The 144,179-nt window shown below is 39.2% G+C and overlaps 1 protein-coding gene across 1 annotated transcript; it reads right to left on the bottom strand.

Moving 5' to 3' along the window:
* Positions 1 to 48,179: 48,179 nt before the first annotated feature.
* Rab38 (RAB38, member RAS oncogene family) lies at positions 48,180 to 139,128 on the bottom strand. Its single transcript, XM_042688981.1, has 3 exons — positions 138,880 to 139,128; positions 115,071 to 115,351; positions 48,180 to 49,247 (listed from the first exon to the last, which is right to left on the bottom strand). The coding sequence occupies exons 1-3, from the start codon at positions 139,079 to 139,081 to the stop codon at positions 49,095 to 49,097; spliced, it is 636 nt and encodes a 211-aa protein (XP_042544915.1). The 5' UTR covers positions 139,082 to 139,128; the 3' UTR covers positions 48,180 to 49,094.
* Positions 139,129 to 144,179: the final 5,051 nt, after the last annotated feature.

Raw genomic sequence — 144,179 nt, 5'->3', positions numbered from 1 at the left:
ACAAAGGAGGAGGCTGCAATGCTTGGTAAGAAATGTACACATTATCCTGCCCATGTAACTGTAACTCCTCTGTACAGTATGTTCACAAATAAAATTAAATTAAATTAAAAACAAAAACAAAAAAAAAAGAAAGATCCTTGTATTATACTTCTCTCTTGATTGGGTGCCTATCTTGCCTTCAAGGCAATGTTTGAGAATTATACTCTTTGAAAATTCCCTTCCCACTTCGCACATAACATATCTCTATTCCATTGATTCCTTCTTTTATGATAGTATCATTATCATAAAATACAATAGTCTCCTCTTTGTTGGGTTTTACACTTTTCCAAGGATTCTACAAGGGTAGGTCTGTATCTTGGTATTTGCATCCCTAACATCTGGAACATAATAGCACTAAATGAATGTTTGTTGAGTCAAGAATTTCAATAACTATCCTGGAAAGTAGAAGATTACTTTCTTGTCAAATTGTGTTGGTCCTGAGAGAAAAATTATCTATTTGTGTTTGTGTGTGTTCTAGTACCATAGCTTGAGCTTGCTCTCTCACCACTGACACTCTCTCACCACAGACCCTCTGCTCCTTGAGTCACACCTCTACTTCTGTCTATTTTGCCAGTTAATTGGAGATAAGAGTCCCTCAGACTGGTCTTCCCTGGGCAGGATCCAATTTGTTATCTTCAGATTTCAGCCTCCAGAATGGGATTACAGGAGTGAGCTGCCAGATTCCAGCAGATAAGTATTGTTTGAAAAAGGAAAGTGGTAATTTCTCAGTTAACAAATTGCAAACCAATACTCATTACAGTGTTACTATATTTTGATATAGCAAGTATTACCAGTTGGGTTAATAAGAATTAAATCCCATGCTACTATGACATCTTTACGAGAGAATTAACAGAAGAAAATTAAATAACTAGGACAGTGGGAAATTCAGAACATAGTAAACCACTGTTGTGGATGATAATGTCATGAACCTGAGATGTTCTGTTGTATGCTCTTGAGGAGGTTTCTTCCTTATATAGCTCCTTATCATCTCTTAAAAAGCCAGTAGTTGCTAGGGTCAACCCAAGAAGAGTCTATACCATCCATTACAGGCCAAATGCTAATAAGGAACTTAGATAGATAGATAGATAGATAGATACATACATACATACATACATACATACATGCATGCATGCATATAGGCATAGGCAGTCTCTGTAGCTAGATAGGCAGACTCACAGACTTCTGGCCAGCCGAAATCAACTGACTGCCTATGGATGAGATATTCACCCCTCATCCAGCCTGCAAGAACCTGCAGAGTGAATTTATACTGCACACATAAATTCCATTTACAGATCTTCTTGGTTCACAGGCTCTGAGCATTACAGGTACTCACAGCCTATTCTTTTGTTACATACATAATTCATTTTCTGAAAAGTTATTTGTGTTCAAATTCCTTGGCATTTCTGGAAATACTCAGCTTCTCATTTTCCCTTGTCCTTTGTCTCTAACGCTATTGTTATGGATGACAACAGCAAAGGTTATTTAGAAAATCTATGTTTGATGTTTAAACCCAGGGCATGTTAATACTAATTGTAAGGAGTACAGCTACTTCTTCCTGTCTTGGTATCTGCCATCCCTGCTGAAGCCATGAATTGTCATTCCTTTGCTTCACTCATGTAACTGTCTTGCCTGCTCTATAACCTGTACCTAACTAGATCCTAATTGTTTCCAGGTCCATTCCTTTAGCATCGATCTTGATTTCTGCATTGCTGACGTGTACCCTCAGTCCTAACTTGGTTTAATTCAATGTCATGTGCTTTGAAGAAAGGAGCAAAGTGTCCTCAATACACATTTATTTCACTTTTAGTTCTTGGCCTATTTTGAGAAATAGCTAGTAATAGTAAAAAAAAAATGCTATTAGTGAGATATAGTCAAATACAAATCAATTTTGTATTTGGAAGATTTTTAAGGAATATAAACTTTGTATTAAGATAATGTTCAAAATTGATTCCTACTTTCATAAAGAGTTCACAATAAGTTTTTGTTTTCCTTTCCTCAAGGAAAATACTTCACCAAAGATTCTGTTTAAACTATACTGGGAGCTATATATCCTGCATCCATTATCAAGGTGAGCCTTACCCAGATATGTGAACTTCACTAGTGGAGGGAACCACATTGTTTACATAGCACCTTGTAAAAGAAGTAGGCTGATTTGGGTGATAGTAGCACTACCAAAATTGGTCATACACAATATATTTATGGATCCAACAAAACTAAAGCACGGATTTTCCCAATGGTTGATTTGTGAATAAGTCATCCACTTCAATGGTTAAGAGAAACTTTGTGGTAAAACTTAAGAAAGGCCATCAGTTAGACCAGGAATCATGTTATTAGTGCTCTTCAGCAGCAAAGGACAAGGTGTATATACTGATTTTAGATATATCAAACCTGAACACTAAAGAGATACTTTGTGTGCAAGATGAGAATTGACCATCAAAGCATTATATAATGATAATCTATAAAGATGAATACTATTTAACATTTCTTTTTGCATTACTGCTGCTCAGTGAAGTCTACTCACCTGGTTCAATAACTACAAAAGCAGCAAGTTATGGTATCAAGTTACAGCTTCTTCACACTCACATCTGCCTGAGATTCATGTAGCCACAAACAATTGTTAGTTCTAACAACTTGGACAAATTGTCCACATTATTTGAGTTTCTCTCAAAATAACAAAATATTTACTTCATAGGTTATTGGACAAGGTACCTATGTCTTCTCTGGAATCTCTTCTCTCTTTTTTACTCATGGAATAAACCCTTGTCTTTTATAACCATTTAGAGCTTATGGGAGTACTGAGTTTTGAAGTCAAGGCTTTTCAGTTGCTAGGTGGGTGTTTTTACCACTTGAGCCACATCCACATCTTCACTTTTCATGTCTTCATCAAATACCAAACATATATTGTGCATAAGTCTCCCTATCCTGGTAGGCTAACAGTATGTTTTCCATTTTTCTAAAACAATGAACAACTTATTTTTTTTTGAATTTACATGCTCTTCTACATTCATATTCCATTTTTCTAATAGAATCCTTATGTATCAGTCACTCTGAATGTCTTAAGTAAGAATCAGTGTCTAGGACTATCATAGTCTGTATATATGTGTGTATGGCTATATGTAGCAGTGTGCTATAGACATCTGTCTATGTGAGTATCAAAACTTATTTTTATTCCACCATCAGTGTTTAGTCTGAGCAAAAAGCACTGCTCCTAGTCACTGTAGTCCCTCATTTAACCTCCCTTTGAACTGAGAAGCTAGCACATGTTTACCTAAATTGTTCCATAGTTAATTCTACTCCCCTCCCCCTGCTCAACAAGGGGCTCAGAGAACCCTAACAATTCATTCATAGCACTTGGTTATGAAAGCAGAGGCAATCTTTGAACTAGAACCAACCATCAGAAAATCAATGAACACGGCCCTTTTTCTTGGAACTGCTTGTCTTTGATGAATGAATTCTAGGAAAATGTGATTAATGATTTCTCATTAGAATCCCTTGTAAAGTCTTATCATGGAGCTTTTGTCAATGGGGATAAGAAATGCAAAGGCCCTGGGAACTATAACTGCTAGAACTCTTATATTTCTTCAAGAGCTAAATTTTATATTACATGCTATGAACAAGCCTTAGAAGATTCATTCCATCATTGAGAGGATTAATTACAAGTCACATAATATGCAGTTTGCTATAAAAGGGGCTTGAGGTGAGGTAGTTTGGTATTTACTAGAGAGGACTTTTCCTAATCTCATTTTTCAAAGAGAAGCATTGACCCACCTCACGGTATTAATAAGAGGACTCAAAGAGATTAATTTAAGTAAAGCCCTTGGCCCCCTTCATGATGTGTAATAAATGTCAAGAATGCTCAATATTATTTTTATATTGAAGAAAACAAAACATTCAACTGGGTGTGGTGGCTCACACCTATAATCCAAGCTACTCCGGAAACAGAGATAAGGAAGGTCTTGGTTTGAGACAGGCATAGGGGAAAGGTTTCCAAAATACCATCTCAATTAATGAAACAGCATGGTTGCTCGAGGAGGCATAAGCAGGAGGATTTTTGCCTGAGACTAGCCCCAGGCAAAAATATGATCTGTACCTGAAAGATACCTAAGGCAGAGTAAAAGAGTCGATCAAGTGGCAGATCATCTGCCTAGAAAGGGCAAGGCCTTGAGTTCAAATCCTAGTACTGCCAGAAATCATCACACACACACACACACACACACACACACACACACACAAAAGCAACAAGAAAAAAAAAGAAAAGAAATACAGAAAGTATCTGTATGAAAATGCAAAAGAATTACTGAGTACAATAGACCTAAACATAGCAAAATAAGGAAGGAAAAAGCATCCAGCCTATGGATCAGCCAGTTATTTTCCTATCCTGGGGATCACTTGTAAATTCTGGGGCTGGACCAGAGGTTTTGAATCAATGAGAGGCACAGAGTCTGGGAGCTTCAAACACATTGCTAGCTCTTCCCTCAGAACTTTTGCTGAGTCTAGGGCTGCTTGAACTGGGAGTTAGAAACCAATCACCTGGGCACTAGTGGCTCACACCTGTAATTCTAGCTACTCAGGACGCTGAGAGCTGAGGATTGCAGTTCAAAGCCTGCGCAGGCAGGAACATTCCTAAGACTCTTATCGCCAATTAACCACCAGAAAACCAGTAAGTGGTAGAGCACTAGCCTTGAGCTGAAGAGCTCAGGGACAGCACCCTGGCCCAGAGTTCAAGCCCCATGACCAACAAAAAGAAAAAAAAAAGGTTCAAATGAGTTTAGCGGAATTTTCAGTAGCCTTATAAAATAAAGATTCAGTGAACTCACCAGTGAGAAAAGTAAAGAATGTTGTTCTACTTTGGGCAATAAGGGAGACCAGCAATTAGCTTAACTTTAATAGGGCTACAACTTAATCTTCACTCAGAACTGGTTAGGGGTATATTAAGGCCCCCACTGTCTACAAAGAAATGAGCTAGTCTAAGTGGTTGCAATTGCAATTTGCAATATTGTTATCAATATTTATATACAATTTGCTGTCTAGGCATTTGCTGTTCATTTTGGATAGATTGCTAGAAGTAGGATACCTGTTTAAATAATTAATGCTTGGGGTTTGTTTTTGTTTTGTTGCTCTTTTGGTACTGGTCCTGGGGCTTAAAGTCAGGACCTAAGCTATGTCCCTGAGTTTATTTTGCTCAAGGCTAGCTCTCTATCACTTGAGTCACGGCTCCACTTCCGTGTGTGTGTGTGTGTGTGTGTGTGTGTGTGTGTGTGTGTGTGTGTGTGTGATTACTTGAAGAATCTCATGGTACACACAGTGAGAGACAAAAGGAGGATATTCTTAGGAGGAACACAAAGGTGTAATGGGTATGTGCCTCTGATCATATTAAATAATATTTTGAAATGAAATCCAGGAAATGGAAACAAGAGATTTTTCTTTGTTGTTCTTTTTGTTTTCTTTTCTTTTTGTTTTATTTATCTGTCTTTAGGGGGGATAAGAAGTGGCTCAGAAATGGAGACACAAAAGGGGAACAAATGCAGCAGTGGTACTCTATGTTGAAAATAACAGGTGGACCCATTGTAACAATGAGATGTACAAGATGTTATGTTGAAAAATGAACTTTACAACTTTGGCGCTGGTTGGGGGGGGGGGAGGGAATGGGAGAGGGGGGATAGGAGATGGGAAAGAATGGTAAGGGGAAACAAAGGAGGAGGCTGTAACAATGTTTGACAAGAAATGTACTCATTACCTTGCCTATGTAATTGAAACCCCTCTGTATGGTATTTTCACAATAAAAATATTTTTTTTAAAGATCCTTTCTAAATAACCAAAAAAAAAAGAAAAGAAACTACACAACTGGTGGGTGGGGATGGCAGGGAAAACTGGGAGAGAATGAGGGAAGGGGTGGGGAGGGGCATTGTTCAAAAAGAATTACCTGACTTATGTAACTGTAACCCCTTTGTATGTCACCTTTACAAAAACAATTTTAAAAAAAAAAAAAGGAAGAATTAAGAGTCTAAAATGTTTCCTGCCTAGACTGGCTTTGAACCACAAACCTCAGATCTCAGCCTCCTGAGTAGCTAGAATCACAAGAGTGAGCCACTAGTGCCTGGCAAAGTTTAGTTTTATATGAATCTACTGAACTATTTCCCAAAATGAGAATTAAGATTATTTATGTTCAGATGATTACTGAACGACATGAAAAAAGAAAAATAGCTACTATTGCCATTTTGTGCTTTTACTTCTAAATGTTTTGAATCCTTTATGTTTGTCTCTTTTCCCCTATTCATCTTAGAACTTTGATAGTTTACTGAAAGAAAATCATGTCTGATTCATGATTCTCTGTTGGTTATCTCCTTATCTAGTGAGATGTATTCTTTCCTATATTACTATGGTTTGATGGTCTTGTTTCTTCTTCTACATGAAAGATCCCTATAAAAATTTTTCTTTAATGGTGGTATTGTGGGCATACAGTCCTTACATTTATGCTTATCTTAGATTTCCTTTATTTCTCACTTAACTTGAAGGATAATTTTGCTGATTATAATAATGTAGGTTGATGGTTACTTTCAAAGCTTGAAATATCCAATGTCCTTGCCTTTTAGGTTTCTGCTGAGAAATCTATTACTTTGATGTTGTTTTTCTTGGCACTTTTTCTTGTGGCTTTCAGTATTCCTTCTCCCTTTTTTTGAGCTTTTGACAGTTTAACTGTAATATGATACAGAGGGATTCTATTCTAGTCCTATATATTGGGGTTCTAAATGCCTCTTGAACTTGGATGCCCATATCTTTCTCAAGATTTGGGGTTTTTCTTCTGCTATTATGTTGCTGAATAGTTTTTCTGTCTTTATTTTGTATCATATTTTTTAGTTTGTGCCAGTCTTGGGGTTTGAACTCAGGTTCTGGACGCTAACTCTGAGCTTCTTTTGTTCAAATATAGAACTCTGTCACGTGAGCCATCGCTTCACTTCTAGCTTTCTCTGTGTAATTTATTAGAGATAAGAATTTCATGCACTTTCCTGCCTGGGCTGGCTTTGAACCACCAAACTCAGATCTCAGCCTCCTGAGTAGCAAGGATTAAAGGTGTGAGCCACTGGCCCCTGGCTTTATCTTGCGTCTTGACTCTTTTGTCTATAAGTATTAAGTCTTCCAGTCATGTCCCATGGCTATAGGTATTGTTCATACAAGATGCATTTTTTAATCATTACTGTCTGAATGCACCAATTTATTCATCTTGTTTTCAAGCCCTGATGTTCTTAACATTAATATTTTATTTTTGAGGCTTTCACCTGTGGTATATGTTCAATTTTGTGGCACTGAGATTAAATTTAAGGTCTCATACATGCTAGGTCATCTCTTTGACACTTAAGCCACTTAGCTAGTCCTTTTGCTTTTAGTTTATTTTTCCCATGCTTCTGCCTCTTGAGAAACTGGGACCACAGAAGTTTGCTATCGCACCAGACTTACGTTTGAGTTTGTGTCACACTGAAATCCTCCTGATACCCACCTCTCAAGTAGCTACAATTACAGGTATGTTCTACCACACCCAACTATCAATTGAGTTTTTAGTAAACTTGTTGAGATGTACATTTTTTAACATTTTTCTGTTATTTTTACAGAATATCGCTTTTTAAAATTGTTTTATCATATCCTGCACCATCTCCACTAATTCATTCTTCTATTTGTTTTGTTTTGGTTTTGAGACAGAGCCTTACTATGTATCCAAACCTGCCCTCAAACTCTCAGACTCCCTGCCTCCAGTTGCTACATTCTGGAGTGATGTCTTCACAGCCTCATGTAGTCTTAACCATTTTTTAAATCAGTCTTCTAATTCTTTTGTGTGACAGTTTATCTTCATTGTCACTGGATTCAGTCACTGGTGAGTTTTTCCAAGTTTTTTTGTTTTTGTCTCTGTTGAAATTTTTACATCTTTTTTCACCTGTTGTACATTTGTACATCTGTTCCATTTTTAGGTGAGGCTCTCCTTTGACAAGGACAGCAAAGTGGTTGTTTATTTATTTTGTTTTGTTTTGTTGTTTTAGAAGGGGTTTAGGTTTTGTTTTTTATGGTGGTAATTTATATTTAATGTCTTGTGCTTAGTAGGGAGGCACTCTATTACTTGAGCCGTTACCCCAGCCCGTTTTGCTTTGGTTGTTTTGGAGATAGAGTCATAGAGTCTTACTTTGATCCCCAGCCAGGCTTGGAGTGCAATCCCTCTACCTGCCTAGCTTAGATAACAGGCATAGCCCACTACAACATTTTAAATTTATGGTAGATTACGCCACTTTTTTCTCAGTACTCTCTATGTATTATCTATCAGCTGGAGTTCTCTTGTTCAATTCACATAAAAATCACAAAAAGGCAAAAAAGCTCCCTTAGTGTTGGCAACTCCCAGACCTTAGTGGCAGCCATTCTCAGAGTTACCATGACTCAGTTACTAGCTGAGGGTCTCCTTGCCAAATTAGAGATAGAAATCACCAAGAAGGACTGGGAAGGTGGCTCAGTGGTAGAGCGCTTGCCTTGCATGCTAGAGGCCCTGGGTTTGATTCCTCAGGACCACGTAAGCAAAAAGAAAAAATCCGGAAGTGGCACTGTGGCTCAAGTAGTAAAGCACTAGCCTTGAGCTAAAGAGCTGAAGGACAGTGCCCAGGCCCAGAGTTCAGGCCCCACTACCAACCCCCCCCCCCCAAAAAAAAAAAGAAATCACCAAGAAGCAGCTGAGTGCTGGTGTCCTCTATTTGTAATCCTAGCTACTCAGGAAGCTAAGATCTCAGAATCCATGTTTAAAGCCAGCCCAAGCAGACAATACATGAGACTCTTGTCTCCAATTAACCAGCAAAAAGCCAGAAATAGAGCTATGGCTTAAGTGGTGGAGTGCTAGCCTTTAGTTAAAAAGCTAAGAAAAAAGTTCAAGGCCTTGAGTTTAGGCCCAAGAACTGGCACAGAAAGAGATAGAAAGAGGGAGAAAGAAGCAAGAAGGAAAGAAGTAAAGAAAAAGGAAGGAAGGAAGGAAGGAAGGAAAGGAGGGAGGGAGGGAAGGAAGGAATTTCCAAGATGCAAAGCAAAATCATGCCAATGAGATTTTCTTAGGGTTTATCCTGCAACATTGGAGATGCAGTGCATGGACTAGAGATTTCCTGTGCTGGTTCACAAGGATGAAAGGAGCAAGTCTGAATAGACAGTCAGTTGTGAGCCACAGAACTTCTTCAATCCTCTACTAGCTGTTGAATGTTTGCCCTTGGTATAGCAATCTTTGCATGCCTTCAGGGTTCATCTGCATTCAAGTGACATGAGATGGGGAGAGGTTCATCATTCCATCTCAGGAAGCTGTAGGAAATGTCTTGATACCCTACCAGAAAGCCACTGACTGTTTCAGGGGCACAGGTACTTGAAGCAGAGCAGAAGACGTGATGATTATCCCTGCATCATAGCTGGGGGCAGCAGTGATGGGAGTGCAAACAACTGTGGAAGCAGGAGCAGCTGAAGCAATGTTGCCATGGCAGCCAAAGACACAGTGATGTTTAGAGTAGTAGTGGTCGTTGCATTATCACTATTCCCAACAGCAGCTACTCTGTAGCCACCAGGCCCCAGCAGAGACCTGGTGGGGCTTTCTGGTCTAACTTCAGAGCAGTGACAGTACATCTACAGAAAGCAACCAGCTAGAACATCCCACGAGTGCTCCCAACAAAGGGTTAATTAATGGGTTAGGAAGAAAACACTGTGTTTCTGTTTGGAAAGCAAGACCATTTTTGGATGTGAGAAATACACATGCCTACTTCTGAAGGAGCACAGAAGCAAGAGCAATCCAGAATAGAGTGGGAACTTTCCACGACCTAGCCAGAAGACCTCCGGCTATCTGAACCCACTGGCAGCTTTGACTTACAAGGAAGGCATGGTGGGCACATGGTGATACACATGGTGTTTTAATACTTGAGCCATGTCACCAGTCCACCTTTTTCCTGGTTATTTTGGAGATAGAATCTGCCTGGGTTGGCCAGTCACTAATGCTCCTAGATGAGAGTTCCTTCATCCTTAGTTTCCACTCCTAGTTCCACATTTTTACCTCTTCTCTATTTAGATTGTAAATGGACAGAAATTCCAACACAAGTGGAAAAATATGGAAAATTAGGAAAGGACAAGGATATAGTTTCTGAGGAAGGAGGATATTTTCTGATCGTGTCTCCAGAAACCTGAGGTCTCAGAGCCTCGGCTGGTTGTAGAACTGAATGTACAGGAACGTATGTAAAATAATTCATGAAATAGTATCTGTTCATCAAGGCTCTGCTTCTCATTCTCATGTTTCATGAAATCAATTCCTTGAGGCAGCCATCACCTTTTCTTTTTATTTGGTTTACCAAGAGAAATTGTTGAGCACCGTCAGAATTTTCCTACAGTGTATTATGAACCAGCCTAGACCAACTATATTAGAGATGCCATTAGACGGACAGACAGAGATATTTGGTAGTAGCTGCCTAGTCTCTCGTCAGGAATAAGATGCACAGCATATAGGATAGGACCAATACAAAAGAAATTTCAACAGTACAGTGAGAAAAGCCTACTATGGAGGATATGGGGTCGTGTATCAGAAATACACAGAACTGATTTTTTACCCACTCTAATCCTGTGTGACCTTCTAGGACTTAGTTAATTTGTCAGCTTCTGTTTCTTGTGAATTTATGTATAGTGCAGGCTTTCTGTGTGAGTTCAATAAAATATTGGTACCCAACAGTTTGTCATTGATAGGAGATGATTATTAATGGAACAGAGATGTGAGATTTAGCCACTTATCCTCTATTTTAGTACTTGCCTTACCTCGTGTGTGCTACTCCATCTTTAAATTAAAGGGTCCAAATAAATCTTAAAGATATTCTAGTTCATATTTTGTGGCAACCTAACTTTGGGAGAAAGTTGGATTTACTGTTTGTACTAATGCATCCCACAAAGCATCTCTGAACTCAATGAGAGAATTAGCTCTAAGTCCTGGATACCAGAGTACGTTCATGCTGGCCTTAGTTTTCTGTTTCTGGTAGAATCCTGACTTACTGGATAATGGCTAAGGGCATCCTGTATATGGAATTTGTTCCTGGCATTTCCAGGACACCCTGGAGAACAGAACCAACCTTGAAAGGACTGGAAAGTAGTCCATCTTTGTTGTGTGTCTTCAGTGTGGGATGGGGAGAATGTTGAAAATGGTTTTCCTGCGATCTGGTTTTCTTTTTTTCTTTTTTGTCATTAATGAGGATATTTGGGGGCAGAGAGGCAATAAAAGCAGGTTTCTTTCACTTAGAAAACTTAATTTGGAGCCTCCTTCCAGCAAGTTCATACCTGTAATGCTAGTTACTCCAGAGGCTGAGATCTGAAGGATTTTAATTCAAGGCCAACCCAGGCAGATTCTATCTCCAAAATAACCAGGAAAAAGGTGGACTGGTGACATGGCTCAAGTATTAAAACACCAAAGCCATAGCATGAACACCCTGGGTTCAAACCCCAGTTCAAAGGAAGAGAAAAAGAAAAAAGTGAATTCTAGTCTAAATCTTTTTAAAAAATTTTTAGTTGGGCATAGATAAAAAAAAAACTGGTTTTGGAGTAGATCAAAATAAATTGGTGAAAGGGTTTCCTATATGTTAATTTTGTTATTTGAAAATAAAGTTCTTTAGTCATTTCTGTTTTAGAAGTTATTGAGAAAAACATGTAAAATTATATCTTATATTTAAAATCAAAACAGTATGTAGAATGAGAAACTGTCTATGCAATTTTGTTTATGCACCTTTCTTTCTTCTTATTGTAAAGGTGGTGTACCAGAGGGGTTACAGTTACATAAGTAAGGTAATGAGTACATTGCTTTGTGAACAGTGTCACCCCCTTCCTCATTTTTTCTTGCTTTCCTTCCCTTCCAACTCCCTTCCCCCATGTTGTAAAGTTTATTTACAACATAGTAGTAAATATTTACAACATAGTGAGGATCTCTGTTTTCTTATATAATGCAGCTTTTTTATATAAAATGATTGTGCATAATAGGGAAAAATGCAATAAAATGATGAAATGAGATTAAAATATTTTTTTTTCTTATTAAATGTCCAATGACTAGAGCTCAGGGAATTCCTTTTTTTTTTTAAAAATTGTGAAACTACCATACAGAGGGGTTACAATTACATGGGCAAGATAATGAGTACATTTCTTTTCAAGCATTGTTGCCTCCTCCTTTGTTTCCCCTTCCCATCCCTTCCCATCCCCTCTCCCCCCCCCCCACCCCCACCGTCACCCCCCCTGCTCCTGGCCAAAGTTGTAAAGTTCGTTTTTCCTTTCTTTATAGGTTGGGTTTTTTTAAAAATATTTTTTATTATAAAGATACTGTACAAAGGGGTTACTGTTACATGAGTAGGGTAATGAACACACTTCCTATGGAGCATTGTTACCCCCTCCTTTGTTTTCCCCCTACCATCCCTTTCTTCCCCACCTCCCCAACTTCTTCCTCCCCCAAGAAAGTTTGTTTTCAACATAATATCTTGTTCATCTCCTTGTTACAATGGGTCAACCTGTATCCTTATTTCAGCATTTTGTTATTTCCCTTCCCCTCCCCAAATTAGAAAAATGTATATACAAGATGCAGAACACTGGAATCAAAAACAGTGGAAACAAGGGTTATACCATGGGGGAGGAACATACAAAAGAAACAAAAAAAAATCACATAATACATTATAAGTACATTAAAAACAGCATCAACAAAGATAAAATTTCTTGTGTCCTTATCTTGGGGTTCATTTCACTTATTATCATCCTATATGGTCATATGTACATGGCTTTTTACCTTTTCTACTTGTCCTAGGCCTATACCAGTTATTTCAAATAAAGGAAACCATTGGACCTATGTTACTTTGGGCCTGGCTTACTTCACTCATTATAATTTTTTCCAAATTTTCTATTTCCTAACAAATGGGGATAGTGTCATTCTTTCTGATGGAGGCATAGAATTCCATTATATATAGATATATATAACAGAATATATGTGGTATATATATATATATATAATGGAATATATATGTGTGTATACCACATTTTCTTGATCCACTCATCTACTGAGGGGCATCTGGGTTGGTTCCATATCTTAGCTAAGGTGAATAATGCTGTGATAAACATAGCTGTGCTAGTAGCTTTAGTATAGCCTTGTTTGTGATCGTTTGTGTAAATGCCCAAAAGTGAGATTTCTGGGTCATAAACTATGTGTAATCTTTTAAGGAAACTCCATACTGCTTTCCAAAGTGGTTGAACAAGTTTGTAGTCCCACCAACAATGCAGTAGGGTTTCCTTTTGGCCAAAGCCCCTCCAACATCTGCTGTTATTAGATTTATTGATTCTAGCCATTCTAACTGGGGTAAGATAGAATCTCAACGTTGTTTTGATTTGCATTTCTTTTTTTTTTTTTTTTTTTAAATTTTATTTTATTTTATTTGAGAACATACTGTACAGAGGGGTTACAATTACATGGGCAGGATAATGCATACATTTCTTACCAAGCATTGCAGCCTCCTCCTTTGTTTACCCTTCACCTCCCTTCCCAGCCTCCTCCCTCCCTCCCACCCAATCATACCCCCCCCCCCCCCACCGACATTGTAAAGCTGGTTTTGACATGACTTTTTGTACTTCTCATTGTTGCAACAGGTCCACCTGAATCCTTAAACGACTTGTTTGTCCCCATCTCCTCCACATGTTATACTGACATCAAATATAGTGAAAGCGGGGGTTACACTGTGGGGGAGGGACATACAAAGCAACAAAGAAATAATCTTATAAATGCGTTAGAAACACATGCATGAAAGAAACAAAAACATTAAAATACATATTTGAGGTTTCGTTTTCCTAACATCACATTATCTGACTTTTTCCGCTTGACTCATACCTATACTAGATATTTGATTTGCATTTCTTTTATAGCTAGGGAGGTTGAGCATTTCTTCATGTGTCTATTGGCCATTCTTATTTCCTCTTCAGAGAAGTTTCTCTGTAAGTCTATAGCCCACTCATTAATCAGACAGTTGTTTCTTTGAGGATTTGTTGTTGGGGGATTTAATTTTTTTGAGTTCTAAGTATATTTTAGATATGAGACCCTTGTCCATTTTAGATCTTCTCCCAATCTGGGGGCTTTCTATTTATCTTGCTAGCTGTGTCCTTTGCCATGCAGTTTCATGCAGTCCCATTTGCCCAACTTTGATTTGTTGTGTATCTGGGTCTTTATTAATAAAATTTCAGCAAACAAATTCATGTGCTAAGAGCTCTAGAGTTTCTCGTATTCCTTCCAGTAGTTTTCAAGGTGTCTGCTTTGACTTCGAGGTCTTTGATCCATTTGGAGTTGATTCTGGTGCAGGGTGATATATAAAGATCTAGCTTTAGTTTTCTACAGCTGTTTAACCAATTTTGCCAGCACCATTTTCTAAAGAGACTGTCTTTCTTCCATTCTATTTTTTTAGCTCCCTTGTTGAAGATTAGGTGGCTATAGTTCTATGGGTTAATTTCTGGGACTTCAGTTCCAGTCCATTGGTCCTCAGGTCTGTTCTTTTGCCAGTACCAAGCTGTTTTGATGACTATGGCTTTGTAGTAGAGTGAAATTTGGTATTGATATTCCTCTAGCACTGTTCTGTCAAGGATTGTTTTTACTATTCAGAGTCTTTTATTGTTCTATATGAATTTCTGGATTGTTTGTATTTCATTGAAGAATAAGGTTCAGATATTGATAGGTATGTTAGGTTGTTTTTAATTTGCACAAACCTTGTTACTTTTCCTCAGTCTTCAAGGAATTTTTTGAGTGACATTAAAAAATCAAAAGGAGGAAGAAAAAAAAACTTCACACTAACACAGTGGAAATTCTTTTTTGTTTTTGTTGTTTTTCTGTTTATGTGGTACTGAGGAATGGAACCCAGAGCCTCATGCATGCTAGGTAAGCACTCAGCCACCAAAGCACATGCCTAGTCCCTAAAGTTCTTAAATACTAGTATTCCATCAGCACCTAGGAGAATCTCCTAAAGAGAGTTAACCAAGAGTGAGCAAAGTTGAATTAAAGTACAAGACAGGACACATACACACACACACACACACACACACACACACACACACACACACACACACCCTTCAAGGGAGGTCAGTGAGTGAGGAATATGTTAAGATATGCTAAATAAACTTTTTCCAACTTGAATAGTGCTTGATATTTCTTGGGACATTTAATTCTAATATTTCAAATCTAAATATATGCTTGCTTGATAACATGCTCTGAACACATAGGTATGCCTTTTCCTTTGTGAAATTTGATAGCAATACTAGTTAATATTTTGTCAGTTGAAATGTCAGTGATTCTATTTTTTTACTTTTCTTTTTTTGGCTGGTCCTCCTGGGGACTGAACTAGGGCCTGGCCTAGTTCACAGGCCTCTGTGTCTGAGCCTCTCTGTGCTCAAGGCTAGTGTTTTACCACCTGAACAATAGCATCACTTCTGGCTTTTTCCGAATAGTTTATTGGAGATAAAAGTCTCAAGGACTTTCCTGTCCAGACTGGCTTTGAACTACAATTCTCATATGTCAGCTTCCTGAGCTGCTAGGATTACAGGTGTGAACCATTGGTACCCAGCTCAGATATTCTTCTAAATGTTTAAAACCCATGATCTCTTTTAAGCCTCTTAGCAATTTTATGATTTAGAACTTTTTACAATTTTATCAGAAAGTGTTTAATCATGAGTGCTTCCTAATGGCTTCCTTTAATAATAAAACACACACAGAAAAGAAACAGAAATGAAGACAAATAGAGACAGATAGAGAGACATACAAAGGGGAGAAGTAAAGGGGGAAAGGAGAGGAGGGGAGGAAAGGGGAGAGAAGAAGGAAGGTCAAGGGAATAAAGAACTAAAAGCCACTCTGCAGTATCACAAATTCATAGAAGATCTAATACAATATTGATAGACATCAGTAACTCTTAGACAGATGTCATAATCTCTGATTGAAGAGCAACCAAGAAAACTGAAACTGTTTATGGAGATAACCTTTTATAGGAGCCTGGTATTACTCTATGAGTACAAAAATAGGCAGTGGTTCACACCTATAATCATAACTACCTGGGAGACGGAGATCTGAGAGTCCAAGTTTGAATCCAGCCATGGTAGGAAAGTCCATGAGACTCTAATCTCCAATTAACCACCAAAAATTCAGAAATGAAACTGTGGCTCAAGTGTTAGAGCACTAGCCTTGAGTAAAAATAGCTCAGAGATAGGCACTGAGATCAAGCCTCAGGACCAGCACATACACACAAACACACACACACACACACACACACAATAGGAGAGAGACCAGTGAGACTTTGTAAAGCTTTAAAATTAGAAAATAATATACCCTTAATGGCAGATAAAAATTATATTCCATTGTGTAATATTCCTTGATATCTCATATTTGTTTCACCAATCCAATATATCAAAAAAGTTGGGGTTCCCTCCCTGATTTATTTTTTGTTTTTGAGACAGAGACTCTTTATGTATCACAGGTTAGTCTTCAGTTGTTTTCTAGGAGGTAATGGGGTTTGAGCTCAGGGCTTCCTTTGTGTTTCTTAAGCAGGTTCTTAAGTGCTATACCATGGCTTCCAGCCCCATTTTTAGTTGGTTATTTTTGAGATAAGGTCTCATTCTTTGTCTGCACTCTGCACTCTTGCTCAGGACCATGATATCTGCCCATATTAGGCTTCCTGTCATTGCTGGATGTCAGGCACCATCACATCCAAATGTTCAAATGGAGTCTTATGAATGTTCCTGCTCAGGCTGACCTTGATCTGTGATCCTTCTGTTCTCAGTCTCCCAAGTAGCTAAGATTTTAAATGTGAGCCACCAAACCCTGACTTGTTTTTCAATTCTTGAACTTTCTGACTCAATCCTCTGAGTACTGAGATTATATTTATGTGTCACCATACCTGGCACTCCTCTAGGATTTAAAATGCAATGCTAAATATTTTAAGGGAAAACTTTTATGTGTTTATTCTGATTAGAATCCTATTTATGTGAAGTTAAGGTGTAAACAAACTCAATAGTGTTTTGAAAGTACATTTTACTCCCATGAATCAAATTAAGATGATTCCATGAGCAGTTCGAACTCATACTAATACCTTGACAGAATAAATATTCTCTAACAATATGAAACATGAAGACTTGACTTACGGATTTTAGAAATATTGTGGGCAAGCAAGTTTTACAGGAACTTATGGATTACATCTTTCAAGAAGATAAATAGTTCTTAGGAAATTAAAATATTACATGCACACACATGTATATGTATATATACTTGTTTTCATCACATTCGTTCCTAACTACAAGAGAACAAGCTGTTCTTTCTCAAGGGAACTGTAAAGGTAGGGGAGAAAAGAAACTAAAATCTGAATTTCATCTACTCTCCAATTGAAAGTGACACTGTTATAATCTGATATCATATTTCTGGCATTTACAAAGATTTCTCCTTTCCTCTTTTATTCCCCCAACACACACACACACACACACACACACACACACACACACACACACACACACACACTTTCCACAAAGGACCTGCAAAGAGTCTGGATTTTTATAGGAGAATCAAATTGCTGTGCTCTTTTGGTATTTTCAAATAACATAGGTAGTAATAGAAACAGGTAGAAGGTTTCTGAAAGCAATTTTCAGCCTACTTTACAGTTTGCATGAACTATGATTCAGCAATTCTATTCCTAGAAAATTATTCCAAGTAATTAATCATGAATACAAACAAAATTATCTTTACCCTGTATTTTAAAAGCAAATTATTGATGAAAATGTAGACACTCAACTCTTATAGTTTGTTAAAACAACCAAAATTGTGTATTAATGTAATGCAATTTCTATTCCACCTCTAATTTTATTCCATATAAAATTATTTCAAGAATTAAAAACATGTTCCTCACAGAGAAGACATTAGGTCCTAAACATCATGTTAAGTGCACTTTAATTTAGACAGAGAAAAGAGCTGGTTAGCTCAGTGAAATCACTCAGTGAAATTGAACTTCTACATTAGCATTGCTTATTTTCCATAATAGGCATGTTTTATATTTACTATAAAAGAAAATTCATTCTGAAGACTTTAATTCTCTTTTATATTACAAAAATAAATTGTTCAAGATTTCTGTGGTCCAAGTTTTCTAGCAACATTTTCAACAGTTAGCTATCAGATAACTGATATTACATATTATGTAATATTACATATTATTATGTAATAATATACATGACTATGTTATAATATACATGTATAAATTTATCATTATATGCTATTGGCATAGTTTAGTGCTTTCATAAATAAATAGGCACTTCTGGGTATTAATTTTAATTTCCACAGGAACTAGAAAAGATATGGTGACATATGAATTGGAAGGTTACCTTTGAGATTGTGGAGAGAGAAGTCAATAGTAAATGTCTACACATATATGTGCCCGATATGTTTTCTACAAAAGAACTCAGAATTGTGCCTGGTCCAAAGATATAGATTTCTGTGGTCCTTTTTGCTGTGGACATTCACAAGTAATGGAAAATGTGGTACTATCATTCACACATTGAATGAAAAATGCCAAGAGGATTTGAATGTTTTACTAAAAATCCATTCCAGGTGATAATGGAAACCTCAACACTAAACAATCAACAGAACAGAATATTTTTCCTTTTTCCTGAAGATATTCAAGTAGGTGTTCTAGGTTTAGTAAGGTAACTTGACACTGTCTGGAGCCTAGAATCCTTGTCTTTTCACTCTTGGATGCTGATACAAGGTTTCCATATTGGACCTCAGGATGAGTTAGCCAGTTCTACAGTTTATGGAGACATTTTCATTTCTCTCCACATCTCCCTCTCTCTTAGCAGTACTAGGGTTTGAACTCAAGACCTTGAACTTTCTAGGTAAGTGCTCTACAATTTGAGCCACATCTTCACTATTTTTTTTTTTTTTTGCTTCTGGTATTTTGGGGGGGGGGGTGTTTTTTTTTTTTTTTTTGCTTTTTTACATATAGGCTCTTGTGCTTTTGCCCAGGGGTGGCTTTAGACTGGCTAAGGGACACAGTTTTCACTTAGCTGAGATTGTGTGTGAACATCATCATATGTAGGTTAATCCTGAGATGAGCTCTCAGTTAACTTTTCTTCCAGGCAGTTTTGAATCCATCATCTTTTATCTCTGCTTCCCAAGTAACTGTGACCCACCACACCAATCATATTCCTTTCTCTAAAGGACGAAACTCAGAAGCCACACGTATTATTTTTATTGATTTCACATTGCTTAAAATGTAATCATATAACCAAAGGGACCTGCCAGGGAAGTGGGGAAATATGTCTATTAGAGTGGGCAAAGTCCCACATAATACAATTTCCTTAAGTAAGAAGAGAAAGTTACTGCATGATAAGCATCAGGCTTGGCCACAAAGATGCTGAGTGGGTTGCTCAAGGGTACATGGATGTTTAATCACATCAGAAGAATTTGAAGATAGACAGTCATTTCAGAATCAAAGCACTCAAACTCCATGATTGGAAACTTCTGGGCAAGTGAGTTCAGCCAAATGGGCATGACAATTCAGGTACCTAAGGAGCAAGGACAGCAGTACTTCTCAACCTCCCTCACTCATTAGCTTTAATAAATATTCTTTTGTCATTCTTACTTTCCCTCTTTTCCTTCACTGGAAGCCACTCCACCTAAATTCCTTCCTACAATCTCCTGTGAATTGTTCTCATCCACCATTCCCTTCCTCTTATATGTTGATGCTACAAATTTGACTTCCAAGTATTCTAGCCATGAATGACTTTTAAAACTCTGAGATTTCCTTTTTTATTGTAGACTTGATATACAGAGGTTTATATAGTTAAATGAATCAGGTAATGAATAATGAGTATAATTCTTTTTGAACCATAACTCCCCTTCTATTGCTCTCTCTGGGTTTTCCCTCCTGTCCCTACCCACAAGATATCCCGTTTATTTTCCACATAGTGTCTAGTGAGTATCACTGTTGCCCAAGATATCATGTTTTAAGTTCCAAATATAAAAGAATGTTGAATATCATCTTTACAATCATGACATTTTTGAGATATATACACATAGTCCATTTTCTCTTCTACCCTTTATAGTTAACAATTGAGCATAACTGAATGACTATAAAGTAGAAATCTGTTTGCTTAATGCTGTATAAATCTCCTTAGATCCCATGCAATTAGTTTGAAAGGAATAACATATTTTCTACAAGAGATATTAAGACTGAGACATGAAATAACTTGCTAAATTTGAAAACCTCAAAATTATTTTTGAGACCTAGTATGGTGAAAACAAGACTACATGTTTACTGTATTTCATTTTTCTCTAGTACATTTGCCAAGGTCTCATAAAACTAGAGGGAAGTCAGATACTGGTGGTTCGTGCGTATATAAGCTTAGCTACTCAGGAGGCCGAGAGCTGAGGATTGTGATTCAAATCCAGCATGTGCAGGAAAGTCTATAACCCCTATCTAATTAGTGGAGCTGAGGCTCAAGTGGTAAAGCACTAGCCCTGAGCACAAAGCCCAGGGACAGGGACCAGACCCTGATTTTGAGTCTCAGAACCAGAATCTACCCCTTCCCACCCCAAAAATAAACTTGTGGTTAGAATGGCTTTCTGGAGATTGAGACATGCAGAAGGATTGTGAGTTTGAAGCTAGTGTGTGCACAGAGAAAGTTGAAAACCAGCCTAGGTAATGAGATACTCTCCTTACTGTTAGTTGCTCTCAAATATATGTGTATGTTTATTTTTAATTGCATAGGTCACATTTTATTATTATCCTTTTTATTTTTGTGATACTGACGTTTTAATTTGTATTAGCATGAAGCACTTATCCTCCGTGTTTCATATGCTTCCTTACTAATAGGATATTTGAAGAAAATACTAACTTTGATTTTTATGTTACTACTATTATTGGTGAGGTGAACCATATACAAACATAACTGGATATATGTGGCTGTACTAGTTAGGAGTATTTGATATATAAGCGGTAGAAAAATCAGCTCAATCTGTCCTGAATACACTAAAAAACAAAAAACTCAAAGGGAAATGTATTACTTCTTGCAATAAGGAAGTTAAAGATTAGTTCACACATGGCTGGACTGAAACCCAGATGATGTCTTCCTTCCTCTCTCTTACTGGCAATGCATCTCTATGCATTGTAATTTGTCAACCCCTCTGTCACATGGGATGGAAAACAAGCATCATTCCCTACAGCCCCTCTTAACAATTTTGTGGGAAAGACACCAAAAACTGCATGTTGCAGCTTAGATCACAGGATCTGTTACTTGAGCCAGGAGGAAAGGAATGTTTGGAATGGCCAGAAAGGCAGAAATACTGAAATAAAATCCTACCCACATCATGTGACACTTGTGATCACTTTTTTAAAAAATCTATACAATTTAAAAAATTATCCCATGGAATAAAAGTAATAATAAATGACACTGGGTTCGAAAAATATGACACTGTGTTTGAGCAAAACATAAGGTTTAAGCAATAAATGATAGCTATTAATATTATATTGAAAAGTAAGAATATCATATAACAGAAACAAAAAAAAATACTCATTTTATAATCCTTAACTGTATCTTTTACTTGTCTTATTAATCCACTGTTGAAGCCAGAGATTTTTACACCTCAGGCCCAAACTTCAGGATATCTGCATGTTAGGTGTGAATTCTTATCACCACATGCCAAATAAAGAGATGAGAAAGGAAACTAGATAGGCAGCCTTGGGAAGGCAGCACTTCAATCCATTTTCATCTTGGAGTATAGATGTGAACTTTAGGTTTACAGACAAAGAATTCTAGACAGAGGTGTGAAGATACACTTAATGATGAAACATTTGCAGTTCTGACTTCAACGTGGATTAGTAAGACAGGTAAAAGATACAGTTAAAGATTATAAAATGAGTATTTTTTCTGTTACTATTATATGACATTCTTACTTTTTAATCAATATAATATTAATAGCTATCATTTATTGCTTAAACCTTATGTCTTGCTCAAACACGGTGTCATATTTTTCGAACCCAGTGTCATTTATTATTTTATTCCATGGGAGAATTTTTTAAATTTATAGATTTTTATTAAAAAGTGATCACAAGTGTCACATGATGTGGGTAGGATTTTATTTCAGTATTTCTGCCTTTCTGGCCATTCCAAACATTCCTTTTCTCCTGGCTCAAGTAACAGATCCTGTGATCCAAGCTGCAACAAGCAGTTTTTGGTGTCTTTCCCACAAAATTATTAAGAGGGGCTGTAGGGAATGTTTGTTTTCTATCCCATGTGACAGTGAGGTTGACAAATTGCGATGCATAGAGATGAAAAGTAAGCCAGTAAGAGAGAGTGGAAGGAAGACACCATCTGGGTTTCAGTCCAGCCATGTGTGAACCAATCATTTCAGTCTGTGTTCTTAGTTGAGTTCTAGAGTTGTCACTGCTTCAGCACTAAAGCAGAGGGTGATATTCTAAGCTTTTGGCTATTCTCTTCCTAAAGGCAATTTTGTTAATCAGTAAATCCTTTTCCTCTTGGGGCACAAAATAATTGCAGAAGGAATACAGTTAAGAATGGCTCAGATGAGAGGACAGATGCAAAGCAGAGGCTAGTATCATAGCTTTCAGTCTGCTCATGATTTTATTTATTGATCCAAGGATAGAGTCAATGTTTCTTGGGAGGGGGAAAGAAGCTTAAGTACATCTTTCTTCCTCCAAGGAAATTCAAAACTTAAGGAGCAAGGAATCATGAGTTTTCAGTACTGTATTAAGCACAATGCATTTGTTACAGACTTTGACATATGACATATCTAATGAAAACATGGCAACATTCTCAGATCCAAGACTTTATAGCTGTTTAAGGAGTTCAGTGAATACAAATTGATTGAAGTTACACATCTGGCAGTAGGTAACACCTTAAAGTTCCAGTCAAAATAGAATACATCATATTGTATTACAAGTAACAGTAATTCTTTGTATTTGACATTTAAAAAATTAAATAAAACACTTCCATGAGATTGCATTCTCTTGAAAGCAAACTTGGTTCTAGTGGGAAAAATAATCTAGGTCATCTGGAATTTTAAATCCCAGAGTCTAGCTTTACAGTTTCAGTGAGTTTTTCATTGCTTTTAGGAAATACTGCTTGTAGCCTGGGATTAATATTTTGAAAATCAATCAAATTTCAGGACATGAGTTGGCTTGTTAAATTGGAAAATTTTAGGCTTACAGATGCAATGACAGTTGCTGACATATCTCTGAGGTGGCATTTTATTCTCATGTTTGAGACTGCTGCTTTCAACTGCTAGCATTTACCTTTATTTTTCAAAATACCATGCTCTTTTTTTCCCCAAATTGAGGAATGTCTAGTTGCTTGGGGAGCCTGGAAAGCCAAAGATAGTTTTGGACAGAAACAGCTCAGACTCACCTGAGTGAAAACCACTGTATAACATGAGTCCCAAAGCCAGAAAGCTGGTTGTGAACTCAGAAATGATGAACTGGGAAGATCAAAGTCCTGGTTTTAAAAAGCCCCTTCTGCTTTGGCTTGGTGGATTGGCTCTCTGTAAAAGAGGAACTGCTTTGGGATAAGGAAGGATTTTTTAAATGTAAGGTTTTGTCTTAAACTTGTTTCTTTTCAAGATGGAGTTAAGACCTGTCTCAGATTGACCACAAAATAGCAGAAGTTCACGTACATTTTGAGATTACTTGTACACTACTAATCTTATTTCAAAATCACCTTATATAACTACATTTTACCCTATACATACTAGCCAATCACAAGCAGCTTTTGAATTTGAACTAACCATCTGAGCTTGGGAGGGTGGGGGCACAGGGCCTGCTGTGTTAAGGGTAGGTAAGGGAGTAGCCTGCCTCCTCTGTGTAAGGTCCCCTCCTGAATGGGCATAAGACTCCATCCTCCTCGCAGCAAAGTCTCCACCCAGTACCTGCGTTACCTAGGCAACTGGCACATCTGGAAGAGGTCACATCTGCATCCTCTGAGGTCACATCTGAATTTGATGTGGCCACACCTTTCTCCGCTCATACCTTAGATAAGGTCTAGCCCAGGCCCAGAGGCTCTTTCCCAGCTCTTAGCTCTTTTTCCCAACTCTCTCTCTTTCTCTGCTCTCTTTACCACCTCTTTTCCCAGCTCTCTTTCTCAAGTCTTTCCCAGGCCTTTCCCAGCCTCGTGGAGTGCCAACCTGGCCTGGTCCCAGCAGGTCTACTGAATAAACCTACCCCTTACCTGAATACCATGTGCGTGGTGCTGTTCTTACTGGGCTACCTCTTTTTAAAAACCTAACACTCTGTGTGCTTGCTTGTTGAATTTTTTGGCTGATGCTATACCCTTCTGAAGAAGTAAATTTTGTCTTGCTAAGAAAAAATAATAATAAAAATAAATTTTAAACCCCCCTCCTAACACTCCTTTCTATAGCTCATCATTGGCACAATATTTCTTGGTTAGGATAAATTAACACAGTATGGGAAAATACTCATTTCACATTATTTTTCCTCTTGCTCCACATTTCCTTGTCACCCATTTAAAGACCACCATTAAATGGATCATAGTGTATTCCCAAAGCTTGGCCACTATCATTACAAATTGCACAATATTTTGAACCTCCCCCAGCAAAACCTCTTTTTTTAGTTGTCATGCATCAATCCTTCCAAAATAGGCAATTATTCATCTGCAGTAGGGGCTTCATGTTTGGCTCCTATTCATGACACTTGCAGAAATACATAGCATTTTTAGGATTTATATTTGTATAGGTTTTTTATCTGTATTGCTTCACTTTAATAACTAACAAGACAAAGTAATATCTTCATGGCCACATTTATTGATTATGTGACCAGTTTAAGGCACTATGCTGTGCTTTGCAGGTATTATCTCTCATAGAGAAGCACCTGGTAGTGCTGGGTCTGTGGTTAATGGTTAAGCACTGCTCAGGGTTTGTGGAAAATGGGTTATTTAGTGTTGTACACTGCATCTAGAATATTGTCCTCTTCTGAAATCTAATGAGAGGATTTACCATTATGCTTAGTAGCATGGGATTGTTGGTAGCTGTCTGAACTCTAGCTAGTTGTTCACTGTATCTGTAGAAATGGGAAAGCCTATGAGGATAGATTGGGTTTTCAGGCCAACTTTATACATATATACTTACACATATACATACATGAAAACACATATACAAGCAAGTATACATGTATATGCATATATTCCTTTGTGTGTATATGTAGTGTCAGAAACAGAGGAGAGGGGGAGAATGTGACAGGGAAGAGGGAGAGAGAATAGGAGGAGGAAGAATAGGAACAAGGAAGAAGAGGGAGGAGGAAATGAAGGGAGGGGAAAAGATGTTAGGAAGAAGATGATTATTAACAGGAAGAGCTAGTTGAATAAATTTGGTTAGTGTAGCTAAACAATAGTGCCCTAGGAGAAAGAATGTGAAAGGATCAATGAAAGATCTGCCATATCCATGCCAGGGGACCACACAGAGGCAGGAAGGCACAGGAGAAAGATTATTACAAGGTTTATTAGAGAAGCCATATTTCCCCCGGAGAGAAAGCTCATGGCAGCCTCCGCTATCCAGGTAGCAGCAGAGTCTGGGGGTTAGGAAGTGAGGTAAATGTTAGTTCAGGTGGCTCTCGGCAGAGAAAAAGAGGGGCCCAGCGGGTCTGGGTGGAGCTTTGGACCAAAGGTGGGCATAATGCTTACATTCCCTGCTCTGTTGTTTAATAAAAATGAGGGGGGGGAGTACCAGGCCGAGTATGGGAAGAGGTCATTTCTTCTGGAGCTACTTTCTGCTGTAAATGGGTGAAGTAGTCAGGGGGTCCCTGTTTCATTGCTTGGCCAGGTACCATCCAAGAAGCTCTGCCTAACAGTGGTTGGTAAAGGTCCTCCTTTTTCCATGACAATAGTTATCTAAAATGCAAGACACAATTAATAAAAGGCAAAATTGCTGTTAAGGCAAAAGTTGCAGCAGCCCAAGAGAGGAAAATGCCATGGGAGGACCGATTCCCAGAGGGACTACCAAAGACCTGACATTGCCTTTTCTGTCTCAGAGACATAGCATGGTACCTGACTCCAGGCATCCTGGAGGAGAGGGAGTAAGACTTTTCCTGCTTTAGGTTCACAGTAACCTGAGGAGGAGGTAGGAGAGACACCAATGGGTGTCATGGGCTCTTTTAGCTACTTCCTGCTGGCCTGAGAGCATCAAGGAATCCCTGGAGCTGGAGTTTTTAGGGTTTGGGTCTGCTCTGGGCAAGGCAGGGCAGTGTAAGTGATGTCTCCGGTTGCCTGAGGGAACAGTTGACTTGTTCCCAAATGGTATCCTGGGCAGGGGATGTTATCCTGTTTAAAGAGACTTTTGGAAATATCAGGTAAAAACCGACAAGGTGACAAGGTCAGTTAACATGACTGACATTGGCCATGGGCCAGAAAAGTTCCATTTGGAGTATAAGCCCAATTACAGCTCTTTACAGGGAAGGAGGAATAACTGGACTCGGGGCAAGGAAGGCAGGTAGTAGGTGTCTAGGGTCTTTTGGGTAACTGGGTAGGAGAGAGCATAATGAACTGGTTGGGAGTACCAGTCAGAGGCTACTATAAATACAAATATCAGGTGACAAAGGTAAGACTGTTAACTTTCTGTCCAGTTAGAAGGTAGACAGGTATGGGCATTAGATGGGCAAGCAAAAATCTCTCTTGATCTCCTGGCTCTGATTAATTTTGAAAGGGCAGGCATAAAGTGACTCCATTTAGGATGTCATCTCCTCTTACTCCTCTCCATGGTTTTCCGTTGTCAGGCCTGACTTTGTCCTGGTGGGTGTCTCAGCACCCGTTGCTGGAATAGGTTGTCCTAGTTGGCATTTACCAGTTTTGGACTCAAGGCCTGGCACTGTCCTTGAGCACTTCTGCTCAAGGCTAGTGCTCTACCACTTAAGAGTCACAATGCCACTTTCAGCCTTCAGCTGAATACTCAGAGGTAAGTCTGGAGCCATGCCTCCAGCCTGGCTGTGAGATGGAATTTTAAAGGGAGTCTTTGTGCCTGGGATGATTTTGAATTGTGGCAAAAATGAGTCTTTGTTACAAAAGCCCTTTTTATTTCCAATTAAAGCAACAAGGAGATCAATGAGTTAGAGGTTACCTATAACTTGTTAACTATTGACTAACAATTACTTGACAAGAGTCTTTTAAATAAAACCCAGTAGATGTTTTTATACTGGGACTGATTGGCACTCTAAGTACTGCCCATGGCCTCTGGGCAGCCTATTTAAAGTGGTTTATATCTGGAGCTACAGCCGGGTACCCTGTTTAACACTCTGGCTTATAAAAGCATTTTTCTGGCTGGCCAAGGAACCTGATTTAGACAGATCTCAGTAGGGATACAATCTCAGGTCTCTGGTAATCCTAATTTTATCTTTTTAACTAGAATTAATCCTTTAGGACAATTTTAATTTTATTTATTTATTTATTTATTTATTTATTTATTTTGTCAGTCGTGGGGCTTAAACTCTGGGCCTGGGCGCTGTCCTTCAGCTCTTCAGCTCAAGGCGAGCACTCTACCACTTGAGCTACAGGGCCACTTCCATGACAATTTTAATTTTAAACTTTGCCTGGGAGGCCAGCCACTCCCCACAACTTCCCAAATTTTCACAAAAGGGACACCATTTTTAATCCCTTTTTCTTTTTCTTTTTTCTTTTTTTTTCTTTTTTTGGGTCCGGTCATGGGGCCTGAACTCTGGGCCTGGGCGCTGTCCCTCAGCTCTTCAGCTCAAGGCTGGCACTCTACCACTTGAGCCACAGCACCACTTCCGGCTTTTTTCTTTTTGCTTATGTGGTGCTGAGGAATCGAACCCAGGGCCTCATGCACTCATGTATGCAAGGCAAGCACTCTACCACTGAGCCACCTTCCCAGCCCTAATCCCTTTTTCTAGTTACTTTAATCTGCATTTCAATGCTTCATTGAAATTCTGGGATACACCCTTTGCCTCTAGGCCAAAGATTTATCATTTGGTCTCACACCCCTTGTGGTCTAACTCATGGGGATTAACATTACAGAAACAAATATCTAAGATGGTTATGTTTTACCCCAAATTAGGCTTTTGATCTTGTGTGATGGAGCAAGGCCAGACTCTGGGTGAGTCTGTGGCATCTGATGCTGGTTACCTGCAAAATTTCTACATTTAGTGGTTAAGATCTGGTTCGCACTGGCTTTTGCAGGCTGGTGCCACTGGTTTAGGCAGCTGTGCCTGGGCATAGTCACTCTGGTCCCTTCATCTTAAAGGAAATTCATCGGCACCCAAGGGAGAAAATAAATTAAAATCTTAGCCTTAGTTTCTTTGGCTTGTAGTGAGATCACAAAGTTTTAAAGCAATTTACATTAAATCACAGCTTCCATTGACAAAGATTTTTTTTAGTAAGCAGAGTACTTGGTAACCTTGAAACCATAACTGTTTACATATAGATAAGTAGACAGACAGATATGTTTGTGCACAGATTATAGAGCAGGCTTAAATTTTAAAGTTTTTTTGGAATTTTAATTGCCTAATTATGATGGAACCAGGTGGTCAGTTTAAAACACAAAACTTTGCCAACAACAAACTTTAATAAACAGGAGACAAGAACAGACGTGTGACATGATTTAATGGCACTGCTGGTCAGGTCAGGGTGAAGAGGGTCACAAAATCAAGTTGAGGTCTGCACAAAATAGCAGCTGAGCTCCCATGATGCCAAGATGGTGCATCGGGCACATGGTCAATGCTAGAGAGAGCTAAAGATTTTGATAGCAAGGGTACATTGCTTCTGGCACAATTGGAGCTTCTACAAAGGCAGAGAAGGGGTCCTGCCAGGGAGAGGGCCTCACAAGGAGGGAGCCCCAGAGAGGGGGCCACAAAAGAGATGTTCCTTGCTGAGGAGGCCACAAAAGGGGTATACTTTTCAGGGGAGGCTGCAAAAGGGGGGGCTTTGTGGGGGAGGCCACAGAAGTGCGGGTGCCTCATGGGGGAGGCTGCAGAAGTGGGGGGGCTCACAGGGGGGGCCACAAAGGGTATGCCTCATGGAAGAGGTTACAAAAGAGAGGTGCTCCGCAGGGGAGGCCGCATAATGGGGTACCTCGCTGGAGAGGCCGCAAAAGTGGGGGCACCTCGTGGGGGGGAGGTGCAGAAGTAGGGGTATCTCATAGGGGAGGCAGCAAAAGAGTGGGGGGGGGGAAGCCTCACAGGGGAGGCAGAAAAAGAGGGGATCTGCAGAGGAGGAGTTTAAACTTAAACTCATCCATAAGTTGGAAGGGAGAGGTTAAGAGAGACAGAGTTTTACCTGCCTGAGCACTCACATAAGTGGGGTTTTAAATTTAGGGCTAAATTTGGTTGTAAGGAAATTTAATTCTGTCCTTTTCCATGGTAAGTGGCCAGAGCCAAAAGCTAGCTGCAGAGTGTCCTCGGCAGTGCAATGTAGCTCGAACAAGGACCTACTGGTGGGAAGGATCATCGCCCCTCTCCACGGTGGTCCCCGGCCATGGAAGGCCTCAGGGGTGAGATCTGGGCACTTGGCCAAGATTTTGGTCAGACAGCAGGGGTACAGAAATTGGAAACCCAGAACTCCGGTCAACTGGTCACTAACCTGGGGTAGGACTTAATTAGCTGGTGTTGGGCAGCAGGTAGAGAGCTTGGTCAGGAGAACATTGCCTTATTGGTCCTCTGGTGATGGGAGTGTAGGATCTCAGGCTAGGTCCTGGGGAAGTTGATCAGACCCATCTGAAGTGGAGGCGTTTGCAAATCCACTGATAACCTATCCCCATACAGGCCACCAATGAAAGGATCCATGAAAGGATCTGTCATATCCATGCCAGGGGGCCATGCAGAGGCAGGAAGGCACAGGAAAAAGATTATTACAAGGTTTATTAGAGGAGCCATATTTCCCCCAGAGAGAGAGCATGCATGGTAGCCTCCACTGTAGGTAGCAGCAGCGTCTGGGGGATAGGAAGTGAGGTAGATGGGAGTTCAGGGGGGTCTGGGTGGAGAGAGGGAGGGGCCAACAGGTCTGGGGGGAGCTGAGGACCAAAGATGGGCATAATGCTTACAGAATGTATGTGTTCTAAGGGAATGCTATGATTGGTAGGAACATACATTCTTTCCTCAACATTATTGGAGTTGTTTGGAGTCCATGCATTGAGAGAGATATCTTGACTTAGACTCTTGGCTTCTCTGTTTAAAGAAAGAACTGCTTATTTGTTTGAGCCTCTTACCTGATCATAGCAAGTTCCATCTGAGACCATGTCTTATTCATTTGCATCTCTACAACAGTGCTAGCTTGAGTGTTGGGAACATAGCAATTGATTGGTAAATTCTAGTATGGTGAGTAAGTGAGACAGGCAATGAATCAATTCATATTCATTTTCAAGGTTGCATATACAAACAATTTTCTGTGGCAGACGAGTTTAGAAGTTAGTTCTTACCTAGCACACATCTCAGACACACACACACCAAATCTCAATGGCTGTTTAGAAAGAAAGGCAAAATGTGTCAGAGTTGGCATAGTGACTCTTGCTGCTCAGGAGGCTCAGATAGAAACACTGCCAGTTTGCAGCCTCTTTGGGCAACATACTAAGACCCCATCTCAAAACTGTAAGGTCTGCCCCAGGCCATGCAGGCCTGGTGCATACACCTCCCTACCTCTTGACTAAGTTTCCTCCCAGTATCTGTTGTTACTTAGGTAACTGGCATACCTAGAAACAGTAATCTCCCCCTCCTGCTAGACCACATCCTGGGCTGCCTCTGGTCATGCCTCCTATCTGACCCTAGGAGGGTCCCAGATCCTGAGGTCACATCTAGGTCCAGTGTGGCCACACATTTCTCCACCTGGCCACACCTCTTCCTGTCCCTGGCCTAGATAAGTCCTGGCCTGGGGGTTGTTCGCCCCCTTTTGGCCATGCCTCTCCACCATGCACGTGGGGCAGCAGTTTGGTAAACTTCTTTTCCTGCCTGAGTATCGCATGGTGTTCTCTTCATCAGCTACCTAATGAAACCTACCTATTTAATATACCTTATATATGGTTCAGTGACTTGGATGGGGTTTGAGTTGCAAATGTTAGACTTTCCTGACCACTCCTTTTTTATGAACCAAACTGCTTTGAGATGCCACATGAGACTTTTTACCAATTCCACTGCTGGCCTTTACATCCATGTCCATACCACTTCTCTACTGTGGTTAGTGAAACTACTCTCTACTGATTTTCTCTGTCCAGACATGCTACCATGCCAGAGAGCTCCCATGGCCTTTAACTGAAAGGCCAGTCACCGCCAGAGCCAAGGACACCTCTCTCGAGGGCTCTGGGGAAAATCGGGATGAGGGCTCTGGGGAAAATCGGGATGCCACTTCTGCCTGGTCAGCTCTCACTCACCAGACTGACTCTCTCCTGCACTTTTAATGGGGTGCTGTGAGTCATGCCTGAGCTGGGAAACCCCATTGAAATGCCTCTTGCACTCCCTGGAAAGCCAGAGCATATAATTTTTTTATACCATTCTCAGATTTAGACAGCTTTTACCACTGCAATGGTAAATGGTCAGAAGTCTGTTTACTTTCAGGCTGGCTTTGATCTCTGCCAATCATCTCCAACTTTCTCTATCTCTCCCTTTTTCTCTTCCTCTTTCGCTTTTCTCAAACCTTTTGGCTTGTGCCCTGAAGAGTGAGACGCAGGCTGGGTCCCAGGGACCTCCCCTCTAGGTTCCCTCTCAAAGGCTAGCCATTCCAGGTTTGAAAATTGTCAGTTTCCATATGTTCAGGTTTTCTTTGCCTGTCCTCTGTCTCACTAAGCCCTTCACCTCTGCCTCCCAGCCATCTCCTCTCAAAAGGTAACTTTCCTTGTTATAGTGCAATCTCTCTCTCTCTCTCTCTCTCTCTCTCTGTCATTCCTTGAGAACACCCACACCCTATTAAAGGGTGCCCCTTACTTTCTGCTTCTTTGTCTGCTTATCTGCTTGCTTGCTTATTCAATAAAGCTCCCCCAAGTTTTCTTACCATCATGATTTGTTCAGAAATTTGCCATCTTGAGTTCGCCATCTTGCCCACATGGTGGGTTAAGGGTTTGGCCTCATCTGACCCTTACCCTTCCACCAAGCTTACTACTCCACCCATTTATTCTAATGTGAATTGCTGCCTCTTTTCACAGGCTCTGGAGACTGAGTCCTGACCATCTGATGTGCTTTGTTAGCAAAGATGCCTAAACATTGTTGTCAAAAATTTTTCAGTTTTGAGTTTTGCCTTTTTTGTTTGGTGTTTCCTATTCTAGTACTGACCATGTGGTTCTAAAATATTGGGCAGGGCTGGGAAGTTGGCTCAGTGGTAGAGCGCTTGCCTTGCATGCCTGAGGCCCTGGGTTCGATCCTCAGCACCACATAAGCAAAAAGAAAAAAGCCGGAAGCGGTGCTGTGGCTCAAGTGGTAGAGCGCTAGCCTTGAGTTGAAGACCTGAGGGTCAGCGCCCAGGCCCAGAGTTCAGGCCCCATGACTGGACCCAAAAATAAATAAAATAAAATATTGGGCAAAATAATGTCATCTTCCTGCTGTAATTCCAAGAGTCTATGGCTGTTACTCATTTTTTCATGCTGTAAAGCTTACTGTGCACAGTGTGTGTATGTGTATGAGTATGTGTGCATCATACCTATATGTGTATGTCTGTGTATTTGTAAACTTGTTATCTGTCATTGTAATCAAGTTATTTGCCTTAAATTGTCTGAGATTCCTGAACTTTGTTCAATTTGGATTCATAGTTCAGTGCTAGCCAGTCTACATGTACTCCAGATCCAGTCCATCTCTTCCAACCTGGAAGATGGCCTCATTCCTACCTAGACCATCCTGATTACTTTCCACTTGATTCTATCACAAAGCTTATTCCTGGTGAAAGAGTGCTTTGGATTGGCAAAATCTAAGACTCTTGTGTGCATTCCTTCTGTAATATTAGATTTGTAAATCTTACCCAACCTGACCTGGAAAAGGCTGGCTATGTTGTTATGCTAGTGCAACAAGTGTAGGCCAGGAGAGCCTCTTGTGAACTTTGGTTAATTTAAGCACTGTTACAGTCACCAGAAATCAATACTATATCTGTGCTAAAGCTCTCATCATATCTACCAAGTTTTGTTATTGCAGAATATTTGTTGGTCAATTCTTGATAAGGAACAGATATTATTTCTATTTGATCTCCTTGTTGCTTTAATTGGAAATGATAAAAGGATTTTGTGGCAAAGATTGCAATTCAAAGCCAGCCTGGGCAGAAAATACCTTGTAAGTTTCATTAGGTAGCTGATGAAGAGAACACCCTGCAATATTCAGGCAGGAAAAGAAGTTTATTTACCAAACTTCTGCCCCCACTATGCATGGTAGAGAGGCATGGTGAAAGGAGGCGACCCACCCCCAGGCCAGGACTTATCTAGGCCAGGGACACTCTGGATCTGGATGTGACCTCAGGGCCTAGGACCTGACTCTGGTCAGATAGGAAGCATGACCAGAGGAAGCCTAGGATGTGACCCAGTAGGAGGGGGAGCTTACTGCTTCCAGGTGTGCCAGTTACCTAGGTAACACAAATGCAGGAGGAAACTTAACCAAGAGGTAGGGAGGTATCTGCACCAGGCCTGTATGGCCTGGGGCAGACCTTACAAAAACAAAAGAAAAAGGAAACAAAACCAAAACCCCACAAACAAAAGACCATGCATTTGAGATTCCTTAGTTATTTCCCTGAGTACTCTGATGTTGTTAGAGCCACTCTGATATGAAGCTGAGGAGAAATAAAAATCACCCAACTAGAAGGTGATCCTAGGAAGTACTGGTAAGGACATAAAGAAGCAAGGAGGGGCAGGGCAGGAAACCCCAAAGATAAGAATAATAAAGTCACCACTATGTGAAACTTTGCCTTAGTCGTATTTAGAGACCTCACAAGAAAGGCATAGAGAAAGCCTGTGAAGCCCATTTACGAGTGTCAGCTGGAATATTGACTAACTAATGTCAGACTTATATGAAGGTGCTCCAAAAGGTGATAACTGTATGGCATGGTGGCCTATTCAAAGTGCAAGACAATAAGCCTAATGCACGCAGAGGAAGTTGTAGGCACACTTGCTGGGAATTCTTATCAGACATTGCATACGTAATATATATGGGTGTTCCTTGATTACTGTCATTCCTAAGTCCACTTATTGTTTGAGGACGTCACTGATTTTTAACAAGAAAGAGAGGCGGGCGGGGGAGAGTACTTGCAACAAGAGGATTACTAGAATAAGCATTTTCTCCCCTTTCCCCCCCCTTGTCAATGTTGAGACAATCATCAGTATCATAATGGATGTTCATCATTTTCTCCTCTGTCATTTCATTCTCTTGATCCAATTGCTTCTAGATTAGGTTCCCTTCATACAGCAATAACTCGGACTTTTATCTGTGAGAATGAGTTTCTGGTTACTTAATTTTATTAATATAGCATGGTAATTGCCCCCTTGGTTGTCACCAAGCACAGAAGCACCAGGAGGCACTCCAAGGAATATGACATTCCAACAACACACCTGCCTGTAATCTCCCAGGCTCTCAGCTGGGCTTGATTATCAGGAGAAAGGACCCTGCCTTATGCAAAGCAGAAAACAATAAAGTGAAGGTGTAGCTATAGTGGACCTCCGTCAGAGTCATCGATTAACAAGATCCCCATCTGAGTTCCTGTGTGCCCTGAGGGTGTGTGCTGGGATGCATTCCTCTGCAGGGGGGGGGGGAAGGGGACGCCCCTTCCTCCATGTCTGGCAAAGGTCCTGCACCCAGTGCCAGACTCTAGTGCTGGTTTTCAGGAGGAAGTGCCATTTGTGCTCCTCTTAGTTAATTGTGTAGAACTATGCCTCAAGATTCCTTTTGTCTATTTAATGGAGCCCCACCTGCACCTTGCTTCCTCTTTTATTATCTTGAACAAGTCTTTCTAATCATCTCGAACAAGTCTTTCCCATTAAAGGTTGCTAATTGTCCACATTCCCCAAGAAGGTCAACTTTCTGTCCTGTGATTGTCTCGTGACTGTCCTGTGACTTACCTTCTATGCCCCTATGCCCTATATAAGCATATGACATTTTAATAAACTTTGTGTATACCCGCATGGTATGGTCCCTTTCTGCCTACCAGACACTGAGTTCCTGGGTCTCGCTGAGTGAACAGCAACAAGTGGCACCTGAACAGGGACCTGGAAGTAGAGGAAGTTCTGCTAGAAGGACTCAGTACCCACAGAAGGAGGTAAGTGGAGTTTATTCATTATGGGACAATTGGAAAGTCAAGCTCAGCCATTTTCAATTTAGTATATTATTTTCTTAAGAGAAGTGGAGCGAAGCTGTCCAAGGAACAACTTCTAGAATGTCTCAGCACAGTTTGTAAATACAATCCTTGGTTGCCTAATGATGGAACTTTGGATGAAGAAATATAGCAGAAAGTTTAAAACAGTGTAGGGAGAGCTCACAGGCAGGAAGAGCACATTGACCCTCAGTTTTGGGTGGCATGGCTCTCACTCATGCTGTCATGGACATGATAGAAGAGGAGAGAGAAATTGTTGGTTTGAAAAAAGGATTACTGCATCATTTTAAGGAAAAAAAGTTAGCTAAAAGGTTTTCTGTTTTTGTAATGTGTGCTACATGTCTTTGTGTTTGTGTCCCATCTTCTGTCTGCTGAAAAGCTTTTTGTTGCTGGTGAAGTTCTGCTTTTATAACTGACCACGTGGTTCTATTATAATTAGGCAAAATATCACAGCCAAACCTTCAAAAAATCTTAAATGGCCGATATAATATCTAAGCGTGCTCTATGATTTGTGCACAAACATGTTTGTCTGTCTATCTATATGTAAAATGTATAAAATGGTCACAGTTTTAAGGTTGTTAAGTATTTTGCCTGCTAAAAGATCCTTGCCAATGGAAGTTGTGATTCAATCTGAGTTGCCTTGAAAGTTCTGAGATCACCTAAATACAAGCTTTGGGCTGCATTTTCTGCCTGTGGAGGCTGCCAGAGGGAAGGGTACAGGCAGCTGTGAGCCTGATTCAGATGTCTGGCTGGTCCTGGTCATGTAAGAAAGTTGTAAATCGCTCTCAATAGGGAAAGAAGAAATAAAACTCTCCCTCTTTGCAGATGACATGATCTTGTATTTAAAGAATCCCATAGACTCCACTCCCAAATTACTCAAGCTGATTCAAAACTTTCGCAAAGTAGCAGGTTATAAAATTAACCCCCAAAAATCAATGGCTTTTCTGTATGCCAACAATGAGAAAAGTGTGGCTGAAATTAGGAAAGCAACTCCATTTGTAATAGCCCCACAAAAAATAAAATACCTAGGAATTAACTTAACCAAAGAAGTGAAGGACCTCTATGATGAAAACTTTAAAATCTTGAAAAAGGAAATCAACACAGAACTAAAAAAATGGCAAAGCCTCCCATGCTCCTGGATTGGAAAGATTAACATCGTGAAAATGGCAATACTTCCCAAGGCTATCTACAAATTCAACACAATACCTATCAAAATTCCAACCTCATTCTTCAAGGAAATAGAAGAGGCAATCCAAAAATTCATATGGAACAATAAAAGACCCCGAATAGCAAAAACGCTCCTCAACGGAAAGAACACTGCTGGAGGAATATCAATACCAAATTTCAAACTCTACTATAAAGCCATAGTAATCAAAACAGCTTGGTATTGGCATAAGAACAGACCTCAGGACCAATGGAATAGAATTGAAAACCCAGAAACGAACCTACAGACCTATAGCCATCTAATCTTCGATAAGGGAGCTAAAACAATAGAATGGAAGAAAGACAGCCTCTTCAGTAAATGGTGCTGGCAAAATTGGTTAACTACATGTAGAAAACTAAAGCTAGATCCTTACATATCACCCTGCACCAGAATCAACTCCAAATGGATCAAAGACCTTCAAGTCAAAGCAGACACTCTGAAAACATTACAGGATGGAATAGGAGAAACCCTAGGTCTCCTTGGCTCATGCCGAAATTTTTTGAATAGAGACCCGGAAACACAACAAATCAAAGAAAGGTTGGACAAATGGGATTGCATAAAGTTGCAGAGCTTCTGCAGAGCAAATGACATAGCTAGCAAGATCAATAGAAAGCCCACGGATTGGGAGAAGATCTTTACTAGCGATACAACAGACAAGGGTCTCATATCTAAAATATACTTGGAACTCAAAAAATTAAACCCCCCAACAACAAATCCTCAAAGAAACAACTGCCCAATAAATAAGTGGGCGAAAGACTTAAAGAGAAACTTCTCTGAAGAAGAAAGAAGGATGGCCAATAGACACATGAAGAAATGTTCAACATCCCTAGCCATAAAAGAAATGCAAATCAAAACAACATTGAGATATCACCTCACCCCAGTTAGAACGGCCAAAATCAAGAACTCTAACAACAACAGATGCTGGAGGGGATGTGGACAGAAAGGAACCTTACTTCATTGTTGGTGGGAATGTAAACTTGTTCAACCACTTTGGAAAGCAGTATGGAGGTTCCTCAAAAGACTTCACATAGAACTCCCCCCTATGACCCAGCAATCCCACTTTTGGGCATTTACCCAAATGTTTACAAACAAGACCACACTAAAGCTACCAGCACAACTATGTTTATTGCAGCATTATTTACCATAGCTAAGATATGGAACCAACCCAGATGCCCCTCAGTAGATGAATGGATCAAGAAAATGTGGTATATATACACAATGGAATTCTATGCCTCCATCAGAAAGAATGACATTGCCCCATTTGTTAGGAAATGGAAAGGCTTGGAAAAAATTATATTAAGTGAAGTAAACCAGGCCCAAAGAATATCTAGTATATGTATGAGTCAAGCAGAAAAGGTCAGATAATGTGATGTCAGGAAAATGAACCCTTAGATATGTATTTTAATGTTTTTTTCTTTCATGCATGTGTTTCTAACACATTTATAAGATTATTTCTTTGTTGCTTTGTATGTCCCTCCCCCACATTATAAACCCTGCCTTCACTATATTTGATGTCAGTATAACTTGTGGAGGAGATGGGAAAAAACCAGTTGTTTAAGGATACAGGTGGACCTGTTGCAACAATGAGAAGTACAAGTTGTCATGTCCAAAACAAGCTTTACAACGTCGGTGGGGGGGAGGAAGGGGGGAAGGAGAAAGATTGGGATTGGGGGGGAGGGAGGAGGCTGGGAAGGGATGTGAAGGGTAAACCAAAGGAGGAGGATGCAATGCTTGGTAAGAAATGTACGCATTATCCTGCCCATGCAATTGTAACCCCTCTGTACAGTATATTCAAAAATAAAATTAAATTAAATTAAAAAAAAAAAAGAAAGTTATAAATCGCTCTTGTCTTTAAGATTGGGTAAAAGACAGAGTGAGGCCAGCTCAGTTTCAGGTGACCCCAGCCTTTCTCCAAATGAAGGTCCTCAAAAAACTAACTGGTAAGATGCCTGGCAAAATGAGCAAGCCCCAGAAAAAATTATGGCCTAGAAGAAGTATTTTGTTAAAAGGTTTCATCTTAAACTTTTGTCATCCAGAAAAGTGAGATTGGAAAATGGTCTCTTGCTACTGAAAATTTCAGAAAGTGTATGTATAACTAATTTTCATTCTCGTGCGCTTTAAGATCTGTGTATGTGTCTGAGTGTGTGCGTATGGACATATTTAAGATAAAAAACTGTCAGCATGCTATAAAAATTGGGTGAGTTTAGGTTTTAAAATTCAAAAAGTCATGAGGGATTTGGTATTTATTTTCCTTGGCTAAAATTTAGGGATGACTATTAGAAATCTAAATGTGAAGGTTTGCTTACCACTGCTAAAGACTTTACCTGTTCTGTCTGTCTAAAGCTATTTGGGTATTTCAGTTAAGAACCAAGAAATAAGGAAGGGAAAAACTTAGAGCCAATAAAAGATCTATCTTTGGAGGTGAGGGATGAGCAGGCAGGAGAGCAGCTCAGCCAGTCCACACATGGTGGGAGAGGGCAAGCTGGCACAAAAGCAGCTCATCTAACCCTAAAGAGTCAGATGGGAAGAAGCCTATTCCATAGGAGGGGCTGAGTGGCCTATCTTTGTCCTGTGTCTTCTCCTTGCAGCTGGACACTGGAAACCTGATGGTAAAGTGAGTTGTATGATGATGTGATCGGCATTGCTAAAAGTTTATTTGTGTGATATAAAGTGGTTTTTAAAGATACTAAAGTATTAAAGCAGGGGTTAGTAAAAGGCTTTTAAAAACAAAGAATGGATTCTGGATATAAGATTTGGAAGTAAAAGTGTCTTAAATGTTTGTTTCAAAGTGGAAAAAGAAATTGATTGTTTAATTGCTATTTTAGTTTGCTCTTCTAGTGTTTTTGTAACAGTTTCCAGCAGGCCTACATAGAAAAATAGAGAAGTTTTACAGGTTTGTCAGGTATAGCATTGGCTCTTAATAAGTTCCAGGTAAGACATGCTCAAAAAACTTCTTCCATGTTGACCATCTTTGTTGCTCTTAATTGTAGTAAATGGCCTTTTGTAAGACTCATTGATCTGCAAACTGCAGTTCAAAGCCAGCCAGGGCAGAGAAAGGTGAGATTGTCATCTCTAATCAACCAGCAGTGTGCCAAAATAAAGCAGGCAGAGTTGCTTTGGAGCCCAAAGTGGCAGAGTGCAAGTCTTGCCGGAGAGCTGAGGAACAGCGCTCAGGCCCTAAGTTCAAGTCCAGTGACTAACCAAGAGAAATGTCAAAGTCGCATTTACCCCAGCTTGGACAAAGGCATTCAGGGGACCTTGGCAATAATATACTTGGTCCTTCTAAAATTGATCAGATCTGGGACCATGGGAAGATAGTTTATAAGCATGCATAACTGGACAAGAACTTGTCAATCATTTGTGATAATGGGCAGTAAAAGGCTAAGGTTGATAAATGTGGGAAATAGTTTAAATCCAAACTGCTCTGTATTTGCTTAGAGCCCTAATTGGCAGTAACTTTTGGGCTAACAACAGCCCTGTAAAATTCATCAGTTCAGGAAAGAAAGTTTGTAAACCTGAGAGTGTGTTCCTATTGATATCAGTCTGAAGGCTTGCATAGATAACTTGTATTATTACTCACAGAGATTAGGTTCCTCAGCCAGCCAGAAAAATGCTCTTGCATAAAACAGTGTAAAGGAAGACCTGGGACAGAGAATTGTGAAAACATAAAGATGGTTTCCATTAGATTAGAATGGATTTGGAAAGTAAGAAAGAAAATTAAGACAAATCACAGAATGTTCAAGTAGATGGTAAGAGTAAGTAGAAGATGGTTTGAGTGTGTTGAGTTCGAAAATAGAGCTTATCTTTGAAAAAGACCTAGTGAGAGCTGGAGGAGACCAAGGCCACATCTGACGCGATGTTTCTTACACCAAGGCAGTTGAGACCTCAAACATTGCTCCTATACCATCTAACTGTCAGTCTTTTGCCTGATCTCACCAATCCTTGCCTGAAATTTCTAAATTCATGGTGCTACATACTCAGGCTTGTTATACACCCCTGGCTAGAGAAAACTATGAAACATTTCAAAGTTTTGAAACAACTACTATAAGGCAGACTGTAACTCCATAGGCCATCTATGTGTGGCCAGGCTTGACCACATGGATTTTGCCTTTAAAAACCCTAGCATGTGGACCATTTTGGGCTGGCACCAACCACATAAATTCATTTGTTTAAGGGAAGGAAATTTGTGGACTGTGATGATCCTCCCAAAAGGAAGAAAATAAAATGTGAAATTATTAGGATCAGATCAAAATTAAGCACATAGGATATTAATTAGACCAAGGAAATTTAACTGGGACAAACAAGTCCCAGGTATGCAGAGAAACATAGGTACAGACTGTGGGAATAGAACAAGACAGTGGTCTGATAATTACTGAAATGACCATTTGTACTGATTAAGATTTTGGCCAAATGTTAAATTTCAAAGATAAAGGCTTGAGAAGAGAGTTGAGTACCAGGACAGCTGCACTAGACATCTCCACTCCTGTCCCACCTATAGGCCATCTGAGGAGCTAAACAATGCTTTCCCCCATTTGGGGAGGTAATGTTTTCCTAGGACTTCATGGGAAGACTTGTCCCACTTCCAGGCCTTGGAGCTGGGTACACTGCCCCCTTCTGCCTAGGTACCAGGATATCTGCAGGAAATTGTTCGGGCTCAACCACCCTACATTGCCTTGATGCCATTTGTAATCACTAACTGCTAGTTCTGTTTTAGTAACTTGTTTGTCAATTACAAAACTGCCACTGGCCACCTGCAAGTGCGCCTTCTTATGGATCTTGCCTTTAAATATCCTGAGCTATTTGTATCTTTTGCAAACCAAAGTACTATATAGGCTGTAATTCTGCAGCCCAAGAAAAGGTCCATACAGTTACTAAAAGCTAAAAGTTATGCCTAATTTCTAGTTTGGAGTAAAATCTGATTAGTAAAAAGCTGTCACTCTCATAAACTACCCCATGCCATGCTATAAAAGCCAATGTAGTACCAGGAAAATATTAGGGAAGTTTACTGAAGTCAAGCCCTAGGTAAAACTTCTGTTATCAATCTATGAAGAAATTTACAGACTACTAATACCAACTATTTACACACCCATAAGACATTTAAGCTTCAATTATTACAAAATAAAAAAGGGGGAATCCCCAAGGGAATCTTATCTGAACCTTATTGTTAGGTTTTTTAAAAAGAGGTAGCCGAGTAAGAACAGCACCAGCATGCACGTGGTATTTAGGTAAGGGGTAGGTTTATTCAGTAGACCTGCTGGGACCAGGCAAGGTTGGCACTCCACGTGGCTGGGAAAGAGAGGAAAGAGCTAGAGCGGAGAGAGAGCAGAGAGAGCTAGAAAAGAAGAGCAAGAGAGCTTCTGGGCCTGGGCTAGGCTTTATGTACAGTATGGGCGGGGAAAGGTGTGGCCACATCAAATTCAGATGTGACCTCAGCGGATGCAGATGTGACCTCTTCCAGGTGTCCCAGTTGCCTAGTAACACAGGTAATGGGTGGAGACTTTGCTGCGAGGAGGGTGGAGTCTGCTAGCCATTCAGGAGCGGACCTTACACTTATTTACTTTAAATTTTTAAAAATTTACCTCAAGATGGTCCTTACCCTGCAGATGAAAAGCATTTTACCTCTCCAGCACCACCCACTACCATATTCCCATATGGTTTAAAGAATTTAACCAATGGAAACCAAGACTAATGACCTGTAAGGGGAAATGGTATGCTTCTATCATCCCAGATGGATCCACCAGCAACATGGGTTCCTCTTCCACTAATTGGACCCTGGAGAGATGAGTGCAGTACAACCTAAACCTGAGGAAGAATTAGCACACTGCTTTGCAGGCCTAAACTTGAAGACCCAATGGCACCATCACCTTTATCATAAGAAAACCAGCCAGATACTGCCAACATGGAGTCAGATTAAAGCATTGTCAGACAAGGCAGAAGCCATTATGGGCCTAATCCTTGCCTGATGATGATATCACTGATCACATGGGGCTTTTCAGTACACTTTCTTTAAATTTTATTGGTCAGAATCATTCTTATGCAAATAAGATTGGTCACCAACTAACCCTGTATGCCAGGGCATTAATTATTGGACTCAGGCTTATGTTCCTATTCAATGACCTCAGTGCAACAGCCCTAGAGGGAAGATTATACAGCATAATGATAATGTCTCATTTATAGATTGGGGCCCCCACGACCCCAATTTCATTGCCAATTGTTCTGAAAAGCATGTTGATGATTGATGTACTAGTAGTTTTTCTGTTAGGTGGACATTTATTCAATGGAGTTATCAATCAGATAGAACCTACTGGCTTGATCACCTGGCATGATGGGGGCCTTGTGCCTCCTAGGCCACATGTAAATTTCCAGGTACACTTTGGCCCTGAACAATGGCATTTATGGAAACAACTCAAAATTGGGTTGGTCATTTTACTATAGCCCATGAGGCAAATTATGCATTTTATAGGAATCATTCTTCTACTGTACAGGCTTGTGTTAAACTTCCTTATGTGTTGGCCATAGGGACAGTGTCAATTAACGAAGCCCTACATAGCCTGGATTATTCTGACTGTCAACTCCTTACATGTTTAAATTGTACTATTCCTTTTAATATATCTTCTCAGTCTCTCCTGATATTAAGATCTCGCTTAGGGGTCTGGGTGCCTGTTAACCTCACCCGACCTTGGCAGGAGAGCCCCACTGTTGGTTTGTTGACAGGAGTCTTCCAGTGACTGCTGAAGAAAACTAGGAGGTTCCTGGGCCTAATTGTAGCCGCAATCCTTGGACTGATCGCCATCTCTGTGACTGCTGTGATTGCTGGAGTGGCCCTGCATTCCACCATCCAAACCAAGGACTTTGTAGAGAAGTGGCAACAGGATTTTCATCAGCTATGGACTGGTCAGCTAAATATTGAACAGGACATTGTGTCCCATCTGAACACCCTGCAGCACATGGTACAGTGATGGGAGACCAGAATTGATCTGCAGAAACAGCTAACCTTCAAGCGTAATTGGAGCTCAACAAAGCTGTGCATCACTCCCACCTGCTTCAATGCCACTAATATCACTTGGCAGCGACCTCACTACCACCTGCAGACTTGTGAAGGAATTTGACTTGGAACATACACCAGTTGCAGCAGGAAGTCATTGAGACTTACTCTGCACAGCTCCCTGGGGTGGAATAGGAGGGTCTGGCTTAGGGAATTACATCTGTACTAAACCAATTGGACCCCTGTACCTGGTGGCAGATTTTTCTCATAGTATTTCCACAGAATTGATTGTGTTTTGTCTTATGCTGTTTGTGTTCATAGCAGAATATTGCTGTCTCCACTCCAGAATAGCTAAGGTGCATCTTTTGCAAAAGGATCTCATGATTGCTTTTTTACACTTAAAAAACAAAAAAGGGGGAGATGTCAGAGGCACTGACTTGACTCGCAAGACCCCATCTGAGTTCCTGTGTGCTGCCGTGAGTGCTTCGGCTGGCATGCATTCCTGGGGGGGAGGGGGACGCCCCTTCCTCCATGTGGGGCAAAGGTCCTGAGCATGGTTCCAGACTCAGGTGGCTTTTGGGAAGTGCCCTTTGTGCTCTTCCTAGTTAATTGTGTAGAACGATACCTCTAGATTCCTTTTGTCTATTTAATGGAGCTCCACCTGCACCTTGCTTCCTCTTTTATTATCTGGAACAAGTCTTTCCCATCACCCATTAAAGGTTGCTAATTGTCCACATTTTCCCAAGAAGGTCAACTTTCTGTCCTGTGATTGTCTCGTCTGTCCTGTAACTTACCTTCTATGCCCTTATGCCCTATATAAGCATATGATGTTTTAATAAACTTTGTCTATACCCACATGGTATGGTCCCTTTCTGCCTATAGACACTAAGTGCCCGGGTCTCGCTGTGTGAACAGCAACAGACCTCTCTGTGTTTTCTGATATAAGACTTAACTCTGAAGAAGCTTAAATTGTGGCAAGGAGGAGCACATTTTAAAGATGGTTATTGAAAATGATAAAATTGGATGCCAGAATCTTAGCTACTTGAGAATCTGTTATATGGGAAGGGGTAAAAAGTTAGACAAGAAATGTAATCACTACCTTACTTATGTAACTGAAACTCCTCTGTACATCACCTTAAAGAAAAGGAAAGGAAAGGGAAGGGAAGGGAAGGGAAGAGAAGGAAAAGAGAAAGGAAGGAAGGAATTTGGTGCCAGCTGTCCAGAATATAGTTTCAAAGATACTCATAACATTTTATTACTACACCTTCAGCTTTAACCATTTAGGGAGTCAGTCCCATAAAAACACATCAACTTCTATAATTTCATATGATCACAAACCTTGTCTATAGATAAAAGGTACCACTTGGCTTCTCATCGATAATCTATGTCTCTTTTGGAAGATTCATATTGGTCTAGTGAAAAGAATATGTTCTAGACTTAGCTAAGGAACACAATAAGCTGGCCTTAACATAAATAAATATAAAAAAATATAAATACCTTGAAACACTTCCATTTCTGCAGGACTTTAGACTATTTCTTTATTTTTTGCCAAGGTAGTTCTGGCATCTGTACATCATTTATTCTAGGCCAATATTTGCAATCAAATATATGTTCAGTAGCCTATTAAGGCCAACTACAAGTGGATTTCCTGGGATGTCACAAGTGAACTCATTCAGGAATATGTAACAAGTAGATTATGTATTCACTGGCCCAATACTCTATGCTTCCTGATCCAATACCTCAAGATATCAAGGTTATTAGTATTTTTGAATGTTCTCTATATTACTCTCGGTGTTATCCAGATTGATTTGATGAATGATCCATTTCATCCTACAATAGTGAACATACCTTTCCATTCAGATCCTACCAAGACTTGGTTCAAATTATTTATCTAATGCTGGGAAATGACAACTGAAATTGACAAGGGCAAGTATCACCTTCAAACATCCCACTGAGATGAAGCCTTTACAGGACAATTAGCCATTCTCCACTAGAAAGAACAGCATTCATTTTCTAGATCAGCAGTTTAGGGGAATCTAGGTATTTAAAGCTTTTAATGGTGTCTGTCCAAATACCACACCTGATGCTTTGGTGACTTCTTCCTTTCCTGCAAAGGTTTTGACATACTTAGAGGGGACTTGATAGTCCTGTAAACTCAACCTCCATTACAACTCCAGCTGGGCTAAAATAAAATTTTACAACTAATCTGCATCGTCTATGCTGTAACTAGAGACAATAAGGATCATTTTGACTGATGCTTGAAGGTGTTCAGCTAACTTAAATTTTGGCTGAACAGATTCTATATTTATGTCATCTATCAGTTTCTTTGACAAAATGATTTCTTTTTAATTAATACAATATTATTATACCTATATACATACATGCATACATAGTGCGTATATACACACAATATGTACTGATAATCTCAAGAGAATTCACAGTTTTAGCTCATCATGTCTGGGGCCTTTATGCTACTCCTTTCTAGTAAATAATTCTAGTAAATTATTGTACTATAGGGCATTACATATGAATCTTCCTACCTAACTTCATTTTGGTAACACCTTCCCTGCTGTTTCATAACATCTAGTAGTTAATACTTTACTCTTTGTGTCAACTTTTTTAGCTTCCACATGCAAGAGAGGACATTATTTCACTTCAATATACATGTTTCTATATTTTCCAGTTTGTCCCTGAACACTTGGGTTGATTATGCAACTTAAGTATTGTGACTTGTGATGTAATAAACATGGGCAAGTGTACTTGTGATACATTATTTTCATTTTCTCCAGGTAGGTATATAGTTAGAAATGAGACCACTGAATCACAAGGTAGATCTTTCAGTTTGAGGAATCACCATATTGTTCTTCATAGCAACTGTACTAGTTTACACCTCTATAGTGTATGAATTCCATTTCTCTACATTTTCAGCAGCATTTGTTTTTGTTTTTTGTGGTTTTATTTATTTATTTATTTATTGCCTTTTTGATGCTATCCATTCTGACCAGAGTGAAACAGCATGTCATGGTGCTTTTCATTTGCCTTACTCTGATGTCTAATGAGGTTGAACATGTTTTCATAGGCTTAACCATTGCATTTCTTCTCCTGAGAAATGAACACTAAAGACTTTTGCTCATTTTTAAATTGGGTTTTTGAGGAGAGGGTTGTTCAAGTTTTGAGTTGCTGGTATACTTTATGTGTGTGCGCGCATATGTGCGCTAATACTGGGACTTTAATGTAGAGCGTCTTGCTCTTACTCAGTTTCCCACTCGAGGTTCGTGCTCTACCACTTCATCCATGCTTTCAGTTTGGCATTTGCTGGTTAACTGGAGATGGTCTCTTGAACTTTTCTATCAAAACTGGCTTGGATCTTTTAAATTTCAGCCCCCTGAGTAGTAGGGATGGCACCAAGCTTCTTTCCTTGATATTAATACCATTATTTAGGTTGTTTCTTCATTCTCTCAATTGTCTCCTTTGCTGTGTAGAGACTTGCTAGTTTGATATTATTCCATTTGTCTACATTTGTTTTTGTAGCCCATGCTTTTGGTAACTTATTTAAAAACTGACTAACTGCTGCCAGGAAGAGCGTTTCACTCCTAGGTTTCTTAAGACTGTCAACTCACTCCACAATATCATCTTTCAAATGCTCTAGCATTTTCTTCTATTTGAATTTTATTATTTTCTTCTCCAAAGGAGAATAACCATAATTACAGTGCTATAGTTCTACAATGCTATGTACCAGCAAGTACTTGCTGTCACCTTGGTGATGAATGATAGAATTAAGGAGGCTGGTACTAACGACCTGTTTCTGAGGACCAGCTCTATCTTAACTGAGGTTAAATGGCTCCATAAGAAGACCCAACTCAAGGATTTAAGTGAATTTGATTTATTTGAAAGGCAAATCCAAGAAGCACTAATAAAAGAGTAAAGAGATAAGAAATGGAAAGAAAGAAAGCCAGCCGAGGGTGGCTTAAATTAGGAAGATTGCCCCATAGGAACCAGGGATTTTATCCCCCTAGGGGCCTTTGAGGTTCCACAGAGCATGCCTCAGAATTATCCTTTCTGAGGAACAAGCAACCTTCATTATTACTACCAATTGAGATCTGCTCCTGACTCCAAGAGATGTTAACTCCCTGGAGTTGCTGGCCTGCAAATAACAGGAAGCCTGGTAGTTGGTGCTTACAGACACAGTGAGAGTCAAGAGAACATAATAGTGGGCTTGTGGTTAGAGTGCTATTTAAGTCTCTCCTAAGGAGAATAGTTAAAAATAATTACAAGTTAGGAAACATTTAGCTGGAAAGTATATTTAACACACTTTTCCCCCAAAGGCCTGTTCAGAAATAAAAATACAATTTTTTAAAGAGTATATAATAGGATACTGAAAAAATATCTATTACAAATGGCCTCTGAGTATAATATGGTTATTACCGGGAAATATGCAATTAAAAACACTAGCTTGGAAATGTGGCTGAAGTGATAGAGTGTTTGACTAGCATGCCTAGGCCTTGGGTTCGAGCCCTAGTTCTACATATACACAAAAACTATGTACAAAAACTATATCTGCATTGCATGCCAGTGCAGCTATGGCTAGGCAATACTGTGCATGTTGTTTCTTTATGTTGCCTCATCCAGCACTTTCTGGGTCAGAGTACCTGAGGGTATATTCCTCATATTAACAACAAACAAATATACGTATACTGCTTGCTTTGATAGCCAAAAAATGGATATGATGCAGTTAGAATACACTTGGCATCACTTCTTCTCTCCTTTCAGAAATAAAATTTAGAAATGAATTTGGAGAAATACACATTGTCAAAAAAAAGAAAAAAGAAAACATTCAGCACACTAAGGAATTTAAAGCACTTTCATAAATAGAGAAACAGCAACATTCAATGTTTTATTTCTCACTTGTGAAAATATGTATAATACATCTTACATATATAGAAGAGTCCCACAGCTTGAGTCTGAGAAAGCCAGAAGAAAGGCACCTACAGATAAACCAGCACAGCATTTGGGGCACACAATGGGAATGAAGGCAACAAAAGCACAGGAGGCTGTGGACATAACTCTGAAGAGCTAAATCATACACACAACACTTAGTTCTGCCAAGAATGGAGGTTGTCTCTGAAGAGAATACCATTTCTCTTTAACAAGCCTGCCAGACCATCAAAGAACACATTGAAATCTGAACAAAGACACACCAGGACAAAGGCAAACGCCAATGCTTAACTTGACAGCTGGTTTGCTCTTATCCACTTTCTCTTTAAATCTGGACAACTTTGTTGATTTAAAAGAGCAAATACCAGGGCTGATGTTGTAAAATTGTGTTCTGCAGGTCAAGAGAATTTTGTAACAGACTGTTTTCAAAGTGTGTAAACACTGTGTGGATGGTGGGAGAACATTAAAAAAGAGCACTTACTATTTCTCTTACAGAAAAGGTACAGGCATAGATCTTTGGCTTGGCACGTGTGTTTCCCTCACCTGGTTTACCCAAAATGGTACAAATGGAGGCATAATTCATGAGATCATGGGATTATGTCTGTCATATGCCAGCATAGGACCCTCCTAGGATTTAGCACAGCTGGAACAGCTGACGGCCTTGGGTGAGGGGAGATGAGGCTTCACGATGTCAGGCTCTATGGACTCCATTAGGTCACATTCATGAGCAAGTATGTGCTTCACCAGGCACCTGGAGGCTTCATCAATGTTTATATTTTCCTAAGGAGAAAGCAAAACAGATTTTCTTATTTAGTATCATAAAGAATGTCTCAATAGTCTCAGATGTAAAAAAAAGAACAGTATTTTTTAACAAGTCACTTCAAATTCCTTTCTAACCAATATCCATGTATCCTCTTATTTCCACTTTTTTTTTCCTTCAAAGAATTCTATCTTTTAGTCCCTCACATATATGTGTACTATATTTTGTCAAATGGGGGCAATATTGTTTGCTAAGATGCATTTGTAGCTTGAATTTGGTAGAGGTCAAGTCTCTTATTTTAACTTAATCTGTATTACAGCATAATATTGTACAAGAAATGAGAATTTCAGCCCGACATAGTTTATAATTGCCTTCTGTTGCATATTATTATTGTGACCTCGACAGAAAATAGAAGTAATGGGACACTTTTCACAGCAATTGTATTTTAACAAATATTTCTGGCTCTTTGTCTTCCAGTCAAATGGTAGGTGTACATGGTCATGTGACTCTGTTGGCCAATGAAATGCAAGAAGTAGCATGTCTTGCTTTCATATAAGAGAAGTAAGAGGCACAATTCCATTCCTCAACCTCCTCCCCTTACTTCCCCCCCACCCACACCGCTCAATTTCTGCTATCACAGAAACACTGAAATGAAAATTCTTTTGGCCTTGGTCTCTTAGTAAGGATCAAATATAAATAAATGTCCCAATCAGCTCACTATGACACAAATAGTATGTGTGAGAATTATGACCATGTTGTGTTAAGCTATTGAGATTTGAAGCCATCTATTATGACATTATCCCGACTCTTTAAAGGAAAAATTTGAAATTAGACTTGTGATCTAGTTTCAGGAACAAAATAAAACTTAATTTAAGGAAAATATGGAGCAAGAACTTGAATCTAAAATATGATAAAATACATTATCTTTTTCTACTCATCAGAAAGTTAAAACACAGAATATTTACTACCAGTGCACAAAAATGGAAACATCTTTGCTCAAATAAAATGTCTTAAAGTGAAGATCTGCAGTATCATCAAATTTTATTGTGTTTTTAAAAATTTATTTTATTGTAAAGATGTTGTACAGAGGGGTTACAGTTACACGAGAAAGGTCATTAGTACATTTCTTGTCGAGCATCTTTACCCCCTCCTTTGTTGTTCTCCCACTATCTCTTAAATTTTATTGTTTTAATCACAACTTCTAGAAATTCTTTGATGCATTTTCATATATTAAATATAAAGAAACATAAAGCTTTCTTTTGTCAAATTATTTTACTATTGTATCTTGTCGATCAATCTGAAGTAGAATTATATATCTCTAATTTTTGTATGTGTCAAAATTGTTGATTTAGGTTTTAAGATCATTGCAAGAAGTCATAATATTAAAAAAAAAACATGTAGGAGCCAGGCATGGATGGCTCACACCTACAATCCTAGCTACTCAAGAGGCTGAAATCTGAGAATCTCAGTTTGAAGCCCATCTGCACAGACAAGTTTTCATCTTTCTTTCTCCTGTTTTTTTCTTTCTTTTTCTTTCTTTCTTCTTCCTTCCTTCCCTTCCCTCCCTCCTTTCTTTTTCCTTCTTTTTTTTGTTTCTTTCTTTCCTTTTTCTTCTCTCTTCTTTTCTTTCTTTTCTACCAGTCGTGAGGCATGAACCTGGGCACCATTTCTGAGTGTCTTAGCTCAAGCCTGGCACTGTACTGTTTGATCCACAGCTACACTTCCAGCTCTTTGTTGGTTAATTGAAACCAGAGTCTCACAGACTTTCCTGCCTAGACTGGCTTTGAACTAAAATCCTCAGATCTTAGCCTTCTGAGTTGTTAAGATTACAAGTCTGAATGAGCCGTACCCATCTTTCTTATTTCTAATCAGCAAAAAGCCAGAATTTGGAGACGTGATTTAGGTGCAAGCAGTGAACAAAACAAAAACAAAAAGTGAAAGTGTGAAGCCTAGAGTTCAGGCCCAGTACTGTAAAACAAACAAAAATGTAAGAGGTAGTGATGGTTTGCCAGTGCATCCATGATTAATGGCATTAGCTGAAAATGTTCATTCACATACCCTTATCCTTAATTCACCTGTGAATGAAAGTACACTATATCCGTGATGAAAGTACAATATAATTCAGGAGTCCCAGACAACAACTTGATTATTTTTCTCTGCTCTAAAGAGCATTAGCGAAAGGATTTGAGGGTTTCTAAATCCAAAACAAGGTAAAGATCTAACCACCTTTTAGCTTGTTGCTATGTTAGCTAATGGTTTTTATACTGGAATTATGTTTCTGTCTCAGAGCCTTGACTTCTTCAATTAAAAAAAGGTCTTGCTTATAGCACTCACCTAGGAAAAGCTTGCTTTTCTTGACAAGATGTAGTGTCATTAACGTCTTGATAAGAGGACTGTCTCAGACACTTTATATACATAGCCTTGCATCATATTTAAAACACTAACCAGTTAAGATTAGTTTTGGCTCCTATTGGTTTTGTTGAGTTTGGGTGCAGACGGCTATTTCTTAACTTAAGTATCCACCTTACTGCAGGGGTAGAGAATAGCAGCACTTGTGCCCCAATCCCCAACCCCCTTTGGGAAAACACCTATGCTCTAACAGCATACTTTCTTCCTCTCCTCTTCTTCTTACCATGCTGCCCACAGGTGAATGACCTGACCTCCACACAATAATGTGGCATAGGTGAAGACTTATTTCTGAGATCAGTGGGAACAGGTAACTTCACCTGGGCCAGCATTTCTCATGATAGCCCTGAACTGGTAACTTTAAGGTACTTCCTTAGTAGTTAATAAACAATGCTTTCTCATTGTGGCTTGTGTGTTGAGGAGAGGCAGCAATAAAACTCACCCCAAATGCCAAGCAGGAGAAATTATCATGTGTTAGCAGGTAAGAAATATTCAGTTTAGAAAGACTACAGACCATTCAAAACAAGTGGATTGGCAAGCCAGAGCTCCTAATTGTATTTGACTCGTGTCACTGTTTCTAACCAAGCTGTATTCCTTTTCAAAATTAATTAACAGGGGGCTGGGAAGGTGGCTCAGTGGTAGAGTGCTTGCCTTGCATGCCTGAGGCCCTGGGTTCGATTCCTCAGCACCACATAAGAAAAAAGCCGGAAGTGGCGCTGTGGCTCAAGTGGTAGAGCGCTAGCCTTGAGCTGAAGAGCTGAGGGACAGCGCCCAGGCCCAGAGTTCAGGCCCCACGACCCCCAGACCAAAAAAAAAAAAATTAATTAACAGAAGTTCTATTTGTTATTAAACTATATAGCTAGCATTAGACCTAATAAATACTAAAGAAATCTCAATTTCATTCCATTTCATTTATTATCATAATAAAAATGTTTATGTGATAAAAACAAGTTTCAATCATTAAAAAGCCCCTACTTCACATAAAATGTAAGTTAGATTTGCCAATAGTATTTTTAAAAATCTCCTTATGTATTAACATGTCAGTTAAATAAGAGTTTCTTTTGTTAATGTACAAATTTGAAAGTATGTTAATGGGTAAGTAAAAGGGTAAGTAAATGCTATTATTGGCCATTTAATAAAAATCCATTACTATTATAAGAAAGACAAATAAAAGCCAATAGTTTAGCTTACTAAGATGACTTTGTTGGTTAGAACTAGCAAAATCATTTTAGTAAAAATAGTTCCAGATAAAGGAAACAGCCAATGTATGGTGAATCTCCACTGACAATGAAGTAGTCAATCATGGTACTAAGCCACATTCATTCTTTTAACCAATGTAATTTAGATTTCCCTAAGTATGAGGCATACAGAGATAAAGATAATAAAAGAAGTCTCTTTTTTTTAACTTTTTGAACTTGTGCAACTTTATTCTTTTTTTTATTTTTTTATTGTGAAAATACCATATGGAGGGGTTAAAATTACATGGGCAAGGTAATGAGTACATTTCTTATCAAGTATTGTTGCCTCTTCCTTTGTTTCCCCTTCCAATCCCTTCCTATCTCCCTTCTCATCCCCTCCCCCTCCCAGAAAACTTTTTTAAATATATATTTTTTATTGTAAAGATACTATACAGAGGGGTTAGTTACATGAGTAAGGTAATGAGTACATTTCCTATTGACCAGTGTTACCGCCTCCTTTGTTTTCCCCTACCATGCCTTCCCTCCCCACCTCCTCCTTCCTTCCCCCCCAGAAGTTTTAAAGTTCATTTTCAACATAGTGTCTTGTACATCTCATTGTTACAATGGGTCAACTTGTATCCTTATTTCAGCATTTTGTTATTTCCCTTCCCCTCCCCAAATTAGAAAAATTTGTAAAAAAGATGCAGGGCATGAGAATCAAATACAGTGAAAACAGGGGTTATACCATGGGGGAAGAACATACAAAAGAAACAAAAAAATTTACATAGTACATTTCTTGTGTCCCTATCTTGGAGTTCATTTCATTAGCACCATCTTATATTAGAAAACTTTTATGAACAACAAAGCAATATAGGGTTTAGAAATGGCTTCGACTGGCTTGATTATCACAGTATCTGGAAAACTTATCAGATGTTTTTGAAGGTCAAGTGACATTAAAGCAATACTATACAAATTCATTAGAAGGCAAGACCAGACAGACACTTGGAACATTCTCTTAATCTAGACATTGGTAAGTATTTAGTGACCATTTAGCATGCATGTAGGATGCTCCCTGCCAAAACAAAATGCCTGTTTCAGGCTAGGAAGTTTATAAGAGAGCCAGGTGATGGTAGCTTACACCTAGCTATTTAGGAAGCTGAGATCTGAGGATTCAAATTTAAATCTACACTGAATAAGAAAGTCCATGAGGTTCTTATCTCCAATTGATCAATCCATAGTCCCCCTCACCCCCCCCAAAAAAGAAGTCAGAAGTAGAGCTGTGACTCAACTGGTAGAACTAGCCATGAGAGGAAAAGCTAAGGGAGAGTGCCAAGGCTCTGTGGTCAAGTCTCAGAACCAGCACACATACACAAAGACTTCATGCTTTTATATGCCACCATCTTACCATAGACAAAGGATGAAAAGGCACAGGATATGAGGTTCAAACCACAGGTCTGGAGTCACGACCTATCTCTCTCTTCCTCACCTTCTGCTTAGATGATCTTTTTTTTTTGGGTCTGGTTATGGGGCCTGAACTCTGGGCCTGGGCGCTGTCCCTCAGCTCTTCAGCTCAAGGCTAGCACTCTACCACTTGAGCCACAGCGCCACTTCTGGCTATTTTTCTTTTTGCTTATGTGGTGCTGAGGAATCGAACCCAGGGCCTCTGGCATGCAAGGCAAGCACTCTACCACTGAGCAACCTTCCCAGCCCAGTCATGACCTATCTCTTTCTTCCTTGCCTTCTGCTTAGATGACCTTGGAAAGTTACTCTGAGCACTTTGTGCTTTAGTTTCTTAATCTGTAATCAAGAAAACAGCCTTACCAGTGATTTTTTAATCACTGAAAACATGTGAAAGGCATGGCATACACTCCCTATAAATGTTTTTATCTCTTGCCATTTAATGCTCAGAAGAACATAATCATGTGTATAGTATATGTCTTCATCATGAATCTAAGGAAACTGAGTCAGAGAAGGGATAAGTCACACAAGTCAGTGGTAGGATCAGGGTTCAATTCCTCAGCACCACATAAGCAAAAAGAAAAAAGCCGGAAGTAGCGCTGTGGTTCAAGTGGTAGAGCACTAGCCTTGAGCTGAAGAGCTGAGGGACAGTGCCCAGGCCCACAGTACAAGCCCCACGACTGGACCCCCCAAAAAAATTGTGGATAAAGTACAAGTTTGAATCTGGACCTTTATTTCAGCTCCCTTAAATAGACAGGACATTGGGTGCAAGCATGAAAAGCATGGGTGCAAGCAATCAGGACCTCAGCCTCGGGCACGTCTGATTTGTAATGACAAATATAGTTGGCCTGGAATTTCTCCCTTCCCTTCCTTTCTTCCTTCCTTCCTTCTTCCTTCCTTTCTTCATTCCTTCTTTTCTTTCAGTTCAGGGCTGGTGATTTACCCCAGAACCTTGTACATGCTAAGAAAACATTTTATCATTTGAACTATGTACTAGCTCTTTTATTTTGGATATAGTGTTGCACCACTGTTTGTCAGGGCTAGCATGGAACTCCCAATATTCTTAAAACTGCCTCCTGACTGCTCAGATTATAGGCATTTACCACCATGTGTAGCTTCTCTCAATTTTCTTTGTTGTTGGTTATTGCTGAAGTCATAGACAAAGGGCCTTTACTGGGAAAAAAATAGAAATACAAAGTAAAATCTCTCACTTCTTGTACCAAGGGTAGAATGGACAATCAGACTTTGATAAAACTGTAGGCTCCAGGCCCTTTGGGCAATTAAATTCTGACATAATGGACTGACTCACTTGGCACTTAGGTAAATGTAAGGTTTGCTGGAAAGGAAACTACGACATCAGGCAGAAAAGAGTTTATTGGGGGAAGAGCAAACTGCTGGCCTGCATGAGATGGAGTTGTGCGGAAAAAGGGGGAAAGAAAAATAGAAAGGGGGGGGACTCAAGTTGAGTCAGATTACATAGGGAAAGGCAGGAGGCGGGACCACAGCAGAAGTGCTCTCAGAGCCTCTCGCTGTCCGAGAAAAGTGTAACCAGGGAGATTCAGGAAATGACCTCAGCGGATATAACCTCAGAGTCTGGGGTCCTTTGTTGACTCACAGTCAGGTGATTGACAGTCAGGTGACTACTGGTTTTAGGCAGGGGAAGAGAAAGGGGAGGGGCTATTCTCCTGGACAGACCTAACAGTAAACACAGCCAGGCTGATATTTTCTGAGTGACTTGTGTAGAAAAACAGAGCTGTTGACTAAAGAATAAAATATTACTTGGATACTCTTATTTGTATTGATGATCAAAAGTAGCAACAACATCCCTAGGAGCATTGTCAGCAAGAAAGGTAATTTACACATCTTGTGACTGCCAAGTCACAACCACTCAGCCTGGCTCTGGCTGGAATTTAATCACATATCTGCACTGGGACAAGACGGGTCTACTTTGATGACTGCTTAAGGTTGATGTGTACTTTCCTGCTGCTGATGCTAGAAATCATTCTATTTATATCAACAAGTAAACCAGAGGAAACGCTTAAAGTTTCTAACACATTTTACTGAAGACAAATGGTAGTGACTACCAGAGTGAAGCAAGTGTTGTATTTATGAACTAATAGTCACATGCACTCTTCATAAAAATCAATTAGCCAAGGGGGCCAAGATGGCAACTGAAGTGTTGTATTTATGAACTAATAGTCACATGCACTCTTCATAAAAATCAATTAGCCAAGGGGGCCAAGATGGCAACTGAACAGTAGGGAAACACCACAGCTCTCTCCAACCAAACAGAAAGTTTGAGTTCCATTGCTCAGTTTCCCCAAGAGACCAATAACAGCAAAAGGTGAACACCCAGAGTAAAACAGGAGGTGAAAAAAAAAGGAAAAAAATACAAAAGAGAAAAGTATGAAGATCCTTCCTCTACCTCTTTCTGACCACACAACTCCACACCAAACTGGCCCAGCCAGGCCCAGGATTTCCAGATACCCCAGAACCACAGTAGGTCATCTGTAGAATGCCAGCACAGAAGACTCCCAAAGTGCCCATGCTGGACCCAGTGATGGTAAAAAGAGAAACCTTGGAGCTCAGAACCTGCAGAAAGACCCTTACCCTATCCCTCACCGGTGAAGCGGCCTGCACCATCCCACCAAAGCCACTTTGCCCCACAACTGCAGGGGGGCGGGGACCCCAGAACCACAATGGGTCATCTGTAGAATGCCAGCACAGAAGACTCTCAAGGTGCTGATGTTGACCTGGAGAGTGCAAACATAACAAAAACCTCACTCAGAAACTGCACAAAGACCCCCTCCCCCACCCCTCACTGGCGGAGAGGCTCCTTGCCATACTGCCAAAGCTGCCTGGCCACCTAAACCACAGTGGTCCATAGGAGACAAGCGCAACCCCCCCCCTCCCCCCACAGTCTAAACCTACACAGCATAAACAGAGGCAGAGACGGTGTGAAACACAGACTCGGAACCACCACCACCACCCAGCCCAGCCCACAATCATCTCAATGAATGTGAAATGCAGTAGACCAGTGCTGGCAGTAAACCTCAGAGCTTGACCCAGACTCTTCCCCCTGCCACTTGGACTACAGGTTTTACTAAAACTGGGAATTGTGCAAGCATCCGACCAGCCTGTGGAGCACACCTAGTCTACGAGGTTTGAGCAAGAGTGCCATGGAGGGGAGCTTAAACGCTCAAGCTGGGAACTGCACCTTCAGGCCACAGCAGCCAGTGGTGGAAAAACAGAAAAACAGAGCTGTTCCCACATGGGAAACCCAGTGGCACATGTCCCACTTGAGCCCAAACAGTGTTTTCCAGGCCAGGGACTGGGATCCAGGGCCAGGCTTGGGGATCGGGTGCCTGAGCTGCATAACCACCTGTCCCGATTGAAGTCAGAAGCTGAGCACATGCCTCAGCAGAGGGTAGAAAGCAGGGAAATGCACCCCCTGGGAACCTTGCCCAAGATGGCAAAAGATTTGTGTGTCCAGGTGGGAGAACCAGAAGCCCAAATTCACCAGAGCCTTGCCTATGTATCCTGAGCTGGGGATTGGACAGCTCAGGCCACTAGCACCTGATTATAGTCAGGAACTCATAGTGGTCTCAGGCAACTGAGAGAATGCAGCCAGCCCACCCAGTCTTACCAAGGGCACCCCTGGGAGGCAGCATGGACTTTCTAAGCTGTTTAGTCCTTGGCTGGAAGGCAGGAACTTCCTGTGAATTCCAGCAGACAGTTGAGAGTCTTACATGGGTCAGACTAGCAGCTGGAGGTTGGCCTCTCCCTCTACAGAACCGAGACCAGGTAAAGACACTCTCAGCCAACCCAGAAACAAGAGCGAGCTTCATCAATTGATCCAGGAACCAACCCTGAACCAAGCTAATGACCAAAACAGCTAATGACCAAAACAGTCAGAGGTTGGGGCTGATCTCCAATAATCCCTGAATTCCCATTTGAAAATCACAATGAAAAATTACAAGATTCATCAATAGCCAAGATACCAAGCCACCTCTGAAAGCCAGCAGACACCCAGGGAAGAGCCCTAGTGAAAGCAAAACAGAAATGGAAGACAAACGCTACATCCAAGAGATGTTAGAGGCGATGACTCAAGAATTGAAGTGAGAAATAGATCAGAAATTTAAAGAACAAAGAAATGGATTACCAAAAGAGATACAGGATTTTAAACAGTAGATGCATTCAAAAATAGATGCAGTACACACCTTGCTAAGAGATGAGATTAATACTCTGAGAACCAACATAGAAGTAAAAAATGGTTCAATTTCCTCCATGCAAACTACAATGGAAGCCCCAGTTAACAGAATGAATGAAATGGAAAATAGGATATCAGGTATGGAAGACAAAAAGCAGCAACTGAGAAAAAAAGTCACAGATATAGAAAAATCACTTAAACTATGCAAAAGGGAAGTCCAAGAACAAGCAGACAGTGCCAAAAAATTTAACCTTCATACAATTTGGGTGGATGAAGGTGAGGGATAACAGAATAAAAGAATGCAATTCCTATTCACTAAGATTATCACTGAAAATTTCCCAAATCTTAAAAGAGAAAAACCTTTCCTTTGTAACAGAAGCATATAGAATACTTAACAAACAGGATCCCAGGAGGAATACTTCTAGGCACATGATAATAAAAAGGATAGCTCTAAATAATAAAGAAACAATCTTGCATGCAGCAAAAACAAAGGAGCTATATTATAATGGAAAAAAATCAGAATCACAGCAGATTTCTCCAGACAGACAATGAATGCAAGGAAAGCCGAGAGTGTACCATTCAAGCCCTGACAACCAAAAACTATCAATCCAGACTGATATACCCAGAGAAGCTAGCATTCACATTCGATGGAGAAACTAACATTTTTGATAGTAAAGAGAAACTAATGAATTCGTAAATAATAAACCATCACTTCAAAGAATATTAAAAGGGTGAAAACATCATCAAGAAAACAATAAAGATCAGGGATCTACATCAGATAGATATCACTAGAAGTCCAACTAAGTAAGTACAGGAGAAAAGGAAAGAAGAAAAACTTAAGTAAGCAGGACAATGCCATGAAAGACAATGCATCTCTCTATAATAATCATAAATATTAATGGGCTCAATTCACCAATCAAAAGAAAAAGCCTTGCAGTTTGGATCAGAAAACAAGGCCCATCCATCTGTTGCCTTCAAGAGACCCATCTCACAGCCAAAGATAAAAACAAACTCCAAGTGAAGGAATGGAGGAAGCACTACCATATAAATGCTCCCAGCAAGAAGGCAGGAGTTGCCATTCTGATATCCAACAAAATAAACTTTTCATTAAAATCAATACAAAAAGACAAAGAAGGACACTACATATTAATACAGGGCACAATCCAAGAAGAAGATATTACCATTATCAATTTATACTCTCCAAACATTGGTGCACCCAAATATGTTAAGCAAATATTCTCAGACTTAAAAGAATAAAATGGATCCAAATACAATAATACTAGGAGATTTTAATACGCCATTCTCACCAAAGGACAGGTCTACCAACCAGAGGACTGGCAAAGAAGCCTCCGAATTAAATGATGCCATATCTCAAGTGGAATTAATTGACATCTACCGAGTTTCCCACCCTACAACAATCCAGTACATATTCTTCTCAGGAGGCCATGGATCCTTCTCCAAAATAGACCATATCATAGTTCATACTAGGGATTTAAGCAAATACAAGAGGATTGACATAATCCTCTATGTTCTATCCAACCACAATGGAATCAAGTTGTTCTCAATAACAAAGCATACTCTAGAAATTACAGAAATACATGGAAATTGAACAGCACCTGGGTAACAGAAGAAATTAAAGAAGAAACTTAAAAGTTCCTACAATTCAGAGAAAACGAATACTCATCACAAAGAAACCTGTGGGACACGGCAAAAGCAGTCCTGAAGGGCAAATTTATTGTTCTCAGTGCACACATCAAGAAAATTGAGACAGATCAAGTAAAAGATCTCATGATGTAATTAAAACTGCTAGAAAAGCAAGAAAAAAATTAAACTCAAAGTTACTAGATGGAGTGGGATAACCAAAATAAGAGCTGAAATTAATGAGGTAGAGACTATGAAAATTATAAATAAAATTAATAAAAAGCTGGGGTTTTTTTTTGAAAAAAAATGAAATTGATGGATCTCTGGCAAGATTAACTAAAAAAAGAAGAGAGGAAACCCAAATCAATAAGATCAGGGATGCCACAGGAAACATTACAACAAATACCCAAGACATCCAAATAATTATAAAGAACTATTTCCAGAATCTATACTCACTAAGGAAGGAAAACCTAGCAGAAATGGATGAATTTTTAGAGAAATATAAATTGCCCACACTGAATCAAAAAGGAATAAATCAATTAAATAAGCCAATATCTTACAATGAGATAGAGGAAGCAATCCGAAGTCTTCCAACAAGAAAAAGCCCAGGACCAGTTGGATTCACTATGGAATTATACAAAACCTTTAAAGAGGAACTAATACCCTTACTCCTCAGACTCTTCTGAGAAATAGAAATGGAGGGAGCTATCCTAAACTCATTCTATGAATCTGATATCACACTCATCTCCAAACCAGTCAATGACCCAACAAAAAGAGAACTATAGACAAATCTCCTTGATGAACACAGATGCAAAGCTCCCCAATAAAATTTTAGCCAACAGAATCCAGAAACATATTTAAAAAAATCACATATTACGATCAAGTAGGCTTCATCCCAGAGATGCAGGTATGCTTTAACATACATAAATCAATAAATGTAATCCATCACATCAACAGATCCATGGTCAAGAACCACATAATTATCTCCATTGATGTGGAAAAGGCTTTGATAAAATACAACATTCACTCATGTTAAAAGCTCTGGAGAAAATAGGAATAAAATCCATATAAAACAGACCAATAGCTAATATTATACTAAACAGGGAAAACTACAACCAATTCCCCTAAAATCAGGAATAAAGTAAGATGTCCACTCTCACCACTCCTCTTCAATATAGTTCTGGAATCCTTAGCCAGAGCAATAAGGCAAGAAAAAGACATTAAAGGGATCCACATAGGGATGGAAGAAGTTAAACTATCCCTTTTTGCAGATTACATTATATTATACCCCAATGATCTCAAAAACTCCAAGCCAACTCTTAGAACTTACAAACCACTTCAGCAAAGTAGCAGTATACAAAATTAACCCACAAAAACCAGTCGCTTTCCTGTACACCAACAACATATAAACAGAAAGGGAAATCAAGGAAACAAATCCATTCACAATAACTTTAAAAAAATTAGGAATTAACCTTACCAAAGATATAAAGGAACCCTTTAATGAAAACTATAAAAACTTAAAGAAAGAAATCATAGAGACAGAAGGAAATGGAAAGACCTTCCATGTTCTTGGATAGGCAGACAATATAGTGAAAATGGTCATACTGCCAAAATTGACATACAAATTCAATGCAATTCCCATTAAAATCCTAATAATGTACTTTACAAAAATAGAGAATACAGTCCAAAAATTCATATGGAACAACAAAAGACCTAGAATAGCCAAAACAATTATAGGCAAAAAAAAAAAAAAAAAACCAACATGGGAGGGATCTCGATGCTGGACTTCAAACTCTACTATAGAGCCATAATAACAAAGACAGCTTGGTAATGGCACAGAAACAGACCCAAAGACAAATGGAATATATTAGAAGATCCAGAAATAAAACCACATGCTTACAGTCAGCTGATATTTGACAAAGGAGCCAAAGACATACAGTGGAAAAAGTATAGCCTCTTCAAATATTATGCTGAGAAAACTGGATGGCCACATACAGAAAACTAAAAGTGGACCCCAGCCTGTTACCATATACTAACATCAACTCAAAGTGGATTAAAGACCTTAACATCAAACCCAAATCTCTGAAATTACTGCAGGACAGAGTAGGAGAGACACTTGAACTTATAGGCACAGGCAGGAACTTCCTGAACACAGTCCCAGGGTCACAACAAATTGGAGTGAGACTAGATAAATGTCACTACCTTAAAATAAAAATTTTCTGCACAGCCAAAGACAGCAACCAAACTAAATAGCCAACTAATTGTGAAAAATATTTACCAGCAATATATCAGACAAAGGCCTCAAGAAACTAATCTCTCCCAAACCTAACAAACCAATTACTAAATGGGCATTGAAACTAAAAAGATACTTCTCAGAAGAAGAGATAAAAATGGCAAAGAAACACATACAAGGAAATGGTCACCATCCCTGGTTGTAAACAAAATGCAAATAAAAACAACCATGAAATACAACCTTACCCCAGTCATAATGTCCCACATCTTGAAGTCAGCCAACGACAAATGCTGGAGGGGATATAGAGGAAGAGGAACCCTATTGAACTGCTGGTGGGAATGTACACTAATACAACCACTTTGGAAAGCAGTCTGGAGGCTCCTCAGAAAGCTATGACCCAGAGAGTTCCGGGAAGATGGCGGAGGAGAAGCTGGAATCTGAACAAGCTCTTGCATAGAAAACAGTTTCAGAGTTCCAGTGAACAGTCTCAAGCCAGAGAATCACACCAAGTGTGCCATCACAGGACAGAGAGTTAGTCAAGAGAGGGGAAGCCAAGCAGACACATCTGAGCGTCTGCCAGCAGCTGCTGCTGCTGCGGCGGCAGGGTCGCAGCGGCGACCGCAGCCGCGGCCATACCTGAGCGCTCACACAGAGAGTCCGGGACGAAGGAGCCAGACGCAGCGGGCGAGCGGATTCTACTCAACACCAGCAAGAACCGACAAGGAGCGGACAACTTCATCCTGCAGTTTGCAGACCAGAGACGACCCAGGATACAAGACTCGGCGTGAGTAGAAGCCCCACTTCTTCACTCCTTCCCAGGGAGCAGAGGAGGGAAGGCCACCCCTCCCCCCACCCAGCACCGGTGATCTCCATCTTGGATACCGACAAAGCTCGGAGGAGCGGCTAGCTCCAGCTCAGGCCTTGGAATAAAACGAGTCATTTAGCAGGTCACAAGAACTTAACGGCGAAGTGACCTCACAGACTCAGTTCCATCCAGGGAAAAGTCACCCAGCTCAGGCGCCAGCCATTGGAGTGGCTCTCCTCACCGGGTAACCAGAGCCAGAGGCTGCCCCTCCCTCTAGCAGCCACCACAATCAATTGAAAAACAGAAACCCTGAGAATGGCTCCAGGCTGGGTGCTGTGAGTTTTTTTCACAAAATAGCCCCAGGGAAAAGCTACTGTTTGTTGAAAGGCCTCAACTCTACCCAGAACCTAGCCTCATCACTGCATCCCCCTCTTTTGTGATTCTCAAAGCAGATCACCCTCCCAGTAAACTAACCTGGGAGGGGGATCTCAAAATCTTGGGTAAAGCAGAGCATTTTTCTGCCTGTTCCAACAAACTGACTTAAGAAACCAATCAAGCCACAGGACCTCAAGCTGACCAGAGACTCCAACAAGACTCTGGTTACAGACAAAAGGGAGATACAGGATTCTTCCCACCCCTCCCCGCCCCCCAAAAAATCAAAGAACTTTCTTTTTTTCTTCTTTTCTTTTTTTTTATTTGTTTTTTTTTTGTTACCTTATATATACAAAAAAATTTTTTTCCTTTTCTAAAACTTTTATTAATCTTTAATTTTTGCCTCTTCTGAAAAAATAATTGTTTTCCATTAACTTTTTTTTTTTCCTTTCTCCTCTTATAATTTTTATTTTAGGAATACGAGAATGTGTGTTTTCCTTTCTTTTCTTGTCTTCTTAATCTTTTTCTTTCATTCTTAATTATCTTCTTGTTTTTTGTCTAGCTCTACTGAACTTCTGATCTTTTCTTCTCACTTTCCTATCCTTTCCATCTTTTCCTCTTTGTTCTTCTTTATGTGACTTAACTCTTGTCCTGCACATCCTCAGATAAACCCGTAGTTAACCAGTAGACCCTACCCCCCATTGTGTACACACTTAATCCACAAACTTATTACTCAATTCAAAACCTCTGAGACTTAAATTCATTAATAGCAGTACTACCTCTTTATACCTATATAATATTTTAAGCATTTTTTTAAAATTTTTCACATCTCCTCTATGTCCCTCCCTTTCTCTCAACATATTCATATTCCTCTATAAATAGATGGTCTTCTAATCTCTAAAATAACATTAATTTTTACGTTTCTATTTTTTTTTTCTGGTCTCTTTTCATTCCCCTTTCCCTTTCTTCTTTTTCTCTCTCTCTCTACTTGCATCCTACCCAACCTATTTCCTGCACTGTGATTAGGACATAGTTAACTCTCCCTGTGCCTCCCCACACCAATCTATTCCTATTTTTTAACCACATCTCTCCCTAACCTTAATAATTTCTGGTTTTCCAAATTCTTCTCTGCGGTTCGAAGTCCTTTAACATATAGTTGTTTGATGTCAAATAGATGTATCTGTTGAACTAGATTGTATCTGTAGATTATTGACTGTACAAATGCAAACTTTGGTTGATGGTTGCCTTAAGATAGTGTTCTAGCACAAAACTGGTGCTATCTTCATCTCAAATGGGCAGAGAAAGCCGGAAAAACACAAGAAAAATGGCAAATTCGGGTATCTCAATTCCCAATCTTGATAATCAGGGGTTAGAACAGGTAATGAATAATCCAGAGGAGAGTTCCCAAACAGCTCTACAAACACTGCTGGCAAACATGATAAATGAAAAGTTTGACAATGTACAAAGGACTCTGTATGAGCGTGACAGGGAGAGAGAGGAGGCATCCCAGAAGTTTATACAGGAATATCATAAGCGTGAGGAAGCTACTCAAAAACTGATACAGGATTTGCGTGAACAACTTGAGAATACTCAAAGAGAAAGGGAGGAATGGCGTGAGCAGGCTGAGAACACTCAAAGAGATCTGCAGGAATCCCACGAACGGGAGGAAGCTAATCAAAGAGTAATACAGGAATTGAGAGACCAGGTAGAGAACACACAAAGATCACTAAAGGCATTCATGGAATCCATTAACAAAGAGCTGAAGGAAGTCAGGGAGACCACAAAGGGAATGCTGAATGGAACCCAACAGAAGGAATGGGAGCCCAAAGAAACCATAACCAATCAACTAAGTGATTTGAGGACAAACACTGAACACCAAATTAAGGAAGTAAAGAAATTCATACAAGACCTAAAACAGAGCTTCAACAAAGAACTTGAAGCCATCAAAGCTGACCAATTAGAAGGAAAAGAGATAAAAAACAAAGTAGAGAGTCTTGACAGCAGGTTAGACCATGCAGAAGATCGAATCTCAGGGATTGAAGACAGCCTAGATATTATAGAGAAAGAACATACAACCATCCAAGACAAGTCCAAGAAATATGATAGATCTATCCAACACCTGGAAGACATCATCAGAAGGCCTAATCTAAGGATAATGGGTGTCGAGGAGCACCTAGAAACAGAAGTTAATGGCCTAGGAAATTTGTTTAACAGGATCCTAGCAGAGAACTTCCCAAACATGCAAAAAGATAGGCCTGTCCAGATACAAGAAGCCTTTAGAACCCCAAATAGACCAGACCAGAATAGGACATCCCACCGCCACATTATAATCCACACAGGATCAACTCAGAACAAGGAAAAAATCCTTAAAGCTGTCAGAGAGAAAAGGGTAATGACTTATAAAGGGAAACCAATTAGAATCACCTCAGATTTCTCAGCAGAGACAATCAAAGCAAGAAGAGCCTGGAACGATGTATGCCATGCCCTAAAAACAAACAACTATCAACCAATAATACTGTACCCAGCTAAACTCTCCTTCATAACCGAAGGCCAAATAAAAACCTTCCATAGCAAAGAAAAATTGAAACAATACATCTCCACCAAACCAGCCCTACAAAAGATTCTTAAAGCTGTCCTACACATAGAAAACCAACAAGACCGCAACAAAGGCAAAGAAACTGCACCCAAACTGAGAATCCAAGAACCATAGGAAGAACCCAGTTTTTGCAGCCCCCAAGAAGGTGGATAACATGGCAGGAACTCTCAAATACCTCTCAGTCCTATCTCTTAACGTTAACGGACTGAACTCTCCAATTAAGCGACATAGACTGTCTAGTTGGATTAAAAAACAAGACCCTTCTATCTGCTGCCTGCAGGAGTCACATCTTGCCCGTAAAAACAAACACATTTTCAATGTTAAAGGCTGGAACAAAATCTACCAAGCAAACGGACGGCATAAACAGGCGGGAGTTGCAATCCTAATATCAGATAAAATAGACTTCAAATTAAAATTCGTAAAAAGAGATAAAGAAGGTCACTACATACTAATTAAAGGATCTCTCCTTCAGGAGGATATTACAATTCTAAATATCTATTCACCAAACAATGGAGCACCCAAATTTATCAAAGAAACACTACTTTCCCTCAAATCCCATATAGATCCAAAGACATTAATTGTTGGGGATCTTAACACACCACTCTCCCCACTAGATAGATCAACTCGGCAAAAACTCAACAGAGAAACCACAGATCTAAACAGCTGCATAGATCAACTAGACTTAACAGACATTTACCGAACATTTCACCCAGCAGCATCAGAATACACGTTTTTCTCAGCAGCACATGGAACGTTTTCTAAAATAGACCACATTTTAGGCCACAAAGCAAACTTGTCTAAATTCAGAAACATTGAAGTTATACCTTGCATTCTCTCTGACCACAAGGGAATAAAATTAGAACTCAACACCAAAAGCCACCAAAGAAAGTCCGGTATCACATGGAGGCTGAACAACACATTGCTGAATCATGAGTGGGTCATGGAAGAGATTAGAAAGGAAATTCAAATGTTCATGCTATTCAACAAAAATGAGCACACAAATTACCAGCTCCTCTGGGACACAGCAAAGGCAGTACTCAGAGGCAAGTTTATAGCTCTGAGCTCCTACATCAACAAATTGGAGAGATCTGAAACTAGCAATTTAATGACACATCTAAACCTCCTTGAAAAAGAGCAGCAAGATAAACCCCAATCCAGTAGATGGAAAGAAATAATCAAAATTAAATCAGAATTAAATGAATTAGAATCCAAAAAAACTATAGAAAGAATCAACAAAACAAAGAGTTGGTTCTTTGAAAAACTTAACAAAATTGACAGACCCTTAGCAAATCTTATCAGAAAAAGAAGAGAACACACCCAAATTAATAAACTCAGAGATGAGAATGGAAACATCACCACGGAAACAACCAAGATTCAGAACATTATAAGGGAATACTTCTCAAAACTGTATGCTAATAAGTTTGAGAACTTGACAGAAATGGACCTCTTCCTAGCAAATATTGACATGCCAAAACTAAACCAAGATGAGTTAAACTATCTTAACAGGCCCATATCAAGCATTGAAATAGAAACAGCAATAAGAGACCTCCCAGCTAAGAAAAGTCCAGGACCAGATGGTTTTACAGCGGAATTTTACAAGGCCTTCAAAGCAGAGCTCACACCAATTCTCCTCCAACTCTTCAATGAAATTGAAAGAGAAAGCTCACTACCGAACACATTCTATGAAGCCATCATAACCCTCATCCCAAAACCAGGCAGGGACTCATCAAAGAAAGAGAACTATAGACCCATTTCTTTGATGAACATTGATGCAAAACTTCTCAACAAAATTTTGGCCAACCGACTTCAACAATTCATCCAAAAAATCATACACCACGATCAAACAGGATTCATTTCAGGGATGCAAAGCTGGTTCAATATACGCAAATCAATTAATATTATTCATCACATCAACAGGAGCAAGAATAAGAACCACATGGTTATCTCAATAGACGCAGAAAAAGCATTCGACAAGATCCAACACCCCTTTATGATGAAGGTTTTGGAAAAATTAGGAATCCATGGAACATTCCTCAATACAATAAAGGCTGTATATGACAAACCTACAGCCAGCATTATACTCAATGGTGAAAAACTAAAGCCATTTCCTCTTAACTCAGGAACAAGACAAGGATGCCCACTCTCTCCACTTCTCTTCAATCTAGTATTAGAATGCCTAGCTACAGCAATAAGACAAGATGCAGACATAAAGGGGATCCAAATAGGGAAAGAAGAAATAAAACTCTCCCTCTTTGCAGATGACATGATCTTGTATTTAAAGAATCCCATAGACTCCACTCCCAAATTACTCAAGCTGATTCAAAACTTTGGCAAAGTAGCAGGTTATAAAATTAACCCCCAAAAATCCATGGCTTTTCTGTATGCCAACAATGAGAAAAGTGTGGCTGAAATTAGGAAAGCAACTCCATTTGTAATAGCCCCACAAAAAATAAAATACCTAGGAATTAACTAAAGAAGTGAAGGACCTCTATGATGAAAACTTTAAAATCTTGAAAAAGGAAATCAACACAGAACTTAAAAAATGGCAAAACCTCCCATGCTCCTGGATTGGAAAGATTAACATTGTGAAAATGGCAATACTTCCCAAGGCTATCTACAAATTCAACGCAATACCTATCAAAATTCCACCCTCATTCTTCAAGGAAATAGAAGAGGCAATCCAAAAATTCATATGGAACAATAAAAGACCCCGAATAGCAAAACGCTCCTCAACGGAAAGAACGCTGCTGGAGGAATATCAGTACCAAATTTCAAACTCTACTATAAAGCCATAGTAATCAAAACAGCTTGGTATTGGCATAAGAACAGACCTCAGGACCAATGGAATAGAATTGAAAACCCAGAAATGAACCTACAGACCTATTGCCATCTAATCTTCGATAAGGGCGCTAAAACAATAGAATGGAAGACAGACAGCCTCTTCAGTAAATGGTGCTGGCAAAACTGGTTAACTACATGTAGAAAACTAAAGCTAGATCCTTCTATATCACCCTGCACCAGAATCAACTCCAAATGGATCAAAGACCTTGAACTCAAAGCAGACACTCTGAAAACATTACAGGATGGAATAGGAGAAACCCTGGGTCTCCTCGGCTCAGGCCGAAATTTTCTGAATAGAGACCCGGAAACACAACAAATCAAAGAAAGGTTGGACAAATGGGATTGTATAAGGTTGCAGAGCTTCTGCAGGGCAAATGACATAGCTAGCAAGATCAATAGAAAGCCCACGGATTGGGAGAAGATCTTTACTAGCCATACAATGGACAAGGGTCTCATATCTAAAATATACTTGGAACTCAAAAAATTAAACCACCCAACAACAAATCCTCAAAGAAACAACTGCCCAATAAGTAAGTGGGCGAAAGACTTAAAGAGAAGCTTCTCTGAAGAAGAAAGAAGGATGGCCAATAGACACATGAAGAAATGTTCAACATCCCTAGCCATAAAAGAAATGCAAATCAAAACAACATTGAGATATCACCTCACTCCAGTTAGAACAGCAAAAATCAAGAACTCTAACAACAACAGATGCTGGAGGGGATGTGGACAGAAAGGAACCTTACTTCATTGTTGGTGGGAATGTAAACTTGTTCAACCACTTTGGAAAGCAGTATGGAGGTTCCTCAAAAGACTCCATATAGAGCTCCCCAATGACCCAGCAATCCCACTTTTGGGCATTTACCCAAATGACCGCAAACAAGGCCACACTAAAGCTACCAGCACAACTATGTTTATTGCAGCATTATTTACCATAGCTAAGATATGGAACCAACCCAGATGCCCCTCAGTAGATGAATGGATCAAGAAGATGTGGTATATATACACAATGGAATTCTATGCCTCCATCAGAAAGAATGACATTGCCCCATTTGTTAGGAAATTGAAAGGCTTGGAAAAAATTATATTAAGTGAAGTAAGCCAGGCCCAAAGAAACATAGGTCCCATGGTTTCCCTTATTTGCAATATCTAGTATAGGTATGAGTCAAGCGGAAAAAGTCAGAGAATGTGATGTTAGGAAAACGAACCCTCAAATATGTATTTTAATGTTTTTGTTTCTTTCATGCATGTGTTTCTAACGCATTTATAATATTATTTCTTTGTTGCTTTGTATGTCCCTCCCACACAGTGTAACCCCCGCTTTCACTATATTTGATGTCAGTATAACATGTGGAGGAGACGGGGACAAACAAGTCGTTTAAGGATTCAGGTGGACCTGTTGCAACAATGAGAAGTACAAAATGTCATGTCAAAACCAGCTTTACAATGTCGTTGGGGGGGGGGAGGGGGGTATGATTGGGTGGGGGGGAGGGGGGAGGCTGGGAAGGGAGGTGAAGGGTAAACAAAGGAGGAGGCTGCAATGCTTGGTAAGAAATGTATGCATTTCCTGCCCATGTCATTGTAACCCCTCTGTACTGTATGTTCTCAAATAAAATAAAATTGAATTAAAAAAAAAAAAAAAAGAAAGCTATGACCCATCCATACCACTCCTAGGCATCTACCCTGAGCAACAGGAACCAGGATACAAGGATACATGCACCTCCATGTTCATCGCAGTACTATTCATAAGAGTCAAAATATGGAAACAACCCAGATGCCCTACTACAGACGAATGGATCCAAAAATTGTGGTACCTACATACAATGGAATATTATGCAGCCATTAGAAAGGACAAAATAATGCATTCACAGGGAAATGAGTGGAACTAGAAAAAATAGTTTTGACTGAAGTAAGCAAAGAGACAAATAGCACATGGTCTCCCTGACATGTGGATGTTAAATACAAAAAGTGAGGAGATACAACAAAGTAAACAGGACTTGAAAAACAAAGGACCTTCGCTCATCTTGTCATATCTTTACTAAATGACCCCATGCTGCTGACCACATATATGGTATATACGTGCACATCTTAGAGAAACTAGGAGGAGGACACAGAAACAGAGGGAAATGGGAAAACACAACAGTGGGACCCATTAGCTGAACTGGACATGGATGAAAACGAACTAAGCAAGGGCAGCTATGGGAGGGAGGGAATGAGAGGGATAGAGGAAACAGCCAACACTAAGCAAAAGGAAAGAAATGTATATATCACCCAATGTGGAAGAAATAGCTGTATTGTCAAAGCTCAGACAATTCACAGACATTATAGATCATGATAATGACAATTTGCCTTGTGAAGGTTAGAATGTGTTTGTGACTTTCACTAAGTATCACTATCTCACAAGACTATGAAATTTGTGAAATTTATGTAATCAATCACAATAAAAAATAAAAAAGAAATCTATTAGCCAGTGAATAGCCACATTTGATAGGTAAGGAAGCAACAAGGTTAAGTAACTCACCTGAAGCACAGCATGAACCTGGCCAATCAGTCATTTCATCGAAGCGAACATGACACCAGTTCCTACCTTGTCCCCCACGCATCACACTGAAATGTCTCCCAGGATGGAAATGATTTAAGAGCCTGATTTCTAAATCTGTAATTCTCAATTCTGATTGAATATTCATATCATTGAATAGCTTGCAAATCCACACTGCCATGGGACCCCTCCCAGTCTTTGATCTAGCCAATCTGGCATTAAAAAAATTCTCTATTTAAAATATACTTTTATAACCAAGAATGTCTTTAAGACACTGTTCTTTTGTTGCTCTTGTTACATTTCTGGAAATATAATTTAACACAGAGAAACTCTGGTGATTCTTGTCTTTTGATGGAGCAAAGCTTTACAGCTAACCATCTGAGGTCCTGAGTACTTGTCAGTTTTTAATTAGCTCTTCAGAACATCTGTCAGGTGGCAAATTATTTAATTTTTGACCCCAAGTGCCAGAGAGGGTAAAACCATAATGTAAAAGCCCTAGTAGAAAGCTTTCACATCTGCCTAGTTAGAAGTTGGCAAAAAAAAAAATATCCTCACATAATCTTTCCAAATATATCAACCTCAAACAAAATACCAAATGTACCAGAGGCTCCAAGGTTTAGGGCATAAAATTCCTCAGCCCTGTGAAATTTTAATTAGAGCAGATGCTGCTGGGGAAGAAACAACACCACTATCACAAGGTTTGCACAGAGCCAAGGTTTAAGAATTCACTCTAGAGAAGATTCAGCACTTGTTTATCAAACACTTAAGTGCCAAACATTTTCTAGCTTTCCATATATTTTAATTCCTCATGTGGGTGTTGGTGTAATGGACACCTGTATTCGGTCTAAGTGTTTCTGCCCTCCCTGATTTCATCTCTTCCCAAATTTCATTTACCCCTTCCATTTCCTATGGGAATTTGCAATCTTCCACTGAAGTCCTGAACTTCTGCTGGGGCTAGGAGGGTTCTCTTTAACCAAACTTGGGTCTTAGTAGTTGTTCTCAGAATGTGAGAACAACACTTAATGTCTACAATGTCTCACTTAATGTCTACAACGATGTGGAGGTATGAACTGTTATTTTATTTTGTGGAAGGTACTGAAGTTTGAGCTCAGAAATTCACATTTCCTAGGCTCTACTTCTGAGCTTTGCCTCTAGGCCTCTAGCCCATTTTTGCCTTGGTTATTTTTGAGATTGATTCTCACATCCTATCCAGATTACTCTTGACCATCCTTCTAGTTTTCCTCTACCGTTTGTAGCTGGGATACACATCTTCTTTCATTGAGATGGAGTCTCAGGGACTTTTCTGCTTAGGCTAACCAGGAAATGTGATCCCTACAATTTTAGCTTCGTAAGTAGTTAGGCTGAGAGAGGCACATGTTACCACGCCCAGGTATTGATGCGGAAGTGGTTTCATATATTTGTCTGGGCTGGCCCTGACCCATGATTTTCTTGAGCTCAGCCTTCCAAATAGCAAGCATTACAGACATGAGTCACCAGTGCTTAGTATGTTGCTCTATTTTTGAAGATGAGTAAAATGTTCATAGAGTGCAGGTTACAGAAATGGTAAGGGTTAGAACCTAGATTTAAACTCGTATCCCTCAAATGTTGCATTTCCCATCTTTCTTATCCTGGCTGTCCTCTTACAATCTAGTGCCAACATTTTCTTTATATCCAAGGCCATATCCACAGGCAATAGCTGCAGCCTTCTGCTTGCTGTGCTTCCTCTATGAAAGAATGATACACCTAGAGAGAGTGATGTGGAGAAACCAAGTCTAAAAGCTGCTAGACTTCAGTCTAACAGGCACTTAGAAGGACACATACAGCCATATTGTTCCTGATTTTCAGAGAGTCACATTGTCAGCATGGAAAAATGGGATATACAGAAAGTCCAGAAATAAAGTCAGCTGGAAAGATTGTGTCCCTTGAATACTTCACCTATACCTGGCATAACTTGCCCTCAGCTCTGTCCTCTAGCTTTAATTTTAATTTTCAGTGAGGCTGAATATAGAACATAGGGGCCTGCTAGGCAAGATCTCTTGCTCTGAGCTATATTCTCAGTCTTGAGTCCTTTGCTTTTCAGATGTCAAAGTCCTTTTCAAACCTTCTTCCCTTGCTCTTCCCTGAAGAATCTGGACCTTATACCAACTAGGTCTCTTCCTTAATCTGCTCAAGTATCTTCTTCCACCAGCCAGCCAGCCTTTGGTTCCTCATTTCAGCCATGAACACCCCCCCCCCCCAACAAGTTTACAGAGAACCACCAAGTATTCAAGAAAAAGGGAATTAGACAACAACTACAGAGGCTACACCAGCTACTTCAAAGAAAGAGAAAATACACAGAATGCCTACAATGACAAAGCCTGCTGAACCTCACAGTGCCACCACACTCCTCCCTTCTAGCCCTTACTTGCCTGTATACTTCCGTGCTTCTGGAAATATCTCTTCAGAGTAGCTACCCCTTAATTGTGTGAAAAACTCTCTGGCTTTTTATACCCATCTCAGTTGGCACAGACTGCTGTGAACTTTCTGTCTTATGTCGTGTTTTAAAGACATTATATGTAATGTATTCCTAGCCTCAGCATGGAGATGGTTCTCTAAACTATAACATTATCAAAAATAAGTAATAATGAGTGTGGACAACTTATTACAAGGCAGGTACCATTTAAATAATTTTCTTGTGTCAACTAGATTAATCTCCACAATAAGTTCCATGAATAAACAAAGGTTAAAGAATTTTCCCAGGGGTACACAGTCACACTTGATTTGCCATGGCATCTTCAGCCACTACCATTGAACCACTGATGTTCCAGTGAAGTCATAAAGTAGAGGCAGACTCAAACCCAGAATCTCTGCTCTTAACAGATTCCTCTACTAAATGCTTATAAAGAGCATGAGGAGTCTGGTTTCTTATTTTATGGATTGATCAGTTTTTGTGCATATGTGTCAAAGTTGGGGCTTGAATTCAGAATCTCCTGCTCTTTCTTTCTTTTTTTTTTTCTCCTTTAAGCTTGAGTTCTACTAACTTGGGCCATAGCTCCAATTCTGGCTATTTTATTTCCTGGTTAATTTGAGATAAGATTTCATAGCCTTGCTTGCCTGGGCTGGCTTTCAGCTATGATCCTCAAATCTCAGCTTTAAATAGCTAAAATTATAGGTGTGAGCCAGTGTTATTTTTTTTTTTTTACCTTGATGACTGTTGCTTTCTAAGTCTCAAAAATTATGAATGAGCAATCTACAGTGTGTTATGTTGGACCAATAGGTATTAATTAACTCATTCATTTTCAAGTTTAAGTGTCTTTAACTGGCACATGTGCATTCTCTACTTTGCCAGCTGTCCAGGTTATTCATTCCTGCTAAACTCCCGATACCTTAAAAAGTGTGAGTTCACCATCCCTTCTTCTCCTACACTAGCTCTTACACTCCACAGGCTAAATGTTCATGCATGCGCGCGCACGCACACACACACACACACACACACACACACACACACACACACAGAGTAACAAGAATTGCTTGTTTTGTTTGGTTGGGTTTTTTCTTGGCAGTTGTGGAGCTTGACCTCTGGGCCTGGGCACTGTCCCCCAGCTCTTCAGCTCAAGGTGAGCACTCTACCACTTGAGCCACAGACCCACTTCGGTTTTCTGATGGTATATTGGAGGTAAGAATTTCACGGGAAAGCGAAACAAAAGGAGGAGGCAACAATGCTTGATAAGTAATGTACTCATTATTTTGCCCATGTAATTGTAACCCCTCTGTATGGTATTTTCACAATTAAAAACAAAAAGAATTTCACAGAAAAAAAAAAAAGAACCTCATGGACTTTCCTGCCTGGGCTGGCTTTGAACCAGGATCCTCAGATCTCAGCCTCCTGAGTAGCTAGGATTACAGGCATGAGCCATCAGCACCCAGCTCCAAGAATTTCTTTTTTGACAGTACTGGGGCTTCAACTCAGGGCCTCACTCTTGGCTTCCTTGGCTTGCTTGCTCAGCTAGAACTCTACTAGTTGAGTCATGCTCCTATCCCTGATTTTTCCTGGTTATTTTGAAGATAGATTCTGGTAAACTTTTCCACTCAGGCTGGCCTTGAAAGAACTCCTGTTGTTCTTATTCTCCTAAATACTAGGATCAGTGCCCAATTTGTTTGTTTTTGTAAGATAGACCTCACTAGGTAATACTGTTTAGCTTCAAACTTGCAGTCCTCCTACTTCCACCTGTAGAGTGCAGAGATTAAAGTAATCACTTCACCCTTAGTCGTGTTTAAAGTTTATCATTAGTTAGATACATTATGCCAAGTACAATATGCAATGCATGACTTACCTTAAATGACCATCAAAACAGAGTCAGAACATGAATAGTTTTTGCTAATATTAACATTTCCTTTTCTATTTATTTTTGTTTTGAAGTACTGGGGACTGAGTCTAGAGAGTGTTTTTTGTTTGTTTTTGCTGTTGATTTTTGTCAGTCATGGGGCTTGAACTCAGAACCTGGACACTGTCCCTCACCTATTGTGCTCAAGGGTAGCACTCTACCACTGAGCCATAGCTCCACTTCTAGTTTTCTGGTGGAAAAGTCTCATGGACTTTTCCTGCTCTGGGATGGCTTCAAAGGCAGTCCTCAGATCTCAGATCTCAGATCTCAGATCTCAACCTCCTTAGTACCACCGGATTACAGATGTGAGCCATCAGTTCCCTGCTAAGCCTAGAAGTTTTTCACATGCTAGGAAGGCACTCTTCTACCTGAACTATGTATATCTCCAGATTTTTTGTTTTTATTGTTTGATTTAGCAGCAAAACAAGAAGGGGTCTTGCAGGTGCCTTTGCATGGCCTTGAACTCAAAATTCTCTTGCCTCTCCTTTCCTGAATAGCTGGGATTACAGGTACGTACGACTATACCTGGTTCAATTTAATCTTGTTTTGATTATCCTTGTGTGTCTTTTACTGCAACAGGGTAAGATCACTCAATAATAATCAGTCTTGAAAAGAGAATAAATAGAAGCCTAAAAATTAAACTCATTCATGAAGAATGGCAACCTTCAGCTAAAATACATTCCTATTTGCCAGTTTGAGAAAGTAGATGACTGACCAGACACAAAATATTAATAGTAATAATTGCTACCACCTTTTACTAAGCATCATACTATTTATGCTGCTACATATATAATTTCACTTAGGTCTAAACAAACTCCAAAAGTGAATATCACTTTATTTTATAGAAGAGATCAAGACACACATGGAATTAATTATTTACTACAGTATTTTCTGAACAATTCAATTCAATTTAAAGTATTGAGTGCTCATTCTGGGCAGAGATGATCAGTTTTGTAGTCTTTGTCATGATTAAATGCTTTTAAAATCATTTCTATGAGGGTACAAGGGGCATTTCATTGTGAAATTCTCACAAATGTACACAATGTGCCCAGATAAAACTAACTTGCTCTCCTCCCTCATCTCCCCTCCTCCATTCTCCAAAGAAATTTCAACAGGTTTCTTTGTTCTGTTCTTATGCATGAATCAAGTATTTCTTTTTTTGGGGGGTGTGGGGTCCGGTCATGGGGCCTGAACTCTGGGCCTGGGCGCTATCCCTCAGCTCTTCAGCTCCAGGCTAGTGCTCTACCACTTGAGCCACAGCGCCACTTCCGGCTATTTTCTTTTTGCTTATATGGTGCTGAGGAATCGAACCCAGGGCCTCAGGCATGCAAGACAAGCACTCTACCAATGAGCCACCTTCCCAGCCCCTGAATCAAGTATTTCAAGCTCATTCACTCATTCTCCCTCTCAGCTGGCCCATCACTTCCTACTGCTAATATTTGGTCCCATCATAGCTTGTTCTGTCATTTTTTATTTTTAGCACATATTAGATATGTATATTATAAAATATGCATGTTATATACATATTAAAACAATATTCTGTATCAATACACATGTTATGATATACATATTTTATAACAATATACACATATTAATTGTACATGCATATTAATTCCACCATGGTGATTCATATGTGCATGTATTATAATTTATTCAGATTAACCTGATTTGTTTTGCTTTCTCCATCTCCTTTATCCCACCCCCAGTGTTAACAGCTTTCAGCAAGCTATTTTCATGCACAGGTACTAGGTATTATTATTAGTGATATTATTAATCCTTCATCATTATTTTATGTCAGCACTTTCATGTGCTGAGATGAGACTGCAAATTGAGACCAGAGCATCATTGCTCCAGGGAGCGTCAAGATGTATCAGGCCAAAACTCTGAATCAAGCCAGGCACAGTAGTTCATACCTTTAACCCTAACTACTCAGAAGGCTGAGATCTAGATGATCTTGGTCAGGAGCCAGCTTAGACAGAAAAAGTCTATGAAAATCTATCTTCATAATAACTAGCAAAACAATTGAAAGTATGTCTCAAGTGGTAAGGAGCAAGCAGAGTATGGGTGAATCCCTGAGTTCAAGTCTCAGAACCATCAAAAAAATAAATAAATAACAGAAAAAAAAAGAAATACACCAAACTGTCCATTTCATAGGGTCCTTGTAGGGGTTGAATGATGAGGCACCTAGAGATGGCACACTTGGTCTCTCATGAATACAGGCCCCCACTCTGTGCGGCTCTTTTTTTTTTGGGTCCGGTCGTGGGGCCTGAACTCTGGGCCTGGGCGCTGACCCTCAGCTCTTCAGCTCAAGGCTAGCACTCTACCACTTGAGACACAGCACCACTTCCAGCTTTTTTATTTTTGCTTATGTGGTGCTGAGGAATCGAACCCAACGCCTCAGGCATGCAAGGCAAGCGCTCTACCACTGAGCCACCTTCCCAGCCCCTGTGTAGCTTTTTATCTTCTTCCTTCAGGTCACTCAGTGGTGACTACATCCTGTAAAATGTCTCCTTAGACTTCCCCAGTCTGGACAGCATCCTTTTCTATTTTGGCATCCATTCTTGTTTGTCTGTATTTTCCTTTTTGGACTTGGAGCTACTATGGTAGTTGCAGTGGTGATGGTGATGCATGTGTTTACATGGATGCGTCCAGTACTATTGCTTAATGGATCCTAGTATCTGCAGACAGAAAATAAGTAAGAGAGATGGACTGGACTGTTTGAGTAAGTGAACAAGGTCCTCAGCAAAGTGACAAGGTCAGGTTTCTACCTGAAAATGATTTTAGGTGTAGGAGATTTCTGTACAGAGTGAAAAGAAAGTATCTTCACCCATGAATTTACTTCACAAGGCAAACTGGCTGTTTTTATTTCATTTGTCAGTTTCCATTTGACACCATTCTTCTCAGGTGAAATGGAAAGCAGACTGACTGAACTCAGTTGGGCAATTAGATTTTATAGCCAAGCAGACTGAAACCGAAAGTCATGATTTTGCTCTTTTGAAAACAATTCTTTCTACTTTGTTTCAAGACTATTTCTAATGACTTCTACTTTTAAATAACTAGATTTACTTAGGTAAAATTATGAATTTTCTTGAGCTTTACTATAGGGTAAAAATAATTCTAAAGTTATTTAATTATGAGATTATAAGCATATCTGGGTCAAATATAAAAAGTGTTAATGTATATTATGACTTTACATTAATATATATTACATTCTGTAGGATTATTTCAATGTCATCTTCTCTTAAGAACTTTGTAAGAAATTGTCTATGAATGGCTAGTTTGTTAGCTTTCTTTGTCAATAACAAACAACTTGATCTGTCTCAACAATTTCCAAGGTTTACTGAAGGAGCAAGCCAAAATTCTTGTCCGTTTATCCAATTTCTTTATGTTAAGAGTCCCCTAACCAATGTTTAAGAATAAAATACCTGAAGGTCTTTCGTGCATATTTTATACATTAAAGTCATGTCATGGTGCTTTACAAGTGAATGTATCATGAGAAGAGCTTTGTATAGACAGATAGCATTTCTATTTCTCAGTGATGAAATGTGATAACACCTCTTCCATCTAACTAGAAGTCAAACCCATCAGATTTTATTTTTTTATAATTTATAGAAGGTGAAGTTTAGGTACTGGCAGACTTCTAATTGGCTTCTTCAGATCCAGTGACTTAAATATAGCCAGTCTGTTGGAATTTTATTGTTGAAATTCTATTTGTATATATATATACCTGTTAAGTAATCTGTAAATTGTAATAAATATAGTTGTGATCATTAAAAAACAATTCCAAGGTTTGAGTCCATGGTCACCTGGCTCCATCGCTTCTGAGCCAGCGGTAAGACAGCTCACGGTGGAGAACAGGTTTGGAACAGAGCCACTCACCTCACATCATACAAGGAGAAAGAGATTGGAAGAAACCTGCTTAAAGACTAACTTTCCAGATATGCTGCCAATGACCCTTTTCCTCCAATGAGGCCTGGTTCTGAATTTTTACCACCTCCTAATCATAGTTAAGTCCATCAGAGTAGGCATCCCTTTGATTTGGTCAAAGCCTTAACGATGCCCTCACTTGCCAACAGCTCAGCACCTCGTAACAAATGAGCCTTGGAGATACATCTCAGATTCAAAACATAACAGGCAGATGTAGTTTAACAAGTTCCTTCCAGGCTTCTAGTTTATTGTTTCTTTATATACTCTCTTTTGTCTGCTCCACACTAACTCTTTAATATAAACTTTCAAGCTCTTGCTTTTCCAGATACCTTAAGTCAAAGTATTCTTACCACCATTGTTAGAGCAATGTTAGCTTGGGTGAAAGGAAATAGGAACAAGAAATGTTAGTAAAAATGCATCTGTGGATAAAGCTAAAGAAATTCATTTTTCATCACTCTTTGGTACTGGAATGTCAATAGTACTAGCTAAATACCAAAACTCTGACCTCAACCCTAGGACCTAAGTCTACCCTACCTTTCCAAACCTGATGTTTAACTCCTAAATGTCACTGTTAGATATCAAATAATTCTGAGCCTGGAAAACATTCCTGAGGCAGAATTTATCATGTGCTATATAATGTTCCTTTCCTTAATTCCACAAGCTCATAATAAGAAAACCCTCCAACAAAATCTGTATTCAGTTTCTTCCTATTGGATTCATCCTTCATGACCCTACTAGACTGGCTACTGACTACAGTATAGTTATATTCATCCTTAATTATCAGCATAAAAAATTTTATTGACCCGTGCTTCTTACTCAGAATAATACAGACCACTAAACTGTGGGTCAACTAAAGGAGCCACAATTTACTTCTATCGCATTTCTTCTGACCTCCCTCACTCAGCTAGGTTCCATCAGAAATAGACATAGCCCCTTTTCTTTCTGTGTTCTTTGCCTGAGTTAGCTTTATACACATCTCTACTTGTAGATCCACTTACAAGTCTTTTTTTTTTTAAGTTATTCTTATTCTATCTCTATCTGTAGATCCCACCTATACCAAATAAAAAATACCTCTGTTGGAAGTATTTAGCTGTTGACATGTAACTGATTCACAAGAATTTCATTTTATTCTGTTTTGAGATTTCAGGTGAAATTCAAATGCACACAACAGTTTCAAAATCTTCTAATGCCTTGCATGTTTATTATGTGCGTATAATCCATTGCTATTAAGGGGAATCCAAATCAGAAGCTCATAGAACTATCCAAGCTTTGCCATTGTCAGCTTGAAAACTTCAGAGAAGCCAATCTCACTTCTTTCTGGGCCTAAATTTCTTTGCCTATATTCTACCATAAAAAAAACATAATGGCACTTTTACAAGATTGTTGACAATGTGTATCAAATGAGATGAACTATTTTTTTGTTTACATTGGTTAGGGCTTATACTCAGGGGTTGGGTGCTGTCCCTGATCTTTTTCAGCTCAAGGCTAGTGCTCTACCACTTTGACTTACAATACCACTTCTGGTTTTGTGGTGGGTCATTGGAGATAAGAGTCACACAGACTTCTCTTCCCAGGTAGACATCAAACCATGATCCTCAGATCTCAGGCTGCTGAGTGGCTAGGATTACAGGCGTGAGTGACAGGTGCCCACTAAGATGAACTAAACTTACAACAGTTTTGACTGTTATATAAACTCTTGACTATTGTAAAACTCAACAACAGTGAGAATGCATACTAGATAAAGAAAGTAAAATGCTTAGAAAATAATAAATTGCATACATATGATTATTAAGCAAATGTGAGAAAATCCAGAAAAGCAAAAACATTTGTTTATTGGAACAAGATATCTCCAAATGAGTACTAAATCTATCTATCTATCTATCTGTCTGTCTGTCTGTCTACCTATCTATCTATCTGTCTATCTTGTACAGGTCAGGTCCTGTCGCTTGAACACAGGGTTTTGGCATTGCTCCTGAGCTTTGGTGCTCAAGGTCCCAGCATTTAAATAATTAATTGGAGATAAGAGTTTCACAGACTTTCTTGCCTGGATTGGCTTTTAACTGCAATCCTCATATCTCAACTTCCTATGGAGCGAGGATTTACAAGAGTGGGCCGCCATCACCCAGTGTAAGTTCTGAAATCAATACAGTAATAGGGAAGGAAAAGGTGCCTTATGGCAATACAACTTTAGGAGATGTTAAGTTTAAAAATACTTCAAAATGTCTTTATTAAATGGAAAAGCATTATTGGTGGGAAGGATATGAAAGGACTCAGAGTAACATGTCAAAAGGAAAAGGCAGATTCCAGTTGCGATGGGAAGGTTTGAGAAAAATGAAGTCTTACCTCTCTCTCCCATCCTAATACAGGGCAGACATGCCCAGTAGCCATATGCTTGGCTGTGCACAGAACTCCTGTCTAATGCTACATCTCACAGGATGTGAGATGTAAACAAATGACTCTTTACACAACTAGGCAACTACTGATGTGGAGGACTGGTGAGATGTGTAGCAGTGGTTGCAGATGGGGCATGGGCTGGTATTTGTTAACTGGCTTTGTGTTACTTTAATGGTTTTCTTTTTTGCCCTTTTATAATGAGTGCTACTTCCATTTTTACTTTTCTCCATTTTTATTTTTAAACTATGCTTTTATCAAAGTAGAGTCATATCTCTATAACTGCAAACAATGGGCTTAATTGTTTATAAGAAAGTATTATCCATTCTGGTACACCGATATGACCTACACCACAATCCAAGCAAGGCAGGACCAGATTCCTCTCTTAGGTTCTTCCTAGTGGCTTTTTAGTAGCTGTTATCATGTGCATTCAAATTTACTTTCAGAAAATTACTTTCTCATTAGATTATAATTTTTTGAGGCCAGATATGGCATTTATACACTTATGATATGACTAGGAGCTAAAACAAGCTAAGATGGGGAGTTGTTGGAATATACGTCCCCAAAATGTAACGAGAAAAAATATTGTGAGTCGCTTTGTGCTGATACTTACTATAATAAAGTTCCTTTAAACTCAGGACAGATTAGGACAGGAAATTCCTAGAGCTTGATGTGGTGGCAGACTCTCTTGGTCATTATGGGCAGATTAAGTCCTCTTTCTGATGTCAATATCACTAGTTGTAAAAGAGAATTTAGTCTCTGCCTTTTTCCAAACAGGATTGAAGATAACCCTGAGATTATCTCTATCTCTGAGAAGAAAGCTCCCTTAATGGGGATTATTCCTCAAATTTAGAGTTTAAATAAAATACATATGCTTAAGAGAACACTTATTGAAGCAAGTACACTCTATTAACTTAATTAGCCATACATTTTTGGTTACAAACATCAGAAACCAATTGCATTGCATCGATCATCTGAAGGGTTGTTCCCAGGAGGGACAAGATTGCTAACAGGCTGAAGTTACTTTTTAAAATCTCAGAAAATAAAATTAGATTCACAGCCACTATCAGAAAGGCTTCATTTTTTTCACCTGCCTGAAAATGTTGGCATACAAACAGGCTTGTAGTCTCTAGGCTCACAGGCTCATCATTTAACCACTAAAGAGAAAAGGTTTCCTGTCCTCAAAATCAGTTACAAAACCCCAAGGAACAACATTGATGGATATAGCTTCAGTGACACATTCACACTGAAGATGAGACCAACTCCACATCCAGGAGACAGAGGTCCTAGCATATGTATCCCCTATTAACCAATTATTATAACCTGATACATATGACACAAAAGAAGAGTGGCTGGAATGGAGACAGAATCTACCGTGTCTCTATAGACATTTATGTAATCTGTATTTGTAGTTTAGATCTATATGAGCAATGTATGATTTTCTAATCAAGAAATTTCCATGAATTTGTTCATTATCCAATAATACATCTGAAAATATAGGCTATTTAGGTAATCTGGTATGCTATATTAGACATGCCAAAAAGGAAGGTAAAGAGAAACAAGATGACCTGAAAAGATCTACCTAATCTGAAGAGCATAAAGTCATTACTCAATAAACATTTTGGAGAAAAAAGGAAAATAAAAGACTTCTTGAAACTTAAAGAACTTAAGAATTAATTTCCAGTTCTTATTTTTCTGATTGGCTTACAGATTTCTACTGACTCAAATAGATTCAAAAGGATAATACTTTGATCAGATAAAAAAAAAATGTTCTGCTTCTTTTAATGTTATGAAGCCTCAAGACAGGTTTTCTTACATTGCAAAACATTATTCAGGAGACTAGCTTTTGTTACTAGTTCTGAGTGCATTTCACTCCTCCTGAAGATGCTACTGTGTTTATGTGGTTATAGGTCTGCAGATGAGTCCGTTTAATAGATTTAAACTTTAAAGATTCATAATGGTTTAAGAGGCATAGGATGGAATTCCTGATAATACAAACATTTTCCTTATCAGTAGGAAGGACATAAAATAAAATATTAACAGTTAAATCAATTATTGGTTTGTTTGCAGAAAACGTTCATCTTCTATGTTTAAAATTCGGGCTATTTTTCTAAGTTTCCCATGAAGCACATGTACTAATTTAATATTAATAATAAGGTATAGAACAGAGAAGAAACAACACTAAATTTTAAACTGTGAATAATATAAAAATTCCTAAAATATTTCATCCTTGAAGTCTACACAATAGAAAAGAAGAATCCATTAGTAAATATTTCATGAACTTGAAAATAGAAATATACAAGGATGAATGAACTATGCAAGTTCTACTCACAGACAGAAAAAAATGTTCTATAAAACTGCATTTGAAGAAAAATAAGGACAGGAAGCTTAAACCTAGAAATTCTAATAATGAAATCATGAGTAATCCAAAGAAGAAGAAAAAGGAGATGAATATAAAAGAGACCATTTTGACTACAGGGATATCTCAGGTAAGATTAAATTTTAAATAACCTATACAAAAGGCAGAAGGAGAAGAGATATCTACTTAGAACAGATTCAGAATTGATGTGAAGCTCAAATCAAGTCTCTGGACAAACTAAATGAAAATGTTAAAGGCAGAAAATAACAGTATGCTACCCATCTAGAGTACAAGTATGACCAGAAAAGGGGAGAACTCGCAGTACAAGTTCAAGAGAAGATACAGAGAAGGAACAAAAAAGCTAGCTTCATTTTTCTTCTCTAATGATGATTTCAGATTAAGCAATCAAGAGACTTCTTTGTAAGTAATCTTTGGAGCAATTTCACTCAGAATGTTCCTGGAGAAAAGGTGACTATGGGATGGTTATGATGAGAAACAGGTAGATTTGAATGGGCTCAAACTGAGTACTAATTACATTATTTAACACATCTAGAACAAACCCCATTTGTATCAGAATATTGACTTAAAGCAGAACTGACATGGCACAAATCAGGACTTTAGAACATCCTTAGAAGAAGATGGACACTTTTATTTGTTGTTGGCAAGTGTAAGTGTCTTCCAAAGTTAAAAAAAAAATGAAGACTCAATTTCTCCTTATCTTTTATCTTTAAGCTTCCCAGAACATTTGACCTCACTCAGAATTCAGTATGGTGGGCAGAATGCTAAAACATTTCATGCCTATTGAATGCAAGCAAACGTATGAATATGATGAAATTGTCCCTCCCTTGGTTTGCATAAATCATGTAGACTCCATTGTAGTAGAATAGCAAGTCTCCACTTGAAGATTAAGCTGTCCTGGGGCTGAAAGGCTACAAGGTGAGAAACTCAAGTCAATCTCTAGATGCTAGCAGTAATCCTCAAATAGTAGACAGCAAGGAAACAGAAACATATAGAAAATAGAAAACATAAAACGCCTTCGTGGAAATAGGAATCTCAAAAACTTTTTGTCAGGGCTAGACTCCAACAGCATTCCTTCAAATCTTCACCCTTGGAATAGTTGATATTACAAATGTAAGTCACACACCCAGCTGATGTTTTACTTTATAGACAAAAAATAAAAATAAAATTGGAGCCAGGCGCTAGTAGCTGTAATCGTACTTAATCAGGAGGCTTAGATTTTTAATAGCCGTTTTTAAGCCCAGCCTAGGCAGAAAAACCTGTTAGACTCTTTCTCCAGTTAACCACAAAAAAGCCAGAAAAGGAGATATGGCTCAAGTGGTAGAGTGCCAGGCTTGCACAAAGAAACTAAGTAACAGTAAGAGGGACAAAAATAGATTAATTAGTTAATTAATAATAAGTTGATAAATGCAATATAAAAAACTAGAAGGATAGTTTAAACTCACAGAACAAAAATAAATAGGTAGTAGAAGTACGTGAGTTAAAGTTATCAATAGCTTAAATATATGACTTCATTTGACATTTTATTTGCAATATATAGAGACTTTCACTTAATCAGAAGTGCAGTATGTCAATAGTTTGATATAACTGTTCAAAATAAATATAAAACAGAAATACTGCTACTAGGTTGGGTATTAGGCTACTCTTTTTTTTTTGGGGGGGGGGGGAAGGGGAGTCCGGTCATGGGGCCTGAACTCTGTCTGGGCCTGGGCGCTGTCCCTCAGCTCTTCAGCTCAAGGCTAGCGCACTACCACGTGAGCCACAGCACCACTTCCAGCTTTTTTCTTTTTGCTTATGTGGTACTGAGGAGTTGAACCCAGGGCCTCATGCTTGCAAGGCGAGCGCTTTACCACTGAGCCACCTTCCCAGCCCGATATTAGGCTATTCTTGATCACACTCTGTTCTATACTTGCTCAGCAGCTTCAACCACTGATTACAGTAGGCAGAAACAAAAGCAGAATAAGAAGGGCTCTCAAAACCATTTCACGTGAACAGCAACAGGAATTCTCAACAAAGAGAAGTCTTAGGAAAGATCAAACAAATAATTTTATGCTGGAGACAGTGAGTATCAAATACAAAATAAGATCTTCAAAACTTGGAAAATGTAAAAGTTCAATACAAAAGTGTTATATATTATCATTTAGAATAAGCATTTTTTTTTTTTTTTTGCTATTCCTGGGCCTTGAACTCAGAGCCTGGGCTCTGTCCCTGAGCTTCTTTATGCTCAAGGTTAGCACTCTACCACTTGAACCACAGACCCACTTCCGGCTTTTACTGTTTATGTGGTACTGAAGAATTGAACCCAAAGCTTCATGCAAGCTAGGCAAGCACTCTACCACTAAGCCACATTCCCAGCCCTGGAATGAGCATTCTTTTAAAGTAACAGAAAGTAATTTCTCAATCTAGATTTAACTCTTTGTAAGTGCTCCATAGATACCTCTGACCAATGTTAAAATTCCTAATGATTTAAAAGAAAACTCCCTTTTGATAGTTTAGGGGGAGGTAATCATTTAATCCCCTTATTTTCCTACTTTGATTCTAATGATTTAGGGAATGAATGCTTCATAACTTACTCTTTTTTTTTTCCCTTATCCTACAAAATCTCAGTTTATTACTTAGAAGGAAAAGAAGGTAAGAATTAGTGTTCTCAAAAGTGATTTTACTGAGGTTGTTCAGCAACAGCAGGCCACCAAAGCGCCCCAATTAGCTCTTCTACTCACTTTCTCTGGTCTCATTTTCCTGACTAATCATTGATAATCATTCTCTAGGTAATCTCAATAAGAGTTTTAAATACCATCTGTATGCTCATAACCTCCAAATATTTATCTGCAGTCTAGACTTCTGGTTTATCAGTGGTGTTATCTCAAGTACAGAATTCCAAGTGACAGAGAATCAGAAAAGTTTCAAGAGAGAATTTCCTTTCCCTGGAGCAATCTTTAAGGGGAAAAATATTTTCATAAAATGACTCCAATTCATTTAGTTCAAGGAAATGGATTTATAACTCTTCAATGTTCTGCCATTGGCTTTTCTAAATTATCCTTAAGACTATCCACACATTTCAGAATCTCTTTAGGCACAGCAGGCTAACATGGACTTTGTGCACTACCCAGCATGGTAGGTCAGTAGAAACAGCTGAGGAGCTGCTACTCCTCACTTAAGTCTAATGGGATATTGATTTTTCCCAATCCCAGCAGGCTGTACCAAAAAATCGATACTTCACTAGCAGTGAAGCAGACAGAGATGAAATGGAAGGCCTTGGGATGATAGGGCTGTCACCTACAAATCAAGGATGCCTCAAAGATGGCAAACAAGATCTATCAAAGAAGGCAAAGCACCACAAAACAGAAGACAAACAAAATCAATACAGAAAACAATGAAGTAAAACAAGAAGAAAGAAGGCAAACATGTCTTAATAATGAAACCCCTTTTAGAATAAGAAAGCAGCATTTCCCAGGGTTAGAAGAAAAAGAATTTGACCCTGGTTTAGACTGAAGAGAAAAAGCCTAAGGACCTTTGTCTATATTTTCTAAAGTAGGAAGCTGAGATCAAAATCACCAAGGTGAGTCAATCAGACACAAATTTAAATCCTAGTGTCAATACTAGCTGGCTTGTTATGGGTAAAGTAATTATGTCCTATATTGTAAAATGAATATAAAGCAACATTGATTTTAAAATAAATAATTACATATTTACTAAGGTTGGGTCAAAAGTGAAATGATCAGAGGTAAGGTAGATGTACAAAAATAGAATGGGCAACTTCCCATTAAAGAGCAGGAGGTGTGGTCATTTCCTTTCCCTACCAAAGTTCTGCAAAGAGAAAAAAATTCAAAGGAATTAAATATTTCAAAGAGAATCTCAAGGAATAAGACAATGAGAAAATGTGTGTTGTTATTCAAGGGATTTCAACACATTTTTAGAAATCTGGAAGTAATAGAGCAATAGTGGGTTTATTAGTACATGGACAAAATGCTCTAAAGTCTGTGTAGAGGGCTGGCAGTATGGCTCAGAAGTAGAGCACAATGAGAAGTACAAGTCGTTATGTCGAAAAAAGAACTTTACAACTTTGGCGTGGGGTGGGGGGAGGATCGGAAGGAATAGGAAGCGAGAACAAAGGAGAAGGCAACAATGCTTGATAAAAAATGTACTCATTATCTTGCCCATGTAATTGTAACCCCTCTGTATGGTATTTTCACAATAAGAAAATAAATTAAAAAAAGAAGTAGAGCACCAGACTAGCAAGCATGAGACACAAGTTCAAACTCCAGTACCACTAAAACAATGAATAACAAAGGTTCCATAGAGGGAGATGGGAACAATGAGATAGGTACTACATCTATGTCCATAGATGCAGAGGATGCCAAGAATTTCATAGCAAGGGCAGTTGAATTGAGAAGGATGGTTTGAAAGTCAGAATAGAGATGTCATCCCCATTTCTTCTTCATTCTTCCACATAGAACACAAACAGCTAGGCATAGATAACTCAAGTAAATTCATGAATAAACTACCTTATTTTTTCTCATATGCCAAAACTATAACTAAAAGATATGGCAGTATAGAAGAGGGACTATTGGGATAGAAATCAGTGGGAATGGGGAGAGTAAAGACAGGGATTGGAATGAATCAAATTACATAATATGTCTATCATGAAAAGAGAATCATCAAACTCATAAAACATCATAAAAAGAGGTGAGAAGGATAATAAAGAGTAATAGAGGGGGTAAATATGACCCAAGTACATTATGTGTGTATGGTAATATAATAAAATTTTTGTACAATTAATGTGCTTTAATAGAAATATTTTTAGAGGCATGAAACTCAAAGACACCAACAACAGAAAAAAGCTCTTGAAAATTCCAGCTAAACATTATATAAAAGATTCAAAAACAAAGTCTAAGAAATACACACAACTCAAAAAATTAAACAATCAAAGAAACAACAAATTCAATTAATAAATGGACTAAAGACTTAAAGAGAGACTTCTCAGAAGAAGAAATAAAAATGGCCAACAGACACAAGAAAATCTCTGGCCATAAAGGCAATGCAAATCAAAACAACACTGAGACTCCACTTCACCCAGGTTAGAATGGCCATTATCATGAAACATAACAATAACAAATGCTGTGGGAATGAGGCCAACAGGAAACACTGGTAATGTACACACGCACACACACACACACACACACACACACACGCACGCACACACAATTGAACTTTACCATTCATTAGAAAAAATGATACAGTACCATTCATAAGAAAATGGAAAGACTTGGGATTATATTAACTGAAGTAAGACAGACCTAGAGAAACTAAGATTGCATGTTTTTCTATTAGTGGTAGAGAGAATGTGCCTATAAATCTATAAGTAAACACTCTGGGTGGTATGCAAGAGGTTACAAATGAATTAGCTGAATTATAATAGACACTGTAAAGAGCTTAATTAGTACACATTTTTAGAAAGATTAAGTTAAGTCCAACAAAATTAGCACCAAGAAATGGGTACTTGCAAAGGAGAGGGGAGGAATGCAGTAAAAAATTTGTTGTATATACCACAAAATGTAAGGCAGGGTTAGGTGAAACTGGGATGAGATTGTCAACTGAAGGGGATGGTACAAACCAAGATGCATTGTATTCATATACTGCTTTTTTAAATGACACCTCCCTTGTCCAGTTACTTAAAGATAATAAAACAGAGGGAAAATATCATATCACTATAAAAATGGCTCAAAAAGGCTGCAATGCTTGGTAAGAAATGTATGCATTATCCTGCCCATGTAATTGTAACCCCTCTGTACAGTATGTTCTCAAATAAAATAAAATTAAATTAAAAATCCAGGAGCATGGGAGGTTTTGCCATTTTTTAAGTTCTGTGTTGATTTCCTTTTTCAAGATTTTAAAGTTTTCATCATAGAGGTCCTTCACTTCTTTAGTTAAGTTAATTCCTAGGTATTTTATTTTTTGTGGGGCTATTACAAATGGAGTTGCTTTCCTAATTTCAGCCACACTTTTCTCATTGTTGGCATACAGAAAAGCCATTGATTTTTGGGGGTTAATTTTATAACCTGCTACTTTGCCAAAGTTTTGAATCAGCTTGAGTAATTTGGGAGTGGAGTCTATGGGATTCTTTAAATACAAGATCATGTCATCTGCAAAGAGGGAGAGTTTTATTTCTTCTTTCCCTATTTGGATCCCCTTTATGTCTGCCTCTTGTCTTATTGCTGTAGCTAGGCATTCTAATACTAGATTGAAGAGAAGTGGAGAGAGTGGGCATCCTTGTCTTGTTCCTGAGTTAAGAGGAAATGGCTTTAGTTTTTCACCATTGAGTATAATGCTGGCTGTAGGTTTGTCATATACAGCCTTTATTGTATTGAGGAATGTTCCATGGATTCCTAATTTTTTCAAAATCTTCATCATAAAGGGGTGTTGGATCTTGTCGAATGCTTTTTCTGCGTCTATTGAGATAACCATGTGGTTCTTATTCTTGCTCCTGTTGATGTGATGAATAATATTAATTGATTTGCGTATATTGAACCAGCTTTGCATCCCTGAAATGAATCCTGTTTGATCGTGGTGAAAATTATACAAAAAAATGACAATGCAAAAAAAAAATGGCTCAAAAATAAATAACCCTGAGAACATATGCTATTGTTCTACCTTCATTAAATATCACTTTACAAAAAGGTCATTGACACATATGGCATTTACATTCTCATTATGAATAACATTATATATATATGTATATATAATTTTTAAAAAGAAATACTCAGAATAAAATAAAAATTAAAAAGTGATGGAACTGTGTGGAAAAACATCTGGATTTACAGATATAGTTGCAAGTCAGGGGGTTTTGAAGAATGACAGTAACAACAAATAATAAAAGGTAGAAAATTATCAAAGAAATAGTATTTTTCACAACGTGAGTTTCTAAGTTGAAAGAGCTCACAGAATCCAGAAAAAGAAATGAAGAATGGTCCATCGGGCATTGACCAGGAATAGAGATGATTGCAAACAAAAGACACAATGGAAACTTTTCCTACAAAAACCTAAGAATCAGAATTAGATAAAATCTCTAGGGAGCAACACTAAATGCAATGTGACTCAATACCTTCAAGCTAGGAGAAATCACTTTAAACTTAGAATTCTGTCCCCATCCAGAGAACTGACACTGTGTAAGGCTTAGAAAACACATACTTGAAGATATCAAGGGCTCAGAGGCACCCATGCAGCTTTTTTCAAGAAATTGTAGAATGCTGTGTTCCAGCAAACTAAAGACATAGAATAAGGAGCTAGGGAGAAAGCAGGCAATTACACACAGCAGAACAGCAAAGACTAGTCCCAGGCTTGCAACACTGTGCTACATGTGCAGCACATTCAAAACACATTGGATTTAAAAAAACAGAGAAATCAGGCATGGTGATTACCAAAACAAAATTGTTCTTAAGATAATGGATCATTTAATGGAGAAATTTTAAAGAACATTAGGAATAAAATTTTGTAGAGGATAAATACAAATGGCAAATTACTTAAGGGAATAATATTTTCTGATATGAATAACAGCATTGATAGAACTCTATTAGCAAGATGTGATCTTGTGGAAAAGTTAAAAGCAAGGCAAGGTAATTCATACCTGTAATCCTAGTGACTCAAGAGGCCAAGGAGTGTGGTAGACAAACCCAGAAGATACTTATTTTCAATTAACCACCAGACAAGATAGAGGTAGAATTAAATCTCAAGTGGTAAAGCACCAGCCCTAAACAACAGGAGAGTGTGAGGTTCTGAGTTCAAGTCCATGCAGGTAAAATTGAATGAATGAATGAATAAGTAAGTTAAACCCTCATTTAGCATGATAGGTTATGAATGGGTATATCTAAACTTCTTAAATCATGAAAAAGTAATGGAACACTATAATCTAAACACATTAGACACATGGAATGAGAAAAAAATGAAATATCTGAATAGAGATAGCTGGGTTTGAAACCTAATTCTGCTACTTGCTAATCATATAGTCTTGAGTAAATCTTTTAAACTATCTAAACTTCAACATTTTATTATGTAGAATAGTTATAATAATGGAGTGTCTATTTCACATGGTTTTGTGAGAAATAATTAAAAGGAAATAATCACACAGGGCAAGATCTAGTTATGAGCAAGTATGTATTGTTGAGTGTAGTGGAACACCTATACTCTTAACATTTGGAAAGCCAAATCAGGAAAATTGTGAGTTCTAGCTAGCCTGGGATACATAATGAGACTCCTCCTCAAGAAACTCAAAAAAGGCTGGGTGTCTGTGGTTCATGACTATAATCCCAGCTACTCAGGATGGTGAGGGTTGAAAAATCAAGATTTGGAGCCAGCTTAGGCCCATAAGAGAGATTCTCTGAAAGACTCTTAGCTCCAAATAATCAGCAAAGAGTGAAATGAAGTGAAGGCATAGCTCGAGTGGTAGAGCCCCAACCATGGTAAAAAAAAGGCTGAGCAAAAGCACAAGGCTTAGAGTTTAAGTCACAGTACCAAAAAAACATTTAAAGGAAACCTTAGGCTAAAAGGAGAGAAAAAAGTATGTCCATTATTAATTTAAATTTTCACTTCTGTTAAGATTCTTCATGGCATTTCCTTAGGAATTTCCTGGACTCACAGGAAATGTTATGCGCACAGTAGTAGTGTCATGTTCTTGCTTAGATATTCTAGAATAAAGACGAAAAACTTGTCTGTTTTATAAAACCTACGGATTCCTAAGTGTGAGTCCTAAGACCCCACTGTACAACATCCATTAAAATAATTCTTCTTTGTGGTCCCCTGAGTCTTTCTTGCAGCTTCTCTTATTCTTAGTGATGCCAGCCACGCCTCGAGGAAGCTGATTCATGTCTCAATGTAACAGCTTTTCCTTCAAGCTCCTCTTTTAGAGAGGTGGCTGGGTTTTATGAAGCTTTATACAGTAGTTTTATGGGTTTTCTCCAGAAGACTGGGGAACTTTAATGCAAAGAAACTATGTCCACTATTACCAGTGCCTTGGTCCTCAGCAAAGTCTTACCTGAACAAATTTGAGGAAGGCTCCAGGAATGAATGAGTTAAATAGACATATGAATCAAATCTAACAAAATACATCTTAACCAATACACTCTGATCCCCTTCCATCATCTATGACAATTAAACTAGCACCTTATGTGGCCCCAAATCACAAGAACCACTCTCATTGGACTAGACCTGGAGCTTCAGTTTGTTATCTCCATTAAAAATCACCAAAAACATCCTCCTGGAAGACTTGCCTTTTATTTTTTAATTTATTTTAATTATCTTTAAGTGATTTTACAAGAAGGATTCAATTCAATATATCAATTTATGAGTACAATGCATCTTGATCAATGTCACTGCCTCCAATGTTCAGCCCCAACTGTCCCAAACCCATCCATCATCTCAAGGTTACCCTGGCTCCATAGTCACATATGTACACTGAATATTGTCACTGTATTCACCCATCCTTTCTCCATCCATTCTGTCTCCCCACTCCTTTTGATCTTTCAATGGTATTTCTTTATTAGTTAAAAAAAGAAAAGACAAATGTGACAGGGAGTGTGTGCAGCTGAAATGACACTAGCAGAAACAAATAAGAAACATGTAAAACAAGAGTTTGAGAATCCCATCAAGAGCAAAGTTGCAAAACTCTGGTCCTGGAATGGAAAGGTGGACTTGATTGAATAATCAAATCTGTAGTCCAATATTAAATTCTTATGGGGAGCTGTGTGGCCTTATGAAGAAAAGAATATGCAGCTCCCAGTCAAGGTCTAAGGGCATTAGTGATGGTGGCTGCATCCCTCACCTTCGCTTCTCTTCTCTATTTCCCTCTCCACAGCAGAGCACTGATCTCCTGGCTATGCAGTATCTAGAGAGCTGTCTGAAAGAAAGGAGTTACATAATGTAGCGTCCTTTTGGGAAATACAGCAGTAATTTAATTTTTCTGCTTCCACAAGGCTCTCTAAGGATAGGAATATCCCAGCAAGAGCAGACTCTTCTGAACAGATCCATGAAAGAGTGTAGCAAATGAGCCTTTTCTATCTAATAAACACTGACCAGCTGAACTCTCAGTGCTAGCCACTCTGCTGGGGATGACAAGGAGCACATGAACTATAGTGCAATGGCCAGGCCCACTAAGAAACATTTTTAGGCCAGGTGCCAGTGGCTCACACCAGTAATCCCAGCTAGTCAGATGGTGAAGATCTCAGGATCTTCAGAAAGCCCAGGCAGAAAAATATGCAAGACTCTTATCTCCAACTAACCAGCAAAAATCCAGAAATGGGGGTGCAGTTCAAGTGGTAAAGCACCAGCCTGGAGTGAAAAACCTAAGGGAGTGTCCCCTGGTCCTAAGTTGAAGCAAAGACCGACAGGCAGGAAGGCAGGCAGGAAGACAGGAAGGCAGGAAAGAAGGAAGGCAGGCAGTCAGGGAGGAAGGAAGGAGAGGAGGGATGGAGACAGGGAGAGAAGGAGAAAGAGAGACAAGCTTAGTAAGGGAGAGACGTGGCTATCAGATGTCAGTCATGGATGGTGATCAAATTGAATCTTAAGGAAGAGTAAAAGATGGTGCAGGAAGGTAGGAAGCTTGTTACAGTCAGGAATAATACAAGGGCCAAGAAGAGATTTCTTCTGGCCTTGGTTTTGCATAAACTTGAAATCAAGAGAAAGATGAAGTAGAGGTAGTATTGAAGGGGCAAAGAGTTTTCCATGCTCTGGAAAGAAGAGTTTCAGAAGGATGGGTAACACAAGTATATGGTGTCTGGTTTAGTGGTGTGTGTGTGTGTGTGTGTGTGTGTGTGTGTGTGTGTGTGTGTGTGTGTGTGTGTGTGTGTGTGTGTATGTGTGTGTGGTGTCCAAGTCAGATCACCACATTTGCAAAGATGCTGATGAGCTGATTTGATAGGTTTGAGGTATTATCTGGATAGTATGAAAGCAAAAATGAAGAAGAAAAGTGAATGTCTAGTTGGAAGGGAAAGTTATGGCTAGAGGTAGAGATCCAAGCCCAAAATTGACTCTGAGGATAGGATCTGGATGTACTTTAATCAATTCCTGGATCTGGGGGTAGGAGACACAGTCTACTAATCTAGTCATACTTGGAACCCAACTGTGCCCAAGCAAATGCCCCAGAACTCTACCTGATTTCCTGATTTCTTATCACTTACACTTTTACATAGACCTTTTCTGTATTTCAGGTGATGTTGGAAGCAGGATAGAGCCTGAGGAGCAACTTTAGTCCTTGATATTACAGAAAAAAAGCAATGCATTGGTCTTTTTTTGAAAGAATTATAATAGGAGCAGGGAAATAATTAACAAAAAGTGCAAAGATAGAGATCTTACAAAGACTTCATCGTGACTCCCCCTCACCTAGCTTCCTCTCTTACATGGCAACAGGGAACTCATTACCTCCTTCTGAACAAATCATCTACCATCAGGGTAGAGCTCATACTTTCCTTTCCTCAGTCTCCAATCTTCTGCTACATGAGCTCACCATTTTATAGCTTTGATTCTTTCCCACACTAAGCAAAAAGCAACACACTGCTATGAGGATCATTCACAAGTGTACATGGTCACTCTCAAAGGAAAAACCTGGGGAGCAATGAAGCAACCCCCCCACAGGTATTTGCAAACTAATCTGAGGAAGGAATTTTGCTTACAAGAACTCTGAACTCGCTCCTTTCTATTCCTGATAATCTACTCCAATGAGAAATTCTTGACTAGCTAATAAATAATTCCCTTCAAGAATCTTCTCTTGCAAGAGATTTTTCTGAAGATTCCATTTTAGAAGACTTAGCAATTCAAGCACCAGGAGCTGTAAATAAAATAAGAGTCTACTTCATTGGGCAAGTTTGTCCAGAAAGCTTCTGAAATGTGTGTGCAATTTTGCCAACATGAGTATTGTTTTTTGGAAAACTAATCATTTATTGTATATGAACTACCTGCTAGGCATTTTATGATTATGATTATGATTATCATCTTATAATAATATGATGAAGTATTACCCAATAAAAAGATGTTTGTTGTGATGTAGGAACATACCCAAAACTACACAGTCTTGTTGCAGAGGCAATCTATATGATCAAAGACCCATACTTTCTATCTCTGCCAGAGCACCATGTTTCTATTGAATGTTCTCCAGTTCTGAACCCTACAGTGATCCTAGCTCCTGGTGTCCATCCAGGTGTAGTTTATTTTTCTGAGGGCAGAAGAATGCAGCCACTCAGAGGTGTCTACAGTGCGACCTCACCTCTAGGCAATGACCACTCATCAGAAGCCAGGGCTGTGATGGACAGATCAAAACCTTTAGGTAGGAAGTACCATAGACTTGAAAAACTTGCAGGGTTTCTTCCAAAGGCCGAGATGGAAGGGGAAGGCTATTCTAAGCAGAAACAAGACCATGAAAAGGCATGGAGGTAAGAAATAACAGAATCCTGAAAAAATTCAAGTGCACTGAGGCTGATATAAAGTATATGGGAAGCAGAGAAAGCAAAGTTCTGCTGAGCATAGACTCAGGTTCCTTAGCACACACACTTCAGAGTGAGAATTCTCAGTAGACTTTAGAAGCCAGATCTCAAGACTGAATAGTATAAGGTCTGCTCCGGGCCACGCAGGCTCTGTGCAGATACCTCCCTACCTCTTGGATAAGTTTCTGCCCAGTATCTGTTACCTAGGTAACTGGCACACCTGGATGCAGTCACCTCCCTCTCCTACTATGTCACATTCTGGACCACTTCTGGTCATGTGCTTCCCATCTGACCTTAGCAGGGTTCTAGGCCCTGAGGTCCCATCTGGATCCAGTATGGCCACACCTTTCCTCCACCCAGCCACACCTCTTCCTGTCCCAACCTAGATAGGTCCTGGCTTGGGGGTGGGTCACCGCTTTCTGCCATGCCTCTCTACCATGCACGGTGGGGGCAGCATTGGGGTAAATAATCATCTCTTCCTGCCTGAATAGGATGGGGTGCTCTATCAGCTACCTACTCAAACCTAGTATATTTAATTTACCTTACAGATAATTTCTTGGTAAAACTACAAAAATCAAAGAGTAACTCTATTTGTTTTTTTTTTTTTTTTTTTTTTTTTTGGGTTTTTTTTTTTTTTTTTTTTTTTTTATTGTAAAGCTACTATACAGAGGGTCACAGTTACATGAGTGAGGTTATGAGTACACTTCCTCTTGAACATTGTTACCCCCTCCATTGTTTTCCCCCTACCATCCCCTCCCTCCCTCCCTTCCCCGAGGTTCTTTTTTGTTTTTTTTTTTTTTTGATTGTGATTAAATGATTACATAATTTCAAAGTCACAAGTTCATTCTAACTTCCCTGGAGCATATTGTCTACCACAGTCTGTAATATATAACAGTGTTCACATGTTATATACCATATTTGTGATCAGCAGCATGAGGATATTTAGTAGTGGTTCAACCAGATGAGCGGGAGTTCTTTGTTTCTTAAGTCCTGTTAGTTTTGTCGTATCACTAACCTTTTGGATTTAGCATCCACTTATGAGGGAGACCATGTACCGTTTGTCTCTTCGTTCTTGGCTTACCTCGCTCAACATGATTCCTTCTAGCTCCATCCATTTCCCTGCAAATGCCATTATTTTGTCATTTCTAATGGCTGCATAATATTCCATTGTGTATAGATACCACAATTTTTGGATCCATTCATCTGTGGTGGGGCACCTAGGTTGTTTCCATATCCTAGCTATTGCGAACAGTGCTGCAATAAACATGGAGGTGCACGTGTCCTTGTATATTGGTTCCTGTTGTTCAGGGTAGATGCCTAGAAGTGGTATGACTGGGTCGTAAGGGAGGTCAATCTTTAGCTTTCTAAGGACCCTCCAGACTGCTTTCCAAAGTGGTTGTATAAGTGTACATTCCCACCAGCAGTGTAATAGGGTTCCTCTTTCTCCACATCCCCTCCAGCATTTGTCGTTGGCTGATTTGTGGATGTGGGACATTCTGACTGGGGTAAGGTGGTATCTCAGGGTTGTCTTTATTTGCATTTCCTTCACCACCAGGGATGATGAACATTTCCTCATGTGTTTCTTTGCCATTTTTATTTCTTCATTTGAGAAGTCCCTCTTTAGTTCCCTTGCCCATTTAGTAATTGGTTTGTTAGGTTTGGGAGGGATTAGTTTCTTGAGTTCCCTGTATATACAGGATGTTAACCCCTTGTCTGATATGTTGCTGGTAAATATTTTTTCCCAATTAGTTGGTTGTCTTTCTAGCTTAGTTGCGATAGATTTAGCTGTGCAGAAGCTTTTTATTTTAAGGTAGTCCCATTTGTCGAGTCTCTCTCCAACTTGTTGTGACCCTGGGACTCTGTTCAGGAAGTTCCTTCCTGTGCCTATTAGTTCAAGTGTCTCTCCTACTCTGTCCTGCAGTAGTTTCAGAGATTCAGGTTTAATGTTAAGGTCTTTAATCCATTTTGAGTTGATGTTGGTGCATGGTGATAGGCTGGGGTCCACTTTTAGTTTTCTGCATGTGGCTGCCCAGTTTTCCCAGCACCAGCGGTTGAAGAGGCTGTGTTTCTTCCATTGTATGTCTTTGGCTCCTTTGTCGAATATCAGCTGGCTGTAGCCCTGTGGATTTATATCTGGATCTTCTATTCTGTTCCATTGGTCTTCGGGTCTGTTTTTGTGCCAGTACCATGCTGTCTTTGTGATTATAGCTCTGTAGTAGAGTTTGAAGTTCGGCATGGATAGCCCTCCCATATTGTCTTTATCCCCTAGAATTGTTTTGGCTATTCTAGGTCTTTTGTTGTTCCATATAAATTTTTGGACTGTTTTCTGTATTTCAGTGATGTACGTCATTGGGATTTTAATAGGAATTGCATTGAATTTGTATATTAATTTTGGAAGTATCACCATCTTTACTATATTAAGTCGGCCTATCCAGGAGCATGGGAGGTCTTTCCATTTCCTAGTGTCTTCTGCAATTTCTTTCTTTAACTTTTTATAGTTCTCATTAAATAGTTCTTTTACATCTTTGGTTAGGTTAATTCCTAAATATTTTATTTTTTGGGAGGTTATTGTGAATGGGGTTGCTCCCTTTATTTCCCTCTCTTCCTGTGCGTTATCAGTGTATAGGAAGGCAACTGATTTTTGTGGGTTTATTTTGTATCCTGCTATTTTGCCGAAGTGACTTATGATTTCTAAAAGTTTGGGGATGGAGTTTTTGGGATCGTGGAGGTATAGTATCATGTCGTCTGCAAAAAGGGATAGTTTCACTTCTTCTTTCCCTATGCGGATCCCTTTAATGTCTTTTTCTTGCCTTATTGCCCTGGCTAAGGGTTCTAGGACTATGTTGAAGAGGAGTGGAGACAGTGGACATCCTTGCCTTGTTCCTGTTTTTAGGAGGATTGGTTGTAGCTTTTCCCCATTAAGTATAATATTGGCTATTGGTCTGTCATAAATGGCTTTTATTGTTTTTAGAAATGTTCCTTCTATTCCTATTTTCTCCAGAGCTTTTAGCATGAATGAATGTTGAATTTTATCAAAGGCCTTTTCTGCATCTGTGGCGATAATCATGTGATTCTTGACCTTGGCTCTGTTGATATGCTGGATTACATTTATTGACTTACGTATGTTAAACCATCCCTGTGTCTCTGGGATGAAGCCTACCTGATCATAGTGTATTATTTTTTTTATGTGTTTCTGGATTCTGTTAGCTAGAATCTTGTTAAGGATCTTTGCATCTGTGTTCATCAAGGAGATTGGCCTGTAATTCTCCTTTTTGGTTGGGTCTTTGCCTGGTTTGGGGATGAGTGTGATATTGGCTTCGTAGAATGAGTTTGGGATAGCTCCCTCCTTCTCTGTTTCTCTGAAGAGCTTGAGGAGTATGGGTATTAGTTCTTGTTTAAAGGTCTTATAGAATTCTGCTGTGAATCCATCTGGTCCTGGGCTTTTTTTTGTTGGAAGACTTTTGATAGCTTCCTGTATCTCATTATAGGATATTGGCTTATTTAATTGGTTAACTTCTTCTTTGCTCAGTTTGGGTAACTTGTATTTCTCTAAAAATGCATCCATTTCCGCCAGATTTTCTTCCTTTAGAGAGTATAGCTTTTGAAAGTAGTCTGTTAGAATTGTTTGGATATCTTGGGTACGTGTTGTGATGTTTCCCGTGGCATCCCTAATCCTATTAATATGGGTTTCCTCTCTTCTTTTTTTAATTAATCTTGCCAACGGGCCATCAATTTTGTTTATTTTTTCAAAGAACCAGCTTTTTGTTTGGTTTATTTTGGTTATGGTTTTCTGATTTTCTAATTGGTTAATCTCTGCTCTCAATTTGGTTATCTGGCTTCGTCTAGTAGCTTTAGGTCCCATTTTTTCTTGTTTTTCTAGCTGTTTTAGTTGCAACATGAGATTATTTACTTGGTCTGTCTCCATTCTCTTGATGTGGGCACTGAGGGCAATAAATTTGCCCCTCAGGACTGCTTTTGCTGTGTCCCACAAGTTTCTTTGTGAGGTGTTTTCATTTTCATTGAGTTCTAGGAAATGCTTTATTTCTTCTCTGATCTCTTCTGTTACCCAGGCCTTGTTAAGGAGTGTGCTGTTCAATTTCCATGTATTAGAGAAATTTCTGCGGTATGCTTTGTTATTGAGAGCTAGCTTGATTCCACTGTGGTCAGATAGGATACAGGGGATTATGTCGATCCCTTTGTATTTGCTTAAGTTCCTTGAATGAACTATGATATGGTCTATTTTGGAGAAAGTTCCATGAGCTGCTGAGAAGAATGTGTACTGTGTTGTTTTAGGGTGAAATACTCGGTAGATGTCAGTTAATTCCGCTTGAAGTATGGCCTCACTTAATTCGGTAGCTTCTTTGCCAATCCTCTGGTTGGTAGACCTGTCCTTTGGTGAGAGTGGCGTGTTAAAGTCTCCTAGTATTATCGTATTGGGATCTATTTTATTCTGTAAGTTTGAGAGCATTTGTTTAACATATCTGGGTGCACCGATATTTGGGGCATATAAGTTGATGATGGTTATATCCTCCTCTTGGATTGTTCCCTTTATTAATATGTAATGTCCGTCCTTGTCTTTCTGTACTGATTTTAATGAAAAGTTTATTTTGTCAGATATCAGGATAGCTACACCTGCTTTCTTATCGGGGGAATTTGATTGGTAGATCCTTTTCCACCCCTTCACTCTGAGTTTGTTTGTATGTTTGGCTGAGAGGTGGGTCTCCTGAAGGCAACAGATGGATGGGTCTTGTTTTTTGATCCAGTCCTCAGTTCGTTTTCTTTTAATTGGCGAATTCAGCCCATTTATATTAAGAGAAAGTATAGAGAGATGCATTGTTGTCCCTGCCATTCCGTTTTCCTAAGTTTTTCTTCTTTCCTTTCCTCCTGTGCTTGCTCAGTTAGACTTTGAGTAATGCCTGTTTGGGGCAGGTCCCAGTTCCTGGTTGCTTTCTTCAGGTTGTGTCCCCCCTCTTAGAATTCTTTGTAATGCTGGCTTAATGTTTATGTATTCATTTAGTTTTTCTTTGCTATTAAAAGTTTTCAGTTCTCCATCGAATGTGAATGCTAGCTTTGCCGGGTATATCAGTCTGGGTTGGCAGTTATTGGCTCTCAGGGCTCGTATGGTGCTTTCCCAGGCTTTTCTTGCATTCATTGTTTGTGTGGAGAGATCTGCAGTGATTCTAATTTTTTTCCCGTTGTAGTATAGCTCCTTCTTCATTTTTGCTGCATGCAGGATTGTTTCCTTATTATTCAGATCCATCATTGTTACTATTATGTGCCTAGAAGTGTTTCTCCTGGGATCTTGCTTGTTGGGTGTTCGATAAGCTTTTGTGATGTAGTTAAGATGGTCGTTTTTGAGGTGGGGAAAATTTTCATTGACTATCTTGTTAAATAGGTGTTGCATTCCCTTGCTCTGGAATTCCTCACCTTCGTCCACTCCGATTATGCGAAGGTTAAATTTTTTAGCATTATCTGCTTGCTCTTGAATTTCCCTTTGGTTTAATTTGAGTGATTTTTCCATATCTGTCACTTTTTGGTCCAGTTGGTGTATTCTGTCTTCTGTATCTGACACTCTACCTTCCATTTCATTCACTCTGTTGACCGTGGCTTCTATTGTGGTTTGCATGATGGAAATGGATCCCTTTATGGATTCAATGTTGGTTCTCAGAGTACTGATCTCACCTCTCAATGAGGTGATATCAGTATGCATTACCTCTAATTTGGCGTTTATCTCACTTCTTACTGAGGTTTGTGCAGCTTCTATTTTTGCATCCAATTTTTGTTTGATATCCTGTATATCTTTTGATAGTTCATCCTTGTGCTCTTTCAATTTCTGATCCATTTCTCGCTTTATTTCTTGAGTCATTGCCTCCAGCAACCCTTGGATGTAGTTTTTGTCTTCCATTCCTGCTTTGCTCCCACTGGGGCTCTCCCCTGCGTGGCTGCTGGCTTTTGAGGTGAGCTTGCTGTCCTGGGTAGTGGTAAACCTTGTGATTTTTCTCTGTGATTTTCGCATGGGGGTTCAGGAGACTGCTCTTCAATCTTGTTTTGGTGTGTCTGTCTTTGCTTGGTTGCTGATTCTCTATTGGTAGAGAGAGTCTGTGTCTGATCTGGATTCTGTTGGGAGCCTATTTCCAGCTGCTATTCACTTAGGATTCTCAGCTCTCTGCTGTAGCAATTCCCGCCTTTGGAAGGGTTGAGCAGCCTAGACTGCTTGTGTTTGCTCCTGCGGGTGCTCTTGGGAAGATCAGATGCTCTGGATGCACTCTCCCAAATACTGGAGTCTGCTATGGGCTCCTGATGTGTTTTTGTTTGTTTTGGGCTGGTTGTGGGCTTGAACTCTAGGTTTGGGTGCTGTCCCTCAGCTCTTCAGCTCAGGGCTGGCACCCTACCATTTGAGCCACAGCCCCACTTCTGACCCTTTTTGCTTTGTTCAGGCGCCGGTCCCCTGGCCTGGTTCCGGCCCCAGCCTGGAGCGCGCTCGTTAGGCCTGTGCTAATGTGTATACCACCTTGGTTATGCAGCCTGGAGGACACAGTTCAAATTTCTTCTACTGTTGGTAGTCTTGACCCAGGGGCACTGTTCCTGGCTTGAGCATTTAAGCTCCCTTCCCGGGGCGCTCTTGCTCTGGCCTGGCCAGCAGAGTGTGCTCCACCGGCTGGTGGGGCTCTCGAACAGTTCCCAGTTTTAGTGGGTCCTGTGGTCCGGGTGTTGGGGTAGGGAGTCTAGGTCAGGGTCTGGGGATTCCCTCCAGCTCTGGTCTCCCTTGATGGATTCCCTGTCCCCTGATGGGTACTCACCCTGTAGGTCGTCAGTTGTTGTTGCAGTCCGTCAGTTGTTGTTGCAGTCCGAGTTCAGTTGGGGTGGTTGCGGGCTGGGTTGGGCGGCCCCCCGCCGGGTCGTTGCGATCGCGACAGGTCCCTTTGTGGCGCTGCTGGTGCCGGGCGGCTTTGGCGGGATGGAGCCTCTCCGCTCCGGTGGAGAGTGATGGGTGGGGTGGGATCCTCCTGGAGACTCCCGGCTGGTAGGTTTCTCTGTTCCTGGCGATCCGCTATTCTGCAATCCGGTACCTGGTGATCTGCAAGCAGCCCCCTGTGTCTCTGTGGCTCCGGCAGCCCCCGCCGGGCCGGCTGGCCGGCGGCTTGGCGCACTGCCGCGCGGCCAGTAAAGGTTGGGGGAGGGGTCTTCGCTCTTCTCTGTTCTGAAATTCTTCTTTTCCTCTCTTTCTTTTTTTGTTATTTTCCACCTCTGGTTTTTCTCTGAGTGTTCGTCTTTTTGTTGTTGTCGGTCTCTTGGGGAGATTAAAGGTTGGAACTCGAACTCTCTTTTTGGTTGGAGAGAGCTGTGGCGTTTCCCTACTGCCCCGTCGCCATCTTGAGAACTCTCTGTCTCTATTTGTTTTTACTTAAGAGGCAAACAGTTACTAGGTAGCAATGACTCTTTTACAACTAGTGCCTTTTCTTTAGGTAATTTGGAATACTCAAACATAAGGCATGGTACCTAGGATTTCCCAAAAGAAGAACTATTGCCCTTTAGGCTAAATAATTCTTTGTCAGGAGTGGGAATGGAGTGGATATAAGCTGTGCATAATAGGGTGTTAAAGATAGGGTCCCAGCCTCTCCTAATTTTATGTTGATAAAATACAGACTCAACCAATCGTGACACCAAACGTATCTCTAAACATTGCGATCCCTGGTGAGATGAGCAAAAATTACCTCTTATTAAGATCATAATTAATAATGAAAACAATATTTAAAAAATTCTGCATGCCCTGTGAACCTTACTCTTTTCTCTTTGGATGTGTGGGAACAAGACTTGTCTTAATTGTCTCCAGGTTTGTTCCCATGAGTCCCTGGGAAGGAAGAGATATCAGAAAGGGAGGCTTACCCTTGAGTCTATTAGTGTTTGATTTCTAAAGATTCCCTTCTCCTAAAGCCAGGGAATTTATACCACAAAAATATCAACTACCTTATGAATCCTCTATAGGAAAAATATCATGGAAATAAATACAATGATGAAGAAAGCACAGGTGTTCACCAATGGCTAGAGAAAATGTCCATGTGAAAAAGCCCCTCCTTCTTCAGCTCCCTCAACAAATCTAGGGAAACTGTTGTTTCAACCATTTCTTCCTTTTGATCTGAAATGCACTCCTACTTCTGGAAAAAAAAAAAAGCTCATGTATTGAAAGCTTTGTCTCTAGTGTAGCAGTGTTCAGTGTGTCTATTGGGAATATCGGGAAGTGATTATATTCTGAAGGAGGTGAAGTCATCAATGGATTGATCCAGTCATGCATTAATAATATGATGACATTACTGAGATGTGGCCTACTTGAAGTAAGGGCATGCCCGGGAAAGATACCACCAGCCGCCTGCCCCTCCTCCATCTCCCTTCCTCCTTCCTGATTGTAGAAAGTTTTTCTCTATCACCTGTTTATTGTCATGACTATCATGATATTGGGTCTCACCTCAGCCCTCATGCAATGGGATCAAGGAATCCTAGACTGAAACCTCTGTAGCCATTAGCCAGAATTAGTCTTTCCTCTAAGTTATATCATTATTGACACCTCTGTGTCTCTGATTAGACTTTAAACTTCTAGAAGCCAAGACCGTATTTTTATTGTGTGTGCCAGTCCTGAGCCTCGATGCTGTCCCCAAGCTTTTGTTTTCAAGGCTAGTGCTCTACCGCTTGAACCACAACTCCATTTCTGATCTTTTTAGTGGTTAATTGGAGATAAGACTGTCATGTACTTTCCTCCCTGAGCTGGCTTTGAACTATTATTCTCAGATCTCAGCCTCCTGAGGTATGAGCCACCAACACCTTCCTGAACCATATATGCTTATGTGGTGCTGAGGAACCGAACCCAGGGCCTCAAGCATGCAAGGCAAGAGCCACCTTCCCAGCCCGACCATATTTTATTTATCTGTCCCTCCCATTCCCCAGTCTACCATGTGGCAATTGATTCATGAGTATGTATTATATATAATAAGGCCATTTAAGAGACAGCTGCATGGAACCAACCCAGATGCCCCTCAGTAGATGAATGGATCAAGAAAATGTGGTATATATACCCAATGGAATTCTATGCCTCCATCAGAAAGAATGACATTTCCCCATTTGTTAGGAAATGGAAAGGCTTGGAAAAAATTATATTAAGTGAAGTAAGCCAGGCCCAAAGAAACATAGGTCCCATGGTTTCCCTTATTTGCAATATCTAGTATAGGTATGAGTCAAGCGGAAAAAGTCAAATAATGTGATGTTAGGAAAACGAAACCTCAAATATGTATTTTAATGTTTTTGTTTCTTTCATGCATGTGTTTCTAACGCATTTATAATATTATCTCTTTGTTGCTTTGTATGTCCCTCCCCCACAGTGTAACCCCCGCTTTCACTATATTTGATGTCAGTATAACATGTGGAGGAGATGGGGACAAACAAGTCGTTTAAGGATTCAGGTGGACCTGTTGCAACAATGAGAAGTACAAAATGTCATGTCAAAACCAGCTTTACAATGTCGGGGGGGGGGGGGGGAGGGGGGGTATGATTGGGTGGGAGGGAGGGGGGAGGCTGGGAAGGGAGGTGAAGGGTAAACAAAGGAGGAGGCTGCAATGCTTGGTAAGAAATGTATGCATTATCCTGCCCATGTAATTGTAACCCCTCTGTACAGTATGTTCTCAAATAAAATAAAATTAAATTAAAAAAAAAAAAAAAAAAAAAAAAGAGACAGCTGCAATGTAATACAATGTGGTGAATGAGTAGCTATACTGTATAAAGCCTCTACTACATATGACATCCATATTTTCTAAGTTAAACTTTAATCTTCTGATCTGGAAAGTGGAAAGATAACAACATCTTCCCTGTAAGCTTGATTTGATGGTGGAATAATATAGATAAAGCCACTAACAGGTCTTGGCTAAAGAGATGCTATTATTCTAAAACATCAGTGGCAACCGTAAAAATGGATGAAAAATAGTTCAGGTTTTATAGGGCTCTGATGCAGCTTTGTAACTAAAGTAGATGGTAGCCAACAATAACATGAAAATCAGTGAGAGCAGCTGTGTTCCAATAAAATGTTATGTGCAATACAGGGACAGGCCAATATTTGGCCAGTAGGCCATAGGTGGCAGCTTATTCTAAGCTGGCCACATTTTAATCAGTTGAAAATAGGGCTGGTGTTGGCCACTGGTGGCTCAAGCTTGTTGAGCCCAGGCAGAAGAGTCTGTGAGCTTCTTATCTCCAATTAAATAGTAAAAGGCCAGAAATGGCACTGTGGCTCAAATGGTAGAGTGCCAGCCTTGAGTGAAAAAGTTATGTGAAAGCATAATACCCTGAGTTCAAGCACCAGTATTTCACAAAAAAAAAAAAAAAAGAAAAGAAAAAATTGTAGCCTATGAAAGACTCTTGAACAAGGTAGTGACAAAATAAAATGGTCCCATAGGAGGTTGGGTTTTCACTAGTCTATAGAAGAGACTTCTCCAATTAAAGTCTGAGGATGAGTTACTTTGATAGTCCAAGCATAAGACAGAGAGGATCTGACTTCTAAATTATGAAAACATGAGCCAGGCAGAGCAGAAGCTACAGTGACACCCTCTGATGATCAATTGCTCTCTTGCAATGTCTTGGTCATAGTTGGATCTCTGATTAACTAGTAAATTGTGAGCATAGACCTAGAAAATCTTTAGAGAACTAATTAACTAAAGGTTTTTAAAAGTGCTATTATTAGTTCATAATGGTGCTTAAGCAGATGAGTAGCTTGAATTTAAGACTCTTGTGCTTAAACTATTCTTAAAGTCAGGAAAAGATTTGCATTTTTCATGTAGGACATTTAGAATCTGTCAGAAGTAATGATTCAAATAGTTATACTACAGAATGGTGGTGATTATGTGAGCTGGTCACAATGATTAAACACAGCCATATTGCTAAATTATACCTTCTAACTTGCTCTGGTTTTAAAATCTCAGATTGGACTCTTCTTTTTATGCTTCTATGTTCTATGCCTCTAACTAGACTGGCTAAAAAATACAAGGTTAACTATGTTATGGACAATAAGGTCAGTGGAGTTACTTGTTTACTACATCCTACAAAACATCTGAATACTGGAAATGGATGCTTAAAATCTGAAAATGTACTTTCCACAGGACCAGGTAGGAAAAGAACACAAAATTGGGCTTAGTATATACTCACAGCACAGGTCCAGAAGCAAAAGGACCTTAACACAAACTGTGCTAATCAATAAATAAATGCACAAATGACCATCACAAATTTTTTCATACCTCTACATTCAAAACTGGGAAATAATAAGACATGACCTACTACTCAATTCAAATATAAAAAGATTTCAAAATAATATACTATGCTCAATACAATAAAAAGGCACCCGAATAGCTATTTACCCATTCCAAGTGCAATTATCTATGCATTTTCCATTTGTGCATTACATTTTATAACCATGTATTTTCTAGAAGCCTACAAAATAAATGATGTGTGATAATATTCCTCAAGCAGCTTCCAGAAAACCAACTGATTTTTAACTGCTATGTATTTCAGATCTCACAGTAATTGAGAAAACAATTATAAAAAGAAAAGCTCAGGGCTGGGACAGTGGCTCAGTGGTAGAGCGCTTGCCTTGCATGCTTGAGGCCCTGGGTTTGATTCCTCAGCACCACATAAGCAGGGGGGGGGGAAAAAAAGCCAGAAGTGGCGCTGTGGCTCAAGTAGTAGAGAGCTAGCCTTGAGCTGAAGAGCTGAGGGATAGCACCCAGGCCCAGAGTTAAGGCCCCACGACCGGACCCAAAAAAAAAAAGAAAGAAAGAAAGAAAAGCTCACTAAATTTAATGAAACACAGCTAAGTTTCCTTTTACCAAAGAATTCTAAGCCAGCATTCCCATACTTCATGTAGTTCCCAATGTTCAACATGGCCAAAGTGTTTAGGAACATGGTGTTTGGAGAAGACAATAAAAAACAAAATGTGACAACAATTATTTGTAAAATACATCAACACTTTAGAAGTCTACACTGACAGGGCACATCTTGATTTTAAAATTGTAACATAAAAAGGAATAAATAATATATGTTATAATCAAAGAAATAAGTTGATACAGACTCAGGCTTCATCCTTTTCTTTAAAATAATACAATATAAGGTCTACTTTACAGAGTTATGCTAACAGTTAAATTTGTTCACATAATAATATTTGCACATTAAGGGAGAGAACAAATAATATTTGCACAGAAGGGGTGACATTAACCAAAATGCATTGCACTCATAAACTGACTCCTGGAATTGAAACCCTTTGTAAACCTACTTAATAGTAATAGACAAAATTTTTTTTAAAAAAATCACACAAAGAGGCTGGGAAGGTGGCTCAGTGTAGAGTGCTTGCCTTGCATGCTTGAGGCCCTGGGTTCGATTCCTCAACATCACATAAGCAGAAAAAAAAGAGCCGGAAGTGGCGCTGTGGCTCAAGTGGTAGAGTGCTAGCCTTGAGCTGAAGAGCTGAGGGACAGCACCCAGGCCCAGAGTTCAGGCCCCATGACCAGAGCCCCCCCCAAAAAAATCACACAAAGCTAACAGATAACAACAAATAAGAAGCATAGTCAGTATTATTACTAAAAATAAAGAGTGTAATTAGAATACTAAAGGGTTACGAACTCCTTCAGCAAGTAAAGTGATTGTTTTACTTGGTTTTCTCACATGTACTGGACCATGTATTGCAATCTACATTCTCATATGTAAGGTACACAAGCTAATGCTGGCTCGTTAAATAGGAGTTTACTCAAGGCATGCACAGTAGAGTTCAGAGATATCTAGATGGAATCTTCCATCTTCCATGGCCTTTGGTGGTGATAGCTATACAAAAGGAGAGACAAAAAAAATTGTAGTCTGAAACTAGTCCTGGAAAAAAGTGTGTGACCCTATCTGAAGACTAAACAAAGGCAAAAAGGACAGAGCCATAGCTTAAACACCTAGCATAGTAATGACAAGACCTTGAGTTCAGACAGTATGGTGACATACATCAAGACACATGGTACTTTTTTATAAACTGCTAAGTTCTACTTGGAAGCATTTGTTAGGAGCATTTTTACCAATTTTCAAGGAAAACTTTCATCTGTAATTTTTTTCAAGCCATCGTTTAGTTTGGGCATCAGAGTAATATTCACCTCATATAAATATTGTGAAAATATACACTCTTCTTCTAATTTCTGGAAAAGTTCATGTCAACAATAAACACAGCTAGGCCTGAGATTTTCTGAGATTTTTAAATTACAAAATTTAACTTTTAATTTAAATTAATAATAAAGATAAACCATATTATTATCTCCTATTGGGTGGACTTCAGTAGTTTGTATATTTTTGAGAATTAACTGATCCATTTCAATTAAGTTAATAAAGTCACTGGAATAATATTTTTTTTTGGGGGGGGGGTCCAGTCATGGGGCTTGAACTCTGGGCCTGGGCGCTGTCCCTCAGCTCTTCAGCTCAAGGCTAGTGCTCTACCACTTGAGCCACAGCGCCACTTCTGGTTTTTTTTTTCTGCTTATATGGTGCTGAGGAATCGAACCTAGGGCCTCAGGCATGCAAGGCAAGTGCTCTACCAGTGAGCTACCTTCCCAGCCCTGGAATAATATTTTTAAAAGATACATGATACTCATAAATTGAATTAAAACACCTTTGTAGAAATACCTAAAGATAATAGAAAATAAAATTGAGTTTAAATAAAAAAATATAATAAAAGTGCAGAAATAAATGTCCTAAGGAGGAAATTACTCTTAGCTACCACAAGGCAATAGGTCTGTTACATTTGAAACTCTTAAGCAACTCAACTCAACATAATTGTTCTTGGGTCTATTAATGATTCTGTTTGCTAGACACTTTCTCTGCCACTCCTTTCCCAGAGAAATGAATTCTGTATTTCACCTTTTACATAGAGTTGCTCACTTCCAAATCTATGCAATTGATGGAATCGAGGTCATATGCTTGTGCACTAGTTCCAAAGGAGGCAAAAGCACAAAATTTTATGGGTTCTTTCTATGCTAGTAACTAGAAATTCCCAAAAGATAATAAATGTAGTTAAGAGCAGCTAGAGAGCCAGAAAACACCATAGTGTGTAATCCATTTTTTAAAAAGTCTAATAATATCTCAGTGAGAACTCAATTTTTCATTTTCTCAGCAGAAGAATACACATGGACATCTTTTCTTTTAGACTCAGGGCAGAGACCAAAACAGTGTAATTTAATGTAAGAAAGCTTTTTCCCAGAGTACCCATTGTTCTTAAAACACTGAGAGAAGGTGGGCCTAAAAATGCCACTATAAACAGTATAGAAATGCCCAAAGAAATGTACCAGGAATAGAACTTGAGTATGAGGAAGCAAGAGCAGGCACATATGTTCTTTTTCTGAATTGGATTCTTATTCCCACTATTGAAAAGCTTGCTCCATTATTTCCCGACACTGGCATTGCTCTGGTGTCCAATTCTTGAAAGCATCCATGCCCAAAGCCTTACACTCTGAAAGCAAGATGCAGTGGAACAAAAAAGATGAAACAGGGGCTGGGAAGGTGGCTCAGCAGTAGAACGCTTGCCTCACGTGCATGAGGCCCTGGGTTCAATTCTTCAGCACCACATAAGCAGAAAAAGCCGGAAGTGGTGCTGTGGTTCAAGTGATGAGTGCTAGCCATGAGATGAAAAGCTGAGGGACAGCACCCAGGCCCAGGGTTCAGGCCCCACAACCAACCAAAAACAAAAAAAAAAAAAGATGAAACAAAACAAAAAGGCTAAATGTATTCTTCTAATAATATTTAGTTGTTATATATATCAGAGTCAGGTATAGACAGTGAAACACAGACCATAAGATGGGCTATGGATAACTACATAGTGCAATAACAGAGAGAGAGAAAAAGAGGGTAAGGGGAGGGAGGTGGAGGAGAAGCAGGAGAAGGAGGAGGAAGAGAGAGAGAGGTTACAAGTCTAGAAGGTGGGTAAGTATGGTTAGAGAACAAAACCCAAAAGTTATATATAGTCAAGATTCAGGGCATGGGCACCAAGTGTGCACCAGTAAACTGGTTATTAGGTATAAAGCCCAATCAGCCCATGAGATGGACTCCAAACTTCGAAGATACATTAGAAAGCACACTCCTCAATTTAAAAAGACAACTCTGTCACAACCCATAATATAAAGACCAAATTTGGTTATAGGAATATGTTAAATATGCATCTTATGTAAAATGGATTGAACTCCTAATCTATAGGCTGACCATATAAATCTAAATCACAACTTAAAAATAGGAAAAGATGTTATTAATAGTTTTGCTATTGGGGGGGCAAAGGGGAGGGAGATGGGAAGGGATAGGAAAGGGAAACAAAGGAGGAGGCAACAGTGCTTGATAAGAAATGTGCTCATTATCTTGCCCATGTAATTGTAACTCCTCTGTATGGTATTTTCACAATTAAAAAAATGGTTTTGCTAGGACAGTATATATACAAACCAGGACTGTTTGGGACAAATTAAGGTATATGATAATCCAAATTATAGATTACCTGGAGAATCCACAGGTAACATTCCCAGAAATACAACAGAAAAAGGAAAACAATGTGAAGTTGATACATCAAAAAATTGAGTTAGAAAAGATTGTTTTCTCTTTGCTTTGTTTTTAATATTGAAGAGATGAAGTAAAAAAAACTGAAGTATAACAGAATACATTTAATTATTAGTTTTTTTTTAATTTACTATGGTGAAATAACAGTAATAGACAACAGTGGTAGGCATGAAAACCCTCAATGGTAAGTTACTGTTGGTAATGGCAAAGTAAGAATGTAAGTCTTCCTTAGTAGTGGGGACCATGGCAGAATGTGGATCGTTTCAATGACAACTCATCTAACACTCCATGAGTCTTAGACACAGAGCAGGCTAGGTTATGATGATAATGATGTTATTCACAAGGTTTATAGAAGATCTGTCCATGGAAACAAAGTTGGAGGATGTGATTTGGGTCATTAGAAGTTTCAGAGATATAAATAAAAGGAAATCAGATATCCATCACCAGTCTCATTAACATAACACTCAAGAGTTCTCTAATCATTCACAGATTCTCTTTCGAAGAGAAAGCTTTTGGTGGGAAATATTCTCTGATCCTAAAGAAGGAATGTCCCAAATATTTCCATTTCACCAATAGGAAGATTATTTGATTTGGGCCCAAATTTCATCATTCTTAATGCTGCATTCAAGAAGTTGGCAGTCAGAAAGATTAGAAAAAGAAAAAAAAACAAAAAGGCTAAATGGATTCTCCAACGATACACAGGTATGTACATCAGAGCCAAGTATAGACAGTGAAACCTTACAGATCTTTGAAAAGTGTTTCAAATGACTTGACACTCCACTTTGTCAATGCTACAGTGTTATTCCTCAGCTTACACATTGAGAGAATGTAATCCTACCCCAGGCAAGCCATTTTCATTAAGATACTCTGAAAGACATGCTTCATTGCTGGATGTTTAGAGGGAACATGTGCTGCATGCTGATCTATCTTCTACAATGAAGTCTTATACTCTCTTGGTCCTGCTATCAACTCCTCAGTCCCCCTCCTGTACCAAACACAGATTCTATTCAAAGATACAGGCACAGAGATTTAAAGGATTAGAAATCTAATACCTAAGTGTAAGTGTCAGCTAGGCTTAATGTTAATGAAATCATGGTCTAAAACATAGAGTTTGACATTGCTATGAAGGAACAAAGAATGTCAGAACAAAATGGGGGTAAAAGGTTGAGAAGGTTTTTGAACCTAGAAGAAATTTCTGTCTTTCCCATAACCCATAAAGCTCTTCCTTTCTTTCTCTTTTTGCTTGCTAACATTTAATCAATAAGAAACATATTCTACATTTTATTTATGTTGTATTGTTTTTATCCAAGATGTCAGGGTTCTGTTCTATAAATACATAAACTCTCAGTGCCTAGAATGCTTGACTAGCATGTGACATATATTCTACAATACATATTGAATTAATGAATAATGGAAGATTTCCTTCCTCATGTACAGCATACAGTGTAGTTTGCCCTTAACTATAAAACAATCAATGGAGAAAAGAAGTTCCCCAGGATGGTCCTCTTTCCCTCCTCTATCTAGAAGCTTCTAGACTGCATAGTGACTCTTTTTTGAAAGAAAGCAATTTGAATCAAATGTAAAATTTTGATGCTTTATGTTCACCTAAGGGAAAGAGGAGATGGTATGAATTAACTCCCATCTTGGTCTTAAAAACAAAATCTAGGCTAACATCACAGAAAGAAAATCTGATACTAAAACTTTGTCATATTTTTCTGTAACGTAACCTCATCTCAGTTTTGCTATTTCTATTTCTCTTTATCACAGCAAATCCTTCAGAGGAACAAAAAAACTGAAAAAAATTTCAAAAATGGTAATTATTTACTAACCCAAGGTATGAATCTGAAGAAATATTGGAAATAAAGAACTCAAAAAGGAAATGAGAAGAAATGGCATGTTAGAACATGAGAGCTTCTGAGTGAAGAAAAATCTTCTAGGAACTTTCCAAAGATGAGAATTGGCTCACTCCTCTAATCCTAGCTTCATAGGAGACTGAGATCTGAAAATCAAAGTTCAAAATGAGACTAGGCAGTAAAATCCATTAGACTCTTATCCCCAGTTAACCACCAAACAGCAAGAAGTGAACCTGTGGTTCAAATGGTAGACAGAGCACCACCCTTGAGTAAAAACAAAACAAAACAAAAAAAAACACACAAAAAAACCCACTCAGGCCCTGAGTTCAGACCTCAGAATCAGCACCAAGAAAAGAAAGAAAGAAAGAAAAAAGAAAGAAAGAAAGAAAGAAAGAAAAAATAGAAAAAGGCTTAGTCACAGATAGTAGTGACAGAAGTTAGTAATTCCTAAACTCCTCATTCATTGCCTTGACATAAGAACTTAATTTAAGAGTGATAAATCATTACACAGACACATTATCATTCTGATGATGTCAATGATGTATTTTCTTTGTGAATCTTGCCTATAATACGCTTAGCCCTTAATGGTCACATTACCTTAGCTGATGTTTCAAACCATCCTACGAAGCCATGCTCCTTGCAGAACTGGTCCATCTTGAGGCCATTGTTTATAAGCACATCCTTGCCCTGGTCACATTTGTTGGCCAGTAAAACCACTGAAACTGGTTTGCCATTAGGCAGAGTTAATTTCGAGTCCAAATCATTTTTCCACTTTACCACTGCTTCAAATGTGGCTGGCCTGGTGACATCGAAGACAATAAATGCGCCCATAGCCTCTCGGTAATAGACTCTTGTCATGTTTCCAAACCTTTCTTGACCTAGAACCAAAATTAAATAAATAAAAACATATTAAAATCAGAGACTGATTTATATATTGCAACTTCATGAAGCCACCAGGATAAGCAGGTCACTTAGAAAAGAGTTTCATTTCTAATCTATAAAGAGTAATTTAAATATACAATCCCGTAGACTTTCTCTTCTTCTTTGGATCCAGAAGTAAATTCTTTCATTTAACAAACATGTACTGATAAAGGACTGTGTGCCATATAATTTCTTAATAATGCACTAATACAGTATCCCACTATTCATTTGAGGCTATTTCCATCTTAATTAATTGAAATGAAATAAAATTTTGAATTCAATTTCTGGACCACACTAGCTACCTGCATAGCACATGGTCAGTCACAGGTGGTTCATGGCTACTGTATCAGATAACACAATGTTAGTCTCTACTTAAGAACTGAGACCACCTCACGCACTCATACTAGAGTTCAGAGAAGATATCATATTGAGCAGTGTTCTTCAAACCTGGGATACAATGATTAAAAATGAATATCTTTTAAAATATTAATATATGCAAATATAAAGATCCAGAAAGAAAGAATAGAATTAAACACACATAAAGCACACAATACCTTAGAACTGCTCAAAATTTAAGTTTTCATTTTCTTTTATTCATGGTACCAAAAATATAGTAGAAATAAAATCTAGGTTGTGAAATTAGAGGTTCAGACTATGGTTTATAACAAAAAAATTTTTACAGGAATTTCAGCTGAGTATCAAAAGTAAATAAAAAAAAATTAGGCACCAGCAGCTCATGCTTATAACTATAGCTACTTGGGATGCTGAGACTGGAAGCCAAATCCAAGCAAAAAAAGAGCATGAGACTCCATTTTAAAAATAACCAGAAGAAGCATAGCTGGTAGTGCAACTCAAATGGTAAAGAACTCTAGTAAATGTGAGATCCTGAGTTCAAATCTTAACACTAGCAAAAAAAAAAAAAAAGAATCCTATTACTTCCAGCTCTACTAGTGACCACCGATGACAGAAACTAATTAAGATTAGATATATCTTTCCAGAACCCAAACTCTAGTAGCATGTAACCATAAGTTTTTAATTCTTATTTGGATGTTCATTAATATTAAAAGTTTTTTACAATTATATAAATTAAAATAAAGTTTTACTTTATTTCTTGGAAAGAAAAAATGTGGAGCCTAGGGTGCACATTAGAAAATATAAGTTCATACAGCCTCTAAGATAAATGTATCAAAATTTTGAGAACAAATTTTGATGGCTGGTAAATTTTAATATAAATTACCACATAGTTTTTTTTTTTGATTGTGCATTACACTGAGATCAGAGAAATGCAGAGTCCCTGAACAATTAGTGAAAATGTCTGAATAGCTACAGCTAGTATTGGTGTTTTTAAACATGTGTCACTGAAAAGAAGAGAGCTTTACCAGCCAGCACAATTCTAAAACATTTCTTACATAGGTTATGCCACAAAAACATTTTGAAAAAATCTCATACTCATCTAGTCAGTGATGGAAGGCAGTAAAAAAGAAAACTCTCCATATGACTTATAACCCACATATAAACTTTCATTTTCCCATAGGGAGTTTTAATTCTTTTTCTTTTGTTAGTGTCTGATGAAAAAGTGGTCCCCTTTGATACTGTCCTGGGTGGGCCATGACATTTGAGGAAGCTCAGGGAAGAAAGCCCTCTGTGATCATTCAGAACTCCAAAGGCCTCCAGCTTCTTAAAAGATGTCTTGTGATCTCTGTTAGCAATCTAATCAGATAAAGGGCAGAGTCATGGGTTATTCAGTAATCTGCTTGTCCAGAGGTTTTCAGGGTAGAGTAGGCAGTTTTTAAGAATAAAGATTTTACATTTTACTACATAGCAAAGCGTCATTTTAAGATGGCAGAAAAAGCAGTGAGTCTTTCCATAGTGATTCTAGAGGAAAATGTGTGCGTGTGCATGAGATTGCAAGTATATGTGTATCAGGTCTGATACAAAAGGACAGGACTGCTGATTTCTAGAAAGAAAAGACCTTTGTAAAGGGAGGTCACTAGGCCAGCCCACTTGGACAGTTTATATTTGTGGCATTCCAGCCAGGGGTCACATTCAGATCAGAGCATTTCTAACACTCACATTATATCCTTCCTTAGTCAGCTGACAGCCCTCTCTGCTGGTTCTTATTAAAAGAGTACAAACCATGTGACTCTTAGTAAGTGCCCACACTTGGGCAGAATGAGACCTGTACAATTCATCCTAGGCAAATTTATTTTCAAGAGGAACACCTTTTGGCATGACATTACACATTCAACACATTTTTTATTGAGGCCAGGCTCTGTGCTTTATGTGGAAATATGTAGGAGTTTTATTCAGAAGGAACCTGGAAATTAATGCTGAAAACAGTCAGTTCACAACAGTGTACTTCTCTTTGTTTCTAAACACACCCACGGCAGTGTGGATATGGTTCTGGGTTCAGTGTCTAGCTTTGACGGGTGTTAGTGTCAAAGCAATCAGCTGAATCACGGAAGACAATCCAATGGCTGCCAAAACCACCTGGATAAGCTCATGGCCAAGACCTGGACACAAGAGTTTTTTCTTCATTGTTGTTGGTTTTAATATACTATGTGGTTTCTTGTTACTTTTGTATGTTCTTCCCCCTAATGGTATATCCCCTGTTGGCACTGTATTTGATTTTGGTACCATGGTATTGTATATACATTTATCTGAATTAGAGAAAGGAAAGGGAACAACAGAATGGTGAGACAAAGGACAAAAAGGGAACCAATGCAACAGAGATACTCCCAAGACAATATGTTGGAAATGAACTTTAAACTTGGGGGGAGAGGGTTGCGGGGAGGGAAAAGTAGGAGACAAATGAGGGAGAGGGTAACAAGTTTGACAAGAAATGCCCTTATTACCTTTTTTATGTAACTATAACCCCTCTGCACACCACCTTGACAATAAAACAAAAAAACAAAAAAAGGAAGGAAGCCACTAATTTGGATCATGTCACAAATAAAATGAATGCAAATAAAAGAACACCTAACCATACCAGTTAAAAAAAAGAAGAAGAAAGCACAAGCCTGATGAGTTAGAAGACCAGGGATCTTAATTATAAGCAAGACTGGAACAAATCAGAACAGCCTTAAGACAATGTGCCTCTATCCCTGAGTCTGTTTTCTTATGTGTTAAATAAAGTTGATGTGACTGATGTCTAAGGCCTCTTGTTGTATTAAATTGAACCACGACCCTCTTTCCCAACAGCCTTGGTATTAAAGCCCGAGCTGAAAGCACATAACACATCATTGCCATAATATGCACTTAACAACATTTTCAGTTCATAATTACTACTCAGTAAGCACAACCAAGCAGTGAATCTTCTCCACATGCACCAGACCAATGGCAAGAAACAAAATATGCTATGAGCCTTGACACTTTCTTTTACCACTCTGACCCGAACCAGCTAGCATTGTGATGTCACCATGCTGAGCCACAGTTTCCATGAGTGAAATAAAGGAGCTGGAAGGGGTCTTCTAAATCAATCTATCATGCATCAGGGAACCCCCTCTTCTACAGGTAGGCATTCCGTTCCCCACCACTCACTTCTTTTTTTAAAATATGTACTTTTATTGTAAACATACTGTACAGAGGGGTTACAGTTACATGAGCAAGGTAATGAGTTCATTTCCTATGGAGCACTGCTACACCTTCCTTTATATTTCCCCTACTGTACCTTTCCTCCCTACCTCCCCAACTCCTCTCGCCCCTCTTCCACCACCACTCCCCCGCCCCTGCAACATACTGTCTTGTACATCTCATTGTTACAATGGATCATCCTGTGTCTTTATTTCAGCATTTTGTTATTTCCCATTTCCTCCCCAAATTAGAAAAATGTATATACAAGATGCAGGGCACCAGACTCAAATACAGTGACAACAGGGGTTGTACCATGGAGGAAGAACATACAAAAGAAACAAAAAAAAGCACATAGTATATTGTAAGTACATTAAGAAGAACAGCAAGAAAGATAAAACCTCTTGTGTCCCTATCTTGGGTTCATTTCGCTTAGCATCAGGTTGCATGGTCATATGTACATAGCTTTTGACCTCTTCTGTTTGTCCTAGACATATACTTAGTTATTGCAGATTAGGGAAACCATGGGATCTGTTTCTTTGGGCTTGGCTTACTTCACTTAATATATTTTTTTCCAGGTCTTTCTATTTCCTAACAAATAGGGTAGTATCATTCTTTCTGATGGAGGCATAGAATTCGTGTGTGTGTGTGTGTGTGTGTGTGTGTGTGTGACACGTTTTCTTGATCCATTCATCTACTGAGGGGCATCTGGGTTGGTCCTGCAACAGACACATCTTGCCCACAAGAAAGCCTGGAATAAAATCTACCAAGCAAACGGCCCCCATAAACAGGTAGGAGTTGCAATCCTAATATCAGATAAAATAGACTTCAAATTAAAATTAGTGAGAAGAGATAAAGAAGGTCATTACATACTAATTAAGGGCTCTCTCCTTCAGGAGGGTATTACAGTTCTAAATATGTATTCACCAAATAATGGAGCACCCAAATTTTATCCAAGAAACATTACTTTCCCTAAAATCACACATAGCTCCAAAGACATTATTTGTTGGGGACTTTCTTTTTTTTTTTTTCTTTTTTTTTTGGGGGGGGGGGGTCCAGTCGTGGGGCCTGAACTCTGGGCCTGGGCGCTGTCCCTCAGCTCTTCAGCTCAAGGTTAGCGCTCTACCACAGCGCCACTTCCGGCTTTTTTCTTTTTGCTTATGTGGTGCTGAGGAATCGAACCCAGGGCCTCATGCATGCAAGGCAAGCGCTCTACCACTGAGCCACCTTCCCAGCCCCTTTAACACACCACTTTCCCCTCTGGATAGGTCAACCCAGCAAAAACTCAACAGAGAAACCTCAGACTTAAACAACTGTATAGATCCACTAGACTTAACAGACATCTACTGAATACTTCATCCAGCAGCATCAGAATACATGTTCTTCTCAGCAGCACATGGAACATTTTCCAAAATAGACTACATTTTAGGTCACAAAGCAAATTTGTCCAAATTCAGAAACATTGAAATTATGCCCTGCATTCTCTCAGAACACAAGGGAATAAAATTAAAATTCAACACCACTCACTTCTCCTTTGTCCCACAATCTAGTTCAGGATAGTATCAACACTATCATCCACAATGATACCTTTAGGTCACCTTCCAACTCATTCTTCATTCCCTCACCCACAGAATCTCTAACATCCTGACATAGTTTTCATTAGAAGTGCCTCTGTCCATTGGCATTGCTAGGATTACAAAGGCTCTGAGATCTAGGAAATCACAGCTCAAAGCCATTCCAGAGAGAAAATTCCCCAAGACTTCATCCAAAATAACCAGCAAAAATGGGGCTGGTGGTGTGGCTCAAGTAAGAGAGCACCAGCAGAGTGAGCATGAGGCCCAGAGTTAAAACTCTGGTACCATCACAGATAAACACATAGATTTATATATATGCATATGTGTGTATATCTATGTTTTTATGTACATATCCTCAGATAGTTATCATCAGGAAAGTTTTTAAAACCCATCTGTAGTGTTTATATAACCACTGGCCAAGTACCAGTGGTTCAAACCTATAATCATAGCTACTCAGGAAGCTTAGATTTGTGGATCTCTACACAAGCCCAGGCAGGACAGTATCTCTAATTAACCACCAAAAAGCTACAAGTAGAGCTATGGCTCAAGTGGTAGAATGCTAGCATTGACCAACTAAATTCAGGAATAGTGGCCAGGTCTTGAGTTAAAGCTCTAGGACTGGCATGCATGCACACATGCGCACACATGCACACACACACACACACACACACACACACACATGCACACACACACACACACACACCAACACTCTTGGTCTGGGTAGATTCTTATTTTGTACAGTTTGTGTGAGGCCAAGGAATTTGTATTTTAAGCACTCTGGATGATATTAACACATCCCAATCATATGACTTCTATTTTCATTATAATCCATATTCAATAGGTAATTCTTTCCATTGTTTGGCTCTATTTTAGCTACTCATACTAACTTTTTTTAAAAAAGACATTTTCATTAATACTGCATGTAAGATTGGATATCTTTTGGCTCCAAACACTTTTAGAAACCTCATGTCCAGTTACTTTCTTCAAAGTTCAAAGCCAAGCTACATTGGAATACTTTGGCTTCTTCCTAAAAACAACCTGTATTAACTCTCTGGTTTTCCTTGTCACTGACACTTGTGTCCCAAAATTGTGAATCCCTCTTTGTTTCTCTTCCTACTCAGTTCAGGGACATCTCCTAAGGGTCCTCCCATTGGGCTCTGAAACTCACTACATCTGTTCAGTCTTGGCCAATCTGAGAGCTGAGGTCCTTTGAGACCTCACATGTCCTTTTCTCTACACCATGAGCACTCATCACAGTGTGGATTCACATTGTAGTCTTTACCAGACTCTGAATATCCTGGAGAGCAGCTTAGCCATATTTTAATGTTGTAAAACTTCACAGCTAATTTCCTAATATTTTGGAGTTAGAGCTCAAGCTATTATGAAGGAAATAAATTGATAGCAAGGCTTCTTCTTTTAAAATACATCATCGAATATTCTTAAGCTACTAATAAGCACTCACCTACAGGACTTCAACTTTCATTCCCAGAAAAAAAAAGTAGATGTTCATTTATGGAGAAAATTAAAAGGATTCTAACTACAATATGATGCTTTTGTCATCATCCTCAGTTGAAAGAAATAATCACTGTGAATCAATTTACTGTACTATAAGTAATATTTTTTTTGTAACACCTATAACAGTCTATGGGAAAGAGGCAAACAGTAAACAACAAAGCAGGTATAGCAAAGATGAGGAATGTCCAGACTGTTAGATGCATAAAGCCTACAAAATAATTTGCTGCATGGCATGTGAGACATGGATAATTCTTATGGCTCCCATTGGCTTTCCTCAGCCTATCTGTATCGATAATTTTGGATGGCCCACAAATAATGTTATAAATATCCAAATGGCCGTTGGTAGAAAAGTGGCTTGACACTACTGGTAAGAATACTACAGTAAATACTAATTGGTAAAAAAAAAGTATTATGGGGATAAATAAGGCAGGAAAAGAGGAAAGAGTATGCAGTGTTGGGGGCAGAGGAACTAGGAAACCCTTACTAAGAGGACATGGTTTCAACAAAGAGCAGTGGTCTCCATGACTATCTCGAAGAAGGTTTTAAAGTGAGAAGGTGGTGTGTGAACATATTCTGAGGTACATATGTGTTGGGCAAGTGTTTGAAGAATTATAAGAAAATTGGTTTGAGTAAAGAAAAATGCACAAGGGGCAGATTAGCACAGAATGAGGCAGCAAGATCACAGAATCCAAACTATTGGCACTTTCTAACCATTCTGGATTTGGCAATTAATTCTGTGTGAGAGAAGGAAGTACTCAAGGATTATAAGCAGATGAGAGACATCAGCTAAAGAGACGAACTATGGCTGCTACATTAGGAAGTGAAGTGACTACTTAGGAAGGGATTGTAATAATCCAAGCAAAAGATGATCACAGTTTGGACCACATTTTGGAGTTGCAGATAGTAGGTGGGTTACAGAAGATGAGATGATTCATATATGATTCCTAGAGGAGTCTGAAAACCTGGAAATATTGGGCTGTCATTAGTTGATATGTAGAAGACAACAGGACACTCGAGTTTGGTGAGAAAGTGAGGAGGTGTGAGGAGGTAAATGAGAATTCTGACATGCTAGGTTTAAGATTTATGTTAGGATAAATGTTATGTTGGCAGTTGGAAAAGTGAATCAGAAGTTCCATGGGAAGTTCAAATGAAAGATTTAACTTGGCTGTTCTTTATTTGCTATGAATCACTATCAAATGCACCTTCCACAGCATGTGCCCTTGTCATTTCCCTAATGACACACTTCCAGTGATCCAGGGCAGCAACTAGAGGATGGACTGCTAATATGCAGTGTGAGCCAAGCCAGATTCAAAATAATTTGAACTATTCTTTACAGTTTTACATTGCAAGCTGTAGCATCAATATGCAAATATTGGATTAACTAAAAAACTCAGATCATGTAGCAGTATAGGGGCCACATCATAATCATAATAATATCTCTCATTTATGGTTTATTGGTCAGTTCATTTGATTTAATCTGACCAACATCAAAAATTGTGCTGAGTATTATTTACCATAGCTAAGATATGGAACCAACCCAGATGCCCCTCAGTAGATGAATGGATCAAGAAAATGTGGTATATATACACAATGGAATTCTATGCCTCCATCAGAAAGAATGACATTTCCCCATTTGTTAGGAAATGGAAAGGCTTGGAAAAAATTATATTAAGTGAAGTAAGCCAGGCCCAAAGAAACATAGGTCCCATGGTTTCCCTTATTTGCAATATCTAGTATAGGTATGAGTCAAGCGGAAAAGATCAGAGAATGTGATGTTAGGAAAACGAACCCTCAAATATGTATTTTAATGTTTTTCTTTCTTTCATGCATGTGTTTCTAACGCATTTATAAGATTATTTCTTTGTTGCTTTGTATGTCCCTCCCCCACAGTGTAACCCCCGCTTTCACTATATTTGATGTCAGTATAACATGTGGAGGAGATGGGGACAAACAAGTCATTTAAGGATTCAGGTGGACCTGTTGCAACAATGAGAAGTACAAAATGTCATGTCAAAACCAGCTTTACAATGTCGGTGGGGGGGAGGGGGGGTATGATTGGGTGGGGGGGAGGGGGGAGGCTGGGAAGGGAGGTGAAGGGTAAACAAAGGAGGAGGCTGCAATGCTTGGTAAGAAATGTATGCATTATCTGCCCATGTAATTGTAACCCCTCTGTACAGTATGTTCTCAAATAAAATAAAATAAAATTAAAAAAAAAATTGTGCTGAGACATTATTCCTTTCACATTCTCTTCTGCCACAAAAACACTGCCTTCAATTCCAATGTATGCATTTGCATCATTTTATGAAAAATAAATATACTTCTCCAACCCCAATGTTTTAAAATAAATAAAACACATCATTTTTAAAAGAAATCATTGCTACTGTCTCATCTTTCCTATTGTAAGTCTCCTGTTATGATTTACCTGAGATTGCATGACTATTTCTTTGTATGAAATTCCTTATCACATTTTGGATCATACTGGTACATTCAATTAGTTGCATATAAAGTGTTGGTATTGGCAGAGAAAGAGATCAAGGATATCAGAAAGCATTGTTTCTGTTTCTTGAGGTACAAGAACAAACACCTAAAAAATCTTAGCTGGTCCTGGATTGAGATTGAATTTTCCAGGAAGGTTCTTAGAAAATATAAACATAGTTGAAAACAAAACAGGGCCATACAAATAAATACATTGACTAAAGGATAGCATAAGTAGGGGTGTGATTCCATAATATAAACCCCTTGAACAATTATCAGGCAGTTCAACATCAGGAAACTAAAATGTCTCATGAGAGAGATAGGGATTAACCAGTGGAATGGGGGCAGATGAGTGCAAAGAGGAATTACAAATGAAGACAGCCATAACACTCAGTGTACATACATGAAAACTGAGCTAGGAGACCTGAGGAGATGGATGGGATGTGGTAAATGGGGGACAGCAGAGAATGATCCAAGGGATGACTGCTCACCTTGAACTGATATCTGAGTTGACAAGTTAAATGAAAACCCTTTGTAAAACTATCTGAAGAAAATATAAATAAATAAAAGAATTTAACATTGCAGCCAAAACAATTAAGATGGACAAGTTTGTTTCTATGTTAACAAAAGAACTCATGACCCTACCCTTTGGCTTCCTATGGATTGGTGAGGATGCACACCTTGATATTCATGTGTGGGTTTATTAATCTATTTCTTGCTAAGCTTTGCTAAGTTTTTGTCTTTGCTAAGTCTCTGACTGTATGTGATGCTACTCCCATTGGAAATGCCTTCTTCCTTATTCTCCTCCTAACCAAATCCTACCCAGTTTTCAAGTTTGTAGCCAAAGCTAAACTGGAGACTGTATGATTATCTGTCTCCTCAGTTTTATCTCCTCCCTCTTGCATATTCCCATATCACTAACTGACCATACCACTCACTTGGCCACTTCATCAGCCTCGCCTTGTGTTACTTTTCATCCACTGCAAACTTCGCTCAGCTACATTGTAGAGTCCTTGAGCCCATCATTCAACTACTCAATGTACCCATGTCTGCCTAGCATACAGACGACGAAATGGAACTAGCGATACAAATATTCTATACATAATGAAGTAACAATTAATATTGATTCAAATTTGAAGGGATCCCCAGCAGAGAAAACAGTTCTGGATAAAGCAAGATCTATAATCCAGTTCACTCACTTTCTTTTTTTTTTATTTTTTTAATTGTGAAAATACTGTACAGAGGGGTTACAATTACATGGGCAAGATAATGAGTACATTTCTTATCAAGCATTGTAGCCTCCTCCTTTGTTTCCCCTTCCCATCCCATCCTCCCCCCACCCTCACTCACTTTCTTTTTAAAAAATATTTATTTATTTAATTTCATTGTCAAGGTGATGTACAGAGGGGTTACAGTTACATATGTAAGTTAATGAGTACATTTCTTGACAAACATGGTTACCATTCACTTTCTATGCCTATTAAACTATAATTAAGCTATACAGGTCTGTCCAAAATTAAGAACCACTCAGGCTCTTTCCAGTATTGCAATGGCTTCTCTTCTTCTTGCTGATGGCTGTTGTTCTTATAGACAAAACTTGTTTCCATTCATCAAGAATATAAAGCTTGTTGTCATAAATTTAAGTAAGCTAAACCACACAAGAAAGTAAAATGATATGAATAGAAATGCTGGTTTTTCAAGTATCCAGAAACAACAGCTTTAAAGAAGCAAAGGGGTATGGGATAGATTACCGGTAAATTTTACAAGTGTGTTCATCATACTCTAAATTTATATTTAAATTCAAGGCAGTGTCTGTATGTGTATACTTGAAAATGGGGTTAGTACAATATCACAGTTTTTCTTTACTTCAATTCTATCAGCTTCAGTAAAAGAATTTATATCAATTAAAGATCCAATAGTGAATGCTAGATAATATATGAAACCAAGGCACAAATGAAAGATTGGCATAAACCAATCTAAGTTTTTAGTTAAATACCTAAGCAAATTTGCTGGGTGCCACAGGCTCAGTTCTGTCCCAGCTACTCAGGAGGCTAAGATCTGAGGATCACAGTTTGAAGCTAGCCATTACAGATAAATATGACATCTCTAATTAACCAGTAAAAAAAAAAGATGGAGGAGATGGAGCTATGGCTCAAGTGGTACAGTACCAGTCTTGAATGAAAAAATTAAGGACAGCAATCTATACATAATAAAGTTTGAGTTTCTGAGTTCAAGGCCTAGTGTTTGCATCCCAAAAAGCAACTTTAAAATACCTCCATTACTATTAAATAAAAAGTTGTCTTTGAATTACATACTATTTGAAGCAATACTTCTATGTGACTTCTAAAATCCCTGAACTTCAAAGCTTTCATCCTTACAGAAGTTCCAGATTTTTCTAGACTGATTTGGTTTCCCAAACCTGTCAAATGTCCTCAGATGCCACATTAAAATCACAGGTATATAACAAGATGTTTTGTAAATGTCAATATAAGCACAGTGATACTACGGAGCAATCAGACTTTTCAGTCTAGGGGCTTGAGGTAGGTCATGGTTTCCATATTGTATTCATTTTTTAGGTCATCACATTTGAAGGAGATAAAAACCAAGACTCTTGTTACAATCACTATGATCAGGACTAAGGGTGGTGATGCCCACTATGTCCTAAAGGTGTATGATGTTTCATGGCCTAGAGTAAATTGTAGTTACTAACAGCTGAACAAAACCATTCTTATAACTTATATGTTCTATTTACTCAGATGACTGTTCAGTTGTTAAAAGTTTTAACAACTAAGTGTTCCCACTATGTTGTATAGTGCTATTTAATTAACAGAATTGTTAGTTATTTTTGTTGGCCTAGAAGGTGATGGAAATTTATGTGAGGGGTCAGGGGAAGAGGTAGGGTGCATACTGGTCCTGGGGCTTGATCTCAGGGCCTGGGGACTGTCCCTGAGCTTTTTTGCTCAAGGCTAGCTCTCTACTACTTGAGCAACAGCTCTACTTTCAGTTTTTTGGTGGTTTATTAGAGATAAAAGTTCCTGCCTGGACTGGTTTCAAACTGTGTCCCTCAAATTTCAGTCTCCTGAGTAGCTAGGTTTATAGGTATGAGACATTGGCACCTGGAAGAAAAATTATTTTGACAGTAAGGATTTGAAGAATTTAGGGTATGAGAACTTCTGCTATAGCAGAAGTCTGCTCTATCGCAGTCTACTCTATAGCAGTGTCTACTCTATTGTTTTCTTTAAATTGAAGTACAAAAACATACACATACCATAGAACACACACACACACATACACATATACACACACACAATATATCACAGTCCCCTCTACTACCATATAAGAATTAATTTTTATTTTGATGTCAAAACCTATCACAGCTTTTCTTAGCTTTTATTTCTAAAATAAGAAACCTGTGTCCCTCTGGTGCTCTGGTTTTCTTGCCAAACGAAATGTAACATCTAAAAACAGTTATTAGAACAAATCGAAGAATTCAGATCATCTTCTAAATGCAGTGTAGGAGATGTGAACACCATTGCACTGTTTTATGGTTCATTAAAAATAGTAGAATTGACAGGTTAGAAAACAGGATGTGTAGCCAGACAAATCTCAGTTTATAGCCCACATCATTCCATGTCTATGTGACTTTTGGAAAGTTTTATGTGTTTGTTTGCTTGTCTGTTTTATAGTCTATTGAAGCATAGTTCACTCACCTCTGTGTAATAATATTGTCTACTAGATAATCTCATTTTGAGCAGTAAATGAAATGATGCATAAAGATGTGGAAAAAATGCACCTGACCTTTAATAATTGGTGGCTACTAATAGCATAGTATATTGTAAAGGAAACAGTTCTCCCAAGAAGTGATTTATATCAATTTGTTCTCAACTTCACTCTATAAATTGGATTGAAATTTGAATCCCCCACACTATTAAGCAATGTCTTTGTGAATATTAGGCTGAGGAAATACACAAGAAATTAGGTTCATCATTCTCCCAGAGAGAGCAATTTTATGCAAGGCTGATAAACTAATTAAAAGTTAAATCCAAATATAAATGATAAGGAACAAAGGTTAAACAATGCATCAGGATAACACAAACTACTAAAAGTAGAGCTTGGAGAAAAAGATTAAGACATTTTACTCTATTAACTTCTCTTCTTAAATTCAATTACCTTTTGTTTCCAAAAACAGATCTTTGCTTGATTTTCTTCTTCCTTTGCAATTTCTTCTTGGCTACTTCTTTTCTGACTCTACAATCATTACTTCATATTATGTAACAAATAAGTGATAACAAGGTCTGCTAAAAAAAAGTTGTGAAGGGGCTGAGCACCAGTGGCTCACACCTGTAATCCTAGCCACTCAGAAGGCTGAGATCTAAGGATCACAGTTTAAAGCCATTCCTGGCAGGAACATCCATGAGACTCTTAATCTCCAATTAACCACCAGAAAATCAGAAGTGGCACTGTGGCTCAAGTGGTAGAGCACTAGCCTTGAGCTGAAGAGCTCAGGGACAGCCCTCAGGCCCAGAGTCCAAGACCCATGAGAGACAAAAAAGTTGTGAAGAGTATTTACATAGGTATAGAATAATTCTATGCAAAGCTTAGTTTAAGCAGTGCTACAGGAGGTAAAGAAAAGTGTCCAGGACTCAAGGAAGCTAGAAGTTACTAGTGATAAGGAAAATTAGGGAAGTCTTATAAAAGAGCTGCTATATTTAGATGAGTCTTAAATATTAGGGTGGATTCAGATATGTGGCAGGAGACACAATCAGGTAGGAAAAAAAGTAAAAACAAACAAAAAGAGAAGACATAGAAGCAATTGATACAGGTCCTATAAAAGGAACACCAATAAGTTCAAATATAATCAAAGATTCATCATGGACAAAGGGCAGAAATATTATTAGAAATGTTACAAGTTGTCTACATTTGAATAATTTTGGCTGTCCACAATGAGGCATCATTCTGTCTTCTCCATGATGCGAATTTCTACAGGGCTGATTTCAGTGTTTGACACCAAACACCTGGTGTTAATAGCAAGTTTTAAATTCTTCTAAACTGGGCTGGGAAGGTGGCTCAGTGGTCGAGCACTTGCCTTGCATGCACGAGGCCCTGGGTTCGATTCCTCAGCACCATATAAGCAAAAAAGAAAAAAAGCCGGAAGTGGCGCTGTGGCTCAAGTGGTAGAGCGCTAGCCTTGAGCTGAAGAGCTGAGGGACACCACTCTGGCCCAGAGTTCAGGCCCTACGACCGGACCTCCCCCCAAAAAAATTCTTCTAAACTCCCTAGTAACACACACACACACACACACACACACACACACACACACACACACACAGAAACAGGGAAACCTGAGTCCTAGTCCTAGTTCTAGTTCTATCATTCACAGGTTCTATGGGGTTGAGGAACCAATGCTCCCTGCTCCCTCCAGCTGAGATTCCAGCTTTTTTGTCTCCAAAGTGACTGGTGTGGTTTTGACAAGTCCTTAAGGTTTTTAACTGTATACAATCACATTTTAGGAAGATAGTACTCTAGAATATATCCAATAATTACAAAGAATATACAGATCTTCTATCTCACCACTAAATAAATTATAATTCACTCCAAATTATGGAGACTATTATACCCAGAACCACAGCTATTGAAAATATTATTAATTTGGGTGTTGTTGGCTCAAGCCTATAATCCTAGCTACTCAGGAAGCTGAGATCCAAAGGATCAAATGATAGAGCACCAACCTTAAGCAAAAAAGCCCAGGGCCAGAAGTGTAGTGATGTATGTGATGGCTTGTATGAGTTGTGAGGAAGGCATGATCATTAAAGAAAGAATAGGATCTGATTCATACTCTAGTAGTAGATAGTTAAAGGAAGAGGAAAATAGCAAAAATTAACACTCGAGTTTATTTTCCAGGAGTAATTTAAGATCATAGATTCTCTTAATACATTCCACATACCTGAAAAACATTGAAACAGTAATTTGAAAGCTCAGGATAGAAGTTTAGACTTGATTCTACCATGCAGAAAGAGAATACTCTAGAATATGAATTTAGAGATAAAGATCTTCCTTTGATGGAATATCTGTCACTTCCACCATTTCCCTCTGGAAACATCCATCTCATAGAGTGAAATAAATATAAAGGGCTCTCAGTGGCTTGACGACTCTGAAGGATCCTTCAAAGAGAATTATGAGGAGAGGAAAAGAAAAGGCTGTGAGCTTACTTCAAGACAACTATTCTCAAAAATTTATCAGATGAGCAATCACTCTGATATCAATACCAGTGACTACTTAGCATCAAACTACTTTTACTGAATCACTTTTCTGTAAAAGTATTGTAAAGAAGTATGACCCAGCCCAACAAAACAAATACCAGGAAAAAGGTACATGAACAGTGGGTAGAGAAGTCAAGGGAAAGATGGTAGATGGATGAAGAGAAAAATGGGGCAGAATACAAACATAAAATTCAATGCATATCCTACAAAATTAAGAAAATTTGGGGGTTGGGAGGGATGGGGGGAAATGTATGGGTGATATTGATCAAGATGCATTGTATTCATATACAGCTTTGTTGAACAGCAACCTTGTATACAACTACTAAAAGATAATAAAAATATATTTTGGGGGAAAAAAAGTGTGTGACCAATGGGAAAATGGATTTTTAAGTAAGTTGTAAGTTGAAAAATCAAGCTGAGAGGCACAGCTTTTGGATCACTTGAATAAGGTTTAAACTACTTTCAGCAACTAGCTTTGTTAAGACCCAGGGAGGTAGGTACAAGCACAAGATATATTAACTCTGGCTTTGTTCATCTCCCCTGGTTTGGTCTCACATAGTGGAAGGATGTGGTATAGACAAGACCCTATTTGCATCACAGGACTGTTTTGAAGTTACCTACATAAATACATATGCCTCACTATTACAGATGATTTACTTTTATGTCAGCATTCCCACTAAAAGTGAACTTCATGAGGTCAAGAATAAAGTCTTATCCAGTGATTTGTCCTTTTTTTCCTCTTTCCCAGCATGGAAGCTAACATATACGAGGCATTAATTTATTGAAGAAACCAACCACAGAAGTGAGAACCAGTTTCTCCAATCCTCTTTCTCTCAAATGACATAACATTCCTTGGTGAACCTCCACTTACTTTCCTGTCACAACTAGTCCTAGAGGATAGGAATGTCCCACACACCCATTGCTCACACATTTGTGAGAGATGCAAACCCCAACAACTTCCCTGCAAAAGACCTTGAAGTCTTGCCTAACTTTGAAAATTCACCATTTTTTTTCACTGTACACATACCATGCCATTCCACATGGCAATTAGAGAATCCATAATTACCCAGGCTAGAAACAGAGCAATCAGCTGCCAGTAGAGAAGAGCCAGGACTTAACCATAATTTTTTTAAATTTAATATACTGAATTGCTGAAGCTAGCTTTTCTGCATTTTGCCATCTATTACTTTGACATTCAATTCTCCTCCTATGAAACAAATTTGAGATTTTTGAGTGATACGCACAGTAAAGTCCAAACCCTTCTCAGTAAATTTCATAGTTTGAAAGCACCTGGCATAGAGTAAAACTGTCTAGCACTGCGGTCCAAATGACTGTCACAGCCTCTTCTGTGAAGACTCAGCTAGCTGGTAAGGACTCCTGATGGGCACTGGGTGGCATTCACCCATGTACTCTCTGCCTATGAGACACATACCCCTGTGATTCCTTGCCACATGGGAGAAATGAGGAAACAGATATATGTGTGTCCTGCAATGGAAATTCTTATAGATCATAACTTGTTAAATGTATCCAGTATTTAGTTGGGCACAACAGGGAATTTTTCATATGGTAAAGGACTATCAAAATTATCTGCAAGTGTATTTATTTTGTAGTTTCTAATTTTAATTAAATTTAATTTTTAGTTTCTAATTTTTATTTTTAAATTTGTTTTTAAATCTATTTTTTTTAAATTTAGGAATAGATATTCAATGACTAATAATAAGTTTGATCATCTCATAGATAGATAGATAGATAGTAGATAGATAGACAGATAGATAGATAGATAGATAGATAGGCAGACAGACAGGCAGGCAGGCAGGCAGGTAGATATATAAAGGTATACTGTTTCTAAATTTCTTTGCCAATTGTGAACCTATACAACTCCCTTACTGTTCTGATTCTTGATCTTATCTAATATAGGTTTAACATAGTCTTCTCTACCTCCTCAGTGACACTGGAAAGATTAAGAAGGAATATAAGTATTGGAGTAGTTTAGAATAGCCACAATAATGACAACAATTTAAACAAGCGTAATAGCTAACAAGAGACTAGTCTTTCAGCATTTATTATGTATCAGATATAACTTTCCATGAAAGAACACATTTAATGCCTGTGTGCATGTATGTGTGCATGTGTGCATTCATGCATATGTATGTGTGTGTGTGTGTGTGTGTGCGTGTGTGTGCGCGTGTGCATGTGCCAGTACTGGGGCTTGCATTCTGGGCCTCAAGCTTTTGCTTGGCTTTTTCACTCAAAGCAAGTACTTTATCTTTTGAGCCAGAACTTCACTTCCAGCTTTGTACTGCTTTGAATTTTTTTGTTTTTTTTAAACAAAAAAACAGTTAGAATGGCTATAATCAAGAACTCTAATAACAACAGATGCTGGAGGGGATGTGGACAGAAAGGAACCTTACTTCATTGTTGGTGGGAATGTAAACTTGTTCAACCACTTTGGAAAGCAGTATGGAGGTTCCTCAAAAGACTTTACATAGAACTCCCCTATGACCCAGCAATCCCACTTTTGGGCATTTACCCTAATGTTTACAAAAAAGACCACACTAAAGCTACCAGCACAACTATGTTTATTGCAGCATTATTTACCATAGCTAAGATATGGAACCAACCCAGATGCCCCTCAGTAGATGAATGGATCAAGAAAACGTGGTATATATACACAATGGAATTCTATGCCTCCATCAGAAAGAATGACATTTCCCCATTTGTTAGGAAATGGAAAGGCTTGGAAAAAATTATATTAAGTGAAGTAAGCCAGGCCCAAAGAAACATAGGTCCCATGGTTTCCCTTATTTGCAATATCTAGTATAGGTATGAGTCAAGCGGAAAAGGTCAGAGAATGTGATGTTAGGAAAACGAACCCTTAAATATGTATTTTAATGTTTTTGTTTCTTTCATGCATGTGTTTCTAACGCATTTATAAGATTATTTCTTTGTTGCTTTGTATGTCCCTTCCCCACAGTGTAACCCCCGCTTTCACTATATTTGATGTCAGTATAACATGTGAAGGAGATGGGGACAAACAAGTCGTTTAAGGATTCAGGTGGACCTGTTGCAACAATGAGAAGTACAAAATGTCATGTCAAAACCAGCTTCACAATGTCGGTGTGGGGGGGGGAGGGGGGGTATGATTGGGTGGGGGAGAGGGGGGAGGCTGGGAAGGGAGGTGAAGGGTAAACAAAGGAGGAGGCTGCAATGCTTGGTAAGAAATGTATGCATTATCCTGCCCATGTAATTGTAACCCTTCTGTACAGTATGTTCTCAAATAAAGTAAAATAAAATTAAAAAAAAAAGAGATAATAGCTTTTCTTTTATTATTATTATTATTATCTTTAAGTCATTGTATAAAAGGAGTTGCTATTTAATAAACATTTTATGAATACAATGCAACTTAATCAACCTTTCAACATTCTTACCCATCCTTTCCTTCACTTTTCTAAATTTTATAGGATAAGGATTGAATTCTTGACTACAGGTTAATTGGAGATAAGAAGCTCTTGAATTTGTCTGACCCAGCTAGCTTCTAATTGTGATCCTCAGATCTCAGCCACTTGAATAGGCAGGATTACACATGTGAGCCACCAGCACCTGGCTCATTTAATGCTGGAACCAGATGTAAAAGATAGCTTCTGTTAGTGACCCCACTATATAAGCAAGAAACCAAGGCACAATGGGCAAGAGGCTCATACCTGGCACTGGGCTGGCATGTAAGGAAACTGGAATGAACTGCCATGTACCACCTACTCCCTAGGCACAGTGAGACTATGATATTAAAGCTGATAGAAACTGCAAGAGATATCTTATAAATACGTGATGTCACTGAGAAAAAAACAATTGCAGTTCTATAGGTGGAGTTCACAAGGTTTTGTAACTGGCCTAATGTCATGAACTACATTTTTAAATTTCTATAATTTATTAAATTCAGAATCTGCTTAAGCTATTTATTAAGATGTTAATAATTTGGAGCATATTAACAGTATCAAATGTAAAAGTTTTTTGGCTTTTTTTCTTTTCCTGATTAACCTGTATCTAAAAGGGAAACCCTACCAAGACTCATAATCGAGTATCAGATTTATAAAGTAAGTGTTCATTCATGTCTTTCCGGTTTTGACATAGTCAAATCCAATAATCCAGTTAGAATTATCAGGGAAAGGGCAAAATTCCCTGCCAAGTAGAGAAGAGAAGAGGGTCTTTTCTGTAGACTAAAGAATATACCAAGCAATCACAGGCTTCTGAACTTAAAAGACCATGGCTTACTTCCAAGTCAAACAGAATGGGTGAAATCCGGATCTTCCACTATTAGCTGGGCAGCCTTGAGCAAAGTTACTCAATTTCTCTGACTCTGTCCAGAGTTTCTGAACACAGAGTTGTTTCTCTATGTCCTTCTCACTGGGATCCAAGGTACCTGCTCTCCCTCAAATAGTACAGACCACAATGGGGAATTTCAGAATCATACTAGACAGTCAAAGTGACAGTAGAAATAAAGTGACATGGAAATATTTGGTCACATAGGGTCCTACTTAGCATTGCACACCAAGAATTTAACCAAGGAAAGAGTCCCTCAATGGCACACATCCCTAGTAACCACCTCCACCTTACTGACAGCCCAAACCCTCTGAAAAGGAGGCCCACTACACTTTACTTCCTGTTTTTACTGGATAACACTGGAGTTGAGCACAAAGGGGAAAGACAGGTTGGAGCTTGGAGGTACACATAAGCAACCAGACTCTGATGAGCTTTGGCTTGGACTTCATAGGAACTTATCACCAACAGGACCTTTATGCAATTTGAAACATGTATGTCCAACCATTTTCTCCCACCCTGGCCTGTGCTCACCCAGAGGCTGCCTACTCTCCAGCCTTGAACTCAGCTCAGAGTATTCTTGAGCTTCCGGCTGCCAGTGCTAGGTTATCACTGAGCATGTGTGAGACACTGCCCTATTGAAAAGCTGAAAACATTACTGTATCTGTAGAACTCACTTTGCCAAACTCCCAGTCACTTACTCACACAGACTTCTGACTACAGCTTCCAACCCAACTTCAGTCCAGCGCTATGGCTCAGGGAGAATGTCAAAGCTTAGGAGATAGACTGGTTTATGATGTAAAGTAGGTGAGGCTGAAAATGGAACTGGTTACTTGAGGACGCAGGTAGTACGTGTGCCAAAGTAACTACAGTTTAAAAGGACTCATTACAGGCATATAATGTTCCTCTTGCCTAGCATTCACACGTGCTCAAGAAAAGATACAACAATAATACTCCAAGAGCTTTTGTGGGAGACATGATAGCCTTTAGCTGGCATCATTTTAGTTGTTCAGCGTTTATTTGGGAAGGGGGGAATAAAACGTCCTCCTTGCTTATAGATTAAAAAACAAAAACAAAACACAAAGGATTTAGGGAATTTGCCGAGATCACTATGTGGGATTCCAACAGAGGCAGTTCAACTCTGGAATTTAAGTTCATAACCACATATCTTTCTTTTCTTTATCTTTTTTGGGGAGTACTGTTATTTGAATTCATGGTTTTACTGTTGCCGGGCAGGGATTTTATCACTTAAACTACAACTTTAGCCCTTTTTTTTTATTTTTTACTATTTTTCTAATGTAGTCTCAATTTTGGCCTGGGCTGTCCTGGACCACAGTTCTCTTGCTTATGTTTTTTTTGCATACCTGGGCTGAGGGGTGGGCTCTGCTGTTCCCAGCTTTTTAGTGGTTGAGATGGCAGTTTCACAAGGCCCACTCTGGCCTCAAACCATGACACTCCCCATCTCAGCCTCCCAATTTGTCAGGTTTCTATGCTTGAACCCTGGGCCCAACGCACTATCTCCCTCTATCTCTCCTGTTTAGAAGGGGACACTACATGTGACATGTTACAGATGTGTAATGTACTTGAGAACACTTAAATTTGAAGCAAAAATTAAACAGTAGCTATTTCTAAGCCCAGGATCTGGAGATTTTTATGTAGCCATAAGCTTTCAGATACGAAAACCTGTATCAACACATTATAAAGACTCAGTGTAGATTTATTTTTTTTAGGTGGAAATCCCAGTGAGACCTGGACTGACATCTTCTGGCCTTTGATGACCAGTGTACCTCTGGCGCTGCCAAAGACTTCAAATGCATGAATCTGTCCACGTGCCAAGAGCTTTATCATAAGACCTAGAAGCTCATAATTAAAGAGGCATTGAAGTCCTCAGACCAGAAATGCCCTTTCAAAAATTCTCCTCATTTGTTCTCGCTTTAAGTCATGATAAAATGTTTCCAGTCAAATGCACCAGTTGAAATGAACCTCTTTTCTAAAAAAAAAAAAAAAAGAAAGAAAGAAAGAAAAAGAAAAAAAAGAATTGGCTAGTTTAGGTACAGCAATTATCAGGAGTGGTTTCCTGGTGTTACAGACCATTAAATAGCAAGAGATGAAGGAATCTGAAATGTTTCACAGACAATCTGAGAACCTTCAAACTTTGAAGCAGGAAGGTTTCCAATCTGCCATTGCCCAACTCCTTTCAGTTTAGTAGAAATACAATGCAATTGAATTGAAGGAACTTGTCCAAAGCCACCAGGCAGGTTGCTGAGTGGCAGAGCCAGCATCTGAAATAAGAGTCTGGGCATGCTCTGGTTGCAAACAGCCTTAGTCCCAGGACTTGTTCTTCAAGGAGACACTTAACATCATCATTTTGACTTTGCCTAAGTCCTGATACAAACTCCTCAGTCAAATTCTGATTTCAAAAACTATTTTTTAAAGTTTCGCTTTGTACATCCATGTAAAAATGAAACAATGGGGCTTGTTGAGATTGGCTTGGGAAGGAAGACAAGGAGATTAAGAGGAGTGATGAGTACAAGGTATATTGTATGCATTTAAGAATATGTCAAGGGAAAGTGGCGCTGTAGCTCAAGTGGTAGAGCGCTCGCCTTGAGCTGAAGAGCTGAGGGACAGCGCCCAGGCCCAGAGTTCAAGCCCCACAACCGACAAAAAAAAAAAAAAAAAAAAATAAAGCCAGCTCTGGCAGGAAAGTCTGTGAGATTCTCATCTCCATTTAACTACCAAAAAAAAAAAAAGCCAGAAATGATGAAAAAAAAAAAAAAAAGAATATGTCAAGGGGAAGCCCCCTCAGACAACTAATGGATGCTAACAAAACTATGGGAAAAATTACAAGCATCTCATTTTTCAGACCAATGAAATGTTTAGGTTCAAATAAATAATTCTTAACCAAGTGCTGGTGGTGGCTCACACCTGTCATCCTAGCTACTCAGGAGGCTGAGATCTGAGATACCGTTTTGAATCCAGCTATGGCAGGTAAGAGTCCCTGGGAGTCTTATCTCCAATGAACCAGCAAGAAATAGAGAGTAGAATTGAATAAAGCACCAGCCTTGAACTGAAAAGCCAAGGGAGAGGAAGAGCCAGTGTCCAAGCCCCAGTACAGGCACACACGAATTAATTGGTGTCCTCCACTCTTACCCAAAAGTTGTCTTAAAACAAAACCAAAATTCCCTTTTGATAGACTACGGAGAGCCTAAAAAATTGAGAAGATGGAGAGTTAAGACATTGAATTGATAGGGGTGGCCACGAGAGGCAACGTTCTTTGTCCTTGATTTGCATATAAAAAGCAATGCATTTCCAAGTTCCTTTATTGGAGAGCCGAAGAGAGGCTGGTGAAACTTAGAATCAAGTGAGCTTTGAAATACTTTGCTTTTTTCACAGTAACCGGCCCAAGTACTGCTAACCTGAGATTATCGGCTGCTCCTTGTGGCTGGGCACCGAGCGCGTGTGCGAGACCCAGGGCACAGAAAACAAATTAAGAGAATCCAATGCAATCCGCCCCGGCTCCCTCTGGGTCCCTGTGGCCGCCCGCTCCAGCACAGCGAGTGAATTGAGAGCCCCAACCCCAACGCGCCACTTGGTTTTACTGGAGTTGGGAAACTTTTGTTTTCATCTTTGCAAACAGGTTTTCAAGCCACCAAGGAAAGTCTCTGAAGCGGGAGAATGGGGGGGGGGGGTCCCGGTGAGGGGTAAAGGTGGGGGGGAACGCCCTGGCCACCTGAATCCCGAGCCCGGTCCCCCACGCCCTGCTCCGGGGGCGCTCACCTGCGATGTCCCAGAGCTGCAGGCGCACCACGGTCTCTGCGTCCCAGTGCAACACTTTCAGCGCGAAGTCCACGCCGATCGTGGCCCGGTAGTGCGAGGAGAAGTTCTGGTGTACGTAGCGTTTGATGATGCTGGTCTTACCCACGCCCAGGTCACCGATCACCAACAGCTTGTACAGGTGCTCTTTGTGCGGGGCCTGCATCCTGGCGGCCGGCCCGCAGAGCAGTGCGGGGCTGGGGACGCGCAGCCAGACGGGCTCGGCTCAGGACCAAGCCCTAGAGAGTGTGGGCGCAGGGATCAGGAGGGGCGGGGCGGGGCGGGGGCTCGGGGCTTGGGGCGTGGGGCCGGCTCCTCCCCGGGGTGAAGCCTCCTTCCCAGTGCGCTGTAGGGAAACAGAGTGGAGACTGAAGCGCTGGGAGAGGGGCTGGAAGAGAAGGTGATCGTGCTTGACTGCTTGTTGCTACACATATCGGTATCACACTTTGCAGATTTTCTCACCTTGGATTCATTGCAAAGCTGCACGTGTGGAATTTATGTTACGTGATTTTTCACGCCAGAAAATTTTGGACAGGCCCAGAGGATCTCCTATCTTGTGTGACAGGCCCAGAGGATCTCCTATCTTCTGGGATCACCATCCCCACCACCACGCCATGCTGTCGAAAAGACAGCTTTAAAGAGGCAGCAGGAAATACAATCCGAAATATAGAAAGAATAACTGGTCAGTGAATGTCAACAGATGTGTAGACCAGTGAGGCCCCACACCACAAAATCCAGTCCCCCCTAGGCCCCCTTTCTCCAGTGCTGCCTTCACTGAGGGGCCTCCCTACACCCAGTTTTTGAGTGATCTTAGGCTCAAAATCTGACCATTTGTGCTCCCAAACAAGGATGTACTGAAATCTGATCTTTTAGCATCGCGTGTGTTATAATTTCCTTTTGTAAAGATTTTTTAATGGCATACAATAATTGTACAAGGGAACTTCACTTTGATTTCTCCCAATGTAATTATAATGTTCTTCATCAACTTCTTCCCCTCTATTACTCTCTCTTCTTGAAACAATTTCAACTGGTCTCCTTCTTCGATTTTCATCCGTACATGTTTAGGTCCATAGTTACACTTACTCAACCTCTTCATTCATCCATCTCTTACCCACTCTCCTGTCATTCATTCACTGTTTTGTTGGGGTTGTATTAGATTTGAACTTACCCTGTTTGCTTGCTTCCTAGGCTGACACTGTACCACTTCAACGATGCCTCCTGCTTTTTTTCTAGATACTTTGGAGGTAGAGTCTTGTGTACTTTTCTACCCTGGTTGCCCTCAAAATTTCAATCCTTCACTTTAAGCTTGAATAGCTAAAGCTACAGGTATGGGCCACCAGCTCCTGGCTTTGTTATTTTTCAAAAAATGGTATGTTAATTGCAATGTGTTTTTTACCATGGTATTTTGCAAGTGCAAATATCATATTTTAACCATTTTTTTTCTATCGGTCTGTCTCCTTATCACTCCATTTCTTATTATTTAACAGCCTTCAAGGAGATTCCTTATTCCATATAGATATGATATACTTCTATATTAATTACTCTCCACCAGATCTTTCTCCTTTTTGTTTCTTCAAACAGGATGTAGCCGGGCGCCCCGGTGGCTCACACCTGAAATCCTAGCTGCTCAAGAGGCTGAGATCTGAGGATCACAGTTCAAAGCCAGCCCGGGCAGGAAACTCCATAAGACTCATCTCCAGTACACCACCAGAAAACCAGAAGTGGTGCTGTGGCTCAAACGGTAGAGTGCTTGCCTTGAGCTGAACAGCGCAGGGACAGTGCCCAGGCCCAGAGTTCAAGCCCCACGACCGACAAAAAAAACCCAGTAGGATGTTCTATGTGGATGTACAGACATATATACATATCTATATACATGTCTATAATATATATATATTGATAGATAGATGGATAGATACATACATACATACATGTGTATGTATGTGAACATCTGGCACTTTTGATGCTTTCACACCTATTCACGTGTTAATGGTCTAACAAAGAGGACATTCCAGCAAAAACTAATGAAGGTATTCACAACTTCCAGCTTTCTCACGTATCCCAAAAACTCTAAACAAAGCTCAGCACTGGTGGCTCACATCTGTAATTCTAACTACTCAGAAAACTAAGTTCTGAAGATCTTGGTTCAAAGCCAACCTGGGCAAGAAAGTCTGTGAAACTTTTAGCACCAGTTAATTATCAGAAAGGGTGGATATGGAGCTGTGGCTCAAGTGGTGGTATGCTAGCCTTGATCACCAAAGCCCAGGGATAGCACCAAGGCCCTGAGTTCAAGCCCCCTCTCCCCACACACACATAAAAAAGAAAAGAGTCTTTCAAGTTTTTGTTCTTTATACTTTACAAATAAAAAAGTCAAGGATTAAGGACTTTATAAGTAGTACCCCCATGGATAGTAAGAACTAGCAATATGAACTGGCAGAATGCCTCAGGTACTAGAGCGCAAGGCTTTGAATTTTAGAAAGCACAGACTCTGAATTCAAATCCCACTACTGTAGCTAAAACAAAAACCATACCTGATACCAGTGACTTATACATATAATCCTAGTTACTCAGGGGTCTGAGATCTGAGGATCACAGTTCGAAGTTAACCTAGATAGACAAATCCAAGAGGTTCTTATCTCCAATTAACCAGCAAAAAGCTGAGCCTGGAGCCATGACTAAAGTGATAGAGTACTAGCAATGTATAAATAAAGCTGAATCAGAGCATGAGGCCCTAAGTTCAAGCCCCAGTATGAACACACACACACACACACACACACACACACACACACACACACACACACACACGTGTATAAAGCAAATGTACAGTTCAAACCTAGGTCTTTCAGGTTCAAAGACTATGTTTTTTCATTCACTTACTCAATATACATTAAGTATTTATAATGTACATGGCTCTGTACCGTGTCCAGACCAGATTCTTGACCTGGCTTGTGTATAGATAAAGCAAGAAGGAGCAAATGGAAAGGCAGTATGGGGTTGACCTTTTAGATCAAGCAATGAGACAGAATCTCACTGAACAGGAGAAATACTTAGGGAAGCTGAAGGAATTGAGTAACAATGCATATAGTAGCTCCTGTGTGATGGATCTGTGATACATAGTTCCATCCCTTGGTTTGGAAATTAAGTATTCACAAACCAGGGCTAGAGCTCATCCTTCTGATTGCTTTAAGAAGGAAGGCATTTTGTTCACTTTATAAATAAGGAAAGTGAGATGAGGAGCGTCCTTCCCAAGGCTACACCTAGCTAGGAAGTCTCAGAACATGAATCTAAACTCATATTTGTATGAAATAGGGAATGGAAGGCTGGCTATGGCCATGGTCTTCTTCTGATATTACAATCCCTAAATGTCAAACTCCATAGGAAACCCCACAACTGTGACTTAGGTAAATTCCATAGCTTCTCTGAGCTTTAATTGCTACATCAGCAAAATGAGACTAATAATATCTATATCTTCCAGTTGTTGAAAGGACTGGAATAAATATATAAATATATTTGTATAAATAATATCTTACCTATATTATCAATCCCATGGTCTGAATAAATGGTAGCTCTGAATGTGAAACAAAGGACAAGTTTTAAACTCTGTTAGCAGTGTTGTCTTTTCTTTTTAAACTTTATCTTATCTTCCTCAAGGATAAATGAAGAGGCTTTGATTCTAATTCTAATTTGATTCTAATCTTCTAAAGGAAGATTTGAGAAATGTACTGATTTGTGCTTTAAGCTTACCTAGGTAAGTTTTACTCATTGCTTTCCACCCACCCAGAGAACTCCAGGCAGATGATATTTAACAAGTAAGAAATATGTCATCTGCTCAAGGAATTGGCCAACACTGTATCTTTGTGAAACAGGGAGGAGCACTCAGGAATTAGAAATGCATAAATCATGCTTAGCACCTGGAAAATGAAGGGATGCTGACAAAACAGATGCCTTACCAGATGTAAAGTTCTGAATCTGAAAACCAAGTGTGCTCTAGGCAAAGAGCTGATGGTGTAGGAGAGGGGCAGAAGTTTGGGACAGACCAAAAGTTCATTGAGCTGGCTCTCCATGTTACACTGGCCCCAACTTCCCCCCAGGCCTCCACCTATTTTCCTAAGCTGAATGCAAGCTGAGTCACGCCCAGACTTCTTTTGTCTTCCCTCTGATCAAGAGCATATTAAAACATCAGATGTGTAAATGTATGGTGTAGGACAGGCATGGCAAGATTCAGGATTTCTGGGACCAAAACCTTGTAAAATGGGGACAGCTGGCTCTTTAAACAAAAGAATGCAAGATTAAAAAGCTAATTAGGTGTTAGAGCCATGGATAGAATCCTCAAACTCCAGGTTCCTTGCCTCTGTAGGCAGGGGACAGTGGCCAAGCAACTTGAGCAAGCAGCCTGGCTAGTAAGGAATTATGTGCAATTTGTTTCCAGAGGCATTCTTTTTGGTCTCATGGTAATTCTTCCCAGTGAGAAGAAATTACTCTCAGTTTGTATTTTTAAATCCTTTAGATCGAAGTCATTTGGCAAGCATGGTGCACTAGCAGTTCAGTGAAACCTACATGAACCTACAAACTGTTCATCCTTTCATGATCCATAGTACACCTGAAAACCTTGTCCCACCAGCGCCCTTCCAGCACCTCACGGTGTTACTACCCTCATTTTGCTAACCCACAGCACACCCTGTCCTCAAGCCCGTGCAAAGTGTGTGAGGCCATGCAGGGCTTTGAATTCAAGCCTGAAATGCTATCCCAAAGAAGCACAGTGTCAGAGTTCTCTACATCTCCATTTTCTTGCTGCCCAAGGAGGGGACGCAATCTTGCACTTATTAAGTGGAAAACCTAATTTAAATGATTAGAAATTGCTTCCCAAATAGCAACTTGAAAGTATAATCCCTTGTGCTTCCCTCCCAAGACTACTGAGTTAGGTGAGCTCCTGAAAGTTATTTTATTTGCTCTGCTATTAAGAGAGCTACAGGGAGTTACTCATTAGCTTATGTGAGCTGTTAATTATTGCATCAAAGAAATACTTAAAGGACTGCAAGATAGGGTCCCAAAGGCTTTGTTGTAGGAAAGGTAAACTAATTTTTCTTAGATTGACACAAAGAATATATCCAAAAAGACATGGCCCCTTCCCCTGCAATAGGGTTGTTAAGGGATGACTGCATAATTTATCATCTAAACTGAATCTCTTGAGAGTGAAAGGGGCATTATTAATAATTACATTCAAGAACAGGAGCAAATCAGACTGTCCTAAAGAACATTTCTTCTGG

Source organism: Dipodomys spectabilis, unplaced genomic scaffold (assembly GCF_019054845.1).
Source record: "Dipodomys spectabilis isolate Male_0828 unplaced genomic scaffold, ASM1905484v1 ptg000003l, whole genome shotgun sequence".
NCBI lineage: Eukaryota > Metazoa > Chordata > Mammalia > Rodentia > Heteromyidae > Dipodomys > Dipodomys spectabilis.
This window is presented reverse-complemented; position numbering and strand designations above follow the sequence as displayed.

Excerpts from the sequence above, each read along its gene's own strand:
- Rab38 (XM_042688981.1), bottom strand. The coding sequence starts at position 139,081 with ATGCAGGCCCCGCACAAAGAGCACCTGTACAAGCTGTTGGTGATCGGT. Across the intron at positions 115,352-138,879 it reads GCAGCTCTGGGACATCGCAG|GTCAAGAAAGGTTTGGAAAC; the intron begins GTGAGCGCCCCC and ends TTTTGGTTCTAG. Across the intron at positions 49,248-115,070 it reads GGTTTGAAACATCAGCTAAG|GAAAATATAAACATTGATGA; the intron begins GTAATGTGACCA and ends CTTTCTCCTTAG.